Here is a 144,179-nt window from a genome sequence, read left to right as displayed (position 1 = left end):
CCTAATGTGGTTGAAGTTATTGTTACCCACATAGCACTGAGGGGTTGAGAGAGGCTGACCCACTCTATTTTCTTATGCTATGGATAGTGTAGTAGTTTAGACTGGATGAATTCTTTTTCATTATCGTGTATTTAAAAATATTATTAATATTATTCAAGCCCTAAAAAGGAGGCAAATTTTGACCTATGCTACAATATGAATGAGCCTTGAAGACATTATGCTAAGCTAAATAAGCCAGTCACAAAAAGACAAATACTGTATGATTCCACTTATATGAGATACCCAAAGTAGTCAGATTTCTAGAGACAGAAAATCAAATGGTGGTTGCCAGGGGCAGGGAGAAATGGGAAGGTGTTTAATGGGTATGGAGTTCAGTTCTGCAGGATCTAAAGCGTTCTGGAGATTGATTGTACAGTAATATGAATGTACTTAATGCTACTGAACTATACACTTAAAAATTATAAACATGGTAAATTTCATGTCTATTTTACCACAATTTTTACAAAGCTTATTAAGCATTTGCCAAGTATTAGGCACTATGCCTGGCACAAGGAGAGACACGGTGAGTACAAACAAACGTGGCCCTGTCTCCTCTTTTGGAATTTCCTGGCTGGTAGGTGAGACACATGTCAAAAGGAGAATGGCACTTATGGGCAAAAGTACAGGAACAGGTGCTACAAAGAGCAGTTCATGGAACTATGAAAACCTAGAATACCAAGACTTGACCTTGACAGGGAGGCCAGGCCAGGCCAAGAACAAAGGTGAGTAAGACAAAGGAAGGCCATTCCAAAAATGTACAAAGCATGTGCCAAGGTTACAAGAAGGGAGACTGAAAGTGCAGCTGGAATGCAGAGAGCAGAAGGAAGTGTGTTGTGAGAAGTGGTTGGTGAAGGCGGAGGGGCCAGACCACCCAGCCTGTTGGCCGTATTAACTTTTGTCTGTCTTTCTGAGCAGAGTAAGAGGTCATTGAGGGTTTTGAGTTGAGGATAGGGAGACAGACCAAAAAACAGGTTTGTGTTTTGAAACAATAGATCTGAAGGAACATTTTTTCTACAAGGAAAAATCTTATCAAATATTAAGAGTTGCCTCAATTATCCACATGAAAAAAAAATTGAGTCCCGTAAATGTTTCTTAGGGCCCTGATTTGAGTACAAATGGTGACCCATGTCCCATGAGTCTCAATAGTTACTGGTTGTAATCAATCTTATTAACTATTATCAATATGTTCTTTCTTCCTACCCTGACAAACATGTCTCTATAAATAAAACATCAAAAAAGGTATATACAAAAGATATGTTTTTTTATGACTAAGAGTTGGCAAAGTAGTGAAGATAATTGAATTTAACAATTAATGCACTTCTGGGTGTTCTGGTGGTCAACGAGACATTTGAGTAATGAAATAAAGATTTTATAATTAATAATTTCCATATTACATGTTTGTCTTCTTTATAGAAAAAATCATGAATAATACTTTTTTAATTAAGGCATTCATATGGTTTTGTGTTCTTTTAACAGAAATACTGAGTTAGACAACTTTTTCTTTACTTTGAACAGCTTTATTGAATTATAATTTGCAAACCATACAATTCAACATTTGAGGTGTACGACTTTATTCAGTCATTTCAGTTTTGGGATAGTTTCTCAATCATTTCAGTTTCAAGAAACTGTGCTCTCTGAGGGCACATCAACCTGAATTGTTAACAAAATTCATAAAGCAATATTTAGATTTCAAAATGAAGCATATATATAACATACCACGTTCCAAACATGGCAATGGGACTTCATATAATAAATCATTTTATCACAGAAAATATTAGAAAATATTTTAATTCCATCATATAAATCTCTATCACTTATACAGCAACTTTGACTGTCTTTTCAAGCAATATCTCAATCTAATATGAATGTAAAGCCCAGGCATCATGTATCATACATATTGTGTCTGGACATCTATACAGATTTAAAGAGCAATAGAAATGATTTGCTGCTTGACACTGTTCCTGGACTGCCAGGTGCAGGTGTTAGGGGACCTGCTGAACAACATATTGGAATACGAGGAGGAACAAGAATATAGACAGTTGGTACAATAGGGCTAGTGCTTCATTGTGCAAGGATCATTTGTGTTCATGTATTTCAAAGGAAGGGCTTGGCAGGAGACTTGGCCATTTCCCTTAGCCAGGTGTTCCTGCTACTCACACCATCCCTGCCCTCTGGAGCAGCCTCCATTATTGCCAATACCCGGTAGCAGTGGGGACACCCTCAAATGTCTGGAGCTTTTAGACACAGCTGCCCATTGTTTTGAGGACTTAGGGTAAGGGATGTAAGTGAGCAGTTCCCTGGGGCCTAAACAGTATTAGTCACAAGAGCTGATGTTTAGGATTACCCGCAAGTGACACAGACACTCCTGTGTCCTTAATAAATTGTGTGTGTGTGTGTGTAACAGAGGTGCTAATTGATGGGTTGATTTGAGGTCTTCTAAAACACAGTGTCCAGTAAAGACCCTCTTCCCAGGATTTAGGATGGTTCTATGCTGCATCAACATTCCACAGGCTGTTTCCAAGTTCACCGCATCAACCTGTTAATCGTGATATGCACCAACACTTCCAGGAGGTCCTGACTTTCTCAGTGTGTTGTTTTGAAGACTGATGACTATGTTTTTCACTGGTTTTGTCTTATCAGGAACTGGTGAAAGTGGCAAAAGCACCTTTATCAAGCAAATGAGAATTATCCATGGGTCTGGTTACAGCGATGAAGACAGAAAGGGGTTCACGAAGCTGGTTTACCAAAACATCTTCACCGCCATGCAGTCCATGATCAGAGCCATGGACACCCTGAAGATCCAGTACGTGTGTGAGCAGAATAAGGTAAGGCGCTGAGGAGGCACAGGCCCTGTTTGTGGTGCCCCGCTTTCCTACTCTCAGCAGCTGTTTTTCGAACAAGAAGTTTTACTGAGTGCTTTGGTCAGAGGCCAAAAGAAGCTCGAGCTGAAACTGTAGAGAAGTTTGATGAATGTAATCAGCCCTGTGGTCTTATTTAGGCACAAGTTCAAGCACAGTGGGAGTGTGGGCCACCCCCACACAAGGATTCAGAAATGTGGGCGTGTTCTCTTTCAGCCAAGATACCCAGTGAGTTTTCCACTGGAGTGAGGGAGACCTTGGGTTTCTAATGGCGAACGTTTTAAGAATTCCCCATCTTAGGAAATATTTTCACAGATGCCCTGTAGACTACTCAGAGAAAGCAGTGGGTGTTGTTTCTTTATTCTGAGAGCTAGCCCTTTTGGGGAGTTAAGGGATTGCTTGTGAGAGCGATGCTTTAGGTCCCAGAGAGCAGTGGACTGTGATAAAGTGATAATATCAAGCTGGCATTGGCTTTCATGTCACCACTGGTTGTTTAAGATACAAATCAGTTTAAGGCCACAGAAAATCATGGGGCAGGATGGTGGGAGGGGGAGGCAAATAAAATTGTCTATGGTGTACTGGAATACAGATCCACGGGAAAATAATGTGTCTTAGTTCGTTAGGCATCTGGGTTAGAAATAGTTTATTTCAGATAATGCCAAATTACAACATGACATGATGATAAAGAAAATAATTCTATCTCAAATGAGTCTCTTGTGGACCTGTTAAAAAGAAATGGAGCTGCTAAAAAGCCAGAATTGCATAGGCTTTAGTTTAGACCCAAGGACAACTTTATCGTGAACTTGTGGCACCTGTATTCATGTATATTATACAAAGACTTTCAAAACAATTGTCCTAAATTTTTTATTTCTCAGTGAGTGGATTACATGGAAAAACACAACATGCACCACATCTTAGACTTACTTTTACACCGTGTTTGCAAATGCATGTCTATCACCATTTCCTTGCAGTCTTAAAGAAATAAAGGAGTGTATTTTGCCTATAGTTTCAACTTTCAATGGTGTTATACTGAAAAGTATGTGTGTGCAGGGGGGATTAGCCTTTAATATATCTGGTGCCAAGTAATGTGAGAGGTACATACTGAGCCATTTGGAGATTCTCAAAGTATCTCTGGTGATTCTTTCACACATTGGTTTTAAATATACCCTTTTATATCTTTTGAGCCTGTGTCATTCTTTTTTAATCACCCTGTCCAAAGTATTTTAAAAATTAGGCCATCTGTGAAAATTTAGGATGAGAAGAGGTATGCCAGGAACATTCTTGTGGCTAATCTATTTTTCTCTGTTGTGAAATGCATTTGGTTTCTCAGTCATAGAGGGGTGACTTGGGAAAGCTGGGAATTCAGGGATAAGTTTGTAAACAGACCTATTGGGAAGAAAATACTTAAGTGTAAGTCAGTTCTTCTTACCTTGGCAACATGTCTGTAAAAATCCAATCAGATGTAGTAATCAAGGTCTCTGGATTTGGTTTTGTTTTGTTTTCCCTCAAGGTCTTCTAGAACTACTCTGAGTCTATACTTTGAACAAAAAGGTTTTATGGGGTTTGACATTCTACCACTTTCTCTTTTTCTCTTGATCTTAATTCTTTTTCATTTGACCATGTCCATTTGACCACTAATGTCTGTTCATTTCATACAGCTGCTGTAACAAAGGGCCTCACACTGGGTCGTTTAAAAGAGGAATGTACGTGGCAATGGGAGGCTCTGAGGAAAATCATTTCACATGTTTCTCCGAGCTTCCGGTCATTGCTGGTGACTTTTGAGGTCCTCTCCAGTCTCTGCCTCTGTCTTCATGAAGAGTTTTCCCCTGTGTGTCTCTGTGAGCATGTGGCATTCTTCTCTCTGTCTGCATCCAAATTTTCTTCTTAGAAGGACACCAGTCATTGGATTAGGGCCCACCCTGATCCAGATGACCTCATCCTAACTTGATTACATCTACGAAGATACCATTTCCAAATATAGTTACTTTCTGAGGTTGAGCTTTGCATGAATTTCAGGGGGATGCTATTTAACCCTGTGCAGTCTTCCCCCAATTTCACGTCTATCCCACAAGCAAAATACATTCACACCATTCTAATAGTCCCCAAAATCTTAATCCATTCCAGCATCAGCTCTGTCTCATATCTAATCTCAATATCAACTCAAAAGGTTCTAAATCTCATCATTTAAACCATCTAAATCAGATATGGGTGCAATTCAGGATGTGATCCATCCTGAAGCAGAATTTCTCTCCTTCCACAGACGTGTGAAACTAGGAAACAAGTCAGTGCACCGTCTATCCCCTCCTCATTGATGGATCCGGCTCCATTCTCAATGCCGTCTTTCTTTCTACTTCAGTACCTACTTTAATGCTTCATAAACGTCCTCTTATCCCTTGGACATATGCCTGGGATGAATCGCATGCGGAAATGGCTTAAGGAAAGGCAAATGAAGGAGTGAAAAGAACATTGGATTGGTTCCTAAAAATCTGTACTCTGCTCATGGCTTCCCTTGTGGGTTTCAGGCAGGAGTCAGCTAACTTCTTCTGTAAGGAGCCAGAGAGGAAATATTTTTGGCTTTGAGGGCTGTACAGTCTCTGTGACAACTATTCAGCTCTGCTGTTGTAGTGCAGATGCAGCCACGGGCAATGCGTAAACGGATGAGTGGGACTTACTTGGAAGCTAAGGGGAAAATGTAAAAGCTACTCTTAACTCCTGGTTCATACAAAAACAGCCCACAAGGACATGGAGCCCACAGGCCGTAGCTGCCCAACCTAGCCTTAGGGGACGTCATATCCACTCTCTGATCTTGCAGATCTCCCTCTGTTCAGTGTAGCCCACATGGGCTCTGTCTACTTCATAAACCAACCTGAGCAAAAGGAAGTGCTTTATAAATGAAATGGCACTCAAGAAATATAAGGTTATTATTGAAACAAGTTCAAAAACCAAAAATGGACTCACAGTTTCTTCTATTTTTTTGTTCAGGTAATTTTCATCCATTTCTTCTCTATTGTTTTGTGAAAGATTTTCTCTGTGGACTAACACTGATTTCCGAACATGAAATTGTAACAAAGTACCACACTCACTTAAGTCATAATGTGATGAAATGATTCAAGTTCCAAAAATACTAAGTAATTAAAGAAGCATGACATATACTGTAGTATCTTCTTTACAAAGTATTGCATCACTTGAAACAACTGATTAATGAAGACAGGAATGAACAAAGCCTTCCTTAGCTTTTATTTTCAAAGAGGTATGTTCCTTCCCTCAACTTTTTTTTTTTTTTTTATGAGTATCTAGTTTGATTATCTGATTTTTTCAGAGCTGGGAACACTTTCTTAAAAATATGTATAAGGAAATGAATAGTGATTTTAGAGGTTTTTATTTTTTTATTTTAAATGTTATCAAGATTTTTGCTCAGCGTGGTCGTTGAAAACCTTTGCCTATTACAGACAGGCTTCTTATGAAAGAAAAATTATCAGACATTTAGTTCAGCATTTGGTTGCTAACCAACATTTTTTTTCCAATTAAGATATAGCCTTGAAAAATATTTTCTTCTACTTCGCCTACTTTTATTTTTAAAGAAATGATTCGTATGTATTTGCTCACTATGTTGATAAGCCCTAATTTTTATGAATGTCTCTCAAGAGTGTTATATGAGCACATGTTAGAATTTATGACTTTTGAATAAATATTACAAAGGCATTTGCTCCATGGCAGGGCTCCTACATTTGCATTAGCTTATAACTCATGTTTACTAGTGACAATTTCATTGAAGCCTGAAGAGCTTCATATTTTTTGCTATTTGTAGTGTCTCCAACTTGGAAAATTCTCATCTAGACCTGTCCTAGAAGGAAATCTTTGTGATCCCCTGGAAGGTTCTGCAGAATCTGCTTGGATGATTTAGATGTAGAATTTCCCAAGGGCAAAGTACAGCCCACCCGACTTCTCAAAAGCCTTCCAGAGCTACGCTCATTGGTCTCTAGACGAAGAGATTAGGTCCGTAGACTCTCTGGGCTGCCGACCCCCAGCAGCTTCCCTGGTCGCTTGCTTTTAGGAGCTTTTTACCTCGCTGGAATCATATCATATTTGCATGTAAGTGACACAAATCTCATTGCAAGGGCTCACCATGGAAACAAAAGAACATTTTTAAAAGAAAAAATAAACAATTATTTGCCTGCCATTCCACTCCAAGTACCTAATTTAGAATTCAATGTTTCTAGAAGTGCGAGGCCTGACGTTCCCTTCAAAGAGCATCTGGATCCATTAGAAGCTTTTGCTGAGTTCCCAGCCGCACTGAGACGGTGGGCTTAGGCGGTCTAGACAGCCCTACAGCTCCAGCTGAATGCTGAGCGTGGGATGTAGTCAACAGGCCTCTGTGAGGTCTGTCAGAAGTTTGGCAGGTTCTGCATTTGGGTAAACACATATCTTTGTCATCAGCTCCCTATAGGGACTTCGGTTTCAGCCCCTTGGGGTTCCCCATCTCCTGACTGCTGAGTTTATCAGGCAATAGGACATCTGAAATGGGTTGGTTTGCAGTCTTGGCTATGCATTGGAATCACCAGGAGGTCTTTTCTGCTGCTGCCCAGGGTACCACCCCCAAGAGTCAGAGCTAACTATCCTTGGAAAGCAGCCTGAGCTTTTGGATTGACTTCTAGAAGCTTCCCAGGTGATTCTGTTTAGGCAGCCAAGGCTGAGAACCACCGATGTATGTATTGCAATATTATTCAGAGGTGTTCCATTTGTATTCGACTTTCCTATCAATCTTTCCATAGTGGGATGGAGGCTGCTTATAATCTTTTCCATGGAATGACCTAATTAGTCTCCACCCAAAGGTAAATTGAATGGGCAGCATTGAGGATGTTTGTTTTGTTCAGCTGGGGTAGCTGCCATGGTTAGATTAGGTGATGGTAGTTTTCACAGCATCTGCAGGGGACATTTTAAAATTCAGGTCAGGTTCTGTGTTTGTTTCCTTTGAGTCTCTCCAGGGCCCAGCACAGTATCACACTGAGAGCTTTAGGGGCGGCGGGGGTCAGGGGAGAAGAAAGGGCTGTGTCACCTTCTCCAGAGGCTGCACCATGGCTCCTACTTGCCCTTCTTTTCCTACTGTTGCTACATGGAAATTATAATTTCTTTTTGATCAGTAAAGAATTGAGGGTACAGATTATGCTGATAACATGCCCAGGGTGTAGATTTTGTTTATACTAAAATAGCTTACAGCTTTGTTTTGTGAGTAGAGACATGACACATGAGTAAATTAAGCAGTTATGTATTTTCATCATTGGTAATAGATTCTTATCTATTGAAATGCTAATTTACCAGGTATAAAACTTAAAACACCAAATATGCAACTTTATATTTAAGCAATAAAGTCTAGTATTTGTGGGGGAGGATCACAGAAGATACCACTTTTTTGACACCAAAAAGAGCTTTGCTAATGTCTCATCTGTGTTTATGTAACTCTTCCAGCTTAACTTCGCATTTTCAGAAAGCAAGAGGCAGAAGTTTCAGAAGGATCTATTAGGCTCATGTGAGGAAATCAGACCCAGTGAAGTAAAAAGAGTCAATTGATGTCACTTTTTGGAGAAGAGTTTCTCAGGGCTTGAGGTATTTTAAGACCCTCTTATTTTCTATTTTTTAAAGCATCTGTTTAAATATATTTTCAGTCCTACTTCCTCATTCATTTTGAAAAGTCAGAGTTGGCATGAGCCTCTGGGAATAGGGAGGCCCGTGCTCCGACATTGGCTGGAACCCAGGGCCGCTGGTTCTCTGGCAAATGTTAAACTTGGGCTCTTTTTTTCCCGTGTCCTGTTGGATAGTAAAATGTGGTACATTTTCTCCTTACTAAGAACTCAGAGATCTAGCAAGTGTCATAATAACAACCAATTCTCCACCAACATCCTAGGCTGGAGATTTTTTTCTGTAACCCAATAGTTCTCTGATTAATCACTGTTGACTTTAGTATAAAAATTGCTGTAGTCAGAGTTTGAAATGTAAGATTTTAGAAAATGGCAAAGAATGTAATGGAGAAAAAAACAGGGGTTCTCCTCTATCACCATCAGAAGTAAATCTGAACCCCCCCCATTCCCATTAAGCCCGACTTGAGAGAGGAGGAAATTATTTGACCATTGAAATATTAATTTCTCCCCCTACCTCAAGTCTAGCATGTACTACCACATCCAAAGAAATGCTTTTACAAGTCTAGTGAAAAGGGGAAATTTCACAAAGTTACAAACAATCCAAAAAGTAGTGAGAACATCAGTCTATGTGAACATCTATCCATCTGTCCCCCACATGTGAAATGTTTGCCTTGAGTCTTTTAAATTACACACTATTTTGTTGCTACCTTAAAATATACTGGGGAACATGTGAAACACCCTCATGCTTCAAAACTCTTTAACAAACTCTAGCAGCGTAATTAGTGAAGCCAGTAAAGTTCTTGTGAGATCTGACATCCTTCACAGTTTGCATTCTCTTCCTGGCAAAGCTGTCCTCTCATTTTCTGAGGGCAGAGAGGTAACAGGTGTGTATCAGTGCTGCTGTCCCCTTAGCCCCTCCCCTCTGAGCATCTGGTCACCTCACTGATGAATGAATGCTGTAAACTTGTGCCACGAGGTAAATTACCCTTCAAGTTTGTATTGGAGTCCTGCCAAGGGAATCACGTATTCATCTGGTATTATTGAATTTAGAGGTAGACTTTCTTATTGATTGGTAAATAAGCTCTGCAATTATTATCTTAGGCAAAACATTCTGGAAAGCGTAATTTCTGTACTAAAAGATTTTTTGTAAGGTGGAGGCTCAAATGGGCTATAGTAACTAATCCAACAAAAACAAATTGTTAAAAGGTTGTGTGTGTGTGTGTGTGTGTGTGTGTGTGTGTGTGACTGCCTCTGTATGCAAACATGGTGCATGTGTTTAGAGTAAAAACCATAGAAGCCAGGACAGTGAGCTTTTCTTTCTTTTCTATTCTTTCTTTTTCTTATTGATGCTTCTTTTCGGAAGCTCAAATGTTTTCAGGGAGCTTTGACACATTGTATCTCACATACTTCACTTTGATTTCTGACACTTAAAACTGTCAGGCTTAATTAAGAATGATCTAAATTAATGTGAACAGCTTTCACATTGATACTAATTACTTTGTATTTTCCCTAAATTAAGTTTTACAATATCTTGGCACTTTCAATCTATAACTGGAAGTAAAGATTTGTTTAAGTTGATCATTTACAAGATCTGGTTAGGAAATTGTTTTTGTGTGTGATTATATACTTTATTGAGGATAGAAAGATTTAGAAAGTTTTTCTAGATTCTCTTTAAAAATAAAAGACTTCTAGTCTTTTAATTATTTAAATAGTTGTAGTGGAGCTAGTTATAAAAAGGTTGAAGTGTCTAGGAATGGCTGTGTGTGTACAATATTTTGGCCCCTTAAGTTCTCTCCAGTCCTTTTGTTCTGAGGGAAGTGGGCGTGGTTGAATGATGGCATGCAAGGGGACCATCATGGTTGCCCAGTAGCTACCAGTGCCCCGCAAGGCCCTGAGCTCTTGTCCCTCCTGTTGTGTCTCTGTTTTGTGTTGACATGGACTGTCTTCCCTGGTGAGTTGCATGGAGACTTCACTTTGGGGTTTGTCAGCAGCAGCAGCAGCAGTAGCAGCAGCAGCATGATTTGGGTCAGTTGATATGGAGAGCCCTAGCAACTTAGTAATTACCCCAAACAAAAAAGTCTTTCTTTCCCAGGTCAGGTTAGCTCTGGGTATATATACTGCAGTGACACAGTAGCAGACACAGTTGAATTCCTGCCCTTTCTGCCATTTACACCCGTAATAACCTTGGGCAGATCACTGAAGTTCTCATTGTTTTTAATTCCTTCCTCAACTGAAGGCTATATTAGCTTCTGGTGATAAGGCAAAATTAAACACATGTGTAACCTTTCTTTGGAAGCAAAAAATCATATTCTGCTATATCCTGAACATATTACTTTTTTTCACCAAAATTTTTTAAAATATTACTTTTAATTATTAACTTCCTAATTAATAAGACTGTTATTTGTAATATATCAATATAGGCTGTTTTATTTCATATAAATCAGGAGTCCTTTTCAGATACAGTAAAAAGGATCAGAATAAGAACCAGAAAAACACATATACGTACCAGATTTGCAATGAGGAAATCCATGTTCCAGGCTGTGTGTGGTTTGTAGATGTATCCTCACCCCTTCCCTGAAGATAATACCATCTTTTAGGTTTTTAATGCCTGTTTCACATGAATGAGGGAATGCATGACCCCCCTTCCTGCAGATGATGGCATCTGCATCTTCTGCTGCTCTCACATAGCACCACGTGAACGAGCATCTGTGGACAAGGACATCTCTCACAGAAATCTTGGCAGAAAAAGTAAGACAAAAGCCATGTAGTGTCTTTGCTTGATTTCTTTAAAGTTTTTTAAATGAATGAGGTAAAGGGATTGGAGAGAGAATCTTCCCTAACAAACGATGCTATATCTTGTGGTTGCTTGACTCCCACAGTCAAAGAGAAAGGTCCAGCCTGGATTGGGCACTTGGCTAGCTCTGGTTGTCTGCATGTCTGAGTGTGCCAAGGCATGGGCTTTGTTTTAAGGGAAACAAGAGCTTGTCCTTTTGAATCATGTTCTCCACTTTCCTATCTACAAGGGAGAAATCATCACCACTACAGTTAGAGTGGTTTTGTTGTTGTTGTTGTTGTTGATGTTTTCTATTTGGCTAGAGATGACCCTTGTTACTGACAGAAAATGTGTGACTTGATGTCATTCCTAATCCCCATGCAAGGTCAAGTCCTCCCTTAATTAGGTTGTGAAAACCCACTTCCTTGCTTCTGGGTGGGTGTAATTTCCGCCACAGAATCATCTCAATGCAGAATTTAGAGGTGATGACCCAACCCATGGCCATAGCAGTCAATTGATACAAATTTGTTTTATGAATTAAACAAATGGCACAGGGTAAACATTCTCTCTAAATGAAAAGTTGGAGCCCAAGAGAAGATGAAATGGACAACTATTTTAGATCCTAGGGCTTCAAGAATATAAAGGTCTCTCTGTTTCCCTGGAAGAAGAGTCCTCTGAGTGAAGGTTGCCTAATGGCCCGTAAGTGCTCAGGGACTCTCTCCACAGTGCTCCCAGGGCAGGTGCTGCATGCCTATTAGTGCTTCTGTCCCCTCCTGGTGTGAAGCTGTTACAGGGCTGTCTCTCCCAGCTCCCTCTGAGCTCCTGAAAGGCAATAACGCATTCATGTCTGTTTTTTCCAGCTCTCAAAGGAGATGCCAAACAAGCAAACAAACAAACAAAACACTGCTCCCAGGTGGACAGCATTCAAAATCTCAAGTTGTTACATCATAGTTTTGGCATTAAAAACAAAACAAAATGCACCCAATAATGCAGGCAGGCCTTGTTTTTCCAGGCATCATGGTTGTGGTCAGCAGCATCTCCACCACTCTGCTGCCTGCTCATTCACCTCTCTCTAGGCTTCAGTATTCACAACACTCCTTCAAGCCCAGGACTCTGCATGTGCTCTTCTCTCTGCTCTTCCTTACTCCCTTTGCCCAGCCAAGTCTTTCTTGGCCTTGACTAGAATGAAAGGTCCAAGAAAGTCCAGGACATGTCCGCTTTTCCACACCCTTATAGCTCCAGTGCCTGGCATGAGTCCAGGCTAGTTTGCTGAAATCCTATCCACTGAAGAATCAATTTCTAGGACAAAAGAATCTAATTTTTTTATGAGCCTTCACAGGTTATCTTCGGGCCACATGTGGCCTTTCCTGAACTTGTCTCTCTGACAAACTGTCTAACCTCATCTGCTCTCGCTGTTGGATTATGGTTTCTGGCACATCCCATGCCTCTCTGTTTGCTCATGTTTCCCATCTGTTAGAATATCCTGATGCCCATTCCCTCTGTACTCATAAAGAGCTAGCTTCATTTATTTGTCCTGAGTAAGGCATTAGTGCTATAGCTGACTTTCTTTGCGACCTCCCTCTTCTGTCCTTTGTGGGAGTAGGCATTCTTTCCAGTGTACTTATAAGGCCTTGCATTGACCATATTACATTATGATTTTTTTTTTTTTTTTGCATCACTACCATTTCAGACCAGGAGTACTTTAAGATTAGAAATTATGTCCTGTTCATCTCTGTATCTCTTTGGGCTCAATAATCATTAGTGAAGTAACATTAAAGCCTTTGGTGAAAATAACATCCTAAATTCAAAGCTGTCTGAGAGCTTTATATCCACAATCCTGGAGGATGACCAAGCTGTTCTTTTGCATAATAGGGTTTTGTTTCCTTACCGTTGGGATTGTGACACCAGGCAAAAAGGAACAAAGAGTCTACAGGGCCATGTATTTCTTTTTCCAAAGAAATACTTGGCAATTGGAAGTATTGCTTCTGAGCTGCAAGATAATTAAGAAGCCTGGCATAGTCACAGGGCACCAAATTCAGTGTAGGAAGCTTGGGATCAGCCATGTTCAGCTCTTGGGACGTGTTTGGAAAACATGTCTGCCTGTGAAAGTTAAGTCAGTGGTGGCGACTCTTTAAGCTGAGTCACCAGGCAGCTGTTTGGGAATCCCAGGGGTCCCAAAATAGTGCTATAGGGAAGAATGGCTTGCTTATTAGTTAGAAGAGAGACTCCATGAATCACTTTACAACTCAGCAACCTACCTGTCAAGTAATTGAGAAATAAGACAAAGAGGTAAGGCATAGGGTGACCAAAATGTCACGTTAGTTCGTCTATAGCTAAGGGTAGAGAATGCAGCTCATAACTAAGTCATGTGACCTCTCTAATTAATACTTAACTCCGAATGTGACAGACTTACCTGTAAGATCCTCATTAGGGCTAGAAAACCCCAGGCCTCATCCACAGGGGCAGGGCTCGAAAAGCATAACCAGGGGTGGGGGTGTAAGGGCAAAGGTCAGGCAGAGGTCAGGAGTGTTCCTCAGCTGACATGCCTCCACATGGAGAGTGTGGTGTCTCACCTGTGTCATAGCACTTACCGCAGCCATCTCTGCCCATGCTTAGTTAGCTCCCAAAGGGTGAGCACCAGAACAGGTGTGAGTCTGTGCCAGGCTTTATTGAAGACATATCATCTACCTCAACATTTCTTCACTGTGGATACTATCAGTATATAGAAACTAATAGGGAAACTGAGGTTTATTGGGGTTAAATAACTTCCCCAAGATCAGATGGGTATGCCATATCACAGCTGGAAACTGAACCCAGGTGCCTGACTCCCCAGGCCCAGCTGTTAACCCCTGTGCTTCATGTTTCTCCCTGGGTTAGATAAGGTGTGTGCAGCAGAGGTCTTGGATCTTCCTTTAAAGGTTTGATTATAAAAGCAGTACATTGTATGAAAAGAGGGCTCTCTTTCTCAAAACCTCTGTTCCTGGCCACTTTCAAATAATTCCTTTCTCCCTGGCTGGGACCCAGCCTACTCATACAACTGCCAGTGTTATCTCTGTCAATATTTACACAAACGAGCCATGCAATTAAAAAAAAAAAAAAAAAAACAGAAATATCAGGATTGTGCATCTGTTGGGTGAAGTTTGAGAACTGAAGAGCTTTCTTTTAACTGGATTTGAAACAGTTGTACGGAGAATATTTTTAATGTTTTTATTTCCCTGGAGGAGTGAAGTAAACAAGCCAGAGATGATTTCAAATTTATTTTGCAAATTGAAACAAACAAAACATGACAGTGACCTTCGAACTAATGCCGGAGAATCAGGAACGATCAAATATAATCTGAAGAGGATGTTCCGATGATGGTGTAAACGGGACTCATTTTAACTCTGATATTCTGCCTGGATTATGCCTTAAGTGTGATTATAAGTTTTAACTCATTTCACCCCAATTTATGCAGACTTCCAGACAGGCACACGAGTTTGGTGTAATTCAGGTGGGAAAACACAGGAAGAAAAGGAAAAGTGATGTTACACCTCCACGTTCTCTGTCTCCATGGGAATGGCCCCTGGTTTCCAGCGCCTGTCAGGGAGCTGGTGCGTGAGACCCACGTGGAGGATGGCGTGCCTTCTCTTGTGTACGCAACCTGAGGAACACTTTGACTGGCACTCTTGGGGTCTAAGAGTAAGGTCTGTTCTGGTGAGCAAAGCAGGGATAGGAAGAGTGCTTTAGTGGCTAGTGAGCTGTATAACTTGGGCAAGTTACTGGCCCTCTAGAACTTTCTTCCTTGTTTATAAAATGAAGGAGCTGGACTAAATGGCTTTTAAATCTCTGAACTATAGAGAAAGGAAGGACCTATCTTAGAACTGGAGAATAAAATGAGACATTTTGGAATTATTTAAGATTATGGTCATCTTGAAGGGTTTTTTTTTTTTTTTAACCTTATCCCCTCCTGACTTGAAAAATAAAAAAGAAATTTTTTTGAGATGAGAAAATGGCTGATGCCCTGGGTCTTGGGGCCTGAGATTTGAATCTACTAGGCAATTCTAATATGGAGATACTTTGACCCCTTTTGACTTTGGCCAGTTCTGAGAGCATCTGCCCTTCCCCCCAAGCACTGGCTGGGCTGCTTCATCATTTATCAAATAAACTTAGAGTCTTAGAACATCTCCAGACAAGATGCCTCCTCACTCCCCTCTCCCTTCTCTCTCTGGACACTTTTCAACCTGACTCCCTACACTTCTGTTCTGAGAGCTGCCTCCTGATTATGTCCTGAGAACTTGTTACAGAAAGGGCCAAAGGGAACATGGAAACTCTGCTACTTTTTCTCCCTCTATCTCTATGTCTTCTCTTTGGCACATGTGCACATGCATGTGTGACCATGAGCGCACACACAGACACTTTTTCTTTAACTAAAAGTCAGTTGCAGGCATCATGATGTCACCGTTAAATACCACAAAGAGTGCCTCATCAGAACAGGGCATTCTCTGATAGTGCCATTAGCACACCCAGGAAAGTTTACTTTGTAGCTGTAATATTACACAATATAAAATACAAGGTCAGGTATCTCCAGGTGCCCCCTATATGTCCCTTACAGCTTCTTTTGTTAAAATCCAGGAACAAATCAAGTACCTGGCATTATATTTAGTTTTTATCCTTATTCTCCTTTAAATTAAACCCCCCTTACCTTTTTATTTTTGTCTCTAGTGACATTGCCATTTTTTGGAGGGTCCACGCCAGTTGTCTTATAGAATGCCCCACAAAGAGGATTTCTGTTGTTTTCTCATTAAATTAAACATTCGGCAAGAACAGTTTATAAAGGAAACCTACTCTGTACTCAGGATGGAAAACAGTGCAGCCACTTTGGAGAAGAGTCAGGAAGCTGCTCAAAAGGTTAAAACAGTTCCAGAGAACCCAACAGTTCTTCTCCTAGGTGTATACCTGAGAGAAGTGAAAATGTTTCCGTAGGAAAACATGTAAGTAAATGTTCATAGCAGCATTATTCATAATTGGAAAAAAAAGTGGAGGTAACATGAATGTCCATCGATTTGATGAATGGCTGAAAGTGGCATATCTGTATAATGGAGTATTATTTGGTAATAAAAAGGAATGAAGTACTGCTACATGAACACCATGCATGAAAACATTACGCTCAGTGATAGAAGCCAGTCATATTTTATGACTCCATTTACATTAAATTTCCAGAAGTAGGAAAATCTGGAGAAAGAGGGATTGGTGATTGCCTAGGGTTGGAGGGACTGGGGGAAACGGGGAGTGACTGCTGATGGGTATACAGTTTCTTTGGTGGGGGAGTGGAAATGCTCTAAAAATTGTTGTAGTGATGATTGCACAATGCTGTGACTATACTAAGAAACACTGAAGTGTGCACTTGGAGTGGTAATTGCATGTGTATGGTCAAGGGCCCACTGGTCACTTTAAGAAACACTTAGTGCCCATTTGTCCCACTGTTGTTGATGCCAAGTTTTGACACTTGGGTAACGTGGTTCCTGCCAGATCTCGCCATTGTAAAATTATGTTTCTCTGTGATTAATGAGTAATCTGAAAGATGACACACCCTGTCCTCCACCCATTAGCATCCACTGATGGTCATTGCCAGTGAGATCTATTGCATACATGGGGGAAATGATGATTTTTCATAGCCATATTTTTTACGTTTTTTAACTAGTAATTTTCTGTAGAGAAAGTATTTCTTTTCCCTCTTTTTCAAAACTCACTAGACTCAAAATGTTAAACATAAAATCATCATTTGACTCAACAATCACATTCCTTGGTTTACAGTATACCCAAATGAACTAAAGCAGAGATGCAAATGGCTATTTGTATACACATGTTCCTGGCAGCATTATCCGCAATAGCCAGAGGTGGGAAAAACCCACATGTCCAACAACCAATGAGGGGATAAACAAAATGCAGTAAATACAATGGAATATTATTCAGCCTTAAAAATGAATAAAGTTCTGACACATACTAAAGCATGGGTGAACCTTGAAGACATTATACAGCATGAAATAAACCAGACACAAAAGGTCAAATATTTGATTTCCCTCCTACACGGTACCTAGGGTAGTCAAATTCATAGAGACAGAGAGTAGAATATGGTTTTCAGGTGCTGGGGAGAATTGGGAGTGGAAAGTTATTGTTCAATAGGTACAGAATTTCAGTTTGCAAAGATGAATAAGTTCTGTAAACAGGTGAAGGTGACGGCCACACAACAATGTGAGTGTCCTTAATGTCACTGAATTATTAATTTATTAATGGTTAAAATGATGCATTTTATGCTCTGTATATTTTACCACCAAAAATGCCTCCTTAGATTCTTATTTATTCCTTCTTATTTTCATATGTTATCCTAATTATTCCTTTTTGATTGTAGAAATTGGCCCCCAGAAGTCCCTTCAAAATGCTTCTATGTCCCCCATTCCTCTGAGTATTTCTTACTTGCTGACGCAAACATTTTGGGTCTACTTTTACTTCCCCTGTCTCAGTATTAGACACAGCCATCTCTCCAAGGATATGTGCTTCCATTTACAGGGGAATTGTCAGAAATTAAAGTCTGGATACTGAGTGAGCTCATTGTTACCTGGTTGTCATATGCTTCTCACCTTTTCAGTGGACAGTATATACACTCACATACACACATGATACATAGATAGATGCATATACATATACACACACAAAAATATATACAGATGTGTTAATCATTAGTCTCCAATTTAAATCCAACACCACCTTTTCCCCACCTCACCTTAATCCGTATTTACCTCTCATCTTGCATAAAACAACTCTGGTTCCAAAGAATACCAACATATTTATTCATGTGCTCTGTCCTTGCATAAACGAAATTATATCAGATTTATCACACCAATAAGGTTAATTGTTTTAAAAACCAAATAAAATTTGCATCTTCTGATTCTTAGCAGTGCTAAATGCATTTTATGGACCTATTTGCCTCCCTGGTGGGTGGGGAGGGCAAGATCCAGGCAACGATGGTGTTGGAAGTGGCAGCAGAGGAGAATGAAAGGCAGAAAGGCAGAGGAGGCATGAGAGAGTGGGGGGATGGAGGGGAGAGAGAGAGATTTTCTAACATTTAAAATGTTCGCATGACTAAACTCGCTGGAGCAAGGTATATAAGAGGTAAGAATGGGGAGGAGAGGAGCCAACTGAAATACTACTTTTTAAAAGAAGAATCTGGTTTTCTGACTTTTGGAGTAAGTGCTTTTTATGTTTACTTAAACAAGAAATAGCACAGAAGGTTAGACTCAGTGAAAATAGAGAGAAGGACAGCTGTTTTTTATGAATTCCGATAAGATTTTATCCTGTGTGGGGGGTTCAGTTGCTGTACTTGGCTTTGATGGTGACATTTTCTTAGACGTGACATTTGATCCAGCATGCATGTTCTACATGGTTGTTCTTAAAATGAGGAATTGATTTATTTTTAAAGGTTCTCCTGCCTTTGGAAGAGAACCAAGTATTTCTTTCAAGTGGGAGAACTAACTTCCTTTTGAGACCTAACCTTGTTGTCACCCCAGAGAGCCATTTGGCCTTTTGTGTAGGAGTTGGGTAAGCGTATTGAAACAAGAGGTTCTTTTTCTTCATTACTCAACTCTGAAGCAAGCTATTTTGTCTGCTGGAAAGTACTGTGGTTTCTAAGAGATGGGGAGATGGAAACGAGGTGTCCCAGGACGTAGGTTTGAGTCATGGCCGGAGCTTTAACAGCCATGTGACTAGGGATACCGTACAACTTTGAACTTCAATTCTTCAGCTGCGAATTGGACACAAAACCCACTTTGTTTTTCTTTTCCTTTAGAACTTGTGCCCTACACCCTTGCAAAAAGATTCCAGGTGACTGATAAGAAGTGACACATCTCTAACCCCTCTCATATGTCAGGAAAAATAAGTAAGAGTCATGGGATGGAGGAAGGGTTGGGGGAGGAAATTAACGACACCAGAAACCCAACCAAAAAGTAGTTGCTGCAGAGGAAGGCAAATTATGTTTCTAAACCTTTGCCGTCCAGTATGGCAGCCACTTGCTCCACGTGGCTCTTGAGTCCTTGGGATGTGGCTAGTTTGAATCAAGATGCACTGGAACTGTAAAATATGCACTGTATTTTAGAGACTTGCAATATCTCAATAATTTTTTGCATTGGTTACATGTTGAAATGGTGTTTTGACTATACTGAGTTTAAAATTTTTACTAAAATTATTTTCTTTTGTATCTCTATATTTTAATGATTACTAGAAAATGTTAAATTTTGTGAGAGACGTTAACATTACATGCTTCCTAAACATCTCATTGTATTTCTATCAGTGCTGGGCTAATCTATTTTTACCTGAGGCCAAAAAAAATAAATAAATAAAAGAAGGATTTTTCACCATGCTATGCATTTATGTAGGGCTGGGGACTTCAAAGTTTTATATATAAATAAGACAAACAGTGGTGTCTTGCTACAATGGTCGTCCTTCCTCCCAGTTGGTGAACCAACTGAGTCTCATTCATGTCTCTCTTTGTCATATATGGGAATTTCTGACTAGCAAATAGCATGTGGCTCAAAAATCTGCCAATATATTTTGTATTGGATCATTCATTCATGCAAGCATTCATTTATTTACTTCACTATTTACTTCACAAGTTTTATTCAGATGGTGTAGTGCATCTTCATAGTACAAAGATGAATTATAACTCAGCCCTGCCTTTAACAATTTCCAGTCTTTAGTGAGATGGGAGAGGCGGAGAAAGGCAGCCATGCTGACTAGTGGCTTATAGTATAGCCCTGCAAATGCTGGTCTGGAACTCTGTGCAATATGAAACCTTAAACGGGAAAAGGCGACCAAGACTTGCCTTGACTTTGGGTAATTTATAATAGGATTATCTATACTGTTATTTAAAGAGGTTTTGCCAAGCTTATTTAAAGACATTGAGAGATAGCAAATACAAATGCTAAAATATTTTCTTATTTAGCCTACCCTTTCAAAAGACCCTTATTAGAAATATATTTTCTTTATTCATCAGGCTGGATCTATTTACTCTCTCATATTTAGTCTGTCCACTAAACCATATCCTTGGCTAGACTTGTTCTCTGTAAAAAGCATACACAAGTGAGCAATTTGTCAGAAGTCTGCTTATCATCAGGGTGAGGTTCTTGCTTGAGGTTCTCATTTGGACCCAGACCTCTAATTCTACATCTTTTCAAAGTTTCAGAGTCTTTTAACTTGGGAAGACTTAGTCAATTAGAATTTTAAGTTGACCAGATGGCCAGAACTCCATAGCCCAACAGAGCCATGGTCTTCCCCAGCAGAAGACACAGTCAGATTAAATGTGGCATCTGTCTGTCTGTCTGTCTGTCTCTCTCAAAGGAGATCAGAGTTTTGCAGACTCTTTCTTTTGGTTAGGAACATACTGAAAAGTTGGTCATGGTAGCGAGTCTTCTGAGGAGCTTTTGCTTTTTAAAACATTTCCGACTTTTGACCTTTAGAAGAGAGCTCTGTGTGGTCTCAACTAAGGCTGAAGGCTTAGGGGAAGCGGGTTGGCCATGAGAGCAGGCCTTGTGAATTGAAGATCTGATTTGTATACTTGAACAAATGATCAAATATTTAAGGCTTTAAAAAATGACAGTGTTTACAAGGGCCCTTGAAAAGAATTTCTGATGGAAAATGGTGAAAAAGATTTGTTTCCATTACTCAAAGCTTAAGTCAGCTGTGATGAAAGTTGTTTAAATTCTCACTTCTCAGATGGAAACTTAACAAAAGTGGGTGGTGAAGACTGTTGCAATGGGTAATTTGGGGCTAGAATAAGTCACAAGGTGACAGGTCTTGCTGGAGGCAACGTTGCGCGCTTGTGTTTATACACATCCTGTTCATTGCCTTTGGCGTTGGAATATGGGTGTTCTGGCCGAATGGGATATAAATATCTTGTGTACTTATTCAAGTTAGGTATTTGTTACATTTCCATAGAACATTTTAAGAAATTAATGCAAATACATAACTCATATTGAGATACCTCAACCCTGCTGGACAGTGCCAGAGAAAGCTGGGACTTAAATCCCCACAGGGTGGTACTAAGGGGTCCTCCCTCTGCCATGGGGCCAAGTGGAGCATCAGGACTTCCATCACTGCCTCAGAGTGTTTTAAGGGTTTGTTTTAAATAGGTACGGTGAGACCTGCAGCGGAGTTACTCGGGGAAGCACCAGAATGGGTCAGGAGGCACACGAGCGGGAGAAAATATCGGTGACAGCCTTTCTGTGGTTTCCATGAGAAGGAGCAGGTGAGGCAGGGAGTAAGCAAGCTAGGACTGTCTAGTTTGAAGAATTTTTCAGGTCTAGGCTGCAGGGCAACCTGAGTTGTTTGATAGCTGCTCCTGTGGTATTAGGGCAGGAAAGTAGTGGCCCTGAGTATAAAGAGCCCAATAAAGGATTGGTTAGGGCTCTGGGCTCTGGATTGTTTGGTCTGTATACAGAAGGTCCTCCTGCAAGAGAGTCATTTACTGTCACTAGGAACTGGCATGGCCTCCAGAGTCTGCAAGGCCCCAAGATGTTAAAACATCAAAAAATAAAAGACATAGTTAATACAAAGAGTAACAAGACCACCTCCCCCTGTGCCCATGGTAGATGGAGGTCATATGGGGAGCAGTAATAAGGCTCTCCTATGCCTTTCAGCAGAGATGTGACAGTGGGGGTCAGGAAGGAACCAGAACTCCCATCCTTACACAGCAGTACAAAAGGCCCCCAGCCACCTCTGCTGCCAGGGCAGGGCAGGCCAGCTAAAACAGAGTTCAGAGGTGCATGGTTTAATATCCAAAATGTCTAGGTTAATTAAAAATCACTCATCATGCCAAGTATCTTGAAGATCCCAAAGGAATGAAAAAAAGTGCCACCACTAATACCAACCAAGATGTTATTACATGACAATATTTTTAAAGCAGCCATGGTCAAAATACTTTGATGAGCAATTATGAACACTCTAGAAACAGACTTGACCACAAGAAATAAAGGATATAAAAAAGAACCAAATGGGGATTTAGAACTACAAAATATAATAACCAAAACAGAATGGAAGAGACTGGGGAAGAATCTGTGAATTGGAAGATGGAATAGTAGAAATTACCAAGTGTGAAGAGCAAAGAGAAAATAGATTTAACATCATGTTAAAAGGATGAAGACACAAGCTACAAACAGGAAGAAAATATTTTCAAACCACATATCCAATAAAAGGCTAGACCTAGAATGTATAAAAAAATATCAACACACTAAAAAAATCCAGTTAAAAAATGGGAAAAGGCAATAGACATTTCAAAGAAGATACACAGATGGCAAATAAGCCCAAGAAATAATCGTCAACATCACTAGTCATTAGAGAAATGCAAGTTAAAATCACAATGAGATATCTCTATCCATCTATCAGGATAGTTAAAATGAAAAGTAGTGACCACACCAAGTGCCAGGAAAAATGTGGAGAAACTAGATCACTCATAAATTCTGGTGGGAATGTAAATTGTTCCTGCCACCCTGGAGAACAGTTAGTTTGGCAGTGTTTTAAACAAATTCTGAATGTAACTACCATACAGTCTAGCAATTGCATTCCTGGACATTTATCCCAGAGAAATGGAAACTGTGTTCACACAGAAGCCTGTACACAGATGTTCATAACCATTTTATTTGTAATAGCCCCAAAGTGGAAACAACCCAAATATCTTTCCTAGAGGTGAATGGTTCAACAAGTTGTGGTGCATCTCTATGCCATGGAACATTGCTCCACAGTAAATAGGATTGAACTGTTCATACACACAGATGAATCTTCAGAGAATTATGCTGAGCGAATAAAGCCAATCACAAAGGATTGTATACTCTATGATTCAATTTATATAATATTCTTGAAATAAACTTACAGAATTGAATTGGAGAACAGACTAGTTGCTGCCATGAGTTACGAATGAGTTGGGGATGAGTTAGCAGTGATTCTATATTTTGAATGTATTAGTGTTGATAGATCCTAGTTGTTGGAGGAAACTGGATAAAGGATACAGATCTCTGTATACTAGTATTTTTTTTGTTTGTTTGTTTGTTTTTTACAACTTCTTGAAAAACTATAATATAAAAAAAGTTTAAATTAAAAATTGTTATATATCCTTTGCCTCAGTAGGTTCACTTCCCAAAGTTCATCCTTCTAAAAAAAAATAATCAGAGAATTCAACATTTGATAACAGATAAGTCCTTTTTGGTGTCTGCAGGGTCTGTGGTGATAATCTACTTATTTTGGTATTGATAATTTGTGTCTTTTCTCTATTTTTTTTTGTTTGGTCAGTGTTATTAACAACTTTAGTGTACTTTAGACACTTTACAAATTTTCTACAATATTATAATTTTAAATGCCATTAAAAAATAATCAGAGATTTGTATAGAGATCCTAGGTCTTAAATATTTAATGAGGGAAAGCTTAAATTATGTCACATCTGTGTGTTTAAATACTATGTAGTAACAAGATCCATAATCTGGGGTGTTTTTTCTATTTTTCTTATTCTAATTTTTAAATGTACACACATTACAGCCCTTTTTGTATACATGCCTTACTTTACAATAGACTAAAACATTTTAAAAAATTAACTCTATTTTATAACATGGTAAGATATACAAAGTCTAGATAGAAAAATCACCATACTTATTTCTTTGAAATATGGTCATGAATTTTTTTAAGTAATATATAAATTATAAAATACTGAAGGAGATTTAACAAAATGATAATAGTGGATATCTCTGGTGGTGGTGAAGGTTTCCATATTTCATAATCATTTTTCTGGTATTTTCCAAAATTTTACAAGGAACTTTTATAATTATGAAAAATGGAATGAGCTTTTGAAATCAGGAAAATATACAAATGTTACTTAATAAAGCAATGGTATGAAGCGATGCTTAAAGGTGGTAAGGCCAAAAGGCCTGGGGTTACCATTGATTAATTACCCTTTTCTTAATACCATCTTATGTTTGCAATATATTTGCAGAATTCTCCACATAGTAGCATTTTGCCTCCTTTTCTACCCAATCTAGAATGTTTGATATGTGCTCCCCTTATATCAGGCAAAGTGCCAGAAAATTCCACTCATGTAATTGCTCACAGCTGTTAGCATTTCTCCACTGCTTTGTGGATTTTTGTATGCATTGTCCAGTTTGCTAGACACTTGTATCCCTAGGAACCTTGACAGGGTGGGGAGGAGACTGGAGGTGAGGGAGTGTGAGAACAGACCACACTCACTGCCTATGTCTGTCTGTCTGTCTTCATGTGATCCTAGGAACTGCACCACACAAAGTCAGGAGGACTAGAGGCACCCGTCAGTGCCTCTGGCATGGGTCATTCAGCTGTGAGTAAAGCTAAGTTCATGGCATTTGTCAGTGTGGGGAACTCTGAGGGCTGTGAGACCAAGATTAAGACTCATTCCCTCAGAGCCATGAACTAAATCAAGACCATTATTTTAAAGAGGTGTAAGAGTATTCTGTGTTCACTATGTATACTGAGCACTTCTAGGCACATTTAATCAATAACTATATTATAAATTGACTTCCTGCTATGGGCCCACTCCTGTTTGAGGTATGTTGTGAGAGTCATGAATAAAATAGACCCAAATGCTTGCCCCAATGCAGATTGTTTTTATTGGGTTAATTATAGATGAGATGTTGAGGCGCAAAGAGGTTAAGTAATTTGCCATGACAGGTAGGTGGCAGTGCCTGGATTTGACCTCACCGCCTAGCTACAGAGGCTCAGGGCTTGGTCATCATCGCAGGAACACTTGCAGGTGCAGCAGTCCAAGTAGCAATACTCAGATGAGGTGGTACTGGCTACCAGTGTCATTTACGCTAATTCATGTTGCCAGGTGAGAATTACACGTGGTAGTTGTTTATATACATATAAATATGTGTATAAATGTGTCAGATTGTAAATATAGTTATGTTTGATCAATTTAATTCATTCAGTATTTACTGAGCACCTATTTCATGTCAGACACATGGTCCCTGCTCTCAAAAAGTTCACAATTCAGTGTAAAAGGCAAGTAAGTCAATAATACTTACTCAGTCGTGAAATGCTCTAATAGAGGTAAGTCCAAGGTGCCAACGAAGCATATCTAAGGTGCACAGATGCAACTTTGTAAGGCTTGCAGCTCAAGCATATGGTGTCTTTGTTTTATAGGTAAATAAATGGTCTCATAGAAGATAAGTGTCCTGCCCATGGTCACACTTTAGGGGCTGGAGGAGCTACAGTTTGAAACCAGAAATTCTGACTGTTGGTCTAGTATGGTCTTTGTCTCCCCAGATGTAGAATTTCTGGAGTGTTCCCTTGGGGCCCAGATTAGCTTCTGCACAGATGAGAAGTCACAGGATAGATCAGACCCAGCTCTTAGGTTCTAAGCTTCTGGAAAGAATGGGAGTTAGAGTCAAGACCAGTGGATTTTATCATTCATGACAACTTCAATCTGGGGCCTGAGTGGAGAACTCTTCTAAGGTTCATGGAGAAGAATTATCAGTCTATTAGTAGCATCTGCCATGGAAGGAGAATTAAGAAGCAGAGGATACAAATTCCAAATTAGAAAAATGAGTGGGTTATCTCTGGAGAGAAAGAGAAGAATATGAAATGGAGGGCTACCTAGGAAGCTTCTACGTGATATTAAGACCTAAAGCAAATACCATACAATATTACAATTTGACAAAGCAAGATAGCGGGTACAAAAACATTTGTTATATTATTCTCTATACCTTTCTGTTTGCTCAAAATATTCCTTTAAAAACACAAAGCATACCATGAGTGGGGCTTAATATGTGGATCAATCCCACAGTAAGCACCTCACTGATTTCCAACAACCTTGACCTTTCCTGAACAAGTGCGGTGTTACTCTAAGGTCTAGTTCAAATGTCACTTCCTCTGTGAAAACATCTCTTATTGCCCTTCTTGGCTGAAAGAATGTGCTCAAGAATTTCTGCAATACAATTAGTACCTCTTTCTGGGCAGATCCAGGTCAGTCTTTCCTACTACACTGTCTCATTTAACTCGGTGCTCCTGGCAAGTCACAGCCCAAGGCATTGCTCAGAGAGCTCTCTTCCCACTTGGCTAAATGGAAGAACAAGCCTCTGATGCCCCCGGTGAAAGCCAGTTGTTCAGTAGCTTTAGCTCTGAGAGTTTCACATTTTACTTCCTTTAATGAGCTATCACAGCTGAGTGTTTTCAATGCACAATGTAAAACCACAGAAGGAAAATGTATTAAGAACACCCTCCCAACATGAGCAGCGAGGTCAAAGGAACTGGTGTAGCCAAGGGCACTGATGTCCTTCCAGTTGTGTTTTTAATGGACTATTTGGATCAAACAGAAAGGTATAAAGAATAATATAACAAATGTTTTTGTACCTGCTATCCTGCTTTGTTAAATTGTAATAATGTATGGTATTTGCTTTAGGTCTTAATATCTCTACCTATCTTTCATAGCCGCTTCTGTTCCGGAGCCCCAGAGGATGCTTGGAACATCTCAGGAGGTTTGCATGGATCTGAGCTCCAAATAAGCAGGTGTGCTAGGGCCAAGCTCTTCTTAAAAGGACTCTGTGACGCATAAAGGACCATGATGTTATGTCCTGGGAGAACTTGACTCTTGAACCTGAGGCTTTACCTGAATCAGTCCAGGGGAAAGTAACCTAGCCAGTGTTCCTGCAGGCAGATTACACAAAAGTTTCCTAAAAGTCAACTGTTTCAAAAACAGTACTTTTCCACTACCATGATTCAGAATGTTGTTATTTGCCAAAGGAAGGAAAAACTGTAAATTCCTTTCCTATTTACTCATCTGCAGAGGATACAATACAAGATTTCAAAAACAGTGTGGACATGCTCCCTCCCCAGAGCACTCCCCCAGGCAGGAGGCACCACAGCCAGCACTACTGATTGCCTTGGGGTCCGGCCCTCACAGAGCAAGGCCACAGTCTCCCTGGTATAGAGCAAATTCTTTATCCCTTCCACAAAGCATTATCCTCTCTGAGAAGAATGCCGACTCATTAAGGAAAATGATTTTTAACTGTGTAACAGAGCAAGTTGCCTTTCATTTGTCTGACTGTGCCACCTCAGAACAATTGTTTGTTTGTTCTTTAAATCCTTACTCGAGGATACGTTTTTTATTGATTTTAGAGAGGAATTGGGGGGTGGGGGTGGAGAGAAACATCAGTGTGACAGAGAAACATTGATCGGTTTATCTCATATATGCCACAGCTGGGGATCAAACCCACAGCCCAGTATGTCCCCTGACTGGGGATTGAACCCGCAACCCTTTGGTACACAGGTTGATACACCAACCCAGCCAGGGCAAAAGTTCTTAACTGTTATATAGTCCAATTTACCTAATTTTTTTCTTTTGTTGCTTTGCTTTTGGTGTCATAATTCAGAATTCATTGCCTAATAAAAAGTCACAAAGATTTTCTCTTGTGTTTTCTTCTAAATGTTTTAGAGTTTTATCCCTTATACTTAGGTTGATGACCTATCTCAGTTTTTGTTTTTTTTTAACATTGGGTGAGATAAGGATCCAGCCTTATTCTCTTGTATTTAAATATGTAGTTGTCCCAACACAATTTGTTGAGTGGTCTATTCTTTCCCCATTGAATTGCTGTGATACTCTTGTAAAAAAGGACAATTGACTATAAGTATAAGGATTTATTTCTGAACTTTCAGTCTATTCCCTTAATCTGTATGCCTCGCCTCATATTATTACCGTACTGTCTTGATTACTGTAGCTTTTTAGTAAAATTTGAAATTAGGAACTGTGATCCCTCCAACTCTGTTCTTCTTTTTCAAGGTTACTTTGGTGATCCTGGGTCTCTTGCACTTCCATATTAATTTGAAGATTAGCTTGTCAATTTCTTCAAAAAAAGAGAAAGAGGCAGCTGGGACTTTGGTAGAGAATGTATTGAATATGTAGATCAGTTTGGAGAGTATTATCATTTTAAAAATATTGTCTTCAGATCCATGAACATGAGGTGTTTTCCCATTTATTTAGATCTTTAATTTCTTCCAACAATCTTTTGCAGTTTCTGGCATACAAATCTTGCACTTTTAAAATTAACTTTATTAAGTATTTTATTATTTTTGATGCTGTTGCAATGGAATCACTTTCTTAATTTCATTTGTGAAATATTGATTACTAGTGTATAAAAAATATGATTGATTGTTAATATTGCTTTGTATCCTGCATCCTCACTGACCTTATTTATGAGTTCTAATATTTTTAATATATACCTTGGAATTTATTCCTTGTAAGATTATGTTATCTACAAATAGAGATAGTTTTACTTTTTTCCTTTCGTTCTGGATGCTTTTTATTTCTTTTATTGCCTAATATTCTGGACCGGGACTCCGGCATTGTTTCCTGTTGGAAGGCAAGAGCCCAGAAATTCAGTCCTCCATCACTGTGATTGAGGCCATGAAGATTCAGTGGACAGAGAGGGGCTTTGTGAGACCAAAAGTAACATGGTTCCACTTAACATACCCTTCCATGATGATACTTCAAAACATCTTAGAATGGAAAAATACTGGTATGTTGTTATCCATTTTCCAGGTTGTCAATGGAAGTTCTAGTGAACAGACGGGCAAGGGTATTTTAGCTGTAAATAACTGGGGGTGAGGGGGTGGGGAGCTCGGAAACAGTGCTGATGTCAAGCCACATGGAGCTGAGTTCACTTGTGTAACCGCTGCCAGATTCAGCACTTTGTCAAGTGCCAGAGTACAAGTCCAGCTCTCAGAGCATCAGTCAGTAATACTGATTTTATAAATGAGGGATCCCATGGGGAAACAGACCTCCAAATGACTAAGAGCCTACATTTTACTGATGCAGCTGGCACATGCATTACCTTTTATGTATTTGTTTTATACTTGCTCATAATAATTTTCTGGGTGTGTGCTTTCTCCTTTCATCCTACTTGAGAACAGGGACCTTTTTTTACTACCTTTTCAAATCCTAGCTACCTGATGTGTGTAGTGCACAGACTGGTGGATAATTCATCCTAACTATGCATATCTGTAGTCAATGACTTTAGTAATTGACTTGCCACTCTTACTACCAGCCCTAACTTTTCTCCTGTGTACTCTTGTTCCATTTCAAACCCCTCCCTAGAATGCATCCTTTGCACCTCAAACACAGTCCGTAGCAAACTTATCCCCCACTGTCCCTGCTCAGGCTGCTGTTCTAAGATTTCCCTCTTCTCAGGATGATGCTGTGATACTTCTTGTCTGCTTCCCTTGTGAACACACCCTCTCCCTTGCCTCTTTGTCTAGTCTTTACTGGGCCATGTTGAGTCCACCTACTTGGTTTCCAACAGCTGCCCTACTGCTTCCCTCTGCCTGTGTCAGGGCTCTGCACTCACGTAGAGTGGCCTTGATTGCTCGAAGACCCCTCTATTCATCTGCTTCTTCAATCAGTGGTAATTTTTTGCAAGACTGGCCTTTTAGCATTGTTCTGATCACATCTCTTTCCTGCTCATACAACCTCAGGGGCTCCCCGTTGCTTGTAAAATCAGTCCAAATTCCATAGCATGCAAAGTTTCCCATGAAGTGATTTATTTTCCATCAATCTATTGCAGGCTATACCTCAACACCTTCCATTTTTGTTCCTTTGCTTCCTTACTGCCAGATCTTTGCTTGCTTTGTCCATCAGCTTTGAACATCTTCCCCATCTCAGCTTCGATCCTGCTGTGCTCTTATAAGTCGTCTCAAATGCTGCCTTCTCTTTGAAACCTCTTCTGATTTCTCCAATTAGTAGTAACCTCTTGTGCTTTCTGAACCCCTGTTGCACTTTAGCTGTAGGTCTCTTAGGCATTTTTCACTTTCTATCTTTTCAGTTAGTTGTGGCTGTAGAGGCGTGAATATCTTAATTGCCTATAAGCTGTTTGCAAGAAAATGGACATTGACTGAACCCATTGCAGAGTATTTTATAGCCACCATGATTTGTCTTTGACACTAGACAGGATCAGACCCTGGTCATTTCTCACCTGTGCATCTCCCTGCCTTCTCTCTCTCTCTCTCTCTCTCTCTCTCTCTCTCTCTCTCTCTCTCTCTCTCTCTCTCTCTCTCTCTCTCCTACACACACACACACACACACACACTGTCAGACTCATTGGACATCCTGAACATGCCATGCCTATTCTGAGCATTCTCTACTTCCCTCAGTGTCTGGGGTCCTGGTAACTCCTTGCTGTCCTCCAAAATAGAAATATCTCTCCTTTAACCTATTCTGCATTCTTCCCTTTCCCTGCCATCACTGTGAGTCCGAATAAACCCACAACCTCTACATAGCTTGAGTAGCCCCCTGAGCATACCAGGGCACAGCTTTGTTTGTTTATACAATTATGTGTGGACATGTCTGCGTCCCAACAAATGCTGTAAACTCCCTGAAGAGCAGAGACTTTCTTTTCATCTTTAAAACATCAGCAACTAACCATCTGTCATTGAATAAATGCTTGAATGAATGAAAACAAAAATCCCAGAGTGCTTTTTAATTCTAAAGAGGAAACTGATGAGTGAATCACTACCAATCAAGCCAATACCATCTCTTTGTAGCCTCCTGAGAAAGAAAAAAATGTCAAACCAGTCTGCAGCAGAAGCATGATGTAATTCTCAGCCTCCTTCTGGGAAGTAATTCACATTCCTTATTAAATGCTTGAGCAATTCTCCGTTACTCCTAAATGATAAAGAACTTCTGGGAAGTTAGGGTTGTCCACCCAACTGACTGACTAGCCTAACAATCTTTTAAGAAGACTTCTTTTCCTTGTTGTCAGTCTTCCCTTGCCAAGAGCTTGAAATAAAACTTTGACACAAACCTGTGAGCAATTATCCTGGCAAGCTTAAACACACACACACACACACACACACACACACACACACACACACTCATCTGAAGACTATTTATGAGCCCTCCCACTCTCATAGCAACTTATACACAAATGCAGTATCTTGTTCATTCTCTCTTCACTCCACCTTTCCCTCCCAGCCCTCCCTGTCTGTAGAAGGTGGCACATGCTGAGTCTGGAAGGATGGATGTTGGTACCGTGTAAAGGAAGGGGGGGAACAGGTGGTATGCTTAGGGATGTGAGCCTTACGCAGTTAGTTACATATAAGAGAGGAAGGGGGGTGTAGGGAATCCTTGGAAAGCTGAGAGCAACAGATTGGCAGGGCACAGACACCAAGAGCCTTGTGGACTTGCAAAAGAGCTAGGATTTTAAACTATACCAAACAATGAAATTGACCTTAACCAGTATCTTCTGAAATTCAGAAAAATGTACTGCATATGACAGAAATTTTAAGAATATTCTTGTCAGTCAGGATAGGCTAGGATATGCTTCAGAAGCAAATAACCCCCAAATATCAGTGGCTTAGAACAGCCAAGATTTATTTCTTGCTCACATTGCACATCCAGCCAGAAGAGTGAAGGCTCTGCTTTACACAGCTGTCACCTGGGGCCCAGGATAACAGAGGCTTCACCGTTTTATGACACTGTCATCCCAAAGCTTCAGGTTTGTTACCACACAGGGGGAAAGACAGAGGAACACCCAGCAGCAACCAAACAGTTAATTCCAAGCAAATGAGTCTTCTTGGAAGTGACAAACTTCTCACATTTCATTGGCCAAAAGATAGGAGTCACACCCAATTTCCAGGATGGCAGGAAAAGAGACCCCATAGCCACAGAAAGAAGCCCTTGAAATATTTCTGAATATTAGAAATGTCTGTAGCACATAGCACACATGGTGGAAGAGCCACTTCAGATCTTGGAGAGTGTTTTAGATTGTGGTGCAAAGAGGACTAGATTGACCTCTGTACATCGGATTATCAGAGAGGATTTTAGATCTTCAGAATGATGGTGTGAAGAGTTTGGTAGACCCTTTTGCCAGTATAACCACTTAGCTGGTGAAACTTGTAACAACCACTTAGAAGTTTCTGGAAATTGTTCTAAGAGTATACAGCAAATGGAGAAACATTCATTCAAGAAAATCTATAGCTCAATAGAAACATCAAGAGTTGGTAGCATCGATAGTATACCTAGAAAATCCTATAAACTCCACTAAAAGACTACTCGATATAATAAGTGAATTTGGCAAAATAGCAGGGTACAAAATAAATATACAGAAATCTAAGGCATTTCTGTACACCAACAATAAAATATCAGAGACAGAGACAAAAAAGAAAATACCATTTACTATAGCAACAAGAAAAATAAAGTACCTAGGAGTAAACTTAACCAAAGGGATAAAAGACCTATACTCTGAAAATTACATAACATTGAAGAAAGAAATTAAGGAAGATACAAATAAATGGAAACAAATACCATGTTCTTGGATGGGAAGAATCAACATCATCAAAATGGCCATACTACCCAAAGCAATTTACAGATTCAATGCAATCCCTATTAAAATACCAATGACATATTTCACAGACCTAGAACAAATACTCCATAAATTCATATGGAACCAAAAAAGACCCCGAATAGCAAAAGCAATCTTGAGACAGAAGAACACAGCAGGAGGAATCACAACACCAGATATCAAACAATACTACAAAGCCACTGTGATCAAAACAGTCTGGTACAGGCATAAGAACAGATATATAGATCAGTGGAACAGAATAGAGAGTCCAGAAATAAACCCAGGCCTCTATGGTCAACTAATCTTTGATAAAGGAGGAAGGAACATAAAATGGAGTGAGAAGAGCCTCTTTAACAAATGGTGCTGGGAGAACTGGATAGGGACTTGCAAAAAAATGAAACTAGACCACCAACTCACACCACACACGAGAATAAACTCAAGATGGATCAAAGACTTAAATGTAAGCCGTGACACCATAAAAGTCCTAGAGGAAAACATAGGCAAGAAAATTTCAGATGTCTCACGTAGCAATTTCCTCACGTATACATCTCCTAAAGCAAGAGAAATAAAGGAAAAAATAAACAAATTGGATTATATCAAACTAAAGAGTTTCTGCTCAGCAAAAGAAAACATCAGCAAAATGAAAAGGAAACCAACCATATGGGAAAACATATTTCCAATGACATCACAGACAGGGAACTGATTTCCAAAATATATAAAGAGCTAATATGATTCAACATCAAGAAAACAAACAACCCAATTAAAAAATGGGCAAAGGACCTGAACAAACACTTCTCCAAAGAGGACATACAGAAGGTCCATAGACACATGAAAAAATGCTCAACATCATTGGCCATCAGAGAGATGCAAATAAAAACCATAATGAGATACCACTTCACACCTGTCAGAATGGCCATCATCAACAAATCAACAAACAACAAGTGCTGGCGAGGATGTGGAGAAACGGGAACCTTACTGCACTGTTGGTGGGAATGCAGACTGGTGCAGCCACTATGGAAAACAGTATGGAATTACCTCAAAAGATTAAAAATGGAACTTCCTTTTGAACCAGCGATTCCACTACTAGGATTATACCTGAAGAATCTTGAAACACCAATTCAAAAGAACTTATGCACCCCTATGTTCATTGCAGCACTGTTTACAATAGCTAAGTGCTGGAAACAACCTAAGTGCCCATCTGTAGATGAGTGGATCAAAAAACTGTGGTACATTTACACAATGGAATACTATGTAGCGGAGAGAAAGAAGGAACTCCTGCCATTTGCAACAACATGGATGGAACTAGAGAGAATTATGCTTAGTGAAATAAGCCAGGCAAAGAAAGAAAAATATCATATGATATCACCTAATACAGGAAACTAAAGAAGAACACAAACAAAAGAACTAAATAGAACAAAGAGCAGAATAGCAGTCAATGGGGGGGGGGAGGGGGGAGGGAGAGAAAGGGGATAAGTAAGGGAAGGGTTTAGTCAAGGAACATGTATAAATGACTCATGGATACGGACAGCGGGGAGGGATATGGTTGCGGGGGTGGGGTGGGCTGGGTGCGAGAGAGAAATGGAAGAAAAATGGGACAACTGTAATTGAAAAACGAAAAATAAAAAATAAAAATAAAATTAAAAAAACAACAAAAAACCTCAAATGTGCTGGGGGGAAAAAAAAAGAGTTGGTAGCATCTGAGCCATGACCTGCCTTCATGTGCCTCCCCAGCTCCATGTGATGGATGCTCTAACCCAGGAGGATGTGGCTGAGAAGATGGGGACCACAGTTACTAGCCTTCTCCTCAACACCTAATCCAGGACTATGGTTTCTCCCTGGGAGGGGCATGCTGCCATTGTTTCTCATTCTCTCCAGCCCTGTGTGTGTGTGGAAGTACCATCTCAGGCAAGTCTAGCTGAGAGGTCTGGGCTCCCTTTCCCCACTCAGCTGTTACTCACAGGGCAGGATCTCTGTCCCAGGCAGAATAGGCTGAAGATTTCATGTCAGGAGGGCTGAGAAAAGAAGACCAATTATTATCAACCCCCTCCTCCCTCACACACGGTACCCATTTGTAGAGCAGAGGCTTCACTCCACGAGAAGTGGGCCATTGCCCACATCCCCAGCTCTGGCATGGGAGTTCTACCGCGAAAAAAATGGCTGTGTGTAAGAGTGGCATTTCTACCAGGAGAACTGACTTGACTTGGAATACAGCATGAAAAAGTTCATGCCTGAGGTCATTGTCAAAAACAAAGGAAATTTGGGTGTTGAGCAATTAAGAAGGTGCTGGTAGCTTGGTGATGCTAGTAGCAATGAGCAAACTGGCAAGTTGAAGACAGCCAAGAGTAACTGTCCTGAGATCACATTCACTGCAAGGGGCCAGAAGGCTGTGTGCCTGCAAAGTGCTGAAAGGGTGGAAAAAAACCTTTTGACTAAAAATCCTATGTCCAGCAGAGCTCTCTTTCAAAAATGAAGTCAACCTTCACATGGTGCTGGTGGGAATTAAAAATATGGGGCAGCTGCTTTGGAGAATGGTTTGACAGTTCCTCAAAAAGTTAAACATAGACTTACCCAGTAATTCCACTCCTGGGTATATGCCCAAGAGAAATGAAGATGTATGTCCTCACAAAACCTAATGCACAAATGCTCATAGCAGCATTATCAATAATAGTCCCAAAGCATAAGAAGTCCAAATGTCCATCAACTGATGAATGGTTAAATGTGGCATATTCATATAATAGAATATTATTAGACAATAAAAAGAAGTGAAGCACTGAAACCTGCTGCAACATAGATGAGCCTTGAAAACATTGTGCTAAGTGAAAGAAGTCAGTCACAAAGGACAACTCTGTATTGTATGGTTCTGCTTGTATAAAACTTCCAGAATAGGCAGTCCCATCGAGATGAAGAGCATACTGTTGGGTGCCCAGAGCTGGGATGGTGTGGAGGGAATGGGGAGTGTCTGTGCACCCATTTCCTGGGGCTGCCATATCAAAGTGCCACAAACTGGGTGACATAAAACAATAGAAATTGATCCTCTCACAGTTCTGGAGGCTAGAATTCCAAACTCAAGGTGTCGGTAGGGCCATGCTCCCTCCAAAACCTCTAGGAGAGCATCCTTCCTTGCCTCTTCCAGCTTCTGGTGCCCCCAGGCACTCCTTCCCTCCAAGCGGCCTCGCTCCAATTTCAGCCTCCAGCTCCCCTCCGTGTCTGCCGGCCTTCCATGGCATTTCCCCTCTGTGTGTGTCTCTGTCCAATTTCTCCCCTTCTTATAAGGATGCTAGTCAAACGTATTAATGGCCTCATCTTAACTTGATTACTTCTGCAGAGATCTTATTTTCAAACAAAGTCACGTTCACAGGTACCAGGGGTTAATACCTCAACAGATCGTTTCGAAGGACAGAGTTCAACATATAACTAACTGTTAATGGGTACATGGTTCCTTTTGGGGGTTATACAACTGTTCCTTTATTTTAAAAGATTTTATTTATTTATTTTTAGAGAGAGGGGAAGGGAGGGAGAAAGAGAGAGAAGCATCATGCAGTTGCTTCTCGTACAACCCAGGCATGTGCCCTGACTGGGAATCAAACCAGTGACCATTTGGTTCGCAGACTGGCACTCAATCCACTGAACCACACCAGCCAGGGCAAAAAAATGTTCTAAAATTGATTATGGTGGTGCTTGTACAACTCCTGACTACTCTAAAAATCATTGACTTGCACATTTTCAGTCAGTGAATTGTATGGTAAGTGAATTATATCTCAATACAGTTGGCTTGCAGATGAAAGAAAAATATAGACATTCCCAAATTAAAAAAGTAAAAAAGAAAGAGAGAGAGAGAATTTGTGGCTGGTAGGCCTTCCTTAAAAGAAATACTAAAGGAAGTTCTTCAAGCTGAAAGGTAGACACACAGACAGTAATTCAAATCCACATGAAAGAAACAGAGTTCCAGTAAAGGCAATTATGTAGGTAATGATAAAAGACAATTTCATTGCATGTTTCTTTTTCTTTCTTCTCTTTGCTGTGATCTGAAAAGCAATTCTATCAAAGGGAGGATTCCACCACACATGCACTTTCACCCACATGAAGCCAGAATGACCCCGGCATCTCTCCTAAATGATAGCCATTCATTTAGACTCGTTCTGCCCAGCTTCCAAGATGCTCCCAGATTCTGAGACCTCTTGGCTTTGTTCAGGGCTCATGGAGCATTGGCCTGTTGAATTTGGCGTTATGCTACCACCACCCACTACTGAAATGGGGGCCAAATAATCATTTTTGAGACATTTCTGGTTGCTTTTCATATTAGTTAATAAACTATGTGTATTCTCTGCTGAAATTAAAAAAAAATTATCTAAACGTGAATCACACCTTCTAAATGACAGAAATGTTTGGCTGGAGTTAAAAACTAAAGGTTAAGGATAAAGGTCCATTTTCTCTAATTTAATCCTCTTGGCATGATCCTGCCCTGTGCCACACGGGGAGATTTTCTAAAGCAAAGGTCAACGTTTGTCTTAGAACTGACCACCCCACCCCTATAATGCAACCTTTTTTTTTAATGACATTAACTGTTTCCAAACTGTTTTCATTAGTAGCCCTGCGTCTTGGGTGTCTTAAGTTAGAATCATTATTGGCTTTGCCTGAGTTGTGGCCACTCTTTCGGGTGCGCTGTTGCTGTGTCTGACCATGATGGGGATCCACAGTATCCTTTCTCATCCCAAGAGAGCAAATGAGTCTGTGTATTGGTGTAAGTGTGATTTGATGTTCTACTGCCATTTGCTCTAAAGCAATGGTTCTCAACCTTCCTAATGCCGCGACCCTTTAATACAGTTCCTTGCGTTGTGGTGACCCCGAACCATAACTAAAGCATAGTGATTAATCACAAAAACAATTTGTAATTATATATGTGTTTTCCGATGGTCTTAGGTGACCCCTGTGAAAGGACTGTTCGACCCCCAAAGGGGTCGCGACCCACAGGTTGAGAACCACTGCTCTAAAGTCTAGAAGAGAGCCAACATAACTCTGTATTCTGGAATGGCACCTTTTGTGTTAGCAACAGAGGATCAAGATAAGGGCTTGCTCTTCTGAACTCCTCTCCTTCACCCTGTGCTTCCAGCTCCAAGCTATTTAATACTCTTGATCTGTTGCTGCCAGGGGTCCATGGGGTGGCGATGTGGCTGAAGTCATCACAGAGTGACCTCAGGAGGGAACTCAATCCAATTTGTCCACCATCTTGAGAGGCCCAAGAAACAAACTTGGTGACGGGAGTCGGTGTTTGGGGATCTGCAGATCCTAGGGGCAGTTTGAAGCTGCCCATTCTTTCTGAATTATGATAAGCCAAGAGAGGCTGCAGAAAGAGTGAACTAATTTGGGAGAATGGAGGGAAGGCTGGGGAACCTCTAGAGATATTTCATCCAGGTATTTCATGAGGAAGGTACCAGTGGGAGCTGCTGCACCTTTTGAGCAGGACTCCATTGCTGGTCCTCCAGTGAGCAGAACTGAGCACAGGTGAGCTTGCAGAGAAGACAAAGTGCCCACTTAAGTAAGAGCCATGGTTGCCTGGCCAGCTTGGCTGAGCACCTGCCCAGGGAAGAGCCAGAAGTCAGAAATCAGGTGTGGACAGGATTGGTTCCTTCTGGGGACTCGGAGGAAAAATCTGTTTGGTGCCCTTCTCCTCGCTTCTGCTGACCTCTGACAATCCTTGGCATTCCTTGGCTTGTAGATGCATCACTCCAGTCTCTTCCCCATCTTCCCATGGCCTCTTCCCTGTGTCTCAGAGTGTTCTTTTGTGTCTCTTACAAGGACCTCTCTGTGGATTGAGGGCCACATTAATCCTGTGTGATCTTATCCTGATCCTTCCTTGAATTACATCTGCAAAGACACTATTTCTAAATAAGGCCACGTTCTGAGGCAGACATAAATTTGCTGGAGACATTGTTCAACACGCTAGAGTTTGGAAGGACTTTCTGACAATTTTGTGGAGTGTGAAACCGTAACAGGGAAACCAAAGCAGAAAAGGAAATGAACTTGTTCAGGAAAGGTGTGGGGAGGCCCAGCACAGAGATATGGGTGTTACAGGAGGTTCTCCATGTGACTCATTGGTGGCCTCCCAGGACCACAAACAGCTTGGTGGCAGGGCCCTCAGTCTGGACCACTGTGAGGCTGGGGGATAGGGCAGAGCTTGGAGAACCTGGCAGCGGTAGCCATGAGAGGCCAGGGGGCCCCGTGGACTGTGAGAAAGCTTTGTACCTGGAAGTCAGGGGAGTGTGGGGTTGAATAAGGACACGTTATTATGCTTGGCTATGAAGAAGCTGATTTGACATTTGGAAAATAAATAAAAATGGTTGAGAATGGGGCATTGCTAATATTCTGTAAATAGCAGGAGAAAGCATGAGCCCAGCCTCCCCTGCAAGTCAGGTTGATGGGGGAGAGCTCAGGAAAGTTAGTGGTGGGACCTTGGCGATGAGGGGTAGAGAGCTGTGGGATTTCCTCTGGCAGGAGATGGGGGTGGGGCAGTCTGTGAGGGAAAGAGCCACATGGAGACACATCGTCATAGCAAGAAAGGTCATGGATTTGTGGGTGGGTGAAGTAAAGAGGCTGCACGTGGAGGCAAATGGCAGTTCGTGAGGACAGACATCACTGTGACTGAGTCCTGTTGGCAGGAGGGCATGACAGGTTTGGGCTGCCCTGTAGGGACCTCATAGTAAGGCAACCCCTCTGTTCCTTACTCTTTCTTTTCTAAATTGTAAAATATACATAACATGAAATTTATCACTACAACCATTTTTAAGTGCACAGCTCAATGGAGTCAGTTCCGTATATTCATAATATTGTGCTTGCTCCTTAGCTCATCATGGGCGAGGATGGAAGGCAGCGGGGTGGGGTGTGGGGAGCACTTACAGTGGGTTGCAGAAAGAGACAGACACATGAGGCCATGGTGTCTTAGGTCAAGGGGAAAAAGTTGGTCCTCTCCAGCTTGTGATAAAAACAAGAGCTTGCTGGAGCACTGGGAGGCAGAGCTCGGATGCCATTCAGAGGGAAATGGGCACTGACTCCTGCCTTCTCCCCTCAAGTGGAGGGTAGTCAGTAATATCGATAAGTGTATATGATGACAGACAATTACTAGAATTCATGAAGTGCTCGCGTTGTAAGGTATAACGATGTCAAATACCAACTATACCTAAATAAAAAATTAAATTTAAAAAAAGGAAAAAAGAAGATTCTTGAGCACAAGTTCTTTTAAAAAAGCATGGGGCATCCTTATACTAAAAGAGAGTTTGTTGTGTATCTGAAAATCAAACTTAACCGGGTGTCCTCTTTTTATTTAGTAATTATATTCTGATAAAACTTTGCTATCAGAGCTAATGAAATCCAGAATTTAGTTGTGGTGGGGTCTCCCACCACCATTTCGTGACCCATTGGAAACACAGCAGGCTCTTGCACACGGGGTGAGCCTAACCCCCACCGCCACCCCCATCACAAGTGCAACCAGCACAAAGCACTGATAGTTCCTGCTAATAACCCTCAGGCCACGTGGAGTTCCCAGGAGACCCCTTTTCCCTCTTCAAAGATGTGCACTTGGGCCCAGTGTCACTGACAGTGGGTAATGACTGAGAGAACAATATGGACCAGCCTGGTGCCCACTAGAAGCAGTCATTTCCCTTCCCATAATCCCATTGAAAGAGCCCAGGACTTTTGCTCTGAAAATTGCAGGATGGGTCTGACTTATTTCACTTAGCATAACAGCCTCTAGGTCCATCCATGTTGTCACCAATGACAAGGTTTTAATCTTTTTAAGACCAAGTAATATTCCATTGTATATATGAATTACTTCTTTTTCCATTTATCTTTTGATGGACACGTAGGTTGCTATTGTAAATAATACTGTGATGAGCATAGGGGTGCATATATCTTTTCAATTGGTGTTTTTGGTTTCTTTAAATATAGTCAATAACATTGTAATAACTATGTATAATGTCAGATGGGTACTAGACTTATGGGGGTGATCACTTCGTTAAGTTACAAAAATGTCTAATCACTATGTTGTACACCTGAAACTAATATTGTATGTCAACTTTAATTGAAAAATAAAAAATATTTTAGAAAACTATTAGGGTGGAGTGGGGGTGCTAAAATGGCCCCCCCAGAACCAAGGATGATGGAGTGTTTGGGAACCTGGGGTGCTCTGCTCTCCTGATGCGGACACGCCTGTGGCTTCTCATTGCCAAAGGAAAACAAGAACCAAATATGCATCCAGGATTATAACCACCATTTCGAAAGCACATCATTAAAGCAAGCTGTGACCCAAATATTTGTTGTGGTGTGCTGAAGAGTTTTTCAAACTATTGAAAAGAATGGAAAAAGTGAAACACACACACACAAAATAAAAGTGGAAAGAAAAAACCCCAGAGCAAGGAATGTTGGATGATTCTCTGGAAGTTGCGTGGCAATTATTTTGTTTTCAGAAATACAAACTTTGGTGAGGAGAGGGAACTACCACATTATTGGAACATGATTTTGAACGTTTAAAAGGTGGAGAGGTGCGGGTAAGGGTGTCTCTAGCCCAGATGGATGTGCATGTGAAATGAAAGGCACACCAGTGGGAAACGTGGGTGCCTGAAACATGATGTTAAATTTGGTGCAAACAGGAGTACAAGCTCACGCAGCACCTCGTAAGCAAGGGAAGTTGTCTGCCTGCTTGGGAGCCTTTCCACACTCTGGCAGGGTCTCACCTGCTGGCCGCACAGAGCTGGCCATTAGAGCATTGAGGAAGGAGGATGGACGACTCAGGGACAGGGACAGCAGGGCTCAGTCCCCTTCCCACTCATCTTCTTTATGACTAGTAGAAGCAACTCAACCCTTCCTGTCGAATTTTATACACTTCAACGGCCTTGCCAATAAAATTTGAATTTATAGGTCACTGTCCTCTAAGTGGTTCATATTCTACTCACCTTGAAAGTAACAGCAAAGCAATGCCTCCCACGAAACTCTCTCAATCTCTTACTCTTGCTCTCTCTTTCTCTCAAAGAGTGAGAATGTCTCAGTCCTTACCCAGACATTATTAAGTCTGAGATGGACTTCAAGATAAAATCCAGACCACCTGACTGTGGCTAAAACTTTATAGGAGTGTATAAAGCAAAGACCGTGAAGAGTCTTGCCACTGTTGGTGGACTTGCAATCAGGGAAGCTGTCACTAGGTGGTGCTGTGAGTCATGGTGGTGTGAACTAAATGGCCGGGCTCTGCCCAGTCATGGCTATTGATGGGCCTAGGTAAATATGAGAACTACGTATTCCAAAGACCTTCATTTTCAGTTGTTGAAGAGCAAGCAGTTCGCAGGCAAGGTGTACAGAAAATAATTCTTCTGGCTCTCATGTATGATGATATCTTTCTAGTCCAGAGGGTTTCACAGGCAATCACTATCCCCAGTCCTTCCTCCCTTTAAAATGTAAGTGTTTTAGCATCAGCTGAGCATGATGGTTAACTGCACAGGCTCTGGTCTCAGGCACACCTGAGCTTGCATGGCTGCTCCACCTCTGCTGCCTCTTCTCCTCTCTAAGCCTCAGTTTCCCCATCTATTAAATCAGGATCTTCAAAGTACATATTTAACTTCACAGGGTTTTTGTAAATGATCAAATGAGATAATGTGTATGCAAGGTGGTCACATAATAATGGCTCAATTTATATTAGCTATTATTATGTTAGAAGCTACTTATAATAATATCTACCTTAAAAAAACTCAGTGCTAGGAAAAGTTTGAATAAAGATAGAGTGGTGCTGGGGGAAAAGAGGACATGGGAATTGTAGGACACTGGCGCTAATCTACTTTCCTGAGTTACATAGACCTGGCCACATATTTGTTTCTGAGTTTCCTGCTAGCTAAAGTGAAAAGAGAACCAGGTTCACTCACATAATTTCTGTGGCCCACAAGGCAAAACCTACAACTCACTCAAGGTGGCATAATTATTCTTGGTTCTTACTTGGAAAAATATATATTTATGTGGAGCATCATAGAGCAAATGCTAACTGATATAAAACAGTAACCCCAACAACTGCCCTACATGAGGTATCATAAGTACTCCTTTATTATAAGCCAAGGAGAAAGTAAAAGGTAGTTACACTCCCCAGAACTATGAGTAAGACCATGTGGTGAGCGGAGTTCTAAGAACTGCCCCCCACCAAAGAACTTCACTCCCCCAATGTACATGACCCTCATAATTCCTCCCTTTGAGTGTGGGCAGGACCATGAGGGATGCCGCTCCCATAACTAGATTTTGTGATAAGCAAAGGTGAAGGGGTTTTCTAGATGTAATTAAAGTTCCTAATCAGTTGACTTTAAGTACCCTGGGTGGCCTGATTTAATTAGCCCATTAGAGGAAGATCTAGAGGCGGGGAGATTCCCTTGCTGGTTTTGAAGAAGTAGCTGCCATGTTATGAGAGGGCCTCAGTGTGCCCAGGACAGAAGGGAAGCCTCTAGGGGCTGAGGGTGGCTTTCAGTGACAGCCAACAAGAAAACTAGGACCTCAGTGCTACAATTCTGTCATTGGCGGAACTGACTAAGCTCAGGGAGGATCCCAATCTTCAGATGGCAGCACAGCCCAGTGAACACCTCTGTTTCAGTCTTGTGAGACCCTAAGCAGATAACTCAGTTGCACTACTCCTGGGCTTCTGACCTACAGAAACTGTCAGATAATAAAAGAAAATTGTTTTAAGCTGCTAAATTTTTGGTAATTTGTCAGGCAGCAATAGGAAAATAATTCAGATAATATGGCTGAAGTCCACAGCCTTTGGATAGAGTCAGAAATAAAGCCTAGTATCTCTATGGAATTTTCCAAACTAAAATTAATATAACATGAATAAAGGAAGATTTGAATAGATGTGTCTTGACAGCAGGAGAACTTTTATTGCAGACCCTGACTGTTAACATTTGTTCTGCGGGGGCATGGAGTCGGGGTTTTGGGGGATTTAGTTAGTTTGTTTGTTTTTATTGTAACCAGCAGGAATACGCTGGATAACACTTGTAGAAGACAATTTATGGACAGGCTATAGTAGAGGTCATGCGTGGACAGCATGCAATTAAGGACAAGGGGAAGAAACTGCCTCAAAATGAACAGGACCCTAGAAATTTTTGGGGTCTCACTACCATGAAAAACCTTGCCCTCATTGCCATGAAAATTAAAAAAACTTCATCGGTTGCTTTCCCCTATTCCATTATTATCACATAACTCTGCTTGGGGTTCCTAGTCTCAGCGAGGTGGGACTGGCCAAAATTTAGCCATAGGTCAGCAGGACACCTGAATTAACAGACCTTCCAAGATCCACAGATAGTTCCAGCAAGGTTGGCTGTAACCAGAGTGGGGAGAATGGATGGTGAACCACCCAAAGCAGAGGGAATCCACACAAGTGGGATGGGCTTGTGAATTTGGAGGATTATCTAAGCACTTCTCTCCTTTGTCTGAGTGAAGGAGGAAGGGGAAATCCCTCTGATAAGAAAAGGTGAAGAACTGAGAACCCCTCAACACCAAAGCTTCAGGAGAGAGGGCTGAGGAGGTAGAGACCGAAGTGGGGTTTGGAACTGCCGAGATGGTAGAAGGCTGTGCAATGTGACCTTCTCTTGTGAAACCGATGATTTTGAACAGACGATGCTCTGTGTAAGATATGGAGAGGCTGGGCTTTGTGCCTGTGCAAATGAGGATACTGAATCACGATGGTGTAAGCCCTAGAAATTAGCAGAAATTACAGAAGAGCTTCTGACTTTCACAAGCCATGGAATCAACTAGGGTCTGAGCCAGTTAGACCTTATGAGAAATGGGGGGCCTCAGCTGTCACTTAAGCTACATGAGTTTCACAAACAGTGTAATCTAAATCCCCTCTTTGGAAATGGGTAATAAAATGAGGATATTAAAGGTTCTGTGCTCTGTTTGGGCATCTCTACCTAATATTGTTCTCTCTGACATGGTTGCTACAGGCTTATTTACTGAGTGAGTCCTGTTGTAGTTCCAGGGTTTATTTCTATTACACACCTGCGCCTTCTCGTTGTGGGTGATCAAATGTTTAAGAATGTGGTGTGAACACTTACCCATTTTCATGAACTGATACATTCTATTAATGCATGTTGCTCCTTGACTTAATGTATTTTATCCGTATTGACTAAATGTTAAGATTTTGGCATAACATTCATTTATTTATATATTGATGTGCCAGCTACCATTCTAGGCACTTGGGGCATGTTGATGAAGAACAGAGACTAAGATCCTGCCCTCTCAGGTGCATGTCCTGCATGCATACACACACACACACACACACACACACACACACACACACACACACACACACACACAACTGCAAAGTCCTACAATTTAAAAAAACTTGGAAGACTGTTCCAGGCCTTGTCCTAAATCTATCTGGACAAAGAACTTTCTTTCCAGCATACAACATTTTGCAGAGTTGTGTTCTATGTTGTATAGCACTGGGAAATCCTGACCAAGGCTGAGCTAGACTACACGTACTTCAGACAAAGCATCCTTGCATATCATTTGTTTCAACCTTTGATAAGACTCAGACAGCAGAGATTACTGATGAATTCTCTGCCAGGGTCAGGAGTGCAGATATTCTTTGTCCCACTTAAGGGGAAATTCAGATGCTTCACTTGTCCAGTGAGTAGGTGACTTCGGTGACACAGGAGGCCTTATCAGAGGCTGTTACTTGACTGGAGGTCAATCCCACATCTGCTGACAGGACCGGGATATCTCTACGGGATTCTGGATCAAAGTGTTGCAATCAGATGTGCACTGGTCTTTGCCTTTACTGACTTGTCACTCTCTTAAATCAGGCCCCATGGATTATATTCTCCATATCCCCTGGGACCCAGAATAACCTAGCAAGTAGTAGGTGCGCAATCCACTCTATTGGACATCCAGTTCTTTACATGAATACCTCCCTACCACCTAGATGTGCTCACCTGATCGCTTGGTGAGGATTTTTGACAGGAAGTATGAAACTTCGTTAAATGATTGTACAACTTTGAAATGCTTGAGGAGACACTCACTTTGCACCAATTTCAACAGGTTTCCTTACTGTCCCTGTTACCACAAAGAACCCCATGCGGTTGCGTGGAAGAGTGGCTGAGTGCCTTTGCAGCGTATTATCTGCACGTTCCATCTGGGATGGAGTAACCTGAGGTCTAGAGCCCTCGGGGTTACTGGTGAACTGTGATGAGAAAGGGAAGAGAGTTGGGGTGATACCATCTTTGGTGGGGGTGGGGGTTAACTGCCTGTGGTGCTGTCTTCTGGTTATTTTGAGGTTAGAAAAGACACAGGAGAGAGATGGGTGACACCTTGGACATGCTAATAAGTTTTAAGGCCAACCTGGAAGAGCCTTGACCCTGGGTCCCAGGAGCAGAAGCAGCCCCTTGCCCTCTGTGGTTCTGTGCTGTGCATGCCTTATACTTGAATGGGAGCAATCTCTCATGTCTGTAACTGGGTATGATTTACTCATCCTCCCTCGGAAGTTATGATGATTGCTTATGGGTTTTCCAGAAGAGTGATTATGATGGGTGTGTTTTCCTTTATAAAGAAAGGGGTCCACAAGACTAAATATTTATGAAGTCTAATAATGAAAGAAAACATTCTTCTAGCACTATAGAATGCCAATGCAGAAAAGATCACCCCATCACCCCACCTCATTTTACCAATGAGGAAACTGAGGGCCGAGAGTCTGACAGATTTATTCAAAGTCCCTTATTGGTGGATGAATTGAAATTACATTCTGAGATCCCGGATGCCCAAAGGAAGCGTCTCTATCATGTGTACTCTCACTGTGTGGCCCATCCAGCCTTCTTGTGCTTAGGATCACAAACAGCACGTCAGCACTGCACTGGGCGGCCATTTTAAATGACAAAATCAAGACAAAGCACAAAAATGCCAAATCATGACACTAAATAGACTGTGAAAAGGACACGTGTTTATAATATGAGAGCTGAAACCAGAAGGCAGAGCCTCACCTTGTCCCACCTCGGCTGGGAGCCTGGGCATCAGGCAACTCCCAATTTTTGCTGCTCTGTGCTTGCTTCTAAACAGCCACAAAAGCACTGTGAGTTTTGATTTGAGGGTTACAGATTTTAGCACATAGGTGAATTTGCCAACACCATATCTGTGAATAATGAGGACCGACTTATTTCAAGGTGATATGTAAACACCAGGCCTTTAGGAAGGCACGGGGAGGTGGATGAGGGCTACCGTCTATGGAGACTTCACTGGGTGTCCGGCAACGTGCTGAGCATGTTGTATTTGCTGGGCTGGTTGTGGCCCCCGTGGACTGACATGCTGAGAGAGGAGAAGAGCGCTTCATCCTGCCTTGATGTAACCCATCCTGTAAACCAAGACTCAAGAGTAATGAGCATGAAGAATCCTGGGTGGAGGCAGAAAGGGCAGTTCATTGAGTCTGACCAGCTGGGAACCAGAATTTCAGAGTCCCAGACTCCTGCCATCCCTCCAAGGATGCAAGGGGCCACAAAATCCCCAACGTCCCTCTGCCCAGCCCCGGCTTACAGCCTGCCCGGGCCCGCCAGTCCTACTGGTTTTCCATGCTCTCTGCTGTGTCTGATCTTCCTGTCTGGGTGGGGAGGAGTGGCTCTCTGAGTGACTATGAGGCACACACACAGAGCTTCTAGAATTATGCCTGGGCCCTAGAGGACCTTTAACTGGAGACATCCAGATAAGGCTCTGGCTTGGTGCCTTCGGGGAAACTTTATTTCTTAAAGGGTGTCCTTCAGCTCAGCCTTAGATGTGCCTGCCTGGTTGGTGTCACTGAACTAACTCTTGAATCCTGTGTTTCCTTCATTTTGTGTTGTTTCAATAGAAAACCTGTTTTACAGGAGTAGATGGGTTTTTTTTGGAGTTGCTGTAAAGAATATTCCCCTATTCCAGTGGCTTTTCTTGAATATCAGTAGTGCCCCAGGAAGAATATGGAACCTTTCACCTACTCCAGGGCTAACTTTGGGGCTTGGATTTCAGGGTATTTGGAAACGTCTGGTCTTGGTCCCCAACTGGTGACACAGCATAGACTTTATAAAAACAGAGTCATATTATACCTTAGGAAACAAGACATAATAAAATGGCCTGCTTAGGAAGTAACGAAGGAGAAAGAGAAATGGGAACATTCTCAAAATTTTGTGGAAAGTCTGCATTAGAGACAATTCCAGTTTTTTCCACTGGGTGGTGTTTTTATTTAAATTTACTATATGATTCCTGTCACAGGGCACGTCCACAATCCAGGTCAGTTCTGGGCATTGCCCTTTGAAAATTCTGGAAATTTACTTAGGTCGAATTCTCTTGCTTTTCATACTAATTGATTATGTTTTTCTTTTTTTTTTTTTTAAAGTATGATAAGATATTTTAAGTCTTTATTTTTAATTTAATTTTTATTGTATTATTTTTCCATTACCATTTAGTCCCCTCATACCCGCTCCCCCCAGCAATCACTGAGCTCTTGTCCATGTCCATGAGTCCTTTTTCCTTTTTTCTCAATCCCTCCCCCGCTTACTTTCCCCCCACCCACACTAGCTGTCACCTGCCTTCCATCTATGAATCTGTCCCCATTTTCCTTGTTAGCTCAAAGTTTGTTCATTAGATTCCACTTAAGAGTTCAGTCATATGGTATATGTTTTTTAGAGGATTCTTTTTCTATGCTCTACATGCCTTTTACCATCACTCCCATAAAGACCAAACACTTGGGCATAAAGACAAAGTTTTCCCACAGCCATAGTCCTGTACCTGGCGTTGCGCCTGGCAGAGAGTGAGTACTTCATTGTTATGTGCCCACTGATTCGATGAATGAGGGACTTAAGGTTACGGCAGTTTCTACTTGGCACACTTGATTAGAAATTCTTCATTTACACCAGGGCTCGGCATACATTTTCTGTAAAGTGTCAGAGTAAGAATTATAGGCTTTTGCACCATACAGACTCTGCTGCAACAATTGGCTGCTTTCAGGGTAGCTGTGAAATCAGCCAGACAGGATGGCAGGGTGTGGCTGTGTTCCAACAGAACCTAATTTATACAGGCAGACAGTGAGCTGGATTTGACCACAGCTGTAGTTTACCCCGATCTATGCAAAAGCACCCGTAGACCCTGCACCCATCTCAAAGATCCCTGTGGTGAAGAGAAGAGACTTTGAGAATCTGAGTGGCAGAGACCATACTAGGTGTTCACCAAATCCCATTCCACTTTCCACCTGAGCACAGGAAGACCACATCTCCCAGCTTCCTTTGCAGGCAGGTGGTGTCTTAGGGCTAGTTCTGGTCAGTGAACTGTGTGTCCAGGAGGGAAGTCCACCCTGTTCAGACCTGGCCTGTAAAACGTGCAGCCACCGCTCTATGCTCTCCTGCCTCACCTGCCAACTGGGTGAAAATAATCCAGTGTAGGGCTCCAGGGCCCTGAGAATTGGCAGGAACACTTGATAGGGGTGCCTGGGTCTCTGCAGAGTCCTCCCCACCCATACCCTTGACTCACATCAGACTGAGAAGGAATGTAAAGCACACCCGTGTGCCTTGTTAACCCTTTGACTGCCAACGTCACTGTGAGTGACACTGACAAATTTTCCCAAAAGTGCCAGCGTCGCTTCCAGCGACTCTTTTTTTGATGGCTATAAGTGTAAATAACAATGGAATAATTTGTATTTTATGTTTTGTTCTCTTTTTTTTGTACCTCAGGTTATATATTGATATAAATTTTTCTCATGTTGATCCAAATTTCGAATTTTTACGCTTGTTCAAATACTGATATATTAATTCTGTTATAATTTTTCCTTACATTTTAAATGGTCCTTTTAATTTCATTTATCTTTGCAATAATCGTCAAAACTCTATGCAGAGTGCATGATAAGGAAGCTTTTACTAATGGACATTTTCATTGCTTCACGGTATACCATTAGCATTTTATTTATAACTGTTTTTCACTGTTGATATCTATTGATATATGTCTCTAGTGTGAATGCCATTTGGGTTCTTTTTTTTGTTTTCTTGTATGTTATGAAGTTTTCTTTCTTTTTTCAAAAATGTATGCAATATTTGGCATACTTGTTATCCATGTTGCTATGTGTTTTTTCAAATTATAATCATGGGTTTTATATTATGCCATATATTATACTTCAAAAGCCATATTGAAGGAAAAAATTTATTTTTTCTAAAATAATTGTTATAATAAAATAATTTTAATGCAATAATTTTTTGCTAAATTGCATCAAAGAACACTGCTTACAAAAGAAGAGTGTATTTACTATATGTTGTGAAATTTACAGCAAATTATTATGAATAATAATAAACATTTTATAGACATTTTCCATAAACTCTGCATTTCTCAGCAAAATAGCCTGGCATTTCTCACATAAATTTTAGCAATTACACATGGTACTCAAAGGGTTAAGGCACTGACAGTTTGGGGTTATTAGCCTGCCCTCTCTAATAATACTGAGTTTGGGCTCAAAAATGGATAAAATAAAGAAACTAAAAAATAAGGAGAGCTCAGAGCTGTTGTACCCTCATGCCTGGAAATCCTGGGGTTTTAGACTAGGGAGAAGGGGCTGAGGAGACTTGGGAGCTCACAGTCTTGGAAAATGTGTGTGCAGGAGGTGGTACTGCAGTTTGCGTCTGAGAAACTGGGACTTTAAAGAGAGAGAGCCACTCGGGGAGGAATGAGATGAGGGGCGGGTAACAGAATGAGACCAGAGATAAGAGATACCTAGCTGAGTAGCTCATTTGGTTAGTATCATCCTGATATGCCAAGGTTGCAGGTTTGAACTCCAGACAGGGCACATAGAAGAAGCAGCCAATGAATACATAAATAAGTGGAACAACAAATCAACCCCTACCCTTAAAATCAGTAAGTAAAAAAATAGAAAAATAAAAACAGAATAAAATATTGTGCCTGAACCACACTGACCCTTGTACCCAAATGTGGCCTGGTATCTTCAGTATAGCGGCTAATCTCTGTTTTGGCTAAAAGTGGATTTCTTGTGCCAGCCTAGGGCCTCCCCATCCTAACATCATTCCTCTCACTCTCCATGGGTGTTTAAAGTAAAATGTGCAGCCTTATCATAAATCCACACCAAAACTTCAGTGGCTCAGTGACATAATTCTCAGCCACGTCCATCTCAATCCAGTCTGAGATGGTGGGTGGAGGGCTGGGCTCCACACCACCCATGAAGGACCCAGCTTCCTTTCACCTCGAGGCTTCCCTCCTCTGGGCCCTCCTCGTCTTCTCCTTTCAGCTGAGCGATGGGAAGGGAAAGAGTGGAGGAGGTCGTATGGAAGGTTTGGAAGGCCAGGCCTGGTAGTGTGTGCATCGCTTCAGCCCAAATTCCATGGCGCAGGACTCAGCTCTGAGGTTCCCCCCGACTTCAGGGGTGATGGGGGAAATAGAGATCAATATGTGAGCCCAGAGGCAACTGAAGCAGGCTTTGGGGGATTCACAGCGGCCTCTGTCTCAATGGGGGAACATTGAGCTTCTAATAACTAACCTGACAAATATTTGGAGCCAAACTGCTCTTGAATTGAGACCTTGCTAGTGCTTTTTAGAACTAGAAGCCTTTAGTTATAAAATTTCATTGTCTAGAAAGGCCACAGACATAATCCAATACCTGAGAGATTGTGATGCTACAGGAAGCTGACAGGGGAAGCAAAGCATTTATTACTTTCCCTGTGAAGACGGGGGTGGCAGGATGTTCCCCTGTGCCTGCCTCTGGTCGCTCTCCTTTTTCTGCTTCTCTGCCTTTCCCTGCAGGCCCTGCCTTCTCAAGGTCAGGGCCCACAAGGTCAGGGCCCACAAGGTCAGGGCCCACAATCATTCCTGGCTTTATCTGGGGAGGGCCTGGGAGTGTCCTGGCATAGACTGTGCCATTCCTCCCAGCAGATTCTGCAGGCACAAAAGAGACAAATATTCCCCTTGCTAATTGGAACTGTCTCTCATAACATAATTTTGATGTGCTAGGGGTGGTGGGGGAGGAGCAAGATGGTGACAGGGCTGGAAAGTCCCATCTTGCTATATGTATCACATGACCATATTCTATGGCCTCTGAACACATGCAGTAACACTGGCTCCAAACAAATGATTTTCTGATAGGCAACTTGCACTGGCCAATATACTCATTCCTTTTGTGGGCGGGGGGTACCCCATGGGGGACTATCAGGGGCCGTTGGTAAGTTATACCTTGAATATGTTCAGCTTACCCTGGGACCTGAGGAGTTCCAGGTGCTTTCCAAAGCATCTCTCTCAGGGGAAGAAATGTAGGTGAAAGATCATATAGCAAAGAATTGATCTAGTCCCTGTTCTTTAACACGGCCCCGTTTGTCAAGCAGTTAGGAATTCACTTTCATGGACACTAGAAGAGGGGGATGCAGCCCATTCCTCCTTACTAACAGCAGACCACCTCTGGTTTGACATCTTAGCCCATCCCCTCACTCATCCCCTATTAAAATCTCTCCCTTTCCTTGTCCTCTTAGCATCTGTGTGTAGATCTGAAGTAGTTCCCACCAAATGCATAGCTGTCATTCTGAAATCCTCCAGGTCAGGGCCACAGTCCTATTTATATTCTCAGATGGTGGTCTTAGAGCTAACATGGAACAGGTGTGAGAAGCTGTGTACTGAATGGTGACCGAGTCTGGCTCTCAGTGCCTACCTGATATTTAGGGACATTTAGGTCACCCCAGCTGAGGCCTAAGGTTATAGGGGATTTTGACCCCAAATAGAATTGAATGGACCACTGTGTAAGGTCCTATGTATCAATCTGGGCTTGACTAGGAAGTCATTGTTGCTTAGAGTGATATGGAATAATGGATTTACTGTAGGGAGTGTGCTTATACAACTGTTGGAGATGTGAGGAAGGAGTTGGAAGGCTGTTGTCTCTGCATATCTGGTGTCTGGTCAGTAGGGCTGTCTGTCAGGGGAGAAAGCTAGATCTGAAGCAGGCAGAGCAGAGACCAACTGGAGCCTGAAAAGAAAAACCAGAACCCATGAAGGCAAAAGGGGCCCCATGGGGACAAAGTGGAGCCTGCACGTGTCTCTCACCACCTCTGTGTTGACAGTGCAGGTGACTTGTAGAAGCAGCTGGCATCCTTTAGTGTGGCCCTGCACGCATGTCTGCCCCAGGACCTGGAGAAGCTGCCCCTGGTCAGGGAGAAGCTCTAGTGGGAGATCCGAGTGGGAGCTGGAGGGACTGAGGGCCCAGGTGCTGCCCCGTGCTGTGAGGTTGACCAGAAGATCAGCCACAGGGTATGCTGAAGCAGAGCTCAGACCTTCAGAGTATAACATCCATTGTGTCGCCTCTGATTCCCAAACCTCTTTCAAATTTCTCTTGTGTGAGAAGGGGGATGTTAGCTGAGCCTATTTTGGGAATCATTACACAATATGTGTAAATCAAACCATCACGCCGTACACTTTAAACTTATCCAAGTTTATTAGTTTATTATATATGTCAGTTGTTTCTCAATAAGACTGGGAAAGAATAAATAAAAATAAAAATGTGAAAAAATATTCCTTAAATGTAAAAAAATGTTTTTCCCTTGTTGCCAATCCTCATCCAGAACCATACAGGGAAGGGAGTCCTGGGAAATGTCACTGTGGCTCAACCAAGATGACACAGTGCGAGGCCACGGATTCCATCTCTCAACTACATTATTAACACTCATCGTAGCTGCACAAGTTTGTGCCAAAGAAATTTATTGCTGGAGCCTTTGGAAAGAACCATTTTAGTGAAATCCACTGAAGTTTTGACTGACAGGAAAAGATAAAGTAACTTGGCCTTTCATGCCAACATTTTATGGCCAGTGAATTCTGTTGTTTTTGTTGGAGAAAAGATGAGAAAGAAAAGGATAAATATTGGAATAGAAATAAAGATTTCTTCTGAATCTTGAATTGGGTTAGAAAAGATTACTTTCCCTTGTGAGTGTGGTGGAAGATCGCTTTCTACAAGCAGAAACCTGGATGGTGCTAGACCAGGAGTTAAGTATTCAAATGCCTGCAGCAGCGGGCAGGTGGGCTGGTGACATGGTGGCCAATGGGAAGGAAGCTGAAATTTGATCAGAGGAAGCTGGAAAACCACAATCTTTTTTTTTTTAGTGTGAAATCTTAATAAATGGTCACCTTTGAAATATTCTCTATGTGCTTGAAAACAGGACGTATTCTATGGTTTTTTTGAATATAGGAGAATATAGGACTCTACCTGTGTCCATAAGGTCAAATTTGGTGGGAATGATGCTTGAGCTGTCTATACGTTCACTGGACTTTCTGTTTATCAGTTACTTAGAGTGGTGCATTAACATTCCTTGGAAGGCCAGATTTGTCTATTTTGCCATATCTAAGAAATTTTGCACTCTATACTTTGAGCTTATGGTATTAACTACACAGAACTTTTGAATAGTTATGTTTTTCTGAACATTCTTGTCATTTGAAATATCCCTCTCTCTCATGTTTTTAACCTTAAAGTCTTTTTTTCAGCTTTATTGAGGTATTATCAATAAATAAACCTTCAAGTCCACTTTTATATTGAGAGTCTCCAGCTGCCTTTGCGTTAGCGTTTACGTGGGGTATCATTTTTATCCTTTTATTTGTTGCCGCTTTTTGGAGTTGTCTTTTCTTCTTACACTTGGTTATTTTTGTTGGTGTGCTGGACACCCATGAAAAAATAATTTGAGGGTAAGAAAGATATTATCTTTCAAACTCCAAAAACAATTTCCTTTTCTTATGCCAGGTGTCCGAAGATATTCAATTCTGAGATTGTGATGATTCCAAGCTAAGCTTCAACTCCAAAAGGGCTTTTCTCAGAGACCCCAACCCAGAACCAGAGGGCTTCCAAGGGCCTTTGGCCCTTGCTTGCCCTTGTACTTCAGTCCCTGTCCCCCTCGCCCTGTGATCTTAAAGCAGGAGCTGCCCAGCTTCTCAATTGCCCCTGCCAGAATAAGCAGAAGCACCATGGCAAAGGCTTTGGAATGCTGGGCTCAACTCCTTGCATGCCATCCCTCCCTGTATTCTGGCTCAGCAATTATTTACTATTGCTTTAGTTTTGATATTTTTTTTAACATACTTTTGAAAATAGTTTTCCATCATTTCTAGCTGTCCTTAGTCGAAGAGTTGACCTAAATTTTCCAGTTTTCCTTTACCAGAAGTTCTTCATTTATCTTCTATAGAAAAAAAATTTTTTTTTTCTCTAGCCTAGTTGACCTTATAATGTCTGAGATGCTTTAAAAGCTGATGATTATGGAGCACTGAAATTTTACTTCATAATTTTCATTCACCAGGATATGTTGTGAAGTTCTGGATCTTTTTTTTTTTTTTTTTCAGATTTAATGTGTTTTATTGATTAAAATATTACATTTGTGCCAATTTCCCTTCCCTCTGCTCCCCTCCACCCGGTGGCCCCCCTCCCTCCAGTTGTCCCCCCCTTTTAGATTATGTCCATTAGTTGTGCATACAGTTCCTCCCAACCTCTTTCCGTCTATTCCATTCCCTCCTACCATGACCCCAATTCCTATATCATCTCCCTCCCTCTCCCCACTCCCCCTCCCTGTTGACCTCCCCCCAATATGCTTCCCGTACCCACAGTTCCTTTTCCACTCTCGTTGCCTGTTTAGTTTGCCTTTGTTTCATCTCCCTAGCTTCTGTTTTTTAAACCAGTCCCTTTAACATCTCATATAACAGTGGTTTGGATCTAATGAACTCTTTCAGTTTTATTTTGTCCTGGAAACACTTTCTCTGTCCTTCTATTCTGAATGACAATTTCGCTGGATAGAGTATTCGTGGTTGTAGGTTTTGGATTTTCATTACTTTGAATATTTCTTGCCAGTCCCTTCTTGCCTGTAGGGTCTCTCTTGAGAAGTCAGCTGATAGTCTAATTGGGACCCCTTTGTACATAATTCTTTTCTTCTCTCTTGCTGCTTTTAAGATTCTCTCTTTATCTTTAATTTTTGACATTTTGATTATAATGTGTCTTGGAGTGGTTCTCCCTGGGTCTAGTCTCTTGGGAACTCTCCTTGCTTCCTGGACCTGCAAGTCTATTCCCTTCCCCAAGTCTGGGAAGTTCTCCTTTATTATATTTTCACTCAATTTTTCAAGTTCTAGTTCATCTTCCTCACTCTCTGGCAAACCAATGATTCTTATGTTGGGCCTTTTATAGCTGTCCCAGAGGTTTCTGATCCTCTCTCTGCATTGGTTGACTGCTTGTTCCTTCTCCATATTCCAGTTTGTTGAAATGAACTCTGGATTTTTTTTCCTCACCATCTGTCTCATATGTGGTTTTGTTCCTTTCGTTATGAATGTTTTTCGCTTCTTTCTTATCTTTTTCCTGCTCTTTTGTGAATTCTGTAAGCCACCTGATAACAATGGCCCAGAACTGAGCCTCTGACAGGTTTCTTATCTGTTCATCTGTCAGGTTCTCTATCTGTTGCCTGGTGAGCTGTGCTACCAGGATTTCTATAGTTGTCTGCCTCATTTTGACAGATGCGTTTTGTTTTCTTGGGCCGGCTGTCGGGGGCAGTGCCTGTGTACGCATCACAAATCAGCGACCGGCGCCTGTCTGCAACCTACTTCGCAGCCCTGTGGTGCTTTCTTTGGGGGCGGGGGTCCAAGATGGATTCACACAGTTATTCAGCTAGGAGACCGGGATCCGTCCTCCCACCCCCCTGGGCCTCACTGTTCAAGGCGATGCGGTGGCTGCTTTCCCCAGCGCTGGGGTCGCGCACCGCCAGGGGCTTGCGCAGCCGGGATTCCTCGCCGCCCCGCCGCTCCAGGTGCGACCGCAAACAGCGCTGCCCTCTTTAACTCTTACCTGCCCAAATGGCACCGCTGGTTTATAACTTCATATGTTGGGCTTCCATGTAGTTTTATTTTCTGGAATTTCTAGTTATCCTTTGTTTTGAAGTAGTTGTATTCCTCTCTAGTTGTAGAGGGAGACCTAGCATGTCCGTCTAAGCCTCCATCTTGGCCGGAAGTCCCGTGTAGTTCTGGATCTTGAGGTAGATGTTAAAACAAGTAGGGCTGATTGTACAAGTCAGAAATACTGTGGTACAGAGAACTTTCATTTTAAGTGTATTTTACTTTAATCTCACTTGCTTTCACAAAGCTTATGGGCTTCATAGGTACTACATATGACAGTAGACACTTAATATATTAAGTTAGGTTTTTATCAGCTAGAGCATATTAATGAATATAGATTTTAATGATAATGCTTATATATCTGATGCAGGAACAAGAACTCTGGCTCCCTGCCAAGAGAAGACTCTCTCCTTGTCAGTGAGAAAGTCAGGCGTGGAGAGAAAGTACTAGTCCCTGCGGTCTGGTGTGGCCGGTGATGTGGAGGCTTCCCAGGGAGGGTCTGCTGGGGAACCGGCTGCCCGCTGCGTCCTGGATTCCAGCCATAGGGGCCTGCTGGGCTCCACAGTGTCTGTCACCCGGGCAGCTGTGGGTCCATGTGTGAAACCAGCAAGGCGTCCCTTTGTGAGCAACTCCTTTCTCTGTCACCCTGGCAATTTCCAAGCGAAACACATGTAGGACATCTGTTTTCCGTGTTTCTCCTTCAGAGCAGTGGAAATGGTGGTTTTGTTTGAGAAGGGAGAAGAGGAGAAGCCAGATAGGCGCTCAGTCTTTGAGAAAGTGGTCATGTTTCTGTTGTATCTGCTGCATTAGGTCCTTTGTGATTTTTCTTTCTTTTCAATAAAATGAATGTGTTAGGCAGTTTCAATTCAATGTGCTCATCTGGCTGAGGACTCTGCCCTGAACTGCAGACCATTGTATTGTGATCACCTGCGTCCTGAACATCTTAGATGTCAGCTACCTCAGCGTCAGCATGTCCCCTCCCAAGTCAGAACATTTCCCTGAACCTGATCCTCTTCCAACTTTTCTCCCCCTTTTTCCATGAGATGAAGAAGTCAGTCTTAAATGGCACAAAACTATTCCTACATTTATAAGGGGCCCCTGCTCTTTGAGGCTGTGCCCTATTGAATAGTTGGACCAGGCCCATCAAAGTGGCCCCGCTGCTGAGCACAAAGCCATCCAGCCTTGCCAGAGGGAAGTGCGCACGAAGTCCCGCTCTTGGCAACACACAGACGTTGCTAACAGTGCTCAGTAAGCCCTCATTTCATGTCGCCCACAGGTTCTGCAACTTGAAGTGAAACTACATGTAACAAAACCAATCTTACCACAGGCTCATCAGTATAAACAAGAGTTAAGTGCCTGTGGCAGCTCCCCAACATTACAACAAAATGTTTAGTGAAATGACAGTATCCCAGCGGCTGCTGTACAAAAGTCATTCATTGCATATTTCAATAAAATTTACTTTCAAAACAGGCCACTCTCTTCTTCACTCATCCCTTCCCTTCCTAGTATTCACCCGTGGACGATTCTGTGAGTCTTGGCTGTGTTACTCTCTCTGCCAGCCCTCCTCATGGTGACGTATACTAAATATAATCCTGATCAGGCCATTCTTGATCAGAGTGACAAAAACGACTTCTCTGATGGCAGAACCAATCCAGATACATGGAGTCTAGAGAGACAAGTAAAGGCACTGGGACCCTAGATTGGGCAGATAAAGAACATTAATGGGACAATTGGCCAATTCTGGGTAAGGCCTGAAGATTAGATTACAATAATGTATCAATGTTAATATCCTGTGACTATGTAAGGAAACCATATTGAAGTCTTTAAAGAGGCATTATGCCTGCAACTTCCTCTCAGACGTTTCATGAAAAAGTGTATGTGTGCATGGGTGTATGTATGGGAAAGGGGATGAATGATAAAGCAAGGTAGTAAATCGTTAATATTTGAGAAATCTTGAAGGGCATAAGGGAACTCTTGTACCATTTTCCCTATAATTTTGCAAGTCAAATTATTTCAAAATCCAAAAGGAAAAAGAAAATTGATCTTAACAGGTAGAAGAGCTAACCAGGAGGAGACCACTGAACTTGAAATATTTCTGGGCCCTTTGAGTTCAGTCTGTTTCAAACCCAAGTCCCATTGTTGGGTTTCTAAGGAGACTGATTTCTCTTCTTCCTTCACCCCCCAACCCCCCACCCCAGAGTCCCCTCACTTAGCTGAACAAAATGTTTTCTTCTCTGGCTGAGCTCCCCTGGTAACCTGTAAGCTCAAGTCTATGCTTTGCCTCAAATTCCATCCCATACCAGCCTTTGTAGAAGTCCATGTTCCCCTTTGATATGTCGCTGTGATGGACTTTTCCTCTCTGCTACCTGAATGCTGGGTTTCTCCATTGGATGTGTCAGTCAGAAAAGAGTGGGTTATACCACAGTAACAAGCTGCCCCCAAGTTCAGTTTACTCAATACAATAAAAGTTGATTTATCATTCAGGCTACATATACAATATGGTGTATTAAACATGTTAGAGGGTCTCTGCAGCCCCCATTAGCCAGGCTTCCTGAGTGACTGAAGCTTCTTCCTAAAAGAGACAAATGTTGCTTCTGCTTATATTTCATTTGCCACCAAGAATAATCCTACGTTGTGTCTGTGAGAGGAGGTAGAAATACTTGTAACATCCCTGATGGTTCTCACAGTGCTGCCTCTTAGTTAAATGGAGAAGGATGACCAAGAGTCACCAAGCATTTCCTTCTCTGAGACTTCCCCATCCTCTAGCTCCCAGTGCCTCAGCCGTGACTGGCAGAGGCTTCCATCCTGCCCCAGCACCCTTTTGCTATTATTTCCTTTGTGAGTTTTCTGTCTGTTAAGATACATTTTTATGAACGTCACAAATGTTTATTGGACACCTGCATCAATGGAGGGCACTTGTTATTTGCCAGACACTGCCATGGGTTATGAGATATAAGGACCAATAAGACATGGCATTTTCCTGACTTGTCATGAAGAGACAGAGAGGAAAACAGACATTTTAAATTCAGAGGGTGGAGTTAAGCACAGATACTTTAAATTTTGAGGGTGAGAAGAGACCATGTGATCCTCTGGGGAGGAGGGAGGGTGGAGAGAGGAGGGGGGCTGGGGTCGGAGACAGCCCTTCTGTTTAATACACTGTCCAGGTTCTCCCATTTATCATTCTCGCTGGCTGAGAACAGGGCAGATGATCAGATGTGCTAGTGAGTAGGGTTAGAAGTTGTGGTTTAAGGGCTATCAATATGTTCTGTTTTGCAAACAAATTTTGGGTTGGCCAAAAAGTCTATATAGCTTTTTTTCCATAAAAGACACATTTTTCATTTTCAGGAATAACTATTGATTTGCATATTTTGAGTATGTTGGCTGTCTCCCACATAGTATAACATTGATTGTTCTCAATTAATGTCTCAATTTGATTACTATCAACATCAACTTGTCTACCCAACCATGGAGCATCACCCAGTGAGAAATTTCCAGCATGAAACTTTGCAAATCACTTTTTGACACATTTGATCAGTCATAGCACCTTCTCCATACACTGCACAAATCTTTGTGTGTTTCAGTTGTATTTTTACCTTTCTTGAAATAATAAAGCATAATATACCAAAAATGTTGCATATTTTCTTCCATCTTCAATATTAAATTGGCTGCACAAAAATTCACCAATTTTGATGTTTTGTTTTAAATGCATGTTGATATGACAGCTGTCACAATACAATAAAATGAAAGACAACTAAGCATTACTAGAGCCATCTTATGGAAAAAAACAAACTTTTTGGCCAACCCAATATTTATTAGGCATCTGTTACAATAATAAGGCTACTTCTACTTACATTTGGGTGATACTTTATAATCAGGTTCCCCTGAAAGTCACTGGCTCCTTTAACAAATGAGGACAACAAGGCACATAACTTGTTGGGGTCCTTAAAAGTTCCAGCTGCCCTACTTAGAACCTAGGGTCCTGCTTCACCACCCAGGGCACTTCCCACTGACCCATCCTTTTGTGACTTTGCTTGAGACTCTACCTACCTGATGATCCTACAGTCTAGTGGAAGAGTTTACATCCATTCTAGTGACAGATGTGGTGCAAAGTCATGTTCATTTCATCACAGCCCTCAGTCATGCTCGAACCAGGTGAATCTAGATCTCCCTATTCTCTGGCTTCCTGTTGGGCTATTAATGAGAATGAGCAATGCAAGATGAGAGCAACTTTTCCAGGGCTACCACTATACTCGAGATCACAGCTGCCAAATGGGTGCTTTGCTGACTCACAGCTGCCGTGAGTAGCCAACTTTGCGTGATACAACTGCTGTGAGATTCTGCAAGATGGGAGTGAAGAAGGGGCCGGGCTCCTGTCTCTCTCAGCAGAATTCTCTTGTCTGCTCTACTTGTGGATGCAGGCCAACCTATCATTTTCATTTGCTAAGGTTTGAAAAGATTTCTGGTCATGTGCTAGTCCCCCATTGATTAAATGAGATAATGTATGTGGAACCCGTGGCACATAGTAAGTGGGCAATAAATGGTAGGTGCTATAATACTAGTAATTGCAATAATAATGATTTTTACTGAAATAATAGGGCAATAGCACTAGAGCAATACTTATTTAATAATGACGGTAATAATATGCATAATAACAGTATAGCAATCAGTGGCATGGGGTTGGGGGCTGCTGTGGAAGGGCTTCTCCCAGTGGGAGTTTTATCAGTGACACATGATAATAAAAAGAAGACTCTGTGAGAACTCTCTGTACTTTCCGCTGTATCTGCTCTAAAAAATAAGGTCAATTAAAGAGAAAGAAGAGAGTAGACTGGCAATTAGTTGGCGATACCATTGGTTTTCAATTCTCTAGAGACAATGCATTCCCTTGTTGCTTCCACCCCAATCTTGGTATGTCATTGACAATAACAATGGCTATTTTTAAGCTGTTCCACTGGCTATGCAGACATTCAAATAAGTAGGATGTTAATGATGATCAATGGGCCAGTGTTTCTCTGTTCAGGACGGGGTGTTGCATGCTGGAGAAGCTGGACTCGGAATACTGCTGGGACTAAAAGCCATGGTGCTGGGCTCAGTGGCTCTCTCCACTGAGTGATGCAGCCACATTGGCTCCACTCACCATGGCTGCAGCGGAGTGCCGTGGCTGTGTGAAGCCTGTCTGGAGGGCACCCACCACGCCCCAGCACCTATGGTCTTCCACAACCCATAAACCATGGCAAGTCTTGTCCCCAAGGCCCCAGTGGGCTGGCTTCCTTTCCTTTGCTTAATAAGAGGTTCTCTTTCCTTTGAATAGGACAACGCCCAGCTGATCAGAGAAGTGGAAGTGGACAGGGTCTCCATGCTCTCCAGGGAGCAGGCGCAGGCCATCAGGCAGCTCTGGCTGGACCCCGGGATCCAGGAGTGCTACGATAGGAGGAGGGAGTACCAGCTGTCAGACTCGGCCAAATAGTGAGTACAGAGCCCAGGGCTCTCAGGCAGATGTGCTATACATGCCTCAGCGAAGCTTCTCTTGGGGAAAAGAGGGCTGTGTCTCGCTCAGGGGCAACACTACCTCCCTCTTGCTTCATGGTGAGTCTCTTCCCACCTACTAAAACCTTCAGTGCCTCTGTGGATCCCAAGTTCTCTCCTTGCCCACACCCGCCTTTCCTCACCATGTCCTGAGCTTCTGTCCTTTTCAATGAGGCTAAATCAAATGTGGGGTTCCCTTGGTGGAACTGATCTCATTTGGGATGCTAACATGATCTGATTTAAATAAGGACTGCATCTGATTCTGGCTTCTACTTTTGTCCTCTCTATATCCCTTTGCCTTCTGGTTTCCTGATGAGTGGACTCGCGATCCAGTTATCCTAAAATCCAAAATCACAGTTTAGACCTCAATGCTGTAGGCCTGTCAGTGGCTGATCTTGTGCTGCCCTCTAGTGGGAAACATAGGCTCTGCGGGCCCAGCACAGGGAAGCATCTCAGTCCTGGAGCCCTTTGTTTATTGACTTGTGAAGGCCTACACACTATTATTTTGGATCCATAAAGCTCTCGTTTTAAATGTTTTCCTTAGGGTAAAAAAATAAATAGATGGTTTTGCATGCAGAATATCCCAGTGAGATCACAGAATCTCATATTTTTAAGAATTTCCTGAGGCACTGCCTTGCTCAGTGAGATCACTGGGCCATGAGTTTAATCATGTCCTTGAAGAAATGATTCCTGCTTCTACAGCTCAGCTCTTTTCCCTCTTGGCCCACGTCATCTTCTGTCTTCTGAGGGCCCTGAAATCTTTTCCCAAGACGTCCCCTTCCCTTCAGGGGCCGTCATCGTCCTCTGAGCTGGCATGGTGGGTGATTCACTCCCATTATCTGGACAAGGCCATCAGCAGGAAAGGAAACTGCAGTCTTACCTTTGGCATTAGTCCCAGGCTGAGTGTTTGTCTAATCCATTAATCCAGGTTGGCACAACCAATCTGAGTTCAGGAACACTGAGGTGCAAAGCAGAAAAAAGAAATAAAAGAAGTCCCGCTAAGGCATTGGATGAGCACAGAGGAAAGCCAGAAGGGGGCAGGTTGCCTGTGACAGCGGGGACTTGGGGACAACCCCCAGTGGGTGAAGGCATCCTGGCCCTTCCTTGAGGAAGCCTAGCATCACTTGCTTCTGTGGAGGGGAGAGGCTGGGGCTCTTCATGTAGATCCATTTGAAAAAGACCCACTGGAGCTGCTATAAAATTCAGTGGAGCCTTGAAACTGTGGCAAGGTTGAGAGGATCGTTAAAGTGACGAGGTTGGTGGACAGAGCTGCAGCAGAGAAAACAAGCCCAGCCAGTTGCCCTGCCTTTGGAACTGGTGAGAGCTGAGACACTTGTGCATGTCCTTGGTCCAGGCCAGTGGTGATCACCTGCTCTGCTGGTCGCATCTGCTCATTTGGATAGGCACTCACTGCAAGAAATGTGATGTGTGCCTGCTATGGACCAGGCACTGAGGTGAGGGGGGCAGGTACAGCTAGTGCTCTCTGATGGTGAGGGGGACACACCCTAGTGGAACAAGACAGGTATAAAGACTACACATATGGAAGTCCGTGACAATTAGCCCTAGGTCACATATGGGGCACAGAGGGTGTGTGCAGAAGGCTGCTGGCTTGGAATCACCAGCTCTGTCATTGGCCAGGGCCTGAGCTGTTTTATTCAAAGTGCCTTTTATAAAGGCTTTAAAAAACTTTTTAAAAAGTGCCCTCTTGTTTTACCACAGAGATGTGGTATGTTTTAAGCTTAGGGCTTTCTTTAATATATGGCAAAAAATAATCCAAGCTTTGGGTTGTTTTAGATGTTTAATTTCTCTGTGTAACAGGAAAACTTTTCTTGTTATTATTTTGAAAGAACTTCCTGTTGGCCTATTTTATGCTGTCATGTTTTCTTAGAAACTCTAACTCATTGAGCAAAGCGTTTAGAAACAGCATCTGCATTCTATAATGTTCTTGGATGAGGGTGAGTGTGGAAAGGGCAAGGGCCTTGGAAGGCGGAGGGCAGATTCCAACATCCTCTTCTGGCCCTGCTGTCTCTCACAGCCAGGTAGTGATCAAGCTTAGGTCCAGGGGGAGGTGATGGAGTGATCTGCAGATTTCCTTGAAGGCCCATAGAAGCTTCTGATCCATATTCTCTCCAGAACAGTTGTAGGAGGGCTGGCTCTCGAAGTCATTGATGGAACCCATGGATCTGAGTGGGGGTTGCTCATAGTTGGGTGACTTTCTGGAGTGGGATGGACACTCCTCCTTTCTCTAAAAGAGTCTCACCACCTTGTTCTCTAATGTCACAGTTACCTGAATGACATTGACCGGATCGCCATGGCATCGTTCGTGCCAACGCAGCAAGACGTACTTCGTGTTCGAGTGCCCACAACTGGCATCATCGAGTACCCCTTTGACCTGGAAAACATCGTCTTCCGGTAAGAATGTCTCCCTGACATGGCCCATTAGGAATCTGTGCATGCTTAGAAGTCCCTAAAAGTATACTTAAATATGATAGTCCTAAAATGAGTTATAACTTTCAGGGCAATATGCCCTCTCCATCACAGGGTATTTAGAATGACAGTAGTTCTCAAGTCCTAATATAGAGAGGAAACCACCTTTCTATTCCCCTTGGAGATGAAGAGTCTCCTTACTAATGTCTGGGATGATTCTTATATTTAACTCCCCACCCCACCACTATACACACACACACAGATGGATACTCCTGTAACCTATACACTGAATATACTGATGTCTCTGCCATAATATTGAAAATATTTCTCTTACCTTCTCCAAGATTTATCCTTAAAAAAGAAAACAAAGAATCAATACAAAAAAGTGTTTTAAAAATTACATAACATATAAACTATTTTACAGCTGTGTAAGACTTTTCACCTATAAATATAATACTTTTAGGATGGTTTAAGTAGGCCTACATTGCATTTCATTACGGCAAAAATGAATAATAATATGGCACATATGCACAGCACTGCAAATTTCAAAGCACTTTTATGTCCACTAGTCCCCTTGTTCCTCCTAGTAGTTATTACACACATTTTTCTAGTTGAGACAACGCAAGTCCAGTCCTGCCACATCCAGATCCTGTCTGTAAATGCCAATCCACCTCAGCGCTTCTGGATCATTGGGGGGTCCTGAGGTCAAGCCCCTGGAAATTCTGCATCTTTGCGAGCATGCCCCCTGTGCTGTGTGCCCATGAGTTTATCTCAAGCTTTTCAGCATCGATGCTGCTTACAACTTCCAAAGCCTGTATCTGGTCCACTATGTATTTTCTTTGGCTCACTTGGTGTTTTAAACAACTTTTGAGGCAACATTTACAATTTGGGCTGTTTCACTTAGAACAGTTGGTATCTTGTTTCTCTTGAGAAGTTGGCAGATCTGGTCCTATTGAGCCTGCAATTTTGTCCCCCGGTGGTTGGCTTCAGCTGTGTCACAGTCATCCCCTTAGACAGGGTCCTTGCACTCTCCAAGGGCAAGCTTTCGACTTGGCAGAAGCCCGGCCCCTGGGGCAGTCAAGCTTGGGATCAACCCTTCAGCTGTTGAGTGCCTGCGGTCTTCCCTATGGACACTTTGGGTCTCCACTGTCAGAGGGCACTCACACATCTTTATAGGGAGGAAGGGGCAGTACCCACCTAACACAGACGGAACTTGTGGATAAGTTAGAGGCCTGGAGAATGCGGAGTAGACTGGCAGACCGCCTGCCTTCCCGCCCCTCTCGGGGCTGGCATCCCGGCACTCCACAGTGGGAAGAGCAACGCCCAAGCAGCTGCTTGTGATTTCTGCCTGTACGACTGATGCTTCCTAACTGGTGTCCCCAAGCAGGCTCCACCTGAGTGACTGCTGCATTGTTTTCAGTGACTTCACTTACATGCTGCCCTCCTTTGCTAGGAAACTCCCAGTGGTTCCTCACTGCCTAAAGCAGTGGTGCTCAAACATTTCAACCTTAGGATCCCTTTCCACTCTAAAAGATTCCCAAGGAACGTAAAAAGTACTGACTTCCGTGAGTCTTATGTTCCGCCCCTTGAGAGATCTGTGTTTCTGTTGAACAGGATGGTGGATGTTGGCGGCCAGCGATCTGAAAGACGGAAATGGATTCACTGCTTTGAGAGTGTCACCTCCATTATTTTTTTGGTTGCTCTGAGTGAATATGACCAGGTCCTGGCTGAGTCTGACAACGAGGTATGCTGGGTAGGGAGTCTGGTCAGCTGGGGAAGACAGAGACCTATTTTTGCATTTTGTGAAAAGCCAGCCAGCTCTGCCATGAGACCCCATTCCTGCGGTTGAGCTGTCTTGCTACTCAAAGTGGAGTCAGTAGACTAGCAGCACAGGCCTCACCTGGATGCTCGTTAGAAATGTACGCCTTCTAAATCAATGCAGACCAAGTAAATCAGAATCTGCATTTTAACAAAATCCCAGGTAATTCACATATGCACGCGAGTTTGAGGGTCACTGCCCTAGAATCCTGGTTCTCGCATTTGGATACACATTGGAATTCCATGGGTACCTGATGGAAAAACCTGGTGCCTGGATTCGAGCTGAGATTCTGATTTAACTGGTGGCATGTGCAGCCTGAACACAGGATCTAGTCTAATGTGCTGCCAGGGTGGGGCCACCCCAAAGCCCTGGTTTTCAGCCTGGGCTGCATGTTGAAATCCCTTGGGGAGTTTTGAAGGAAAAAGTCTTTTGGACCCCACATTAGAGATTCATATTGTTGGGTTTGAGGTGGGGGCATCTTTTCCAAGTCCCCTAGGGATGCTAATGTACTGCCAAAGTTGCACAATGCTATTTCTAATAAGCTTGACCTGGGAACAGGCTTCCCCACCCTCATGACCCTCCAGCTTTAGGTCCCCAGCTGAGCTGGCACAGGGAGTGGCACCAGATGCTTGCAGCTGTTCAGGGGCCGCCTGGGCAGTGTCTGCCCTTCACTTCCCCTGGAAGGGACTAGCTCAGGGCAGCTGGGACCGATCCACCCTATCAGGCTTTCAGTGCCCTCTGCAGAGTCCATAATCACATCTTTGTGGGGTGTTTTCTGTGGGATAGCATTGTCTTCCCATTGTCTTTTCCCCTACTCTCCACAAGACCTCTTGACTAAAGAAAAATGTATCTTGCTTCTAGGGCATAAAAGTAAATCAATAAAGAAGCCTGTCCAGGATTAGGTAATAACCATGAACAAGTCAAATCTTGTATTTCTTGAGAGCAGACTTTTCTCTGAGGAGCAGTTACATTAGCTAATTAGTGAAGGATTAACCCATTTACTCATGTCATTGTGTGAAGAACAATAGAAATCTTGGCTGCCACCAAGCTCTTCAGCTGGAGAAATTTTTAAAAAAGGAAAATTGAGTTATTAATATGAAAAAATAGCTTCAAATTTGTCTCAGGAAACTCAAAAGATTACTCAGGTGTGCAAGGGTCAAGTACTTCAGCCTGATGTGCTAAAAAATTAAACAGTTTCTCCTCTCCTGAAAAAATAAAAATCACAAGGTATCTGGAGAAAATTAAGTGGCTGCCACTCTCAGCTCTTCCCTTCTGGTTGCAGACAGGTGTTGTATCCTCTCATTGTGCTGGACAGAAATTACTTTTTTCATATGTTCTATTTCTTTAGAGGTTATTATTGATAAGATCATAGTAATTTTTAAAGAAGCTTTGAAAGCCAAGAGAGGTTACAGCTTGGGCGATAAATTCCAGATCTTAATCCCCCAAAATATATTGAACAGGAGAAAAGCTCCTATGTCTGAGAGTTGTAGGGAAATGGAGAAGTACTGTCTGTCCCTCTGGGCTTTGCTGTTTTTCAGAACTCCTGAAAGGGAAGTTCTTGTTTCTTTCCTCTTACAAATACTTGAGAGAGAACAGAATGCTATCTAGAACAATTATTGTCACCAGATAAGATTTGTATGTGCCCTGTCTGCTCTCCATAAATTAGGAAGTTAATATTGTCTTGCCAGTGTCAAATGCTCAGAAATTTTAGTCCTTCTGAATTGATTTCCACCAGATCCTACCATTATATGGGCTTGGGAAAGTATTTAAGTTCTGTGACCAACAGCATGCCCGTCCATAAACTGGGGACCCTGTTCTCCTCACAGACCACACCGTGTCCCCTCCCTCACCCCCCGCAGAGCACACCGGTATGTGAGATGTAGCACAGGGTCTGTGTCGGTAGTGTTTGCTCCCTTCTCTCCAGCATCCAGCCTTTCTAAGGGCGGAGGCCCTGCTGGGAGAGCAAGTCTTCCTCTCACTTTCCCATCACACCCCATAAGATGGGTGTCTCAGGTCTGAAACTGTCAACTTCCCTCATTGGTAATCCCAATAATGACACACAAAACTTCTGTCAAATATGGGTAAGAACCCTCTTTTTCCATGTTGCACCAAAGCCTTCCTTATATCCTTACATATTAGTTGGGGCTTGGCTGAGGTGCCACAGGAGGGGGAGCCCGAGCGGGTGATTAGCGAGGGTGGGGGTGGGGGAGGTGGCTTGCTGAGGGCCCCCCACGTGTTCACCAGCTCCTGCAAGGACAGTGACCTCCCAGACTGCAGCTGGGTATGAGGTCAGATGGACAGAACCAGTGACTTGGCATGTTGTTTCTAAAATACTGTGTTTCTTCCTGGTTAACCCGAAGTGCCTTTTTCCTCACTCAGAACCGCATGGAAGAGAGCAAAGCTCTATTTAAAACCATTATCACCTACCCCTGGTTTCTGAACTCATCCGTGATTTTGTTCTTAAACAAAAAGGATCTTTTGGAAGAGAAAATCATGTATTCTCATCTAATTAGCTATTTTCCAGAATACACAGGTACGTGTCCATGTTGTCAACCTTGCTGACATCAGTCCAGAGTTCTTCATGTGGCTCATAGGGCCCTCCCCCATCTGTCTCTAAAAGACTTTGTCACCATTCCTTTGAACAAACCACCAGTGGAATCGTTGTTTTCACCTCCACACATGCCTCTCCCAGTGCCCGGAATATGCTTGCTTGCTCCCTTCCTTAACTCCTCCTCTGGGAAGTCCTCCAACCCTCACCCCACCCCCTACCCAGCAGGTACACCTCCCTTGTGCCCCCTTGGCAGCCTGGGCTCACCGTGCTCTCTCTCTCGTCGGCCTCTCAGGGCAGAGACTGTGTCCGACCTACCTCTGCAGTCCTAGTGCCAGTCAGAGAACCGGGCACTTCCTATGTGTAGGCTCCAGTGTGGCAGCCCTTTTGCCAGACCCAGCGCGAACACTGAGTTTCTTCATATACATGACTGCTCCAAGGCGGGAGTTTATGGCCTATAGCTGATTATTTCTAGTACTGGGGGTCTCAAATATTACTAAGTTTGAAATCGGTATTTAGAGGATTAGTGTTTCAGCACTTTGCTTTTTACTTTTATTAACTGTGCTGGCCATGTAGTAGAGAGCCCACAAGCTCTAAAATCAGACTTGGGTAGCTAATAATGTTCGTTCCCATATTTTTCTTTTTCCTTCTCCTAGCCTAGTTCTGTCTGCCCGAGTTAACAGGAATTAGCTCTCTTCACAAGGGTCCCGAGTCAGAAAGGTTAACTGGGTCACTATTTTTTAACCAATTGCCTTAAAGTACAATTTTTAGATATGAGAAAACCCTCTAAAATACTTTTACAAGTTCACGGTGCGATATAATAAAAGATAAAGCCCGAGGCAAATTAGTCTCCAGAAATAAGACAGGACCCTTAAAGTTGGTACGTGGGAACCAACTTTGGGGGGAACCTGGTGGTGAGCCGGCATCTCTCTTCTTTATTCCTCTCTCCGCCCTGTGACCAGGTCCAAAGCAGGACGTTAAAGCTGCCAAAGACTTTATCCTGAAGCTTTATCAAGACCAGAACCCTGACAAAGAGAAGGTCATCTACTCTCACTTCACGTGCGCTACGGATACAGAGAATATCCGCTTTGTGTTCGCCGCTGTGAAGGACACGATTCTACAGCTAAACCTGAAGGAGTTCAACCTGGTTTAAAACGTGCTGCCGCCTCCTGGCCAAGACCGGAAGCAGGTGGGCGGGTCCCACGTGTTTCATTCCAGCGCTTCCGCTTCGACAGCAGCCGCCCCCGCACCGGGCGGTGCCACTCCGCCTGCCGGCCAGGGCGACAGAGGCCGGGGGTGGAGGTTGTAAGATATTTGAGGTTAACAAACTTTTAAAAAAGCCTTTATTTCAAAATTGTTTTTATATTTCTTTTCCTTTGACTTTTGGCTGTCAGGTTTTGTGTAATTTTTGAATTTAAGGTTTTATAGAATTTTAAAGCCACTGAGATGTACTGTTACTTTTTATATTAAATTTAAGTGTGTTGAACAGCCATTAGAAAATCACGTAACAAGGGAGCCTGTTAATTTTGGATACATGGTTTGAGACCTCTAGGATTAATTGGGGTGCCTTCTTTTTTTAAGTTGAGTTTTAAGCTTTTTATTAAATCCTGTACTTTTCAGGCATTTTTGAGTGTTTTTCTTTTTTTACGCTGAAAAGTATCATGCCTTTAACATGCCATCAAAGGTTCTTTTAAAATGGTTCTTTTCTGTGTTAGCTTTCTAAGTCAAATTAATGACTAGGTCAGTCTATTTAATGTGGTTTTGCCAAAGTTGACGTAGGCAAATGGGCTCTAAATAGCATGTATGTTATATTGTTGAAAAATGTGTATGTATTCCAGTGTATGTGGCCAGGTCTTACACACTTATGAAATGGTTAAAAGCCACAGCTGTTTAAGAAATGCAATGTAACCCCTGCCAAGATCTGCTGGCCACCACCATGTGCTCTCTAAACGGTGTGTGCTGTGCCTTTCTGGGGAGGCTGCGAATACACCATTCTGCCCTTAGCATTGTTCAATGTGTTTCTTTCAGTTCATGGCTGATTTATGGTTCTGCTCCTAAAAAGAAAAATGCTGTAACTTTTAACAGTTAACCACTCAGAAACTTTCTAAGTGTCCTTGTAGGAAAGGAAAAATAATTTTGCCCCTCTATTTTCAGTTCTGGGCTGAGACCTGTTCCTGTAATAAAAAAAAGAGATTAAAGGGGAGAAAAACCAAAGTTTAAGAACATTTATGCCTCTTGTATAGATGGGAGACACCCCGGAGAACTGAGTAACTCTCCTAAAGTGGCCCAAGCCATCGCCTTATGTTGAGGGTGGGAAAAGCCTGTTAAGGAAGGTTACCAGGAAAATCACAGAAAACAAGGATAAGGTTGTTTCGCAGATTTAAGTTGGAATCTTTTCCATTGATAAGAGTTTCTTCTGATTTAGAGTCATCCTCTTCCAGGAACAGAGAGGGAAACACCTTAACAAATGGAGAGTTTTCTGTTGTAATTGTAACTTTTCCTTATGAAAGGGTCACTACTTCTACATTTTCAGAGCTTTTCTTGTGTCTGCTGTTTCTTAAAAATAATCAGCTCAAAAAGTCCTTATGCCCAAGAGGCATATTTTGGGGTGGCATATTCTGCTCCCGTCAGTCTTACCTTTGAAATGTCAAAGGTGTTTCGCAGTCCAGAGGCTGAGTTGATAGAGAGCTGTGTTATTTCCTTGAGCCAGTCTCTTAATCTTGAGAATATGTCAGTTCAGTTACACAGTTGTTACTCATTTCAGGAGATGGCATTGCAGGTGCGCTTCCAAAGTTAGGCCTATAGGGCGGGAGCAATCAGATACCTATTAAGAGGCATTTCTGCGGAAACAAAAGAAAACAAAAGTTAATGGTTGGAGCAAATTTTAAACTCAGTCTGAGTCCCGAGGGCAGCCGGACAGAAGATTTCTAGATGAAGCATCTTTTGCAGTGTTACTGTGTCTGATGTCACCGGGGTTCAGGTGAACTTTCTCAGCGGCCCATACAACACAGGCAAGAAGTGTCTGAACAGGAACTACTGTGACTATTTTGCTGAAGTTTATATCAAGATGTTCATATTCTACTTGCAGGGGGTTGGGAAACTGTAAAAACAACACAATAATCCCTGTAAATGAATAAGGCTTAAAAATGGCTCCAGTGAAAGATTTGAGGAGAGTTCATTATAATACAGTTGACAAACAAATTTGGTTATTTCTGTGACATGCCTTTTAAGATAACTAGAATTACATGTAACAGCATACCAGGACATATCAGATTTATAGGAATTTCATGAAATTTGTTCTTATTGATTCCAAGTCAAAAGAGTAGGGGTGGGGGGTGGGGGGTGGAAATGTTTGTTTGAAGACTTGTAGCCAGATTATTTGAGGAAACTAGAAGATCGCAGGATCCAGTCCAGTTTATGGGTAGAAAATGAAACCTCAGACAATTAAGACTAGAAATAGCCTCAAGATGCATGGCAGTTTCTACCTTAGCATCATTTTTCCTCTCACCCCATTTTTACCAAAGAGAATTACAGTAAAACTAATTTGTTTTCAAAATAAATCTAGTTGCAATAAACCTGGCTTGATTATTTACATAAGTGCAGCAAGAAGAGTGGTTGAGCAGATACAGGCACTTTAAAATCTCTTTTGCTGGACCTTTTCATAAGGAATCTCAGGTTGGACTTGCCAAAAGCCTATCAAGGCTAGGGGTCCAAGCCAAGGTCTTGCCCTCAAACTTTGCCTATAATGCCTATCTATACATTTAGGCTATTTTCTTTCTTCTCAAGGTCCCCAATATATCCTGAGGTTCCTGCATATGCCAGGAATGACCTTCCTTACTTACCTGGGAAGGCTGCCAGTCACCCTATAAGCAAGGTACCAGGTGGCTTTTCCAAGGGGCTTTATTAAAACTTCTTAAAACTGTCTGGTCATACCTGATTCTTTGCACATTTTTGTATGTGAGTTTCCAGTCAAAGTCTTGGTAATAAAACCAGTGTTTCCAATTGTGTCCTGTTACAAGAAGAACAGACTCTTATTGAATTTATGCAAATAACTATGTTGTCATGAAAACAAGAATACACTGACTTTCCAAACTCTGAAGAAATCAGGTAGGGAGAAGAGGAATTGTTTCATCTTGTTCACAAAGGTATATTTACCAAATTCCTTTAAGTCGCAGATAGTTTAAGAAAAAAAGTTTCCTTAAATCTGGAAAAACAAAACATTAAAAAAGTTATAAAAATTATAACCTTCCTTTTTTTTTCATTGAGTCCCAGATAATATTTGTTGATCATGAGCTTTTGTTAGCAGTTTTATGAATCCATTTTTTCCTTGGAGATTTTCCTGGTTTATTTTCCCCAGTTCAATGGTATGATCTGAAAGTTATCAGAAACATGTATTTTTGAGAGTCCTTTTCATGAATCTTCCTGAAGATGAAGCACTTCTGCAAAAGTAAAACAATGATTTCTGTAGATAACAGAAGACTTTAAAATGGTCATGGTTAAAGATCTGTTCAGAGGTCATTATAATGCAATCAACAAGGACATTTGGTTGTTCCTGTGACAAGCATTTTAAGATAATAACTAGAGTTACAGTGATAACATTATACTAGGACATATCAGGTTTCCAGGAATTTCATACAATTTCTGGAACACATATTAATAACATGTATGCACACAAATACAACCTAAAAGTTATTTTGCATTACTTATTTGCCAATCCTTCCCACATAGTATAAAAAAAGCCTAATTAGTTTAATATCTCTTTTTACAAGGAGAGAGAAATCTTGATATATTTCAGGGGCCCTCTGAAATATTCCAAGTTAGTTCAGGTCAAATAGGCTTAATTTAGAATTTTATTTTCAGAAGTTTTTCCAAAATATCAAAAGGTTTGGACATTTGACAAAATGAGATCACAGATCATTAGGAAATAATACTTAATTACCCATTTAACTAAAATGACAATAAAATATTTTAAAGGCAGATACAGAAAGTTACACAGTTGTGAGCAAAACTTAGCTCTCGATATTAAGAAGACTTGGTTTTCTTAAGTAATCAAAGATGTGATGATCAAGATAACATGAAGCACATAATTGTTTTAGTAAAATATAAAATCTTTGCTTTTTAGGCAGATTACTTAAAAGGGAAAAGAAAAACTTTTCACACTCCTTTATCAGGAGCATACCAAAAGTCCAAGAAAATCTGGTTAGCAGATGGAAAGAAAAGTAAGTTTCAGTTTTACATAAGGAAACTACTGATATTAAAGCTTACATTTAAACCTTTATAATAAATTCATTCCATTTTAACTACCTTAATTACCCAAGGTTTCCTCTCTCACCTTCCAGCTTTCTATATCTATTATTTTGTGTTTTATTCTCCTCTTCACAATTTTGAAACAAGTGGTTATACTTTAGGAAGAATTACTCCTTTTCTTAACAAAAATGCATCTTTCTATCTCTAACCTTTTCTTAACCAAATACACATCTTACTTTCCATATAGAGAGATATGCTTCCTTTACTGTTTCCACAGTTTTCACTTACATATAATAATTTGAATTTCCAACCTTTGAAACCTTAATTTCTATTGACTACTAAGAAGTAAGCAGTCTTGAACCACTACACACCAACATTATGTAGATTGGCAAATTTGTTAATACATTTCATAATTTCTAGAAGAATATGCTTCTTTGCAGTACAGTTTTTCAGTGTAGCACAAGATATGTTTACTGACAGACCCAAATGTATTTAGTTTCTCTGTAATAAGCCAAGAGTAGGTAAAACTATATTCAGCAATTAAAGTTTTAGTATTTTATCTTATTTGAGAATTATCTAAATATTGAATGAATTTCCATCATTCAGCTCAGCACAATTTTAAGGTTTCATGTTACCAAAAATGCTTGGAAGCTATTTTAAAGCAGACATGTTATAAAACTTTATAATTGTTAAACAAACACAGGAGTCTGTCAAGATGAGGAGACAGAGAAGTATGGCTCCAAAGAGGGAACGGATCAAGATTCTAGTGGGAGAACTAAGTGATGATGAGATAGCCAACCTAACAGATGCAGAGTTCAAAACACTGGTGATAAAGATGCTCACAGGCTTGACAGATATGCTTAAGTACAGAAAATGCATAAGGGAAGAAGTGAAGGCTATGCTAAGTGAAACAAGAAAATCCACACAAAACCAATGGTGAAGGGAAGGAAACTGGGGTTCAAATGAATGATTTGGAATATAAAGAAGAAAAAAAACAGTCAACCAGTAAAGAATGAGGAAACAAGAATTGAAAAAAATGAGGCGAGGCTTAGGAACCTCTTTAAACGTGCCAACATCTGAAGCATAGGGGTGCCAGAAGAAGAGGAAGTGCAAGAAATTGAAAGCTTAAATGAAAAAATAATGAAGGAAAAGTTCCCAAATTTGACGAAGGAAATAGACATACAAGTCCAGGAAGCACAGGAAGTCCCAAAGAAGCTAGACCCAAAAAGGACCACACCAGGACACACCATAATTAAAATGCCAAAGGTAAAAGATAAAGAGAGAATCTTAAAAGCAAGAGAAAAGCAGAGAGTTACATACAAAGGGGTTCCTATAAGACTATGAGCTGATTTCTCAAAAGAAGCTTTGCAGGAAAGAAGGGACTGGCAAGAAGTATTCAAGGTGATGAAAAGCAAGACCTACTACACAGATTACTCTATCAAACAAAGCTATCATTTAGAATGGAAGGGCAGGTAAAGTGCTTCCCAGATAAGGTAAAGCTAAAGAACTTAATAATCACCAAGCCATTATTATATGAAATGTCAAAGGGACTTAAGAAAAAGAAGATCAAAATTATGAGCATTAAAATGACAATGAACTCACAACTATCAACAACTGCATCTAAAAAATAAAAATAAATTCCAACTAAGCAAACCAGAATAGGAACAGAATCATAGGTATGGGGATCATTTGGGGATCATTTGGAGGGTTATCAGCTGGGAGAGGGAAGGGAGAAGGGGGAGAAATGGGGAAATGGTGCAGGGACTAAAAAGCACAATCAGTTGGTACAAAATAGACGGGGAAGTTAAGAATAATATAGGAAAGAGTGAAGCCAAAGAACTTACATGCACGACCCATGGACATGAACTAAGAGGGGGTGCAATTGCTGGAGGGAAGGGGATTACTGGGCGGAGGGGAGCAAAGGGAAAAAAAATTGGGACTACTATAACAACATAATAAATTAAATATACTTAAGAAAACTTTGTAATTGTTAAAAATTCATTGCACTTACATCTATTTAATTCACTTGTTCTGAAAAATCATACTTAGATTACTTCTGAAAATTTCATGAGACATTAAACAAAGTCAACCATCATCCCATTATTTTTCTTGCTGACAAATTTTATAACAGAGATAACATGAACCTATTTGACTAATAAACCCTGATAGAATAAAAGTTATATGTCTGTGTTATATCCATTTCTGACAATTCTGAACACATGCCTATTTTAAACTGACTTAAACTAGCTTAAAATTTTTTTACTTATTTAGTCTTAGAGGGGAAAGGAGAGAGAAAGAGAGGGAGAGAAACATCAATGTTTTTCTCGCGCATCCCTAACTGGGGACCTGGCCTGCGACCCAGGCATGTGCCCTGACTGGGAATCAAACTAGTGACCCTTTGGTTTGCAGGCCAGTGCTAGATCCACTGGGCCACACTAGCCAGGGCTTAAACTAGCTTTTATTTACTGAATATTTCCCCAGATCATGCAAACATAAAAAACGTTTGAATTAGTTTCCATACTTCTAAGAGTCTAGAAATATTTCATGTAAGCACACATAAAAAAAAATTTATCCTCACCCGAGGACATTTTTTCATTGGTTTTAGAGAGAGGAAGGGAAAGAGAGTTTTTTAGAGAGGGGGAAGGGAGGGAGAAAGAGAGGGAGAGAAACATCAATGTGCGAGAGAAATGTAGGCTGCCTCTCACACACGCCCCAACTGGGGACTGAACCCACAACTGAGGCATGTGCCCTGACCTAGAATCAAACCTCCAGTCTTTTGGTGTTTGGGACAACATTCCAACCACCAACTGAGCCACACTGGCCAGGATATAAGTACACCTTTTTAAGCCGACTGAATAGCTATTTTACAAATTAATTTTGGCCATACCATCTGGAGGTAGAAAAATGTACACCTACAATCTACATATATATTTGTAGACATACAAACACAGAAACCTTGTAGCTACTATTCAAAATCTTAGCCATGAGTCAGGTAAACTGCACAAAACTCACTAGTTTATTTAAAAACAAAAAACAAAAAACAGTGGGATCCAAATTGTGTTTCTGGCAGATGGACTAGGTTAAGCTGACCTACTCAAATGGCTAAAACTTCTTTACAAATATTTGTGAAGACACAAGTTTTCTTTTGCCTAATTTCTAAATAGCTCCTTTTCTCCTTCAGATGAGAATCTTCTCTTTAAAATTTGCATTTTAAAGAGATGGCTGTCAAGTCCTAATGATGGGGGTAGAAAATTTAAATTTAAAAGGCACACAGAAAGTAACCAAGTTTTCTCCAAGGAGTTTTGGGTGTATTTGCCTATTATCAGATATCTAGGGTCATTACTCTTTAATTTTTTTCCTCTTCTTAAGTGCAGGACAATTCTTTAGCAATGTCCCAATCTTTTACGATGTCATAAGCATTTTGAGATAAAGAAGGGAGCTTTTGGGATTGGTAAGGATAGTTGGATTTGCATTGCTTGTAGAACTGCATTTCTGGTTTAGGAAAGATTCGTAAGGCAAATAGCTGTTTCCAATTCCTCAAAGAGCTGGGTGAGCTTGAATAATATCATGGAACTGACCTGCTCATCCAACTACATTATCTCTAATTTTTTTCCTTATATTAGGGAGAGGATTTCCATTCCAACTAAGATGGAAATCTAAGTATTCCAATCCTATGTTCTGAAATTTCAGGGTTTAATGCAGTATGCCTTTGTAAAGTCTGTATAAAGCGTTCAAGAAAGGCCCTCAAATGCTCTCCTTTTTGAGGATACAAATCCAGTCTTGGACCCACTCACTTTAGAGGGGAAAGCCTCTATTATTGCTTCTGTCAGTCCCATAACATCGGCTTCAGGCAGTCCATTTCCTGATTATTTGCAGGAGGTTACTGGGAGAAATTGTGGTCATCCATTTTCTCTATGAGGGCATTTCCCTATGTGAGAAACGCTCACAATAAAAACTGGGACACAGGACTTGAGCAGTAAAGCGAGGCCTTTATTCACGAGTCTGCAGAGCGGGGCACACCCTCACAGCCAGCAGAATGTGTGCGCCTAGTAGACAAAGGAACCTGGTTTTATAGTTTTGGCTTCCCCACCCTGAAATTGCCACCCTAAAGTGAGAGCGATTAGCTTCCCCACCCTAATGCAACTAGCTCCCCCTCCCCTCTCCTTCTTCCCCGTTTCTCCATGACTGGTTACTCCAGAGGTACAATCTAACCTGTTCATTTAAATGCCCCTATTGTGATTTGTAGATAAGCTAATGCTGTCAACTTCCTTCTCAGACATCCTTTAATTACATTTGTCCTTAAGACCCTTTAATTACATTTGCCCTTTGTTACTAATGACTTTTTACTGGTTTGGGAGTCACTATGACCTTGTTTCTTACACCTAGCAGCTGTCTGGCCTGTCAGATGACTACAGTATATTCACGGGTGGGATGAACACCCCTGAGCAGTCAGTCAGGGCTCCTGTGAGCAGATTGTGCATGGGCATTGATCTTTCTCTTTTTTTAAGTCCGGGAGGAACTTCTGAAGGTGTAGGTAAAAAGGGCCTTGTAATTTCACTTTGGTAAGAGTCCCTGAGGCTGGAATGCCTTACTCTTTCGTGTCCTCTTTTCAATTTGATCAATCCATAGGAACCAATAAGACAAGTGTTTAGGAAGTGAGCTCTCTTAAAAAAATATTTTTTCAACTATTGGTGTTATTTCAATTTAAAGGATCCATTGTCTGGCCATTGATGAGCAGGATCTTCAATGGTATATTAATTTCAGTAGCAACTCAAACCAAGAAACTTTTTATGACTTAACCATGGACACAAGAGGCAGCCCTAAAGAAGGCGCAAAAGATGCGGCTCTCCCAAGTCCAGAGAGTTCACTCCCAGGGACAAAAAGGCCCCCCCTGATGGCCCTGGACCGCATAAGACAAACTCCCTTGAGGGTTGGCATGGGGGACAAAGAGAATGCAGTTTATCATCACTCTGTGTGTCAGGTGCTCAGCCTATTCCACTGGCTGCCAGAGACGAGCCCACACCTGCATCTTCCAGCCTGTGGAGACCAGAGCGTATTCTTGAACTGGTCCAAAAGCCAAGCTCTTAAGATACAGAATAAGACAAAAGGAAAAATCTCATATGGTCTGTGGTTTTCGTCCTTATGATAAATGACACAAAAAGACAGAGACAACAGAGAACATCTCTGGGAGGAAGGGGTACAAGGGTACTAATTCTAACCTTTACCAGAACCTCTATACCAAAGGAACGAGTTCATACAAATATTTTTTGTGCTACCTAAATTATGGAAAGGAACAGACAGGTGGATTTTTCCCTTCCCCTCCACATTGGGCAGCACAGAGATTCGGGGAAGCTGACTTTGGTAACAATTCATACCTTTGCTGGCTTTGGCCACTTTTCCAGGATCCTATCTACAGTCTCCGAGCAAGAAGGGTATCTCAGCAGGTCCCATCACCAGTTGCCAAACTGTATGTGAGGAAAAATGATATTCCCTCTACCCTTCCTGGTTCTTCACTGAGATCCCATTCTGTATAATAAAAGACAGATTAAGAGGAGAAAAACAAGTTTAATAACAAGTAAACCCGTGTTATATAGGTATACATACCCATATCTCCTGTGTACATGAGATACCCAGGAAAATTAAGTAAATCCCCCAAACAGGCCAGGCCATCCCCTTACATACCTTCTTCACCTGAAGAGATTAGAAAGATGTTGGGGGTGAGGGGAGTGGGAATGGCCAGTTAGGGAGGTTACCAGGAGAAGCACGTAAACAAGAGTAAGGTGGTTTCACAGATTTAAGTTGGAGCCTTCTCCATTGATACATCTCTTGTAATTTATAGTCATCCTCTTTTAGGCAGAGAGAGGGAAGCACCCTTACAAATTAAGTTTGTCTTATAAATGTAAATTTCCTTTATGAAAGGATAACTTCTACTAGGTTTCTAGAGCTTTCCCTGTGTTTGCTGTTTCTTAAAAATCATCAGCTCAAAAACTCCCTATGCCAGAGAGGAATGTTTTGGGGTGGCATACTCTGCTCCCCTTCATTCTCCTTTTCAAGGCCAATCTGCAATCATCCTACTATGTTAGAATTCCCTTAGTAGCTGGTTCAGAAAGCAGAAGCAGAATCACCTGGGAGGTATAAGGTGCTTCAAACTAAAGGCCAAAGATGCTTTTATTCTTGGTTTTTATTTGATAGTGTGCACACATATACAAACACACACACACACACAAGCACATCACTTAGGGGTTTAAGTGAGACAGGTCTTTTCTCCAATCAGTCTACAGAATGTACCCAGATGAGTTAGGTATGTTATGGAAAGAACAATGTGTAAGCATTCCCGTGACTGTACTAAGCCTTCCCATCCAACAGCTAGGACAGTCAAGTTCTACCTTCAAGGGTGAAGCTATCAAAGAAAAGAGCGTCAATGTTGGAAAAGACAGAAATTATGTTATAGCTACCACAGCAACATTAAGCTTTATAAAGTTACTTGCACTCAAGAAATGAATGCAAATGCCGCAGTTTCTATGGAACCTGGGAAACTGATATTAAAAATTTATCTGGAATAGTAAAGGTCCAAAAATAGCCAGGAAAATTTACACTAGAGAACAAACAGATGGGGAAGTAGCTCTTGAGAAACATAACAAACAAAAATCAAGACAATCCTGGGAAGGCGCGGGGGGAGGCACCATGCACTAAATATCATGAACTGCTTCTGATTGTCCAATGAACAGGAAAAGGGCTCAAGAGAATCAGTAATCGGGAATTTAAAAATGTGGGATTAAAAAAAATTGGAAGTACTTTCTAGCATCGGGTGACTTATTTTTGACGTCCCTTTGGCTGACAAAGCGTGCGAGGCAGCAACGGTTCTCAATCACTTCTACTGCAGGAGGGCTGTCAAATCGGAACAAAAGGCAGTGAAGCATTTTCTTAAGTAATGAAAAGGCTGAACTCTCCATAGCAGAGGTAAATTATTCTTTCTCTCAATATTAATTCTGCAAGTAGAAAATTCTCTCCTAGCCTTTCTTGCAAAATATACTCATTACTTACATAGTGTGGAAATGAGCCATCTGAAGTTTTCTGAGGTTGAGAGGCACCGTCTTGATGCTTAAAATTTTAGAAGATTTACCACCCAAGCTTTTGGTCAGTGATGATCCTGCTGGCCTGGAATGCTGTGGGATGGCTGGCTTTGACCGAAGAATTGGGACCTTGGGCAATCTGTTAGTTACCAATACTTATGGGGGCCTCAAAGAGAGGAGAGTTTAGGTGGGTGAGGGAAAGCTTATTGATAACGTTTCTATTATAGTTCAGTTAACTAAAAACAGAAGCAGGCTGAAAATCAGAAATCTTTGACTTTATTTGAGAAAGATATACATAATTAAACCAGACAATCATCTGACCAAGCAATTTAATTCTCCAATAGCAAGAAATTATTTTTATTTAGAAAAATTAGTCATTAGCGAGCATGACCATCTAATATTCAGGGGGAAAAAAAAAGACTAAGGTACATTTCAAGAGGAAGAACTTCACTGTAAACATTTGTGCTTATAAATCATTTTACAGAATACACAGAAGCAAGACAGAAACTGTGTAACAGGCAACCGGGCCACATAAAAGGGACACAAAAGTGAAAAAAAAAATAGTGCAGTGATATAGAAATAGATACTTACAAAAACTAATTATCATCATCAATGGCTATATTTTTTACCAAAGAGTAAGCATTCCAAAGAAGCACTATTTGGTCAATACAAAAATTAGTAAGAAAGTATATTTTAAAGTGCACATTCCCTGAAAAATTCATTTCCATATGTGATATATATATATTCATACATAGAGATAATCACTTTAAAAAGTCTATAGCAATCTAATCTTGCAACAAGCCCCAGATACAATTTCTAATAGTTTGTGAGTGTGGATATGAAATTATTGACACTGAGAACATTTCAAGGTAATCTACATTTTTACTTGAATGTTCTTCAGTCCCCCAGTTGGGAACTTCTGGGTAGCCAATGGTATATGAGTGGCATGATGGCATAATAAGAAATGTTGGGGTTTTCCAATGTGTTTTATTTTTAGTAGTTCTGATTATTAGACATTTTATTAGACCACTCTCACAGGGTTTCTTGTTACAAGGACACCCTTAGAAGGAACACATTATTAAGGTATCAGAGCAATACTAAATGAATGGTATTCAGTGACAGGGATTTTCAGGTTGACAGATGTTTATCATAGCAGGGGTTAAACTACAATGCAAATTAATTTGTATTTGTGTAAAATTAAAAATATTAAAATACACTCATATTAACTTATAAAATTTGAAGTTACTCTTCTTATGGAGCACTGCAGTTAACCAAAATATTTTTTTGGAAAAATGCCCTAATGCTTTTAAAAAAGAACTAATCTGTTATTTTTAAGTCAAACTTTACAAAATGATATGGAACAATTTATTTTTACAAAGGAAGAGTAAAAGTAAAAAATGTTTCAAGAAAAGAAACATGAAGGAGGTTTGTAATAAAGTAGGACTCTCCTACTTCGGGCACATCATGAGAAGGCAGAGTTCTCTGGAAAAGACAATAATGCTGGGGAAGTAGCGGCAGCAGGAAAAGAAGACAATCAAATACGAGGTGAACTGACTCCATATAAGAAGCCACAGGCAGGAGTCCACAGGAGCGGAGCAGGGCTGCTGAGGACAGGCCACTGTGGACATCACTCATTCCCAGAGTTGCCAGGAGTCAGAGCTGACTCAAGGGCAGGTAACAAACACATAAGATCCAGCATCTTCTTCGAACATGTGCTGACCTGCTTTTAGAATAGCCCTGAAACAAGTATTACTTTACACTAATTGTGGCAGAAAGAAAAGCTTGAAAAAAAGTCTGCACTAATAGCTGTTTGGGCCAATTATCAAAAATGTAGATAACAAGAATCATACAAATTTGAACTAATTAATGACCACTCACCTAGGTGAGGTATACTTTCAAAGGATTGGGCAGGAGGGTGAATATCCCCTTGAGACTATGTAAAGAAGCTACAGGCGATAACGTTAGCACCGGAGAAAATCAGACTGAATCAATTTGCATTGAGTATTCATAAGAAATGCAGGTTATCTACATTTACTACTTAAATCCTATGAAAATGAGGAAACCTACTTATTTTCAGCTAAACTGTATTGGCATTTTTAGAGTACCCTCCAGTGAATGAATATTTTGGCCTTATAAGAATGTAACCTATGTATAAGACCCCCATTTTAAGGGTCTTTGCTTCCTGTGTGATGAACTGGAAGGTAGATGAAGCAAATTCAACTTACTTAAAAGGAGAACTTCTGTCCCTAGTCCTTGTAAAACACTTAGTGGGAGAGAGGTTGAAATATATCAAGTTAAATGATATCCTGTGGCCTTTTTGGGTGCTGTTTGTGGACCTAAGTTTTCTATGCTTTCTCTGGTCCCCCTAATACCTGGTAGCAGTGAGACCAGAAACACACCATGACAGAAAAAATTTTATAAACCAAAACAAGAGCTATCCTATCTTGTCACTCTAAAGAAAGCGACAGTGCTCAAAAGCTGAAGACCTGGGTTGTTAACCTCTGCGCCCTATCTAAGGTCAGGCTCCATGCAATCCACAGTGTTCCAGCATTCACTGGCTAGCCCACACCTCCTGGAGCAATGGCTTTCAAGGTTTCCGGGGTTTTCTTTGAACTACAATTCACAATAGGAAATAATATTTTATAGTGTGACTCAGTGCACACACAGTTTATAGAGTATTTAAACAAAACAAATTTCGGGAAATAATGTTTGACCTTGTTACATGCATTGTTCTCTCTTTTTTTCTGTTTCGCTTTTAAAATATACTGATCTTGAGCAATTAAATTCACATCATGGCCCACTAATGGGTTAAGACTTATGGTTTGAAAAACACTGTCCTTGAGGATGTTGGCTGATCCTGAGAAAAGGTAAAAAGTAATACCTCTGGGCCCTGGCTGAGTAGCTCAGGTGGTTAGAGCACCAAGGTTGTGGGTTTGATCCCCCGTCAGGGCACATACAAGAATCAACCAATGATTGCATAAATGGGTGGAACAATGAGTTGATGTTTCTCTTTCTCCTTTCCTCTTCCTCTCTAGAATCAATAAAATAAAATAAAATATATATTTTTAAAAAGGTAATGGCTCCGGAACCCAAACAGATTTCTCTAAATTGTGTTGGCTGGGGCATGAAAACACCCAGTCCCACATGGCTACTTCTACTTTCAGGGTATTCAGCACAGTTTTCAGCTCCTACAAGCAAACTAACCCAGTGCCTTCTCCCAATCTGTTTCATACAGGGGCTCTGGATTGGCCTGAAGGATCAACTGATGACTGGATAACTAAGGTGCAGAAAATTCAGCACTGTGTACACTCTTCAGTTTTTATCAGACCAAAATATAATAATATTATAGAATATTTCCATAGGTGCATATGGAAACACTGGGATAATATTACAGCTACTACTGTCAGGAAAAAATGAGAGAAATAATTATGATAGAAAAAGTTAAGAAAACTTTCTTATTTAAAGACACTGGATAGTTGGAATGCATTAAGTATATGGAGGAGAGAGGGCCAGGGAAGGGCCGAGTATAGCTGGTAATGATTATTTAGGGACCAGAAAATAACTCAATTCTACTAAACCGAGGATGGGAAAAATTCCAAAGCCTAACTAACACTAGGGAAGAAGCAGCCAACACATACTCTGTAATAGGGAAGCCATTGGAGAAGTCAATGTTCTTCAGTTCAGACAGTATTTTGTTAATGTGAAGAAGCTTCTTTTTGTACCAGAAATCAAAGTTGCTACTTCTATTGATCATAGTTTTCTGGAAGAGAGTTGGCAGGGGGAACAGACACTCTGCCTTGGGTTTCACACAATAATCACAAATCGGAATATATGCTGTGCTAGAATTAAGGTCCTGGGGTGATAGCTAACAAATAATACAAGGAACTGACACAATGCTCAGAACCTCATTCCATAGCAACTACCAAACAACAAGCTTCGAGTTCTCAAACAGAAAGCCATTAAATGTAGTAAAATAGAATTTGGGGCAGACTGTTTTCATTGCAATAAGATTATGGACTCTGTAATATTCAAGAAAAGAGAATATAGACTCACATACATACTTGTAAAATTTTAAAAATACTAAAAAGACAGGCACATCTGATCTACTGACACTGTTAAGATAAAATCTAAAAATAACTGAAAAACTACTGCTCTTGACATTGTGGGCATTCTACTTCAGAAGCAGAAGAAGAGACAGGAGGTGTTGACAGGTAGATGACTGGTAGAGAAAAAGTAAGAAAAGACATTTCCAGGTTCTTATTGGTAAGAGAGCAGGAAAGACAGGCATACTGGCTCTGCCTGAGTTAAGAGCTACTAGACCCATCCCTGCTAGCCTCCAGAGGATGCTAGAAGAATTTCTCTGCTACTCTTTTAGGCTCTTCCCCTTTACCATGGGACACCCAAGGAGTTATGGGCCTGAACATTTTCCTGAGACTAAAACCATGAACCAGGAGTAGGTAATGAGGTACTCGGCTAATGGCACTGAATGGAACTCCAGTAAAGCAATAATTCCAACAAGGACAATCTGCTGAGTTTTCTGACTACCTCTACTCTTAGGTTTAATTCTGGTGTATGCAAAACTGGAAGAGCTCAGCAACAGAGAAAATGTATATGTGACTTTAGACAAAGGTGATCAAGGGAACACACAGTATCATGTAATTTGAAATTTGTCATCTTTTGATTCAATTTATGTTCAACAAAGAAAGTAACATTCTGGGAGAAACTACTAATAACAAAGTGTTTTTATAATAAAAGGAAAGTCAATAGTATTGAGTAGCAGGATTTGGTGAGGAAGAAATATAATTACAGTCTGGCATGCTGTTTATTTTAGCTTTTACAACAAAGCAAGGGTTTGAGGAACCTGGGGAGCATTTCACAATCATTTACTGTACAGTCTCCAATTCCAAAAACAGTTTGTAATAATTTCATGGCACATACAACATGCATCAAATACTCTGTATCATTTAATAACTAAATAAGACACTGCATCATTCTCTTCGTGGTTCATAATCATATATTCATCTTTCACTTGAGAAAGTCCATTAATATTAAGGTTTTTGAACAAACACCAAGGAAAAGAACCCATGACCTTATTTTAACTAATGTGCCGCCTTGATTTTTGTTCTGATGAACTATGCATTTAAAAAAATGATTCTCATTTGAATAACTGTAGAGAAAGCAAACCAGAAACTCCCTGTTACCAACAGGACAGGTTACTGGGTTAGACTGTAGGGTACATACATTTATTGGGGGAGGGGCTATCTGTTCTGAAGCATAACTCTTATTTAAGGTGGTGAGAATTACCAGTACGTTTATTTCATATCACCAGTGAGTGGAAAGTTGGTATTGTTAAGGCTTCAGGAATATTCCTTCAAATTTCAGCATTCCATTAAAAACATGACCTGGCTAAACCAAGTAGGTCCCATGGAGATGGCTTGAGGGTGTATTTCTAAGGCTTCAGAGTTCTGAGAAGGGCTTTCTCTTGTGTGGTCTGACACTCATTCTTCAAGCCTTTCTTTAGAGGAGGCTTGAAAGGGTATTATTTAATTTGCATTATATATAAAAAGATTTTTTCATTTTCATGCTGTATATCTGAACTATAGTCCAAACCTATTCTTTATAAAAATAAGGAAAATAATATCAAAATATTTATCTGTAAAAAGAACTCCATGTTTCTACAGCAACCACCACCAAAGTTCTCTTGATACCACAGATTTGCTCATTGATGTGATCACTCCTATCACTTATTCAGGGAGTTTGAAGTAAGCATGAGAAAGTTTAAAGTGTAAACTAGGAACATTCAACTTAGCTCCAGGTGAAGGCTAAATATGGGCAATTTCTCCACCACTGCAGAGAATCATCTGGAGTAAATATTTAAGATTTACAAAAGAAATGTTTCTTTTATGAAGTAGTTAGAATTTTAACCTGATGCATGATTCAAGTTAGAAAACCGGATGGTGTCCCAAAAAGTTGAGATATTTTAATTACATAGCTGTTTTCTTGATTCTAACCAACACACACATATTTTTTTATGTGTTTGAAATTACGTCTGTACTGTTCTTCCCAAACAGGTTTCGGAAGGTACAAAGTGGCCACCGTAATAATTACTGTGTGTCTTCAGGCAGTGTTCTCCATTACAGGCTTGGGGAAGGTTCTCTCGCTTCTTCTAGCTTGGAGAGGATCCACTGTTATGAGGAAATAAACCAAACCGATAGTTGCTTATTCAATGAACTTGCAATGAAACTCAATATGTAAAGAACAGGAATCTAAGTTGACTTTCCAGTTTAGTAAGGTGTATACTCATAGCCACTAATTAAATTTATCCCGCATAAGAGATCATTTACTCATTAAAATGGCTCACATGGCTCAGGGTCAATGCCACTGAGTTTTATTTAACAGTAAGAATAACATCTTTCCAAGGTCATTGGACTTGAATGTTCACCTTCAGAATAAGAAAAGTAAAATGAGAGATGGGGTAATTTGGCAACTGGACTGAATAACTTGAGCATAGTATGAAATTATCTACACAAAATTCTTTCCGACCTATACCAATTCTGTATCACAAAGTTTCATGACTCCATATATAGGATTCTACTCATTGAGTAGGAATAATTACATATTCTACAGTGGGTAGTAGTAGCACAGCAACATTCTTGAGCATTTTAGTTGTTCTCATTGTATTTTCTATTTTGAAAAGATTTGAAAACACAAACATAAAATGCAAATGTAATGCAAACATTTCTATCAGTAACATCTATTATCATTGGGCCAGTATGACAGACAAGAGCCTTGGAGGTGATCCTGGGATTTTCCCAGGATGATACACTTTGGCAGAGAGATCCATGCTTCTTTAACTAAGGAGAACCTAGTGGGAACGGCTCTAGGTAGGATAAGGAGAGAAAGAGAACAGAGCTCAGCGGCCTTTCTGGATGTTTCTGACAGAGCAGGAGATTAAAAACAATCCTTCTGGGATAAAATAACATGGTGACAGAGCTTAAATGGAAAACTGATTACAGAGAAACCGCAACAGGCGGTAATGTCCTTCAGCAACATGAAAGAAGATAGCCTGAAAGTCATGCTATTGTTATGCTCTAGTCTGTTTCCTTGTTCAGGGCAACAAGCATATTGAGGTTCTCGTCACACTCTTCCTCCTTTCAGTTCTCTGCTCTTGGTATGCCAGTGTTGTCTTATATCATAATGTCTGGATACGAAAATCACATGGAACATGCTAAATGGTCCAGCGTTCCTGGTTTAGGGTCCAGATGTGACAAGTAAACGTAAGTAGTCATGCCCAGCCAGCACAACACAGTATGACGGAGTCAATAAATATTACACACTTCATGACATAGTACAATTCAGTATCAGGAACAGGATCTTAGTTGTGATTAATGAGAAGACAAGCAGTTTGTAGTCTTCCTTTTCCTGACAATGCATATCCTTGTAATTGCCATAACCCCTAAAGTCTGCAAGTGCTTTTCAGTTCATATCATTCATATTCTAAGGAAACTAAAGTTAAATGACTCCCCCGAGGTCCTACAATCAAGAAGGAACAGAACAAATATTGAAACCCAGATTTTCTGACTATAGGCCTGGCTCATTTGTTACATGCCAGGTAATAGCAATTTTTAAAAAAAGATTTTACTTATTTAGAGAGAGGGGAAGGGAGGGAGAAAGAGAGGGAGAGAAACATTGATCCAGATGCCTCCCACATGCCCCAACCCAGGGCCTGGCCTGCAACCTTAGGCATGTGCTCTGACTGGGAATTGAACCGGTGACCTTTTGGTTTGCAAGTCAACACTCAGTCCACTGAGCCACACCAGCTAGGGCATATAGCAATTAAAAAAAAAAAAAATCACCATAGCCCTGACTGGCATGGATCAGTTGGTTGGGCATTTTCCCGCAAGGTGAAGGGTCACCAGCTCAATTCCTGGTCAGGGCATGTGCCTGGGTTGCGGGCCTAGTCCCCAGTTGGGGCACACTGAGAGGCAACCAATCAATGTTTTTCTCATGCATCAATGTTTCCCTCCTTCTCTTTCTCCCTCCCTTCCCCTCGCTCTAAAAAATAAACCTTTAAAAGATTTTAAAAATTATTTACTTATTTATATATTTGCTTTAATTATTTTTTTCCCACTAAAAACTTTTGTTTTTCTATTACAGCTCTCCCACTTTTTTCCCGCCCAAATTTAAAAATCACCATAGCTATACAGTAGAGAAATCTACAATGTGGGGCTAAACTGCCACTGCCAGAGCTGGTAGGTTAGCATTAGAATGAAATAATTTCTTTTGTTTGACTTTTTCACAAAGTATTAGAGTTAGGATTTAAAATAATATGGAGCCACTTGGCATGAAAAACAAGTAGGTGTGTTATATTCAATCTAATGAAAAGTAGTTTTGGGGAAATATTATCTAGTTACATATATTAAAATTGTTAAAACACAAAAACATAATTAAAAACAAACAAAACTTATCTGCTTTAAAAAACAGTCCAACTTTCATGACTTTGAAAAGTGAAGATGCTGTCTGTTTATGTAAAAATCTGTATTTACCTTAGCATCCTCTGGGGTCTTGAAGTTAATTATTTTTCCAAATTCTTTGGCATGGAAAACAGACTTCACCCGTTCCTATAAACGGAACAGGTAACTTCATTAAAATGCAAGACCAGTTGTAGAAATATGATAAAGAAATGACACACAGTTTCAGAAGTCAGTGCTTAAACCATCCATTTTACACAAATCATACACCTTAAAAAAAGCCATGAATGGGAGACCAAGAACAATCAAACACACACAAAAGACTAAATGCTAACACATCCATTATCACTAAACGTAAGTTATAAAGCTTTAGGTGAGATTTTATTGCTAAAGTCATAAAGGGTTTATACAGAAGATGGGAAGGAGAAAAAAAACCTTCTCATATAGTTCTTGATATCTGGCCATGGAATGATGATGATTTCAGCTCAAAAATAATATATACATATGTGTGTACATACATCTATATATGCACATGTGTTTATGGAAGTGTGCATGTTCGTATATATACATGTAAATTCTGACTTTTAAATGGATCATTCAATAGAATGTAGCTTAAGGATCAAAGAAATCAGGGTGGTTCCTAGATCTTATATAATTTTTTTTTCACTTTTTGCACTCCTACAGTCTTCAGTGTTTGTGGCAAGAACTGTCTAATGGTGGATATTAAACATTAGAGGGACAAATAGAAAGAATGGATTATTGAGGAAGAGGGTGGCATTTACCGCTATTAACTATGGGTAGGGTCATGGAAGAAGCAATGTGGAGTCTTTTACTAGTCTAACAATTCCTATAAGTCATTCCAATATCCATGCAAATATAGACTCCAGAAGAAGTCAGATTCTTTTATTAAAAAGAAAGGATGACTGCTAATATAATATCTTGATAATAACTAGAAGGGGAAGAAATCAAGGAGATAAAAAGGTTATCCTTGGAGATAGAAAAACAAACAAACAAGAGAGCAGTATAGGTTAGACGAGAAGCTACTAGCCATTATGCATTATTTCATAGGTTGGCCACAGGGCCTTTCATTTTCTGAGTGAATTAGAGAAATTCTCAATGGGAAAAGTTGATCTAACATCCCCAGGAGCTAATACCCAGTCTACTCTCCCATGTCTTTGGAATGAGTGGTGAGATTGGAGAAATGGTCTTCACTGGTTAAACATAGGCCTAGGGCAGTTTTGTTCTAGAGGGTACCAAAGAGGTACCTGTTGTTTCTGCCTGCTTGTGTCCAATGTCCCCTTACTTCTCACCTTCTCTCACTCCAACACCTGGTAGCACCATGGTGATCCCAGGACCCTCCCTAACCAAAGGGATTGATTGAGGAAAAAGCAAGTGACCAGAGGTAACCCAGTGAGAAGCTTTCATTCGGCTGAGCTACTAGGATATGAGCCTGAAACTTCTGCCGGTCCTCCTATCACCAAAGGATAGCCGGCCTGAGAATGAAGCCAACACTGAGGGAAGGAGAGCCTAGAGATGGGGGTGGCAAAGAAGGGGAGAATGGAGAAGGACAGGAAATGGGGGAGGATAATTGCTAATAACATCACGTGAGCATATCTAAATTACAAGATATAGACATAAGACTTTTCAGTTACATGAGTCAATTAAATCCCTGAAAATCAAAACATAACAAAAATAACAAAAAACTTACTTGGGTTGAGTCACTATATTTGCTAATACAGCCAGTGCCAAATATAGTCAAATACCTTGAGGCCAAATAACATTATCTTTTATCACATATACATACTATATTACTACACTTATACACTGCATTCTATAATACTTAGTGTGATCCTTACAGCTTACAATGGATATTGAGTTTATTGATTTACCAAATGACTAGAAGTTCAGTGTATTTTATATCAACACTCAAGTACCAGGCAGTGTGCTAGCTGCTGGTAATCAAAACAGAAAGCAAAATGGTCTCTACCTTCAAAATTATAACTAAATTGGGAAAAGAGAAAGAACTATCAACTATCAGCTATCATTTTCAAGCGTCTTTTTGTGAGATTTTCAAGGAAAACCATTCTGTAGGGTACTGCTAGAGATTTTGAGATATACAAACTATTTTATCATTTTACTGCCTTGGACAACAATGAAAAGGTAAGGTTCTCTTATTGAACATAAAATAAGAACTCGGGAATGTGGTAGTCAATGTAATAGCACAAAAAGTAGCATATTGTTTCTTGTCCTAGCTTTTTCTTTAAACCTGAGATAGCAAGTGTAAAGAAAAGCCATATGAAGATAAAGCGACATCTATAAAAGTGGGAACTTGCAAAAGTAAAGAAGACCATTTCAATGTGTTATTTTCAGTTCCAAATTTTAAAAAGTCTATTCAACATACCTTTGCTTCAATGCGCAATCTTCTCCCATGAATGATGAATGGCTCTTTGGTAAACTCATCAAAACTGTACTGCCACTCACATGTGAGCTGTCCAAATGTTCCTTTTGTTACAAATAACACACCACTGCAGAAAAAATCTACTTTAAACACCAAAGCACTTACACCCAGGAATATAATAATATCTGGATACACATTCTTTGCAAGTGTACACAGAACATTTGCCAAGACTATTATGGGTCATTAAAAAAAAAAACCTTAATGAATTTAAAAGAACTAAAATCTTACAAAGTCTATTCTGAGATCACAGTGAAATTAAACTAGAAACCAGTAACAGAAAAACAAGAATATTTCTAAATGCTTGAAAATTTTCATACTTGTAGATAATCCATGGGTCAAAGAATCTCAGAAGAAATTAGAAACTATTTTGAACTGAATGAGAATGAAAATACATCATAACCAAGTTTGTGGGATGCAGCTTAAGTAACGTTAGTGGGGAATTTATAGCACAACATACAATATTAGAAAAAATATAGTTAAAAAGTCAAATATATAAGGTACTTGTAAGAAATAGGAAATAATTTGCAGCCCTGGGTGGTACAGCTCTGTGGACTGAGCACCGGCCTGTGAACCAAAGAGTCACTGATTCAATTCCCAGTCAGGGCACATGCCTGGGTTGTGGGCCAGGTCCCCAGTTGGGGGCACGCGAGAGGCAACCACACAGTGATGTTTCCCTCCTTTTCTCCCTCCATTCCCTTCTCTCTAAAAATAAATTAATAAATAAATAAATGAAATCTTTTAAAAAATTTGCAGAACCAATTATCAACCAATATTTTTGGGAACTTTCATGTAATTAATACTTTAGAATAAATGCTTTTATTACTAAGACTCCATGTAATATGTTTACCAACCTACATCAGAAAGAGGCTTTTAAAATTAATTCTGGTCCCTCTCCCCATTTTGAGGAAAAAAAATAAAGCAATGAAAATGTTATTCTGTTTATAGTTATTCTATTTAATCCTTCCTCAAAGGCCTTTCTTCCCCAAGAAAGACATCAATTGTAAGTGTAACCAGAGGTTTCTTTAAGTAACATATACATTAAGTTAAGGAACTGAGTTGAAAAAGCAGACTCCTGACTAGAATTGAAGAGAAAACTAATCAGAATTTATATTTCTCACCTCAATCTTGGTCTCTGGTACCCTCTTTCACCAATCCTGGATCATAGGGGCTGTGGAACAAACCTACCGGTCCTCTAGTACATCCTCAAGCATGTGACTAATCAAAGGTAGGCTAATCCTGCAGCAGGTGCCTAGTACTCCCTCTCCTCATTCAAAGGCCCTTTCATCCTCAAGTCTGAAACTTGGAAAGAAAGGAAGTCTGAGAATAAATATTACCCTTCAATTAATTAAAATTAAGTAACTTCCTTACTCTGTCAAGGTTTATGTGACCTCATTTAAAGAATTCTGTCATAAGAATGTTACAAGATTTGTAAACTAATAAGCTGACTTTTGTTTAACTCTGGTGAATAACTTTTCCTTTAGCCAATGAGAAAAAGGGTTAATAAATGCATGATTGAAAATTGCTATGAAGAAAGTAACTGCTGAAGCACTGTCTGAAACTACAAAAGTTTAGAAATAATTTTTGATGTAAATTATAGTACGTACTATTCAATGAATAATACGAGGCAGTCTTTTACAAATTAAGACAGATCTCCAAATGATGACAAATAATCTTTACAACATAGATCTAAAGTAAAAACTTAAAGTACAGAATTGTATATATAATTGAGCCCATTTACATTAAAATACAGATGCATGTATGCTTGCATAGGCAAAGAATATTTCAGGAAGGATTCAAAGGGAACTAATAAAACTAGTTGTTTCTCAGATGGGGAAAAGAGGAACTGGTATCTGGGATTGAACAAAGACTGACTTTTACATGTGTACTTTTAATACTGTGTGAGAAAATCAAGTTAATGCTGTAAATTTTAGACTAAGGAATTAAAAATAAGCTCAATAGTCAACGTGAACAAAATTCTTATATAACTTCACCTTTTTGATAATGAACAAAACCACATAGGTTTATTGACGACTCCTATTTATCCATAATCTCTCCCCCTCAGCCACATTTTCACTCTCTGCCACCCCAAAATCGCCATATTAATACTGCACTTGCTCATTCTTTTCCTCGGTAAAATACAATGACTGCTGCAAAAACTTGCCCTTCTGAGGCTATGCCACTGTATTTTTGCATGTATCCTTCAACTGTCTACAGGTCTATTTGAGAATTTGGCAGTAGCTGGGATCATTCGCATAAGAATTGAACTGTCTCCAACGTTACACCTGAGGCAGGGTGGTAAGCCAGGAAAATTCCTTGGCAAGCGGAATGGCGAACCTGAGACAGATAGCTGACTCAAACTGGCCTTGTTCAGCACCCTGCCTTACCTGCCTCCTTCTCCCTTGCATGATCACTTCCTTAAGCATTAAACCCTCAGGCCAGTGAGGTTCTGGTCAGTATGAAATAACCTTAGGAAGAAAGCCTTAGGTCTATTGACCACAGAGACAGTTTTGGTCAAACTAGAGATAATATCTAGGCCTCAGTTGTATTTCAGCCCCAGGCCCAGAAAAGCAGCAATGCTTGGGTTGACGTTTGGACCAGATGCAATGACCAATAACCCCCTACCCTAGCACTGACCACAAACCTGACCCTAAATCCTCATTATAGATGAATGAGCATATTACAGAATCCAACTGGGAAGCTGATGAATATTCTGTTGAGATCCTCCCTTGAGACCTCCCTACCACACCTTCTCTCTAGAGCATGCCCATACCTTCCTTCTTCAGGCAGGTATCTTTGCTTTCCTTCTCCTAATCTGTAAGGGCCCTTCTTTTGCATCTGTAATTTGTTTTCTGGGTCCATGCAACCCAGCTGGCTCACTTCTCGCGCTCCTGTAACTTTCTCTCTAAAAGACCAAGGCAGCTTTCTAAGCAGCCCGCTTGAAGCTTCTCTTTGAGTATACTTTAATTTTGGATACTAAGTAAACTTTCTCGTGAACAGGAGTGCTTGATTCTAAATTCTTTCTTTGCCAAACTCAAGAACTGAGAGCCGACTTCGCTGCTAACACACCTACTTATGTGAGTGCATCAATATGTGTTCTAATGAAGAGACAGCACCAGAAGACTATTGACTTCTGGACTAACTTGAAGTTGCGTACTTTTTCAGAGGGGAAGATGGAACAGTACTGCCTACCCTTGAGAGAACAGTTTTATTGAAATTTCTGTATCAGTCTGAACTGGTTGAAATGAATTCAAAATTATTTCATTTATAATTATGTCTGTGCATGGCTATGTATTTATCTGTATTAGAGCACAAAGCTAAACATGAATTTATGTAAGGTTTTAGGTAGGAGGTGTATAGAGCAAGAGGACCAGAGTTAGCAGGAGTCAGTGTATCTGGAACAAAAGGTGAGTAACAACTGCTCACTTCATGAGTGGCTGTTGAGTTAATCTTTTATTAAATTACATTAGAGAAAGTTAGTTACCTTTTGGTTATCATTAACATATCTGTTTTATTGATCATGACATGGGTAAAATATTTGTATTTTGCAAATCTTCCATTTTCTATGACCTAAAAAAAATGTGAGAGAGAGAAAATCAATAATTATTCCAACTGTAATGTAAGTAATCCCTTGTGATTTTCTAAAACCATTTCTTGCTGGGGCAAGTCATTAACATTTATATAATAAATATATCATCAGAAAATTGAATATTCACAAAATAATTGCTGCTTCCTTTTTAAAAGAACCTATCTGCACTGCTTTATTCAAGATTACTCAAGCACAGCTATACCAATCTTTAATGCTAAAATTTTAGAAAATACTGCTAATATCCTATAAAGTTTAAATCAAGCTAGTAAGTTTATTATTAAACTATCACAATCATCTTACCTTGGAAAATATATTAGTATTTAATCACATCTGTACAAGAACATATGTAAACATACATGCTTAAACATATGTATCACATAAGTTAACTATCAGCTTCCACCCTGCCTCTTCCCTGGAATTTCCCTATCTGCCTTTTCTTTGTCAATCTCACAACGCATTCAGAACTAAGGAGCAGAGGGTTTCTGGGCAAACAGGGAACTTCAGGCCCCCGGTCCTAATTAAACTATGCAGTGGTCTTTAACTTTATTCTCAAGACTGATGAAGCACCTTCTACCCATGACACTGGCAACCATTCTTTGTCCCAGAATATGTAAAGGTAACTATGTGAACAGAAGAGACTTGTTCATTTTGAATTCTGTTCTGAATACTACTATTTGTTCTGAGGATGAAATTACTTTGGCTATTTAAAATATATAGAAGGCTAGACAACCATTCTTTAAAGACAAGTGATGTAATTGTGACTAAGATCCCTCAGAAGAGATATGTTAAGAATTCAGCTTAAATGTTAGATCTTTTGACGAAATCCCAAAAAAGGATATAAAGATTTTAGAAAATTATGTCCCATAAGGCTGTATTTTAAAAAATTAAAATTATTTAGCTTAGAAGAAAGGTAACACGTGACTACTTAATAATCTTGGTAAAGAAGCCTAATAGAATAGTTTTCATTTCTGTTGGAGACAGAAGTTACAACAACAACAGCAAGAAAACCCAACTATGAAAGCAGAATGAGGCATACAAATTAATTGCATGGAAGAATTTTATAACCTCAAAGATTATAATATTGAGCAAAGTGTATCTTTACTATTTTCTGTAGTAGGTAGGGCAAATAAATACAAATTTCTTGAACTACAAATGTAAAAGGGATGTAACCACAGATTCAGAAGAAACTAAGAATTATTAGGTCACAAATTATGTAAATAAATTTGAAAAACTAGGTGAAATGGGTCATGTTCTGAGAAAATATAAATTATTATGAGAAAGAAGCAGCAAATATTGGAGAAAAAGAGTAGAAATTATTTGCAGATAAGATATATCTAGAAAACAAAGGTACACACTACCCAGTAACCTTACTTAATAAACACAATAATCAACTTGAAAAATGAAAGAAAAAATCCTGTTTTATAAGTGTAATAAAAAATAAATTTACACGAAGTTTAAGAAATAACATGGAGAATTTATGTGATAAAAGCTGTAACACTTTACTGAGGGTAATAAGAAAATTTGAAAATGGAAATCCATGTCTTATTCTTGGATTAAAAAATTCATAATAAAGATGTTATCACCTCATTTTCATTCTCTTGCTCACAAACAAACAAACACACACACACACACACACACACACATACACACACACACTCTCTCTCTCTCTCTCTCTCAATGTGATTCCAAGATGATGTTAGTTTGTTTTGGGTAGGGGGAGAATGACTCTAAAAAATTATACTAATATTTACCTAGGAAAAAATTTATAATATCCAGTAAGTTATGAAAGGAGAATAAGTACCTTAGCAGACATTAATACAATTTGTAAGTTGCAGTAGTGAAACAGTTTGGTCCTGGTAGAAGTTATATACAGACATATCATAGAAAGAATATAGATTCCAGAAACTGACCAAAATGCACACAGGACTTTATAAAATTCTATGTATACAAATATAGGGATTTATGAAATCAAAACAGCAATTCAAGTTCATGGACAAAAGCATGTATTAGCAAATAAATGGTGTTTCAGGCAAGTAGGTAGCTAAGGTTGATCGCTACTTCTCTCTATGTACCAAATTAATTCCACATTAATCACTTATTTAAGTATGTAAAACAACACTATAGAAGTACTAAAAAATAACATTTTAATAATCTTAAAGTGAAAAAGGCTTAAATATAAAATACAAAGTTCGTAAAGTTTAATGTAAAAAATTTCCAAAGTGCATGAAAATAAAACACTATTAAATGGTAAAACAACAAGCAAAAAGAGAAATTACACACACACACACAAAACAAAGAATAAGTTTGGAAAACATTTGTCAATACAGAGATATAGAGTTAATTTCATATACAGATAATTTAGGGATATAAATAAACCAATATAAAAAAATGAGTAAACTAATAAGAAAACGTGTGAAGTTTATGAACAGGTAGTTCAACAAAACACGAAATCTGACCAATAAACATATGAGAAAATGTTCAATTTAATTCAAAATCAAGAAAATGCAAATCAATTAAATATAACTGTTGAGTCTGCAATTCCACTGCTAGGATTTATCTTATGCAAAAATATCCCAAGGTATACATAAATAAATCTCCATGGTAATAGTGTGTTAAAAGTGAAAAATCTAAATGTCCATTAATCGGGGATTTTTTATTTTTATTTTTTTTAATAGGGGACTTTTTAAAATGATTACAGTATAGACATATAATAGGTCCGGAAAAATAAAAAGGAAGATATCTGTAGAGATATAGAAAAATGTGCAACATATATTACGTAAAATTACTGAGAATGTGTTGGGGGGAAAGCAGAAACAGATATATGTGTACTTATTTATATATGCACAGAAAATTTTTGGAAGGGTTGGTACCAATCTACTCATTGCACTTATCTCTGGGCTTGGGAAGGGTAATAGTGGGTGTGGAAGTGAAGCTTTATTTTTAACTGGACATTCCTTTGTTTCAGTTTTATAGTTATCTGAAAATAAATTAGTTTAAAAGTATTTACTTTCTTTTGATTTAATGGCCAAGTTTTAAAACGAAGAACACAAATGTTGATCTCATGAATATCACTAGTACTAGGAGTCAGGAGTCTATATACCCCTTTAACAGATTAAAACCTTTAAATAACTTAAAAGCTATGGTTCACCCCTAACCTCAGTACCTAGCCTCTATCTAAATATTGTGTGAAGTTTGGACATTGCAGTTGAGCCTGCTTCTCATCACTTTCCACTTTTCAGCCCTAACTTAAATCAAATCTAACCTGTGCATACATGCAATTAAACCAATTTCAATAGTAACGACAACATCTGGTATAAATAAAAGCTAAAAAATCCAAAAATGTCACTCATGCAATGTTTTCTGAAGTTTATCAAAAACCTTAGCTACAACACCTGAAGGACGAATGACCCAAACAGTCTACTGATTAACTGCATTCTTTGTTATTAGAATGGATGTATTTGAATTAATGTCAAAGATAACTCCATATACAGCAAAATGTTTCTGGTCAGTCTCATTATAAACATGTGAATACAGAATAATTACAGCACCATAAGCAGAAGCAAAAACTTTGGAAATAAAACCCACAGAAGCATGGGAGAGAATGTGATATACCAGCTATCAGTTTCCATCATGCTGCAGAGTCTGCAAATATGCTTTGGTAATGATTTCCTGCCCAATTATTTGACTTTATATATTCCCTAAATATGAAGCTGTATACTTTTTGGAATGTCATCACATATTATTTTAGGGGAAAAAAACCAGGATTTTAGACCAGAAGAAACATGAAGAAATTGAGGATCAGGTGAATGTCTTATGTAATTTTCACAACCACCTCGTGTAGTTCCGTTAGACTGCAGTTAAGTGACTTGCTTGGGGTCATATCGTCAGTTGCAAAAGTGGCCTCAGAAGAGTGATTTCTTTATTTCTAATTCCTGTGTTTGCACTATACCATGGTGTCCGCTCTTACAGTGTTAGTCATATATTTCCCATACTACCTCAGAAATAGCTTCAATACTCCTGGAAGCTGGAAGGTGCTGAGGAGAGCTGCTAAAGCAGCTCAGGCTGGTTGTGTTTGTTTTAGATTAATAGGGTCCAAACAATTTGTGTTAACATGCTACCTTTCTCCATCCCAAACATGTTATGTATGGATGTTTCTGCTAAAATAATTTGTGATACCCTTTAAAATAAATGAACTAGCAAAATCAGGGGCTAGAAATCACTATGTAGAGCCTTTGTATGAGGACCAAGATTTGGCTGCACTATCAAATGATTTGGCTGAAGTATCAAGTACCATCCAGTACTTTAGATATGTTAGTCTGATTTAACATGCTATAATGTTAAAGGGAAAACAATTTTTTCCTTACTCATATAAAGTATATACGAATTACCTATCATTTAAAAAAAGGTTCCTTAAAGAAATAAACACAAAGGTAACTGTATTTATTACATATAACTGTCAGAATCTATAAATAACAAAATGTATGGTTTTTGGTAAAAGGATCCCCTTTGCATTAGGAAAGGTGAGTATGTAAACCTTAATTACTAGATATCAATAAGCCCAAACCAAATTTATCACAAACTCAGAAACACAGAGAAAGCAGGAACTTGAAAGACAGTGGTGTCAGGGTGACCCTCTACTAAAACCCATAATTTCCTGTGAGGTAGGTCCCAATGCTTTAGAAAGAGAACACAAGCTAGAAATACTATGCAGAAAACATTGCTAACCTTCGAATCATACAAATGCTATGAAAGTAGCAGAATTCTATAATAAAAATAGTTCTGGAAAAAAACAAAATAAAATGTAGATAGATATTAGGAACAAATCACTACCACAAAATGCTTCAATTCCCAAATAATATCCAGTTGTTCCTCAGTATCCACAGGGAATTAGTTCCAGGACATACACCCCTTGCCCTGACCCCAATACCAAAATCTGGCAACACTCAAGTCCCTTTGTTGGCCCTCCATATCTGTGGGTTCAACACCCTCAAATTCAATTCAATATGTGGTTGGTGGAACCAGCAGATATGAAGGGCTCATTTTAAAGTGCTGATATTAGTCAGAAATATATTTAAGATACTAGTATAAAGGATAAAAACACATAGTTTGGCTAAAAAAAATTTAATAACTAATTTTTTTAAAGATTGCTGGGGATAAAAGGAAAATAAAATTCATCTAGATAAAAGATAAAGAAAGAATGGTATCAAGCAAGAAAAACCAACAAAATTCAGGCAGGTAATTGTAAGTAAAAGTAGTAAATGCTTCCATTTCTTAATTATTTAAGAAGTAGACAACTTGTTCAAAACAATCTTATCTTGAGAGAAAAATATAATCAGTAAGTATAACTTCTTTAGAGTTATGTAATTAAAGGTTATGGATAAAAAAATGGTTTACTAATTCACTCCAAATATGAAAGACTTTGAGGGCCACAGTCAGGAAAAATAGGCATTCAATGAAGATTCATGATCAGCTATGGGAGAAATTCATTATCTTACCTCAAAGTTCAATGATTTCATATATATAATAGAATAAATATAAACAGCAAAAAAGTGACATTTAGCTTATTTTGTGGGGCAAATTGGTTAAAAAACAAACAAATTTTATTGACTGTCATCAAATCTGAAGAGGAATTAGCCCTTAATTAATCCCCCATACCTTTGTCTCTTCCCATGCTAATATGATATTTCATTTGTCAGCCAAACTATAAACTATGTTGACTGTTTAGACAGGGCAGGAAAGTTCAGCATAACCCTGTGACATAAAATCAAATAAACTATTCCTTAATAAGGGTGAACTGTCATCAACTGGTTCAACTACAACAGTCTAGAGAAAGGAAACAATTATGTTCATGACATAATATTTGCATTGAACAACACACCAGTAATTAACCTACCTAATACATTCTAGAAAAAGAGCCAGAGAAGTTGATTAGAAATAATGATGTAAATGGATAGTTTAGAAGACTCTCTCTAATGCATTTCCAGCAGAACCTCTATGTGTAACATTTATGACCCATGATACTAAATATACTTGGAAACAACATTTTTTATAAAACACTATATAATTCAGAGCAGTCCAAATAACTGAGATTTTATTGTTTCTATTGCTCACCAATTAGTGTGAAAATTGTCCTGCTACTTTAACTAAAGTATTCTCTTAATCTTCAAAGAAAAAAGGATAAAACTTAATGACGCTTTTAACTTGGTGAAGAGACAAATGAGGAATATAGAATGATATAATGATGACCAAGAGTTAGCATCAACTGGTATTCATCTGGAATAACAAAAATATAATAAGCTCTTATTAGACATTGTATTAATAATCATATACATTACTTCACTTGTTTTAATCTCAGCAACGCCACCAAGATACATCAAGGTACTGTTAAGTACTATAACTATCTTTTTTACAATCTGAAAACCAAGGTCAGATAAACATAATAAAAAGATTATAAAGCTAATAAAAGGAAAGGTTGGAACTGAACTCAAATTTACTTGATTCCAGAATCCAGGCCCTGAGCAACATGGTATTGCTACGTCTGAGGCAATTTTATTGTCAAGATAAGCACAGAAGAACTGTATGTATACCAGTAGATGCATTAGGATTCCATTTTTACAACTCATTGGAATAGGAGTTCAGATATCAATATCCCACAAGCTGTATCATATTTCTTGTAATGCTTCAATTTCATGTAGTACCTGGGGATCACTATCTCTTTGGAAGACTGGGCATTTCTTATGTGTCTTTTCATTCCTACAGTTCTTCAGAGCCTCACATGTAGCAGTTAGTCAACAACTGGGAATGATACTGTGAAGATCCAACATTACAGGATTGGACTCTAACATGGCATGTGTTTTATTCCCAATCACCAGAATAATAAGGTTGATTATAATTATAATCTCATGAGATGAGCAGGAATCTTGACTACCCTCTTCAGGGCTATAACATTAAAATCTAGAAGAGCATCTGATACATAAAGTATAGTAGTTTAACAAATACTTGTAAAAAAAATGAATACATGACATCACATTTTTTTCTTTGTATTCATATAAACTATGCTACCAAATCATCCAGCAAAAATTCAATTATACATATATAATTATACATTTGCTCTTTTGGAAATTTTAAAATTCAAAATGGCCTGGCAATTTTTTCCAGAAGGGTTAACTTTAGATGAAATACCCAGTCACCCATACTTGTATTCCAACACTGTAACCTCATGAAATTTCTAACTAAAACAACTACCTAGACCCAAAGTACCACAAAATAACTAAATGTACATTTCTCCACATTGCTTCTTATAAGGTTCTTTAGGATTAATTTTCACTGAAAAATTGGCACTACAGCTTATTTGAGTCATCATCAATAGTAACTACAACAGAATAGCAATTCATTTGAATTTATAACTAGTCTTAACTGACAAAAGTATATACAAGGTGCTTCCTTTCATAGATTACATTAAGTTTTGTTTTTAGATGAATGAAAGAGGTCTGCAATCTAATTTTGTATGAAAATGAATTTTCATAGGAAATTTGACCAATAAAAAACCTTTTCATATTTACACTAGTCTTCTAACAACATTATGGTAGTACTGTTATAAAAAATCAGATTTAGCTTTACTAAACTCAACTTATGCTGAGAATTTCTGTGCTGTCCAAAGCAACCAGGGAAAGTTATAAGGCAAAGCTCTAAAACATGGGTTGAGTCCCAGGTTATAATTTAGCACTATTAGCTAAATGAAGACTAAAGATCTTCAAAACTAATACCCACTGCAGAGTTTTAGCTCTATTTGCACAGCCTCAGTATGAAGAAAGGAAGACTCAAGTTGAATCTACTTGAGCTTAACATTTCAGGATTTCTTTTAAAGTTAAACATACTAAATTTTCTGTTTTAATAGTATTTATCCTTCCTTAATATATATAAGTAATGCAATGATGACAAACTTTTGAAAAAGAATTAGGACTCAAATTAATCTCATTCAAGTTACTGAATTTTAAGAAATAATTAAAAATTTCATTTTACACTTGAGACAAAGAGAAAACTGAAACGTCCCCTAAATGGATTAGTGCCTCTAGAAAAAGATGTAATTTCAAAGTCTTATTCTGAAAAGTATTTTAATGTAATACTAAGTAGGGTGAATCACTCTACTGAACCAAAATTAAGTTAGTGTGACCTACTACTAAATAGTCAAAAGTATGGGTCTTTGAAAATGATGTACCAAGGACTGTCCATGAGATTTCTACTAAACTAATAAATGAGGTATAATAATTGTATCCAACTTGGATAGGTATCTCCATTTCCACTTGCCTGGATAATAGAATTTGGCTCTCTTCTTTTTCTCATCCCATTCAGAAGTACACTTCTGGAGAGGAAGAGTTCCAAAATGAAGAGTGAAATCCAATAAGCCTTTGTCTTCTAGTTCTTGTGCACTTACTCAAAATTTCAGGTGAAGCCAGGAAGAGCTGCATCACTACTCTGGTGATCTGACTGCCTATGGTAAGCCCTTTCTCCAGATCAGCTGTAATTCTCCTCCAGATGTAAAGGGAAAGGCCACATCGGCGGAAGGCAGTTATCATCCCATTGTAATTAAGGCAGTGTTTGAAGCTAATTATAAACATCTGTAATTTCTGAAAGAAAAGAAATATACAACAAACAAAAACAGCCTCCCTTCTACAAAAACTTACATCATGGCAATTATGGTATCTTTGTAAGAGAAGTAAGATATTCAAAAACAACAAAGTTTAAAAACATCTGAAATAGATAAGAATATACTACCCTCACTGGACAACCCAGATGTCAATACTCATATATAATAAAGGAAGAAGACAAGGAATGTACACTCTCACACACACACACAGAGACATTTTTAAGGGGTAGAAGCTTTTTTAAAAGGTAGAATCAAAAGGTAGAAATATGTTCAATCAAAAAAGAAAAAGCTTCTCTATCAGCTATACAAATAAAGAAAAGGTTTTGCTGGCTACTTGTGCATTCCAGAAATAAAAACCAGGCTTTCCATATGAAGAAGAATCTATAAATGGGTCACTTTAAAATCTTTACAAATTAATAATTTTGTTTATAAAAATATATAAGACATGTATATATTTGGGTCATAATCACATAAACAACTTAAAAAGGAAATGCACCATCAATGGTGGAGAGAAAAGATAACTTTTTTTTTCTGAGCATATATTTAATATAGAAAATAATCTAATTTTTGAAAATATTCATGTCTCCTGTAAAATACTAAAATTATAGATTGAGAATATTAGCTAACTCATTCATAAGAGGAATTTAGCTTTATCCATGGAAATATGAGTCACTTAATTTATCATTTAATAGAAACCTCAAGTTTTACTGAATATATTTAGAAAATCTTTGTAAACATATATAGTTAACAGGTTATTGATAAATTTCTATGGTAGAAAAACAAGCATGTCTAATTAAGAAGAATATATTTAGCTTATTCTCTGTTTTTAAACACAAATAATGATTGTAACATTTTGAATGCTCAAATATGTAAGCATCTCTGAGATCCAGAGGAATGGCATAATGCAATTTAGTAGATGTCTGTTACCATTTCACTGCTTAGAGTATGTATATGCAATGAAGAAGGTTACATGAAAAATAAATTTTATAAAATTATTAAATATTTATTTAAAAACTGGTATCTGGAGGTACACTGTTGCCATATATATATAGGTTGATATGAAATAACTGCTAAATAAACTTATCACACTAATTGAGAAAAAATTATGGACATGAAAATGTCTACCACATTAAAACAAAACAAACCATAAACTCCTATATATGATAATCATAAATTATTCTAATTTACTCCCTGACACGGACCTATTTAAAATCATGTGTTTTGTTTTTCTTTGATTTAATACTTTCTATGCTTTGTATAGTACTGCTTGACTCACTGTACTCATAAGCTCATTCATTCACTGGAATTAAAAATTAATGATCTAAATATTTTTAATTGATCTCCATGTATCCCAAAGGTGCAGGGATAGAATAACAAATAATATTGACATATATAAGCACCCCTATGTTTACTGTAGCATTATTTACAATAGCCAAGATATGGAAGCAGCCCAAATGCCCATCAATAGATGAATGGATAAAAAAAGTTGTGGTACATAGGTACAGTGAAAAAAGCATGAAATCTTACCATTTATGACAGTACGGATGACCTTAGAGGGTGTTATACTAAGTGAAATAAGTCACAGAAAGGCATATGCCATGTTATTCCACTTATATGTGGAATCTAAAGAACAAAATAAATGAACAAACAAAATAGAAACAGACTCATAAAGAGAACAGAATGATGGCTGCCAGAGGGGATGGGGATAGGGAAACTGAGTAAAAGGTGAAGGGATTAAGAAGTACAAATTGGCAGTTACAAAACTGTCACAGAGGGAGATAAACTACAGCACAGGGACTGCAGTCATTAATATTATAATAACTATGCATGGTGCCAGGTGGGTACTGGAAATATTGAGGGGAACACTGTAAAGTATATGACTTAATAGAAGTGAATATTGCATGTAACTGTAATTGAAAAATGAAATAAAATAAATTGACATTCTTTTTATATACACATAAGTATTACTTGATTTCAATGAATAGTTGGTATATCTTATTTAGACCCCACAGGACCTTTAACATTTTTGGACTATAATAAATTGTAAATTTGCAAGTAAACATATAAAACAAAAAGCAGAGGCTTGAGGGGCAGTAGAAAAAGGTACTAAGTACAATTTGGAATGGTTGTCTCTAGTCCACCCATCAATATAAAAAAAGTATAATGTGAAATTTCACCACAGGACTTAAATCAGACAAACGAGTATAGTAGCTAATATAGCGGTCATCACTCTTTATTGTGTATGACCTTTGGATGTAAATACAATAGCATATATATCATGTTGAACACTGATGTCCCAGTCACAGATCAATACATTCCCTCACTTATCACGGGTATTACGTTCTAGACCCCCCACGAGGTAGGAACCTTACATTTATTCTACACTCTTAAACCTACGTAACTTTATTTATCCGTGATAAATAATACAATATTTTTAAAAATCCCGTGATACAGTGAGGCCGAGATACGTGAACCGCAATATAGAGAGGGAGTACTGTAATGGCTCCAACTACAAATTTTAATAACATGACATAAAATCAATATTGCATCAATGATAGGTGCTTTTGAACTATTTCAAAAAGTAAAATTTATAAAATCTTGATTCTTTTAAATATAGAAACAAACTGAAATTTATTCTAACTTTTTTTTTCTATAAGGAATATTGAAATTGGCAATATTGTTCTGGATTTACATTTGTTAGCTATATGCACTGTGAGCACCAATTAATTTTATTTACAGGTCCTTACAAACTTATCTGGTGATGGGTATCCACAACTTCAAGTAAAGCTTTCTTCCTGCCAGTTTTCAGTATGTTACTCAAGTGTTAAGTAGACACAAACAATAAAAAACAAATGATTATATCCTTAGGAAAGAGAAAGCTCTTTTTTTCTACATGTATGACATAATCACATAGAAATTTGGAATATAAATAAAGTTAAAGGACGTGGAAAGGAATGGTATCACAAACTCTTCCACACCTAGCTTTCTCACTCAACTTTCTTGTTAAACGGATACTTCCATTTTAAAGTTCTAATTATTTATAGAGCCAGTAATAAACAAAAGCTCTGTTCATCTCATTTAGTCCCAAAGTTGAGCTGTTTTTTTTTTTTTTTTTTTTTTGTACATTTGATGAGGAATAAGAAGGATAAGTTCGGTTGTTGAACTTAATTCAGTCCGGAAAACTGTTTGAAAAGTGATTTATTTATGAATCGAATATCCTTTGTCACCTGAGAGGCATGTGACTGATCATACAGGTATCATCATGAAAGGGTTACCGGGTAGAGAATCAAGACCTAAAATTTTGTTAGACAACCAAGACATTTTTTCCATGAACAACTTGGTCACAAACCAAATTGTTCGAGAACCAAGATGTTCCAGAAATTAGGTTTGACTATATTTTTGTCCAGGCCCTATTTCATCACCAAAAAAATGTGGTGTAGAACAAACAAACAAACAAACAAACAACAGCAACCAAAAAAAAAAAAAACCCATCATTTTCTATATATTTGATGGGGAGTAAAAGTATTTTGTCCAGGTCCTAAATCTCCATCAATAACACATTGGCATAAAAAAATGAAGTTATCCTCAGTCTCAAACATTTCTCTTAGAAAAAGGATATATAAATTTAAAAAAACTAAAGATAATACCTGTGGTCAAAGAAGCTTAAAAGATTATTTCTCTGTGGCAGGGAAACAGAAGGAAAAAGGGCAATTAAACTATCAAAGAACATATTTCATTTCTAAGGGCTAAAATAAAGAATGATGAATCCTTAAGACCGTAAGAACAAAGTTTACTAGTTATCAGAATATTGTTTTAAATCTTTTTATTCTTCAAGACATTTTAAATAAAGTAATCCTACTTCCAATTTTCTTTTCCTTAAAATGGTTAGCCAGTGATAAAATATCCAGAACTTTTTCAGATAAATTCTTAAGGGTCTTTATGAAACCTGTACCATACAGTAAAGTGTCACAGACCAACCACATTTAACAAGTAGTTTAGCATTTTTTCTCTTAGAAAGGTCTTGCACCTAGCAAAGTGGGAATGAAAAAAGCCAGGGAAGGCATTCCTCAGGCATACACAATGCATAACAATGGGCTGTATTCTTTGTAGCTTCTAATAGAACCAGCAGGCTTTGGCTGTGGCCAAGGGTGCTAGAGCAGTGGGTGCATGACAAATTTGTTTCTGACACTAGCAGTGACTATTTTAAGGTATACTGTTTTCATTTATTCATTTTTTCCAAAAAAGATATGAAAATTACTTTGATGAAAATAATTAAATTATTTGCCATTCGCATACTTCTTAATACACACAACCTTGGTTCCTATTTAATTGGAATGAAAGCTCGGCAGGTAGTGATTTCAAAAGAGCTGATAACTTTTTAGCTTCCTTTTCTGTAAGTTGAATTTTAAAAAGTCATTTTCTAAGAACTAGAAAAACAGTGATTTACAGAATCAAAATCTTGATAAACTTAAAAAGTAGAAGTAATTCAGAAATCATGGGTTGCATCAATTAAGTCAAAAGTTGAACAATTAAGGTAATTATTTACTGCAATCTAATGTAAGTCCAGTGTAAGTCCATTATGAACAGAGTGCTTAACGTAAGTCAAGGCAAATGTTCCTTTGTTGATCAAAAACCACTGCAGTCAAAAAGGATTAAACAAAATGCTATTAATAGTCATTCACTTTTTAGAGTTTTTTTTTTTTTTTTAAATAGTATATCTGATATACTAGGGAAATAGGACTAGATAGGTAAGTAGAAGTTACAAAAAAAAAAAAAAACCCTTCAGTACACAAGATATAAAAATTTGCTCACAGAGACACAGATAACATTTTTCCAATATTACCAAGAAAAATTATACTATTACTAATAAAATTCTTCTGTCCTGAATTAATTTGTAGCATTTTATAATAGTGATATAGCAAATGCATATATAAGTTAAGTAGATATAATGATTGTAAAACCAACTTTGTTCATTGTTTTATTATATATACTATATATTAAATACAAAAAAAAGTAAATGACAGAACACTTTTTCCCCATTCTCAGACTATAAATTATCACTTCAGTGACAAATCATAAATGTTCCTTATAACAGTAGTCCAAACTATATGATTTTGGAATAGAACAACAATTTATATTGCTTCAAATTAAGTTTATTATTATTAAAAGAAATTTGACAAAAATACTTCTAAAAAGCTAAAGAAAGATAACATATTGGCTAGCTATTAGTATTTCTTTTCTTTCTCTTTTTTTTTTTACAGATGGTATTACATTACAGTCCAAAACATGAACAAAGAACATTAAAAATGATGTTTTGCTAACAAACAGCTAATTTAAAATAAGGTAAAGCTAGATAACATCAACAAAAAATTTAAGTCTTACTTTAAATCTTAAAGACAAATTGTATTACAAAAATATATACAAACAAATTCTATAATATGCCCTATTTTTGATGTAAAATACATTTTTCTGTGCTTAAATAATGCATTTATTCTTCTTTTTGAAATTGTGTAGAAAAACATTTTGAAAAGAAAAAGTATTTTAACTCACTAAAAATGAACATGAGTGTTATGGTAGCAGTCATACAAAATATGTTAATGAAACATTTAAAATAAAATGACAAAGAACATATGAATTTTAACATTTGAGTTCTAACTAATCATTATCATCATCATCATCATCATCATCTCTACTGCTACTGTGAGTCATAATCCATTCCCTGTAGACCTGAATTTTCTGTAAGCATGCCAAAGGGAAAAAGAAGCACAGCGTTAGTTAAGAATGACAAATTCCTTGGAAAACATGTTAACTTATAAAATGTTTAAGGAGTCAGAATAATTTTGAAGCAGACTTTTCAGCTCTGAGTAGAATAGTAATTATGGGTATAATATTCCATAACTTAATAGACTAAGACTAAACTCTACTGGTTGCTACATTTAATGTATAGTTTGGTGATACCAATATATTAGAATTATTCTGTTTTTCTAGTAGGCAACTTCAATCTACCTCTAGAAAGCATTATAATAATGTGCTACTTTCTAGACAGAAAGATACACACAAAAGTATATTTTATATTTAATTATTACATTGGGCATGTACAATTTAGTAAACACAGAGCACAGTTTTTGGAAAATAAGAAAATAAAAGGAGAAACATTTGTAAATATTAAACATTTTCTAAGGGTATCACTGTTAAATCACTTAGATTAAATCTAAACTGATGAGATTATGATTCCTGTTTCTATGTCATCTAATTCTTTACCATAGTACTCATGTATTTTAAAGCATTTGCTAATAGTACAGTAGAGTTTTGACTCAAAGAAGCACTGTTACCACCAAAGCAACAACCCAGTTATTATACTTCTAACAGAATAATTAAAACCAAAAACACCCTGAGGCATCTGGTAAATTCCTTTAGGCATTCCAGTAATGGCTGAGAAGGATTGTGAGTTTTTGTCACATAAATAGCTCTTTTAGCAGTTAATGCTGAGATTGGCCTACTAAAAATATTATACATATTTTTAAAAATACAATCAAAAGTCATGACCTTTAAATCCCAAAGTTTAAAGCTTCAAGAAGCAATTAATGAAGGTATAGAACAAATTTACTTGTCAGTGAAATCAAGTTATCAACCATGAGAAATGTTTGTTTTCTCATGGCTTTTTTAATATGTTATAATCTATTTTCTAATATGACGATGTATTTCTAAATTCTTCTTATTCATTCTTACTTTCTATTAAGTTTTTTAAAATAGTTTCTGAAAAAATATTTTTAGTTGTTTAAAAGATGATGTGATAACTACTCAGTCTAAGTAAAATGTTAGTAACCTGTTAATTTTGTTCTAAAAAGGGAAGGCAAGTACTGAGTCGAAATATATGCTTCCAGTGTAAGGACCACAGCTTAGTTCTGCAACACTTCTGTCTTCCACAGAATGGTACACTGTCATTATAAGGACTGTACAAAATGCCTTTGAGATCACAGCCTCCCACTTGATTGCCAGTTCCATCTTAACACGAAATTATTTTGACGCTTTAAAAACATTTTAAACACAATGTAAAATCATTTTACTAAATATCACATTAATTCAATGGTTATGTTTTACTATACTAGATGATGGTACATTTTATGCAAAATTATATACTCTGCATGCACTGAGCAAAATATTAAAGTTTTAAATCTTTAATCACTTCAAATATGACAATATTTAAAATCCAAGGCTATAAAGGGTCATATTCCCACAGTGTATTATTATTATCCTGAATATTTTCAAGTCTATGCAACATAATGACTCATTGTTTTCAAAAATAATTTAATTTAGTATTCTACATCTAAACCACACAAACTACTTTAAAGTGGTATACTTATTATGATGGTTATTACCTATACCATAATCCAGATTTTTAAAAAGTCCAATTCACTAGTAAGAAAGTAATCTAAACAGATATAATATTCTACCACCAAACTGTCTATTGTCCCAAAAGCTAATTTTTCTTATTAAAAGATCCTGGCTTTCTTGTGAACTACTTAGCAAACCCCACAAGGTTTTAAATGGACTATGCAAGCAGCAAGTAGAAAGCAGAAAGAGGGTTTTGGCCACTTGACCATCTTCAAAAGGAAAACACAAGGGCCCAAGAATTCAAATTGCAATGGTCCTGATTTTTCTCCTTATCCATGCCTAATTGGACATGAGAATTATATTCAGTATAAACACTACTGCTGGTTTGATAAAAAGGAGGAAGTACTCTAAAAAGAAATGGTCTAATTGGCTAAGAAGTACCACCAACTATGAGGGTATATAGGCACAATGGCTTTCCACAAATCTACCAAATCCAGCATAGAACTAAGAATACCCTATACAAAGATCAGATTCATTAAAAATCCTATACAGAAGTTACCAATACAAAAGCTTTTCTTTGTATTTCAAACACTGAACAGCTGTACGTGGTTTATAAATTTTAAGACTAAAATCTACTGTTGGCTTTCACTTGCAAAGTCATGCATTAACTGTTTTCATATCAAACTTTTTGATGCCTGTAAAAAAGAAAAAAAGTCTTATAGTAAATAAACATACATTAAAACCTAAGTAAATATAAGACACTTATAAATGGAATTAAGCAAATTATATAGAAGTTTTAAAAAAATCTAATACATATTAAAGCATTATATAGCAACTTTTAATAAAGCTAACTTGACTAAACTAATTTTAACTTAAAGTTACCCACCTGTAACATCTGATTTCCAGTACCATCCCTCAACCTGTAAGGTCTGATAACTCCATCTTCATTAAAGAACCTAGGGGGTCGCAGACTCTGCACTTCATCAGAAGTCTCTGTAGCCCTAGAGGGAAAAAATATAACTTGATTTAAAAAGTATTCAAAAGTTCCTATGTAGTCTTTAAAATGCAGTTACTAAAAAGAATTTTCTTTTGGATAAAATAAGACTATTATATCACTTCTCTCTTATTTTTATTGTTATTCTATTAAAGTTGTCCCAATTTTTTCCCCTTTGCTCTCCTCCACCCAGCCCATCCCCCAACTCCCACCATCAACCCCCACACTGTTGTCCATGTCCATGGGTCACTCATACATGTTGTTTGACTAGTTCTCCTTAAAGTGCAGATATTAGCAACATTTTGTTTTTTAAAGGCATCTTTTGTCAAGCCAAGGAAGTTCATTTCTACTCTTAGTTTGCTTATAGTCATTTTTTGGTTATTGTTACTGTTTCTGAAAATCCTGAATGGGCAATACAATTTAAGAATTTATTTCCTGATCATTGTTCTGAACATATGGCTTATTTTCTTCAATCTAAATGCTATAAATCACATTACTTGGTTTTCTAATATTCAAATACCCTCACATCCCTCACAATTCTACTGGGGCTTGATATATATTGTTTGAAACACATATATACATTGCTGAATTTGGTACTGTAATATTTTATTCAACACTTTTGACTTATGAACCTACATGAGAATGGTCCATATGTTTGTTCATTCATTCAACAAATATTCATAAATTCAATAAGTATTAATTTATTATAGAAACATACCTTACCACATAATATATCACATATATAGACACATATGCATAGATAGTATTAATACTTCCAATTAAAACCAGAGATTGGCAAAATGGATAAAAATAGGATCCAATAATATATATGCTGTTCACAAAAGACTCACTTTAGAGTCAAAGACACAAATAAGTTGAATGTAAAAGGATAGAAAAAAGATATGCCATGTACACAATAACCAAAGAAAAGCTGGAACAATTATAGTAAGATAAAAAAATTAGTGACACAAACAAGGACAATTTTACCATGAGAAAAGGGTCAATACATCAAAAAGATTCAAAAACTGTAAACATGTAAGTACTTAACAATATAGCCTCTAAATACACAAAGCAAAACTAACAGTACTGAAAAGAGAAAAAGACAATTCAATAATAATACTTATTTTAATACCCAACTTTCAATAATGAATACCAAACAGAAGATCAGCAAGGAAAGAAAAGACTTGAAAACATTATAACCTACTAGACCTAACAGACATCAGTAAAACATTCAATACAATAAGAGTAAACTGCATATTCTTCTTCTTCTTTTTTTTGTTATCATTGACACTATTAGAGATGTCATCCACTTCCCCCACTTCGCCCACCTCCACCCAGCACCTACACCTCCAACCTTCACTACACTATTGTCTGCTCTTGGCACTTATATTCAATGTTGTACTCAAGGTTTTAGCAAAGGCAATTAGGGAAAAAAAAATGCAGATCAGAAAGAAAGAAGTAAAATTACTTGTATATACAGATAATATGATCTTATGTATATGAAACCCTTATGAATCCACAAAACAACTACTAGAGATAATAAGTGATCTTGGTAAGGTTGCATAACACAAGGTCAATATACAAAACTAACTGTGTTTTTATATACTACCAATAATAATCCAAAAATGAAAACATTTATAATAACACCCAAAATAATAGAATACTTAGGAATAAAAGAAAAGACAGATACTGAAACTACAAAACATCACTAAAATAAGTGGGAAGACATCTGTTTTCATAGATTGGGAGATTTAATGTTGTTAACATGGTAATGGTCTCCAAATTACCCACAGATTCAATACAATCCCTACCAAAGTCCCAGCTGTCTTTTTTGCAGAAATTGACAAACTGATCCTAAAATTCATATGGAAATTCAATGTCTCAGAGAATACCTCAATAATCTTGAATAAGAAGAACAAAGAGGACTCTCAATTCCTGATTTCAAAACGCAGTAAAAAGCTACAGTAATCAAACCAGAGTGTTATTGGCATAAGGATGGACACATAGAACAATGGACTAGAACTAAGACTCCAGAAATAAACTCAAATTTATGGTCAGCTGGTTTAGCTCAGTGGATTGAGCGTCGGCCTGCGAGCTAAGTGTCGCTGGTTCGATCTTCCAGTCAGGGTACATCAGAGAAGGAAAACTCTGACTCCAAAAAACCTCCGCTGCCTTGCGGCATACCTCTTCTGGGGAAAGGCTAAGGGAGTAAACCCCGACAGAAAATCCGGAGCCGGAGTCCCTAAGGCGGTTTGACGTTGTAGTCAACACCGGCAACTCCTGCGGCGCACCTGAAGCCAAGCTGTATGGACTCCGTCTTTCCCTTGGACCCTTCAGCTGCGAAGAGAGGGGGGGTCTGCTGCATGGGCAACAGCAGGCCCTCCATATCACCCTGCCCAGGCTCTGTAGCTTCAGCTCCACTGGAGAGGACACTCCAGCGTCATCGCAAGATGTCAATTCAACACGGGAGGAGACAGATGCCATGTCACTCCCGAGTCGGACTGCACAGCCATTCTCGGCGGTGCAGATAGACACTTAAGAAGCTACACCATCGTCTCTCGAGACGGACGGCTGCCGCCGACGACGATGGTCAGCTAATGTGGAATATGGTATTAAGATTATTCAATGGGGAAAATATAGTCTCTTCCACAAATGGTGCTGGGACTAGATATGCACATGCAAAAGAATACATTTGGACCCAAACTCTCTTCATACATACAAATTAATCAAAATGGAGCAAAGACCTGAATTAGATGATAAAACTATAACTCAGCTAGAAGAAAATATAGGAGTAAATTTTCATGACCTTGGAGCAGGTAATGCTTTCTTAGATATGACACCAAAAGCTCAAGCATCCAAAGATACAGATAAATTAGACTTAATAAAAAAATACTATCAAGAAAGCTAAGACAATACACAAATAAGAGAAAATGCAGTCTAGTTTCCAGAATATAAAGAACTCATACAACCCAACAATAAATAGACAACCAACCCAATTAAAATGTAAGAGAATCTGAGCAGACATTTCTGCAGAGAAGTGGTACACGTGGCCAAGAAGCACGCGCGCGCACACACACACACACACACACACACACACACACAAATGCTCAACATCATTAATCACTAGGAAATGCAAATCAAACCACAATGAGATATTACTTTACACACAATAGGTTAGCTATTTTTAAAAAAGAAAAATGGAAAACATCTAGTACTAGAATGTGAAGAAATTAAAAACATTCATTGATGGTGGGGATGTAAAATAGTGCAGCTGCTATGGAAAATACTTTGGCAGTTCTTTAAAAAGTTAAATACAGAGTTACCATACCAACCCAGCAATTCCACTTCTAAATACTATAAACCCAAGAGAACTGAAAACATATGTCCACACGAAAACTTAAACATGAATGTCCTTAGCAGCAGTGTTCATAAAAGTCAAAACTGTAAATAACCTAAATATCCAACAGCCACTGAATAGGTAACCAAAGGTGGTATGCCCATACAAAAGAATATTATTTAGCCATAAAAATTTTCTCATGAATGCTACAACATGGATAACCTTGAAAATATCATAATGCTAGGTGAAAGAATCCAGCCACAAGAGGCCACACACATTGTATGATTCCTTTTATATGAAATGTCAAGCACAGGCAAATTCATACAGAACAGAAAAAACAGGAGTTGCTGTTGTCTGAGCAGAGGGGGAAATGGTAACTGCTGACAAGCACAGGGCTTCTTTCTGGGGTGATGAAAATATTCTGGAATTATACAGTGGTGATGGTTGCACAACCTTGTACATATACTAAAACTACCTGAAATGCACATTTTAAATAGTATGTAAATCATATCTCAATTTTAGATAGAGTATATATCAGGGTGTTCAAGGCAGCGTTATAAACGGGGTTATATGAGAGGGAGGTAGATGTAGTTATAAATTAGAAAAGAACAACACAAGGCTTTTGTGGTGCTGAAATTGCTTAGCATCTTTGTTACAGAAATAGGGGAGTCCAAAAATCCCCAGAGTTTGCGGCTGGGGGATGGGCAGAAGGAAGCAGCGTTTAGAATGCCTCCACATGACTGAGGCTGGTGGCTAGTGTCTTTTTTATGCAAAATGGCTTTAATGCATCCAAAGCCTCAGGTAGATGGGAGGAGTCTTGAACCAGGGGACGTATGGAAAAAGCACACAGAGCCTACGTAAGGTTCTGTGAATGGTCAGAACTGTTTGCAACGCCCACTGCGTCAGAGGATGCAGTCAGGGATTTGAACATAAGCGGCAGACATTTTAGCCAGGCAGCTGACTCGGATTTGACTAAAACTGAGGCTGACTGCAGATTTGACTGAGGCTGAGGTTGACTGTACTGATTACAAAAGGACTAACTATAGAGTTTACAAGGAGGCCAAGAATCCACGAGGTTCTGGATTAAAAGCTGGTGGACCCCATAACACAGACGAGGTCTCCCCAATCAGGATTGAATGATTGGCAGCTACTGGTAAAGCTGAACTGTGTTTGGAAAGTAGGGAAAGGGTTTCTCTGACTTTTCTAAAATTAGCCTGGTTTGGTGGGGGGGGGGGGCAAGGATATGTGTTTATGAGTATTTTAAAGAACATAAGACTTAACAACAGAAATCCGCAAATAACTAAATCTATATAACTGTTAAATAAACAATTCTTTTTCTTTTCACTAAACTCTGGTATTGAGAGTTATAATTCTGGCGGTGGGCAATTGGGCCCCTAACTAAAGAGCCCGTGGGTTTGTTTGCAATTGGAGCAGCCCAGGGGTTCTGTAACATCTTGAGTGTGGTGGTGGCTACACAAAAAAGTACCTGATAAAATTGTATGGAATTAGTGCACATACAAGCAAGTAAGTACAAATCATGGTATTTGCTTCCATTTATTTGTATCTTCCTTAATTTCTTTCTTCAGTGTTGCATAATTTTCAGTGTACAGGTCTTGTATCTCTTAAGGGTATTCCTAGGTATTTTATTTTTCTTGTTGCTGTAGTAAATGGTATTTTCTTTTTTGCCTCTGTGTCTGATATTTTATTGTTGGTGTACAGAAATGCCTTAGGTTTCTGTATATTTATTGTGCACCCTGCTATTTTGCCAAATTCACTTACTATATCGAGTAGTGTTTTAGTGGAGTTTATAGGGTTTTCTAGGTATTCTATCCTGTCATCTGCAAACAGTGATAGTTTTACTTCTTCTTTCCCAATTTGGTTGCCTTTTATTTCTTTGTCTTGTCTGATCGCTGTGGCTACGACTTCCAACACTATGTTGAATAGAATTTGGGTGAGTGGACAGCCTTGTCTACTTGCTGATTTCAGGGGGAATGCTTTCAGTTTTTGTCCATTGAGTATGATGTTGGCTTCAGGCTTCTCCTAGATAGCCTTCATTATGTTAAGGTATGCTCCCTTTATTCCCATTTTGCTGAGTGTTTTCATCATAGATGAGTGTTGCACTTTATCAAATGCTTTTTCTGCATCTATGGACATGATCATGTGATTTTTGTCTTTCATTTTGTTTAGGTGACGTGTTATATTTATAGATTTGCGAGTACTAAACCATCCTTGCATCCCTGGGATGAATCCCACTTGATCGTGGTGTATGATCTTTTAGATGTATTGCCGGATCCTGTTTGACAAAATTTTATTGAGGATTTTAGCATCTATGTTCATCAGTGATATTGGCCTGTAGTTTTCTCTCTTTGTTGTGTCTTGACCTGGTTTTGGGATTAGGGTAATACTGGTTTCATAGGACAAGCCTGTTCTGGCAGAATATTGCATTACATGGAAAATGGTAAATACACATACACAACATGTATTGGAATGGCAAAAGAAAGCTATAAAACACTTGTTATAATGATGCTCAAGGAACATAGTGAGGACCTCAACAGCATACAAATGATCCTGTCAGAAATGAAGGATACACTAATTGAAATAATACACAATTTACAGGGAAACCACAGTAGAGTGATGCAGCCTAAAATTAAAACAATGGTATGGAATACAAGGAAGCAAAAAAACAACCAATCAGAACAAGATGAAAAAGAATCCAAAAAAGTGAGGATAGCTTCTGGAACAACTTTAAGAGATCTAATATTCACATCATAGTGGTTTCAGAAGAAGAGAATGAGCAAGAAATTGGAAACTATTTGAAAAAATAATGAGTGGGAAGTTCCCTGATTTGGTGAAGGAAATAGACACGCAAGTCCCAGAAGCACAGAGAGTTGTATGCAAAGTGCCCACTCTAAGACACGTCATAATTAAAATACCAAAGGTTAAAGATAAAGCAAGAATCTTAAAAGTAAAAAGAGAAAGGGAGAAAGGAGTTTAGTTACCCACAGGGGAATTCCCACTAGACTGTCAGCTAATTTCTCTAAAGAAACTTCGCAGGCGAGAAGGTATTGGTAAGAAATATCCGAAGTCATGAAAAGGAGGAATCTACAGCCAAAACTGCTCTACCCAGCAAAGCTATCATTTTGAATTGAAGGGCAGATAAAAAGCCTCGCAGAAAATTTAAAAAAAACGAGGGGTTCATAATCACCAAACAATTATTAGAAGAAATGTTAAAGAAACTTCTTTAAGAAAAAGAAGATCAAAACTATGAGCAATAGAAAGGCAAAAAATACAAATTTGTTAACAATTGAATCTAAAAAACAAACGTAGCAAACAAGGAAAGCAGAGATTGAATTAAGGATCCAGATAACGTTCTGGTGGTTGCCAGATGTGAGGGGGGTTTGAGGGAATGCGTGAAGAGGTAGGGGATTAAGAAATACAAATAAGTAGTGACAGAGTAACCATGGGGCTGTAAATGACCGTGTAGAACATGGAGTAGACAAAGAACTTGTGCATGACCCATGGACATGAACAATGGTTAGGGACTGCCTGAGGAAGTGTGGAGTGTTGGATAGAGAGGATGTAAAGTGGGAAAAAGCAGAACGACTGTAATAGCCTAATTAATAAAATACAATTTAAAAAATATCAAAAATAAAACTTATTTATAATTTATAATAAATTGTAATAATAAATCACACCAAAAGAAAATAAAGAAAAATCAAAGTAAGAAAAAGTTATAAGGGTGGAAGAAAACAAATTCTGGTAGGAGAGGCTGTACAGGTTTAACAAGTGGCTCTAGATGTGGCCCTGAGACATTTCTAAGACACAGCTCTGCTGCTGCTGTTGCTAAAACCAGAGCAGGTACAAGAGAGGGATATTCAGGCAGGGTCCCTGGACTTATCAGGAAGTAAAGTCACGTCTCTTGTCTGAGTAGTCCCTCAGGGTAGGGGACCCAGGCAGCGACCTCACTTCTTGAAGTCATAGACCAAAAGAACTTGGAACCCCGGTAGCGAGACAGCAAAATTCTAAAGCTGCCCCTAACTGACTCACTTTGGCTACAGAGTTGGGACAGACAACATGTCCCTTTGTTGTCTCCCAATTCATTGACGCCAAAACGTCAAAAAGGCAGAAATATGAGTTTGGACCAGCGCAGAAGGCTTTGGCCTGTTTCAAAGAAGAACTCACAGGTAACACAGAAATGCTCAGGGTGGTTTTCTTTGGGCCAGGCCACCACTCAGATCCCACCTGGGCTGATCTATGTCAACTTCGTGTGTGTTTAAGTGTGTGTGTGTGTGTGTGTGTGTGTGTGTGTGTGGTTGTGGAGCAAGTGCGAGAACCAAATGGTTGGAGACAATCAAATTAGAATTTAAAGAGCCTTTATTAGCTGGCTAGCGACTGCCCACCCGTCCACAAGCCGGACTTAGGTGGACAGCCCCGACGTTAGGGATTGGGGGGTTTATAAAACCTTTCGGGTGCATGAACTTGGACAGAAATGCAGCTTGTACAGACAAAAATTTTCCACTATTTTCCAGGTCATTGCTCAAAGGAATAGGTCACTGCTCAAAGGAATAACAGTTAGGTTAAGTTCCTTGTTCTGCTTGGTCAGAGCATGCAACTGAGGGGGTCTGGTTCCCGTGACCCAGGTTCAGCTGATTACCCTACTGGCTGGACATCTAAGAAATACCCTTTAACATTCCCCACTGGTTTTATTTGGGGATTCAAATCCTTGAGTCCTAGGTGTTTAAAGGATGATATTGTGACCTTAGGACCAAAACTCTTCTAGGCCCTTATGGAATGAAGCCCCTGTATAATTCCCCTTCTTAGACTTAAGACCCTTTATTTTATAGAGGACACTGGGCGAAGGTCTCATGCTTTTCTAGCTCCTTCAAGCTGAACATGGTCGTCGTCCTACCTCCCCTTGGGTCTAGGGATTTCTAATAAGAGTGGGGGTGGAGGGGAGGGTGGCCTTCCCACATGGGGAAGGATTTTGCAGAGTCCAGGTCGGTTAGCTGTCCTGGGCAGAGGCATGCTTGGTTTCCAAGGGCTGGCACTGTTGGACAAGCTGGCATCCTTGTCGTGTTCTGGAGGCAACAGATTTGGCAACAGGGTTAAAAGACATAATTCAACCTACAGCTACTATATGACATAAGGCAGAAATTAATTTTCAATGTCCCACATTAGGAAAAGAAATGGCTTTCTGGAGGAAGGTGTGCAGGGCATGTCACACCTGTCCAAAACCCTTTTACCCACCATACTTAGCTTGGGCTGAGGGGAATATTTTAGGATTTCCCCCCTCTTAGGCTTTTGGACCTTTTTGTCCAAGCCATTAGGATAGAAAAGAGAAATCAGTTTCAAAATGAAGCCTATAAACTACCCTATACTTTACCAACCCAACCACTTAGTTCAGCCAAACCGTTGAGTCTTAGGAGGCGGCAATGCAGGTGGGCTTCTTGAGTGAGGCCTATATGTACAAACAATTACTCAGGTAATGAGATTATAGGCTTATGCCCTATGAAAACAGAAAGAACACATATGTTAATTTACACAACACAGTTCACAAACCAGTCTCTAAATTTAAGATGCTGTCTTATTGGGACGACATTTAGTTGTAAGGCACTTGACATTCTTCTTGCCTGTAAATTAAGCATTTCTGATAATGTCACAGACGTGTTTTCACATTTAAATGAAAACAAACTTTATAGACAGCTGTACTAGTTTATAATTTATTACTGAGCGTTGTGATTTTCCTTGAGTCATGATTTTTCTCCTTAAGATTACCCTCCTTGTTAGTAAAGGGACTGCAGTAAGTCCAGTTTTAATTTAGCCTGTTTATTTGCATAAACACAACAAGAGCAATGATTGATTACATATGGTTTTTAAGTTTATTTTGCTGGGCATTTACTTAGGGAACTTTTATGTTGACCTGTAGTTTGCCCATCAGGGCACAGAAGCTGAGCCACACACCTGCTATTTAGCCTTGCCTGTAATCACCTGTTTTTTTCCAAGCCCTTTGGGTTTTTCATTGTGCCTTAAGGTTTCTTCTAGGCATTTTTTAGGAAAGCAACCTTTGTTCCTTCCCTGGAAAGATTGCCATGAACTGCACAACTAACCAAGGTGCCAGGCTTTTTCCTTCTTGGCTTTTCTTAGCTTTAAAAGTGAAGTTTAGTTCCTTAGGGCTTTCTGGTAACAACCTTCTTCAGGCATGACATTCTAGTCAAAGCCTCTGCTGACAAAAACCACCATTAGCAACTGGTCTTCTTAGTTTTATGCAAAGGAACCTTATGTCACTTTTTACTTCTTTAGAATGATAAATACTGGAGAGTTCAGGTAAGGAGAAAAATATAAAAGCGTGAAGGAAAATCCTTGTCTTTTTAAAACCGCATTTTTATTCATTATACTTTCTGTTACTAAAACTATACAATTCTTTTTTTTTTAATGTTTTTTATTGATTATATTGTTACAACAGTTCCAATTTTCTCCCCCTTGTTCCCCTCCACCCAGCACCCCCCTCCCCCAGCAATCCCCCCCAAGTCCATACCCCTGGTTCGTAAAAATTAACTATCCCCCCCCTCTCAAATATTAGGACCCTTTGTAATCTTGTAAAGGACAATGGGCGAAGGTCTCAAGCTCCTCTAGCTGCTTCAAGCTGGACATGGTCATCGTCCTACCTACCCTTGGGTCCAGAAAACCCTAATAAGAGTGGGGGTGTGGAGGGGAGGGTGGCCTTCCCACATGGGGAAGGATCGTGCAGACTCCAGGTCAGTTGGCTGCCTCCGGTCAACGGCGTGCTTGGTTCAACAGGCTGGTGTCCTTGTTGTGTTCTGAGGGCAACAGATTTGGCGAAAAGGGTTAAAAGACATCATTCAATCCATAACTACTAGATGACAAAAGGCAGGGATTAATTTTTCAATGTTCCATATGAGGGGAAAAAAAAAGTTTCTTTGTAAGAAGGTGTGCTAGGCACATCTCGCCTGTCCAAAACCCTTTTGCCCATTATACTTAGTTTGGGCTGAGGTAAATAGTTTAGGTTTTTCCCCCTCTCAGACCTCTGGGCCTTTTCTGTCCAAGCCATTAGGATAGAAAAGAGAAACCCGTTTTAAAGTGAAGCCCACAGACCACCCCATTCTTCCCCAACCCAGCCATTTAGTTCAGCCAAACCGTTGAGTCTCAGGAGGCAGCGCTGCAGAGAGGATTAAGTGAGGCTTATGCGTACAGATAATCAATCAGGTAATGCGATCATAGGCTTATGTCCTTTGAAAACAAAAAACACGTGTTAATTTATGTAACATAACCCGCAAACAAGTCTCTAAATCTGGAGAAGAAACTTTTAAGACGGTTAGTTGCCCTGTTTTATACTCTACTACTGATCATTGTGATTTTCCTTGAATAATAATTTTTCTCCCTAAGGTTACCCTCCTTGTCTTTAAAGGGACTACATTAAGTCCATTTTTAATTTATCCTGTTCGTTTGCATAAACATAACAAGAGCAGCAAATGATCACTTATGATCTTTAGTTCTGCTTTGCTGGAACTTACCCAAGGAATATTTGGGGTGACCTTCAGTCTGTTCTTCAGGGCACAGAAGCTGTGCCACATATCTGGCATTCATCCTTGCCTGTACACACCTGTTTTTTCCAAGTCTTTCTGGTCTTTCCTTGTGCCTTAAGGTCCCTTCTAGCCATCTTTCAGGAAAACAACCTTTGTTCCTTCCCTGGAAAGATTGCTGTGGACCGCACAACCAACCATGGTACCAGGCCTTTTATCTCACGGGCTTTTATTACCTTTGAAAGTCATTCCCAGTTCCTCAGGGCTTTCTGGTAACAATCTGAGCCCAAGTATGTTTCCTTTAGGCTTGACATTCCAGTCAAAGACTTGGTCAAAAAAAAAAAAAAAAAAAAAAGAACCTCTGTTGACAACTGGTCTTATTAGTTCTATGCAAAGGAACTTATGTCATTATTTACTTGTTTAGAATGCCAAACTCTGGAGGGATCAAATAGGGAGAAAAATATACAACGTGAAGGAAAATCTTTGTCCTAATATTCACTGAAATGGCATTTCCATTCTTCATATTTTCATTTTTCCCCCACTAAAAAATTTTGGTTTGTTTTTCCGTTACAGTTGTCTCACTTTTTTAGCCCTCTTGTTTCCCTGCACCCTGTCCCTCCCCTCCCCCACATTTAGTCCCCACTCAGTTGCACCTGTCTGTGGGTCATTCATATATATATATATATTTTTTAACTTGACCCATCCCCTTACACCTTTCTTTTCCTCCCCCCCGCCCCCCTTGTTACTGTTAGTCTACTTCTTGTTTACATACCTCTGGTTCAATTTTGCTCATTTGTTTGTGTTGTTCATTAGTTTCCTGTAATAGGTGACAGCATAAGGTATTTTTCTTTTGTTGCCTGGCTTATTTCACTAAGCATAATTTTCTCTAGTTCCATCCATGTTGTTGCAAATGGTAGAAGTTCCTTCTTTCTTTCTGCTACATAGAATTCCATTGTGTAAATGTACCACAGTTTTTTGATCCACTCATCTACAGATGGGCACTTAGGTTGTTTCCAGCACTTGGCTATTGTAAATAGTGCTGCTATGAACATTGGAGTGAATAGGTTCTTTTGAATTGGTGTTTCGGGATTTTTTGGATATAATCCTAGCAATGGAATTGCTGGTTCAAAAGGCAGTTCCATTTTTAGTTTTTTAAGGAAATTCCAAACTGTTTTCCACAGTGGCTGCACCAATCTGCATTCCCACCAGCAATGCACCAGGGTTCCCGTTTCTCCGCATCCTCTCCAGCACAAGTTGTTTGTTGATTTGTTGATGATGGCCATTTTGACTGGTGTGAGGTGGTATCTCATTGTGGTTTTAATTTGCATCTCTCTGATGGCTAGTGATGTTGAGCATACTTTCATATGTCTATGGGCCCTCTGTATGTCTTCTTTGGAGAAGTGTTTGTTCAGGTCCTTTGCCCATTTTTTAATTGGGTTGTCTGTCTTCTCGGTGTTGAGTCGTATGAGTTCTTTATATATTTTGGAGATCAATCCCTTGTCTGAGATGTCATTGGCGAATATATTTTCCCATATGGTTGGTTTCCTTTGCATCTTGCTGATGTTTTCTTTAGCTGAGCAGAAACTTTTTAGTTTGATGTAGTCCCATTTGTTTATTCTTTCCTTTATTTCCCTTGCCTTAGGAGATATATCAGTGAAAATGTTGCTACGTGGGATATCTGAAATTTTCCTGCCTATTTTTTCCTCTAGGACTTTTATGGTGTCACGGCTTACATTTAAGTCTTTGATCCATTTTGAGTTTATTCTGGTGTATGGTGTGAGCTGGTGGTCTAGTTTCATTTTTTTGCATGTCCCTGTCCAGTTCTCCCAACACCATTTGTTGAAGAGGCTCTTTTCATTCCATTTGATGTTCTTTCCCCCTTTGTCAAATATTAGTTGACCATATGAACCTGGGCTTATTTCTGGGCTCTCTATTCTGTTCCATTGATCTATATGTCTGTTTTTATGCCAGTACCAGACTGTTTTGATTACCGTGGCCTTGTAGTATAGTTTGATATCGGGTATTGTGATTCCTCCTACTGTGTTCTGCCTCAAAATTGTTGTGGCTATTCGGGCTCTTTTTTGGTTCCATATAAATTTTTGAAGTATTTGTTCTAGGTCTGTGAGATATGTTGCTGGTATTTTAATAGGGATTGCATTGAATCTATAAATTGCTTTGGGTAGTATGGACATTTTAATGATGTTGATTCTTCCCATCCATGAGCATGGTATACGCTTCCATTTATTTGTATCTTCTTTAATTTCTTTCTTCAGTGTTATGTAGTTTTCTGTGTACAGGTCTTTTACCTCTTTGGTTAAGTTTATTCCTAGGTATTTTATTTTTCTTGTTGCTATGGTAAATGGGATTTTTCTTTCAGTTTCTATCTCTGAGTTTTTATTGTTGGTGTATAAAAATGCCTTCGATTTCTTAATATTGACTTTGTATCCTGCTATTTTGCCGAATTCACTTATTAGATTGAGTAGTTTTTTTGTGGAGTCTAAAGGATTTTCTATGTACACTATCATGTCATCTGCAAATAATGAGTTTTACTTCCTCTTTTCCAATTTGGATGCCTTTTATTTCTCTTTCTTGTCTGAATGCAGTGGCTAGAACTTCCAAGACTATGTTGAATAGGAGTGGAGAGAGCGGACATCCTTGTCTTGTTCCTGATTTCAGGGGGAATGCTCTCAGTTTTTGCCCATTGAGTATGATGTTGGTTTCAGGTTTCTCATATATGGCCTTTATTATGTTGAGGTATGCTCCCTCTATTCCCATTTTGCTGAGAGTTTTTATCATAAATGGGTGTTGTACTTTATCAAATGCTTTTTCCGCATCTATTGATATGATCATGTGGTTTTTGTCTTTCATTTTGTTTATGTGGTGTATCACGTTTATTGATTTGCGAATATTAAACCATCCTTGCATCCCTGGGATGAATCCTACTTGATCGTGGTGTATGATCTTTCTAATGTGTTGCTGGATCCGGTTTGCCAATATTTTGTTGAGGATTTTAGCATCTATGTTCATCAGCGATATTGGTCTGTAGTTTTCTTTCTTTGTTGTGTCTTGACCTGGTTTTGGAATTAGGGTTATACTGGCTTCATAGAACGAGTTTGGGAGTCTTCCCTCTTCTTGTATCTTTTGGAATAGTCTGAGGAGGATAGGAGTTAGTTCTTTCCTAAATGTTTTGTAGAATTCACTTGTGAAGCCATCTGGTCCTGGGCTTTTGTGTGCTGGGAGTTTTTTGATTACTGCTTCAATTTCGCTAGCTGTTATTGGTCTATTCAGACTTTCTGCTTCTTCTTGATTCAGTTTGGGCAGACTATAGTTTTCCAGGAATCTGTCCATTTCCTCTAGGTTGTCAAATTTCTTGCCATACAGTTGTTCGTAATAATTTCTTATAATTCTTTGTATTTCTGTGGTATCAGTTGTGATTTCTCCTCTTTCATTTCTGATTTTATTTATTTGGGTTCTCTCTCTTTTTTTCTTGATGAGCCTGGCTAAAGGCTTGTCAATTTTGTTTATCTTTTCAAAGAACCAGCTCCTACTCTTGTTGATCTTTTGAATTGTTACTTTAGACTCTATGTCATTTAATTCTGCTCTGATCTTGATGATTTCTGACTGTCACCTGGAATGTGATACCTACATTAAGAGAACCCCATCAGATGACCTAAAGTCTTAGGAGTCTTTGCCCAACGGTGAGGAATTGAGGGAGACTGGGATAGGTTGTGGGAGTAGTACTGGCCAGCTTATGTGGAGGGTTCGGTGCAGTTCCAGACACACAGGGAGCATCTGCAGAAGCTGGCCCAGAGCAAAGCCTGGCCTCAGGCCACCTGTGTGCTGGACTGTCTGACGGAGGGTGTCAGGGTATTGTCCCAGGCTTTGCCTACTGGAAGTCTCAGGTTATAATCCTTCTTTGAAGGATTTATGGAAATGCAGGCATGTGGGTGACATTTTGTTTGTTTGCACTTTATCAGAAGGCCAGGAAGCTGAGCCAGACCCCAATTTCGAAACCTGTAGTGCATCCAGGAGACCTCAATGCAGGGACAGTCTAATAGGCTGATCCACTACTGGAAGCCTCTATCACCCGGCCTTGGTAGCATCCCAGACATGAGCAAGGCCCCCTCTACATTCTGAAAGAATCCTTTTTCAAACTTTCCCTGGTTCCTGGGTAATGGTACAGGGCCATTTGTAGAGGTCATTATCATTTAACTGGCTCTTTTACTCCCATTATTAAATTTAAATACTTAATAAAAGGTTTGTTGTTGCAGAGGGGAGAAAGGAAAGCCCAAGGAGCCGCTGCCGCGCAGGAGCCCAGGAAACCGCGCCGTCCGCCGGGCCTTCCCACTGCCGGCTCCGCGACTTCGGAGGCGTCCCCTCAGCCTGTCACTGTGGTGGGTCCGCCGGACCTTCCCGCCACCGGCCCCGCAGTGCAAGAGCCGAGGAGACCGCGCCGTCTGCCGGACTTTCCCGCCGCCGACCCGGCCGCGCAGGAGCCGAGAACACCGCTCCGTCCGCCGGACCTTCCCGCCACCGGCCCCGCCGCGCAGGAGCCGAGGAAACGGCGCCGTCCGCCAGACCTTCCCGCCGCCGGCCCCGCTGCGCAGGAGCCAAAGAGACCGCGCAGTACCCGGGGCCTTCCCACCGCCGGCTCCGCGACTTCGGACGCGTCCCCGCAACCTGTCACCGTGGTGGGTCCGCCGGACATTCCCGCCACCGGCCCCGCCGCGCAGGAGCTGAGGAGACCGCTCCGTCAGCCGGACCTTCCCGCCGCCGGCCCCGCCACGCAGGAGCCGAGGAGACCGCGCCATCCGCTGTGCCGTCCGCCGGGCCTTCCCACCGCCGGCTCCGCGACTTCGGACGCGTCCCCTCAGCCTGTCACCGTGGTGGGTCCGCCGGACCTTCCCGCCACCGGCCCCGCCGCGCAAGAGCCGAGGAGGCCGCGCCGTCCGCCGGACTTTCCCGCCGCGGACCCGGCCGCGCAGGAGCCGAGAACACCGCTCCGTCCGCCGGACCTTCCCGCCACCGGCCCCGCCGCGCAGCAGCCGAGGAGACGGCGCCGTCCGCCGGACCTTCCCGCCGCCGGCCCCGCCTCGCAGGAGCCGAAGAGACCACGCCATTCGCCGGGCCTTCCCACTGCCGGCTCCGCGACTTCGGACGCGTCCCCGCAGCCTGTCACTGTTGTGGGTCCGCCGGACCTTCCCGCCACCGGCCCCGCCGCGCAGGAGCCGAGGAGACCGCGCCGTCCACCGGACCTTCCCGCCGCCGGCTCCGCGACTTCAGACCAGTCCCCGAAGCCTGTCACCGTGGTGGGTCCGCCTGACCTTCCCGCCACTGGCCCCGCCGCGCAGGAGCCGAGGAGACCGCTCCGTCCGCCGGACTTTCCCGCCGCCGGCCCCGCCGCGCAGGAGCCGAGGAGACCTCGCCATCCGCTGTGCCGTCCGCCAGGCCTTCCCACCGCCGGCTCCGTGACTTCGGACGCGTCCCCTCAGCCTGTCACCGTGGTGGGTCCGCCGGACCTTCCCGCCACCGGCCCCGCCGCGCAAGAGCCGAGGAGACCGCGCCGTCCGCCGGACTTTCCCGCCGCCGACCCGGCCGCGCAGGAGCCGAGAACACCGCTCCGTCCGCCGGACCTTCCCGCCACCAGCCCCGCCACGCAGGAGCCGAGGAGACGGCGCCGTCTGCCGGACCTTCCCGCCGCCGGCCCCGCAGCGCAGGAGCCGAAGAGACCGTGCCGTTCGCCGGGCCTTCCCACTGCCGGCTCCGCGACTTCGGACGCGTCCCCGCATCCTGTCACTGTGGTGGGTCGGCCGGACCTTCCCGCCACCGGCACCACCGCGCAGGAGCCGAGGAGACCGCGCCGTCCACCGGACCTTCCCGCCGCCGGCTCCGCGACTTCAGACGAGTCCCCGCAGCCTGTCACCGTGGTGGATCCACCGGACCTTGCCGCCGCCGGCCCCGCCGCTCAGGAGCCGAGGAGACCGCTCCGTCCACCGGACGTTCCCGCCGCCGGCCCCGCCACGCAGGAGCCGAGGAGACCGCGCCATCCGCTGTGCCGTCCGCCGGGCCTTCCCGCCGCCGGCTCCGCGACTTCGGACGCATCCCCGCAGCCTGTCAACGTGGTGGGTCCGCCGGACCTTCCCACCGCCGGCCCCGCCGCGCAGGAGCCGAGGAGACCGCTCCGTCCGCCGGGCCTTCCCACTGCCGGCTCCGCGACTTCGGACGCGTCCCCGCAGCCTGTCACTGTGGTGGGTCCGCCGGACTTACCCGCCGCCGGCCCCGCCGCGCAGGAGCCGAGGAGACCTCGCCATCCGCTGTGCCGTCCGCCAGGCCTTCCCACCACCGGCTCCGTGACTTCGGACGCGTCGCCGCAGCCTGTCACCGTGGTGGGTCGGCCGGACCTTCCCGCCACAGGCCCCGCCGCGCAAGAGCCGAGGAGACCGCGCCGTCCGCCGGACTTTCCCTTCGCCGACCCGGCCGCGCAGGAGCCGAGAACACTGCTCCGTCCGCCGGACGTTGCCGCCGCCGGCCCCGCCACGCAGGAGCCGAGGAGACCCCGCCATCCGCTGTGCCGTCCGCCGGGCCTTCCCACCGCCGGCCCCGCCGCGCAGGAGCCGAGAAGACCGCTCCGTCCACCGGACCTTCCCGCCGCCAGCCGCGCTGCGCAGGAGCCGAGGAGACCGCACCATCCGCTGTGCCGTCCGCCGGGCCTTCCCGCCGCCGACCCAGCCGCGCAGGAGCCGAGAACACCGCTCCGTCCGCCGGCCCTTCCCGCCGCCGGCCCCGCCGCGCAGGAGCCGAGAAGACCGCTCCGTCCGCCGGACCTTCCCGCCGCCGGCCCCGCCGCGCAGGAGCCGAGGAGACCGCTCCGTCCGCCGGACCTTCCCGCCGCCGGCCCCGCCGCGCAGGAGCCGAGGAGACCGCTCCGTCCGCCGGACCTTCCCGCCGCCGGCCCCGCCGCGCAGGAGCCGAGGAGACCGCGCCATCCGCTGTGCCGTCCGCCGGGCCTTCCCACCGCCGGCTCCGCGACTTCGGACGCGTCCCCTCAGCCTGTCACCGTGGTGGGTCCGGCGGACCTTCCCGCCACCGGCCCCGCCATGCAGGAGCCGAGGAGACCGCTCCGTCCGCCGGACCTTCCCGCCGCCGGCCCCGCCACGCAGGAGCCGAGGAGACCGCTCCGTCCGCCGGGCCTTCCCACTGCCGGCTCCGCGACTTCGGACGCGTCCCCACAGCCTGTCACTGTGGTGGGTCCGCCGGACTTTCCCGCCGCCGGCCCCGCCGCGCAGGAGCCGAGGAGACCTCGCCATCCGCTGTGCCGTCCGCCAGGCCTTCCCACTGCCGGCTCCGTGACTTCGGACGCGTTGCCGCAGCCTGTCACCGTGGTGGGTCGGCCGGACCTTCCCGCCACCGGCCCCGCCGCGCAAGAGCCGAGGAGACCGCGCCGTCCGCCGGACTTTCCCTTCGCCGACCTGGCCGCGCAGGAGCCGAGAACACTGCTCCGTCCGCCGGACCTAGCCGCCGCCGGCCCCGCCACGCAGGAGCCGAGGAGACCCCACCATCCGCTGTGCCGTCCGCCGGGCCTTCCCACCGCCGGCCCCGCCGCGCAGGAGCCGAGGAGACCGCTCCGTCCACCGGATCTTCCCGCCGCCGGCCCTGCCGCGCAGGAGCCGAGGAGACCGCTCCGTCCGCCGAACCTTCCCGCCGCCAGCCCCGCCGCGCAGGAGCCGAGGAGACCGCTCCGTCCGCCGGACCTTGCCGCCGCCGGCCCCGCCACGCAGGAGCCGAGGAGACCCCGCCATCCGCTGTGCCGTCCGCCGGGCCGTCCCACTGCCGGCCCCGCCGCGCAGGAGCCGAGGAGACCGCTCCGTCCGCCTGACATTTCCGCCGCCGCCCCTACCGCGCAGGAGCCGAGGAGACCGCTCCGTCCGCCGGACCTTCCCGCCGCCGGCCCCGCCACGCAGGAGCCGAGGAGACCTCGCCATCCGCTGTGCCGTCCGCCAGGCCTTCCCACCGCCGGCTCCGTGACTTCGAACGCGTCGCCGCAGCCTGTCACCGTGGTGGGTCCGCCGGACCTTCCCGCCACCGGCCCCGCCGCGCAAGAACCGAGGAGACCGCGCCGTCCGCCGGACTTTCCCGCCGCCGACCCGGCCGCGCAGGAGCCGAGAACACCGCTCCGTCCGCCGGACCTTCCCGCCACCGGCCCCGCCGCGCAGGAGCCGAGGAGACCGCTCCGTCCGCCGTACGTTCCCGCCGCCGGCCCCGCCGCGCAGGAGCCGAGGAGACGGCGCCGTCCGCCGGACCTTCCCGCCGCCGGCCCCGCCGCGCAGGAGCCGAAGAGACCGCGCCGTTCGCCGGGCCTTCCCACTGCCGGCTCCTCGACTTCGGGCACGTCCCCGCAGCCTGTCACCGTGGTGGCTCCACCGGACCTTCCCGCCAGCGGCCCCGCCGCGCAGGAGCCGAGGCGACCGCGCCATCCGCCGGACCTTCCTGCCGCCGGCCCCGCCGCACAGGAGCCGAGGAGACCGCGCTGTCCGCTGCGACGTCCGCTGCGCAGTCCACCGGGCCTTCCCACCGCCGGCTCCGCGACTTCGGACGCGTCCCCACAGCCTGTCACCGTGGTGGGTTACTATGAAATGCTAGGTGTGCAGAGACATGCCTCCACCGAGGACATTAAGAAGGCGTACCGGAAACTGGCCCTGAAGTGGCACCCGGATAAGAACCCCGACAACAAAGAGGAGGCGGAGAGGAAGTTCAAGCAGGTGGCCGAGGCCTACCAGGTGCTGTCAGATGCTAAAAAGCGGGACATCTATGACAAATACGGCAAAGAGGGATTGAATGGAGGTGGAGGTGGCACTCACTTCGACGAGTCGTTCAGCGAGTTTGGCTTCACGTTCCGGAACCCCAGGAACATGTTCAGGGAATTCTTTGATGGACGGGACCCATTTCTGTTCGACTTCTTTGAAGGCCCCTTCGACGACTTCTTTGGGCCTCGGCGGGGCTCGCGTGGGAGGCGCCGCGGCGCAGGCTCGTTCTTCTCCGCCTTCAGTGGATTTCCATCATTCGGAGGAGGGTTTTATTCTTTTGATAGAGGGATTTTCTTTTTGGGGGCCACTCGGTCATGGGGGCCTCACTTCATTCGCTTCCACCACGTGTGGTGGTAGTGGGATGGGCAACTTCAAGTCCGTGTCAACTTCCACCAAGATTGTTAATGGCAGAAAAATCACTACAAAGAGAATTGTGGAGAACGGCCAGGAAAGGGTGGAGGTTGAGGAAGACGGCCAGCTCAAGTCCTTGACGATAAATGGGAAGGAGCAGCAGCTACGCTTGGATAACAAGTAACTTGGCGCACACATGTAACAGAGATGTTACATTCTGGAAGAATCCTTTTTCAAACTTTCCCTGGTTCCTGGGTAATGATCCAGGGCCATTTCATTTAACTGGCTCTTCTACTCCCATTATTAAATTTAAATACTTCCTAAAACGTATTGTTTATAATGTAAATTGTATCATCCCTGTGCAGAAATCAGCACTGTGTAGCTGCAGGATGTTCCGTCTCCCTGAAAGGAAACCCCGCACCAGAAGTTCTTACTCACCCCTCCTGCCCCTGGCAACCCCTGATGTGCTCAGTGTCTCTGATCCATTATCAGAGATGTTACATGGGTTGCCTTTTTTTTTTTTCCTTTTGCTTACACATTTTTGTTTTTTGAAAGGAAAATCCCAGGTGGATTAGAGATCAGATGTAAAAAAGAAGCCCTTTGGTACAATCTCAGGGCATAGACCACTGTCCAAAGTGTGACTGCAGGGTCAGAAGCCAGTCAGGCAGCGGCTGTCTCCTCCTGCGCACAAAACAGTAATGAGGAAGATGCAGACATTGGGGAAGACAAACCACAAGCTGGGAAGCATCCCTCAAAGCCTAGGCAGATAAGGTTTAGCCTTTCTGTGGTGCAGCAAACTCTTGGAAGTCTGTGTTATCTAAAGGAACCTATAGCAAACAGACACTTCCATTGGCAGGTGGTGCCCATGTCTCTGCATATCAGAGATGCCCGACCTCCCCAGTGGGGGAACACACACTGCAAACACCGAGGACAGAGCACTGTCATCATCAGACAGGCAGTCTAGTCCTGGGGACAAAGTGAGGAATTAGAGGCCCAGCAGATCCCCTGGAGTGAAGGGGGAAAGGCCCTTCCTCTGGGACGACAATGTGCCAGTCCCGTCTAAGGCCTGCAGGTGCTCACCTTTTCCTGGCAGTGGTCACCCTAGTTTACCTCACAGAAATTCTTGCACAATTGTCCAAAGATGTGTTTTCAAAATTACCCGTCAGAGCACTGATGTAATTGCTGGGAATTGGGGAAAACACTAGTGTCCATGGAGAAGGAATGGGGTCCCCTAATCCTGGTCCACATGGAGGAAGGACGCTGGACAGCTGCTAAAGCAGGCGCAGGAGTCTCTACGTACTGATACATGGAGACCGCAGGTGTCCTCTGTGTAATATGTGTGGAACAACTGTGTGCATCCTGGGTCCCACCTGTTAGACCACATACATGTAATTTCCACAGGCAGACATACATATGTGAAAATTATTCTTCTTGTGACAGAGACCAACAAACAGAATAAAAGAGGCAGAATCTGAAAGACACCCACTAAACCACACATGATGGTCACTTCGCGGTGGGACTAGCAAATCTCTTATCTTTTTTGGGAGATGAGGTCTAAATTTTTGACATCCTCTTCCTCCTCGGTATTTTCTGTCCGCCCCCCCCCCCCACATAAAAATTCCCAAAGCCCCTACTGGGGAACATGAGCCATTTCCAAGTTTTCACTCCCATCATCATGCAGAGGGAAACATATGTGTTCATATATCTTTCTTTATTTAGGAAACGTCCCTAGAAGTGGAGATTCTTGGTCTAATATAAACACAATTTTATGTTTTGGGGCACAGTTTTCTACATCTCAGGTCACCTTGGGCACTTGAGCCTTGTTTGGGACAGCAGGGTTGCCAAGACCTGGGGCCAATACCTCAGGGAGAGAGGAGGAGGAGGGGCTGGGAGTGAAAGAGATGAAAGTATCTGGGAGTGACACACCCAGCAGGAAGGTCCCATCCATCCTGCCCATGCCCTGCTTCATGTAACACCTCCTACCCTTGTACCCCTAGCCCACATTAGCCCACCCTACTCCATAACTCAGTTGAGCCCAGCAGCCTGGCCCAGCCATCCAGGACACAAGAGAGTTCCATCCTGCACATTCGGGCCTGCTCCCTCTCCCTCCAAGCACAGACCCCCTTCCTCTCTGTCAGGAAAGCAGATGTAGGGAGGCTCTGCCTTTCATAAGGACCATTGTGAATGTGCTCTATCCATGTGAAGATCCCAGTTACCACAGCAGGACCCATTACCCTGTGTGAGAAGGGACCTTTCAAGGGGCCTCACAGAAGGCGACAGAACATCAGAGCATCAGGCTCCAGGCTTTGGCAGGCCGCAGAACTTGAAGCACGGAGGTCCTCCAGCAGGGACCTCTGCCCCAGCCCTGTGTCAGTCCTCAGCCCTCATATCCAGCACATCCAGATCTGGTGGGTGGGGCTCTGCTCAGCGTGGGAAAGGGAGGGAGTCCTCATCTCCTTCAGTATCAGGTCAGGTGAGTCCACTTGGTCAGAGTCTGTCAGGTGAGTTACAGTCAGTGAAATAGCAATTGCCTGCCCAGAAACAGGACCCCTTACCCAGAGCACAGAATATAGGTCATTTAGGTGGGAACGCGTCAGGGCCCCCCTAGTGGAAGAGAAAGAAACCCCTGATGGTAGGGGGAGCGGGAAAGAGGGGAGGGGAGGACATATTTGTGGATGTCAGTATTCAGACTGATTTTAACATAAGACACAGACTCAGATAAAGTGTTTTCAAGACACAGATCTGATAAGGAACTGGTATCCAAATATGGAAAAGGAAACTTTTAATCTTCAACAGTAGGAAAGCAAACAACCCCATTAAAAAATGGGCATAAGATCTGGACAGACAGCTCACCACAGAAGACACACAGATCCTGGGGGATGCAAGATGGCAGCGGCATTGGTGGAAGGAACATTCACCTCCTCCCAGGACTAAATGCGAATACAATGACATTATGGAACAAACAATCTGAATAACCAAATGAAGACTAGCAGTACAGAAGTCTTATAACCAAGGATTACAGAAGAAGCCACATCCAGAGTGGTAGGAAGGACAGAGGCACAAAATGTGCTGGCCTTGCAGCCACATGAGGCAGTACAGAATTTCAGAGTTATCTCAGCTGTAAAGTTGGCTAAGGATTGAGGGGCTTCAACCTCACTCTGGGCTCCCCAGCCTGGCTCACCAGAGCCCAGAATAAATCCCACTTGGTCACGGCGTATAATCTGTCTAATGTATTGCTGGATTCGGTTTGCTAATATTTTGTTGAAGACTTTAACCTCTATGTTCATCAGGGATATTAACTTATAATTCTCTTTCTTTGTAGTGTCCCTATCTGATTTTATAATTAGCACAATGATGGCCTCATAAAATGAGCTTGAGAATTGTCTCTCCTCCTGGATTGTTTTTTGGGGTTTTTTTTTTTTTTTTTGGAATAACTTGAGAAGGATAAATATTAGTTCTTTGAATGCTTGGTTGGTGAAATTCACCTTTGAAGACTTTTGGTAAGGACAACTTTTTGTTTGGAGTTTTTTATTACTACTTCAATTTCATTAGTTGTATTTGATCTAGTCAGATTTTCTCATTCTTGTTGATGAAGTTTTGGAAGATTGTATGTTTCTTGGAATTTCTCTATTTCATCCAGATTGTCAAATTTGTTAGCATATATTTTCTAACAATCATTTTTAGTTCTGTGGTATGAGTTGTTACTTCTCTTTCACTTCTGATTGTATTTATTTGGATCCTGTCTATTTTTCTTTAAGTATACTTTATTGATTATGTTGTTACAGTAGTCCCAGTTTTTTTTCCCCTTTGCTCCCCTCTGCCCAGTAACCCACTTTCCTCCAGCAATCCCACCCCCCTAATTCATGTCCATGGGTCATGCATATAAGTTCTTTGGCTTCACCCTTTCCTGTATTATTCTTAACTTCCCCCTGTATATTTTGTACCAACCGATTAAGCTTCTTAGTTCCTGCACCATTTCCCCATTTCTCCCCCTCCTCCCTCCCAGCTGATAACCCTCCAATTGATCCCCATACCTATGATTCTGTTTCTATTCTGGTTTGCTTAGTTGGATTCTGTTTTTATTCTTTAGATTCAATTGTTGACACTTGTGAGTTTGTTGTCATTTTAGTGTTCATAGTTTTGATCTTCTTTTTCTTAAGTAAGTCGCTTTGACATTTCACATAATAGTGGCTTGGTGATAATGAACTTCTTTAGCTTCATCTTGTCTGAGAAGCACTTCATCTGCCCCTTCATACCAAATGATAGCTTTGCTGGGTAGAGTAATCTTGGTTGTAGGTTGCTTTTCATCACATTGAATACTGCTTGCCAGTCCCTTCCTGCCTGCAAACTGTTCTCTGAGAAATCAGCTGATAGTCCTATAGGCACTCCCCGGCAGGCAACTCTCTGCCTCTCTCTTCCTGCCCGCAGAACTCTGTCTTTATCTTTCACCTTTGGCATCTCAATCATGATGCATCCTTGTATGGTCCCCTCTGGGTCCAGCTCACCCGGGACGTTCCATGCTTCCTAGACCTGTATATTCATCTCCTTTGCAAAATTTGGGGACTTTTCCTCATTTTTTCTCAATTCTCACTTCCCCCTTCTGTACTGGTTGATGGTTTTTTTCTTCCTTATGTTCCAAATCATTTATTTGAACCGTGGTTTCTTTCCCTTCACCATTGGTTTTGTGTGGATTTTCCTTTGTTTCACTTAGCATAGCCTTAACTTCTTCTCTTACGCGTTTGCCATACTCAAGCATATATGTCAAGCCTGTGAGCATCTTTATCAATAGTGTTTGAATTCTGTGTCTCTTAGGTTGGCTATCTCCTCATCTGTTAGGTTGGCTATCTCCTCATCGCTTAGTTTTCCCACTGGAACCTTGATCCATTCCCCGTTTTGGGCCATACTTCTCTGTCTTCTTATTCTGACAAGCTTCTGTGTTTGTTTGCCTATGCATCCCAGGTAGAGCTGTCGCTCTTGTTACATTGTAAGGGCGGAGCCTTAGGGATTCGTCTGTACAAGGTGACCTGTTTAACCACGTTGTGGCGTTGTATGTGGGGGAAGGTCCGAGAGGGAACAATGCCACCAGTCCAGCACTTGCTCCTTTTCCAATCACCTCTCCCTCTTCCGCACTGGACTGGCGCCCCTCTAGCTGCTGTCCTGGCCATCATTTCCAGAGCAGGTGGGTCTGCGGACATTCTAGGACTGTGGGGGCCCTTTAAACAAGTGGACTCTGCTAGACCTGAAGTTTCCGCCTCCACCCCAATCCCCACTGCTCTGCACAGTCAGAAGCAATGAGGCTTGATTTTCCCAGGTGCTGGGACTGTGAGTTGTGAGGTCTGTTGAGGAGCTGGGATCACTCTCCAGGTGTCCCTCCTTTTTAAAGCATGTGACTGTGCTTTTACCAGCCTGCCACTGTTGCTGCCACAGCTGCCACCACCACACCGCGTCTTCTCCACCCTGGCTCTGCCCCTCCTACCTGTCTGGATGAGTATTTCTTCTTTATATCTTTGTTTGCTGGACTTTCATGCAGTTTGATTTTCTGGAACTTCTGGTTATTTCTAGTTTTGAGGTAGTTTTATTCCTTCTTAGTTGTGGAGAAAGATGCATCATGTCTGTTTACGCCTCCATCTTGGCCGGAAGTCCTATTTTTTTTTTTCTTAATGAGTCTGGTTAAACGTTTGTCAATCTTTTTTATCTTTCCAGTGAACTATCTCTTAAATTTATTGATCTTTTGTATTGTTTTATTTTTTAGACTCTACTTTGTTTATTTCTGCTCTGACTTTTATTATTTTTTTCTAATGCTAACTCTGGGTTTTGTTTGTTGTTCTCTTTCTAGTTCCTTTACATGTCAATTTAGGTTATTTATTTAGGTTTTTCTTGTTTCTTGAAGTAGGCTTGTAATGCTATAAAATTCCCTCTTAAAAATCCTTATTATTATTTTTTTGTTTGTTTCATGGATATTGGGTTGCATTTTCATTTTCATTTCTTTCAAAACATGTTTTGATTTCTTCCTTGATCTCATTGTTAAACTCTTCAGTGTTTAGTATCATGCTATTTAGCCTTCATATCTTTGTTTGTTTTTCAGGTTGTGTGTGTGTGTGTGTGATTGATATCTTGTTTCATGTCATTATAGTCAGAGAAGATGTTTGATATGATTTCAGTCTTCTTAAGTTTATTGAGGCTTATCCTAACATGTGGTCTATCCTAAAAAAATAATTCATATACACTTGAAATGAATGTATATTCTTCTGCTTTGAATGAAATATTCTGAAGAAATCAATTAAATCCCTCTGATCTAGCATGTCATTTAAGGTTGCAATTTCTTTGTGGATTTTCTGCCTAAAAATATATATATTCATTGGTGTCAATGGGGTGTTAAATCTCCTACTATGACTATATTACTCTCAATCTCTCCCCTTACATTCATCAAGATTTGCTTTATTTATTTAGGTGGTCCTATATTGGGTGCATACATGACTAAAAGGGTTATGTCCACTTGTTGGATTGCTCCCTTTATCATTATGTAGTGTCCTTCTTCATCTTACATCAGAGCCTTTGTTTGAAAATCTATTCTGTCTGATATAGGTATTGCTACCTCAGTTGTTTTTTTCATTTCTAGTTTCATTAAATATCTTTTTCCAATTTTTTAACTTTTAGTCTGTGTGTGTCTTTCATTCTGAGGTGGATCTCTTGTACATAACATATAGATGGGTGTTATTTTCTTCTCTTGAGCTACTCCATGTGCTTTGATTGGAGTATTGAAGCTATTTATCTTTAAGGTGATTTTTGATAGGTGTATATTTATTGCCATTTTATTCTTTAAAATTGTATTCCTCTTTTTTTTCTTACTTTTTCTAAAAAAGCCCTTGTAACATTCCTTGTAATATAGGTTTTGTCATAATTAACATCTTTAGATTTTTCTTGTTGAAGAGCTTTTTATCTCCCCTTCAATTTTAAGTGATAATCTTGCTGGATAGAGTAGCCTTGGTTGTATGTCCATGCTATTCATCACTTTGAATGTTTCAAGCCAATTTTTTCTGGCCTAAAATGTTTCTTTTGAGAAATCAGATGAAAAGTCTTATGCAAGCAACCTTCTAGGTAACTGTCTTTCTCTTGCTACTTTAACCTTTCCCATTTTAATTATGATGTGTCTGGGTGTGGGCCCCTGTAGGTTCATCGAATTTGGGTCTCTATGCACTCCCTGGACTGGTATGTCATTTCCCTACTAAGAATCATAAGAAACCATTATGAACAATTATACACCAAACAATTGGATAAATTAGAAATACTGGATAAATTTCCAGAAACATGCAACCGACCAAACTGAATAATAAATAAATACAAAATCTGAAAAAACTAATTTGAATTAGGAGATTTGAGTCAGTAATCAAAAACCCTCATGAAAAAGAAATTCCAGCACCAGAAACATTATTGGTATATATTACTAAACATTTAAGATTTAAGATCTCCCTGGCCAGTGTGTGTTGGTTGGATGTCAATCCCAGAAACCAAAGGGGTTATTGGTTTGATTACCAGTCAATGCACATATCTGGGCTGTGCGTTCGGTCCTTGCACAAGAGGGACCCAATCATTCTCTCTCCCATCAATGTTTCTCTCCCTCTCTTTCCCTCTCTCTCTAAAAAAAAAGTTGATGTCAGCTTTTCTCAGATTCTTCCAAAAATTTGAAGAGGAAGAAACACTTTATGTTCATTTTGCTAGTCCAGTATGACCATGATATCAAAGCTAGGCAAGGACACTATGTGAAAAGAAAGTTACAGACCAATAACCTTGATGAATCTAGATGCAAAAAATCCTCAACAAAATATTAGCAAGCCAAATTCAACAGCACACACCATGGCCAAATGAGATTCATCCCTGAAATGCAAGAATGGTTCAAGATATGCAAGTCAAAACCACAATAATATATTATTTTACACCTCTTAGAATGGTTATTATCAAAAAGACAAAAAACAACGACAAAAAAAAAAAAAACGTGTTGAGAAGGCTGTGGAGAAAAGAAAACCCTTTGTGCACTGTTGATTGGATGTATAATGGTATTGCCAATATGGAAAACAACAAGGAGGTTCCTCAATAAATAAAAATAGTACTATTATATGATCCAGCAATCCCATTTCTGGGTAAGTATCCTAAGGGAAAAAAAAAATCCCTATCTCAAAGAGGCATCTGTATTCTCATGTTGTTTGAAACATTATTCACAATAACCAAGATGTGAAAACAACTGAAGTATCTGTTACAGATACATAGATAAAGACAATGTAATCTGTATATACAATGGAATATTATTTAGCCTTAAAAAATAACTATTTGTGATAACATGGATGAACATAGAGGATATTACAAAGAAGACAAATACTGCATAATATCAGTTACATGTGGAATTTAATATATATAATATTATAAACTATCTTTGAACTTAGTTTGACATAATTTTACTAATTCCTTGAGGTATAAGATTAGGTTGTTTATTTGAGATCTTTCTTATTTTAAAATATAGGTATTTATTGCAATAAACTTCCCTTTGAAACTGCTTCTGCTGTGTTCCATAATGTCTGATATATTGTGATTTAATTTTCTTTTTATTCAAGACTTTTTTAAATTTCCCTCTTAATTTCTCCTTTGACCCATTGGATGTTCAAGACTGTTAATTTTCACATATCTGAATGTTTCAGTTTTCCCCTTGATATTGACTTCAAGTTTCATGTCATTGTGGTCAGAAATTATGCTTGATATAATCTTATCCTCTTAAATTTGTTAATACTTTTTTTTAAAGACTAGAACAATCTGGGTATAAAGGATAGGATGATGAAGTGAGCAATGATTCTCCATGTCACCATCAAACCTACTGCTGTGTGTCTGCAAGAGAAGTACCAGCTGCATTTTCTTCCTAACTCAGAATGTAAGGCTGTATGGCCTCATTACCCTTAAACAGCCAATTAAAATAGTGTATTAAAAAAAGAAAAACATCTGTTCTTCTAAGGGAAGCAGAAATAGATGTCTGCCAAAGTTCTAATATAGGAGTTGAATTATTTAAAATATTGGTTAATAAATGTGTAACATTTGATTGTATATTATTACTTATATTTAATCCCGCAATGCTTGCTCTAAAACCTGGTTGTGGAATATTTTCTATAGTACCGCATGATTATTCACTGTAGTCTTGGCATTTGCAGCACATTTTGTTCACTTCACTCTAATTTTTACTTTATAGTCCATCAAAACTTATTTTTAAAAAGATTAGTTCTTCATTCAACCAAGCCTCAATCTTCATCTATCTATCTTTCATCTAACATATATCTACATTTACTTTTTCTATTCTATTCTATTCTATAGAAACTAAATATCACTTATTTTCTTTCTGGAATCCAGTCATATAGATTTAACTGGAATGTTGAATTAAGTATTTGTAAAGAAGTTTATATCTAAACAAATTAGAGACAGGGGAATATTTTGCTGGTGAATGATTCTGCATATTTAAAATATATGCTCTAAAAATACATAAAACAATTCTAACTCAATTTGCTTTTAGATATGGCTTGCACATTGATGTATATATGTGTATGTGCACATGCATGTGTAATTGTTCCCCTGTCTAAACTAACATATACAAGCAAATATAAATAAATACATTGGAATTAAAGCAATCCAGCTTTGTTTTATTTCCCCCAATGAAAAGTTGAGTTCTAGATTTTATAAGTATCTAAAATGTTCTCCTCGCTTAAAGACATAAAAATAATTGAAGTGAATTCAAAGTTTATTTTAGAATAAAAATGAACAGTATTAAACTAGTAATGAAAAAGTCCAGCTAATTTTAAGCATGTGAGGTAGTTTTAGAAATCTTGTGCAATATATTCTACAAACCCACAGTAACCTGCATGAAATGCATCCTAGTGACACTCATATGAAGAGATTAAATTTCCTATCATCAAGTTGATTCCCCTTATTTTGAAGTAAATATTCAGACTATTTATTTATTCTGTTTTGGCAAATAATTGCAGAAATCGTACATAGTTTTTTATCCGGAAGACCTTTTTTCATTCCTGCAAATAGCCTCATCTCTGGATTTTATTTTGAATATGACATTAATTTGATCACATTTATAGTTAGACACTTTCTTCGGAGGAAGCTAAACTCTCTTCACTAAGATGGTCCCATTTGGGCTCAGGGAAGTCACTTGTATATGTGGACTCATGAATATACTCACTTGTCTAGGAAATCCTCCCACAATCTTCACATAATTCGTGTTTGACAAATTAGTAAACAATGGGTTTATGGGAGTTACCAAATCTTCTAATAATTTAATTTACTTATAATATGATTCTGGGGTTAATTTTTAAAACATTTTACCAAGGAGAAATTTTAATTTTTAAAATTTTGCTCCTAACAAGGTCATTACCTTTCCAATTCTAAAAAATACCTATCTTGTTCTCTGATTTCTCTTGCACGTCTTTTACACAATAGTTCCTCCCTCTTCTCGGGCACTTTATTGACTCCTTTTTTTGTGTGGCTCTAGCTACTGATAGGTTTGTTTTCACTGATCCCTGGAGTCACAACATTTAAGAAAAGCTGCCCTCTTCAAAATATCTGCCACCTGCTACTCAGGGAAATACTATTTCCCATTTGTACCTATTGTAATTCTTTGTACTAGCCTCCATTTACCTGTCACAGAGCCACAATCAAGGGTTACATCTCCACTGGCTTTTGGCAAGAAAAAAACTACACTTAAAAATATTTTATTACATTATGTTAAAACCTATTTAAAAATATTTATTTACAATAAAAAGTAATATGAATCAATAATACTCTTTACACCTTCAGAAACTTCCCCTTATTTATGGTATTTTAAGATCACCATTCATCAATTTTATGGAGAAAATATTGTATTAATATTGGTTTTGAGATAGCATTTTGTTAAATCTAGTGGGCATAAAAATATGTGCTCTTATTGGTCACTTTATAATTATCTATGTATTTAATTTTACTTGTACTAGTACTCATTTAAAATCAGGCGTCTGACACTGACAATGCAGTGATCACCAAGAAACATGTAGTCTCGAGCTTTATTAAGCAAACAAGAACTTTGTTTAGCAGAGACAGTGCTCTATTTTCACCAGTCCCATGGTTTTCCTCCTGACACACAAGAAGACTACATTTACCAGCTCCTCTGAATCTGTCTTAGGGTCATGTGATGGAGTTGTGTCCAAAGTTGTCCTAGTCAAATAATGTATATCACGACCAAACCCATACAATGAATACCTTGCTTGATATTTGACATTCTATCATCTCATCAACAAAGGTCTTGAAAGCTCCATGATGAAGATGACAGCATTGTAAGATAGAAGCAACCTGGAACCCTGATTCTCAAATTGTAAAAGAGCTTCTGGACACACAATGTGATGCCAACAGAGAAAAATAAAATATTAAATATGGTAAGCCTTTGAGATTAGTGGTTGCTTGCTAC

The 144,179-nt window shown here is 40.5% G+C and overlaps 2 protein-coding genes and 1 pseudogene across 2 annotated transcripts in view; 2 read left to right on the top strand and 1 right to left on the bottom strand.

Annotated features, from left to right (window-relative positions):
* The window catches only part of LOC150013201 (guanine nucleotide-binding protein subunit alpha-14), a 152,759-nt gene extending 81,900 nt beyond the window's left edge, over positions 1–70,859 (top strand). The window contains exons 2-7 of the mRNA XM_090274193.1: positions 2,680–2,864; positions 61,848–62,002; positions 64,346–64,474; positions 66,104–66,233; positions 68,688–68,841; positions 69,819–70,859. Of these exons, the coding sequence (XP_090130319.1) occupies positions 2,680–2,864; positions 61,848–62,002; positions 64,346–64,474; positions 66,104–66,233; positions 68,688–68,841; positions 69,819–70,009 (944 nt within the window). The 3' untranslated portion in view covers positions 70,010–70,859. The remainder of the gene's footprint in view (positions 1–2,679; positions 2,865–61,847; positions 62,003–64,345; positions 64,475–66,103; positions 66,234–68,687; positions 68,842–69,818) is intronic.
* A 15,120-nt stretch (positions 70,860–85,979) lies between these two features.
* LOC150013200 (intermembrane lipid transfer protein VPS13A-like) lies at positions 85,980–128,665 on the bottom strand. Its single transcript, XM_090275227.1, has 7 exons — positions 128,458–128,665; positions 113,750–113,753; positions 112,560–112,674; positions 95,587–95,672; positions 92,049–92,172; positions 89,723–89,797; positions 85,980–87,361 (listed from the first exon to the last, which is right to left on the bottom strand). Exons 1-7 carry the CDS (start codon positions 128,663–128,665, stop codon positions 87,311–87,313), a joined length of 663 nt encoding a protein of 220 aa, XP_090131353.1. The 3' UTR covers positions 85,980–87,310.
* A 3,501-nt stretch (positions 128,666–132,166) lies between these two features.
* Positions 132,167–132,884, top strand: LOC150013199 (dnaJ homolog subfamily B member 6 pseudogene; annotated as a pseudogene).
* Positions 132,885–144,179: the final 11,295 nt, after the last annotated feature.

This window comes from Furipterus horrens, unplaced genomic scaffold, assembly GCF_987537825.1.
Source record: "Furipterus horrens unplaced genomic scaffold, mFurHor1.1.pri manual_scaffold_4, whole genome shotgun sequence".
Lineage (NCBI taxonomy): Eukaryota > Metazoa > Chordata > Mammalia > Chiroptera > Furipteridae > Furipterus > Furipterus horrens.
Note: the sequence above shows the minus strand (reverse complement) of the source record. Positions and strands in the feature narration are given on the sequence as shown.

Excerpts from the sequence above, each read along its gene's own strand:
- LOC150013200 (XM_090275227.1), bottom strand. The coding sequence starts at position 128,665 with ATGGCGTGGTCTCTTCGGCTCCTGCGAGGCGGGGCCGGCGGCGGGAAG. Across the intron at positions 92,173-95,586 it reads ATGTTAATGATAACCAAAAG|TGGTGTGTTATTTGTAACAA; the intron begins GTAACTAACTTT and ends TTTTTTCTGCAG. Across the intron at positions 87,362-89,722 it reads AGACCCCAGAGGATGCTAAG|TGGATCCTCTCCAAGCTAGA; the intron begins GTAAATACAGAT and ends TCCTCATAACAG.